The 134,619-nt window shown below is 42.2% G+C and overlaps 2 protein-coding genes, 1 long non-coding RNA gene and 1 other non-coding gene across 5 annotated transcripts; 1 reads left to right on the top strand and 3 right to left on the bottom strand.

Moving 5' to 3' along the window:
* Positions 1-10,430: 10,430 nt before the first annotated feature.
* Positions 10,431-12,610, bottom strand: LOC129458821 (TIR domain-containing adapter molecule 1-like). The gene is given in 3 exon segments (XM_055235097.2): positions 10,431-11,297; positions 11,299-11,694; positions 11,696-12,610. Coding segments are annotated over 3 exon segments (2,133 nt in total). The 5' UTR covers positions 12,566-12,610.
* Positions 12,611-24,835: 12,225 nt separating this feature from the next.
* On the bottom strand, positions 24,836-24,967 carry LOC129459069 (U8 small nucleolar RNA). The gene has a single exon (XR_008649879.1). It is a non-coding gene; the product is annotated as a U8 small nucleolar RNA (small nucleolar RNA).
* Positions 24,968-31,867: 6,900 nt separating this feature from the next.
* Positions 31,868-55,712, bottom strand: LOC134731932 (uncharacterized). The gene is made up of 3 exons (XR_010114659.1): positions 55,662-55,712; positions 39,363-39,537; positions 31,868-32,091 (listed from the first exon to the last, which is right to left on the bottom strand). It is a non-coding gene; the product is annotated as an uncharacterized lncRNA (long non-coding RNA).
* Positions 55,713-72,170: 16,458 nt separating this feature from the next.
* On the top strand, positions 72,171-128,535 carry LOC134731891 (kinase suppressor of Ras 1-like). 2 transcript variants are annotated; one of them, XM_063613332.1, is made up of 2 exons: positions 72,171-72,809; positions 127,906-128,535. In XM_063613332.1, exons 1-2 carry the CDS (start codon positions 72,634-72,636, stop codon positions 127,952-127,954), a joined length of 225 nt encoding a protein of 74 aa, XP_063469402.1. In that variant the 5' UTR covers positions 72,171-72,633; the 3' UTR covers positions 127,955-128,535. The 2 variants fall into 2 exon arrangements, with proteins under 2 accessions (XP_063469402.1, XP_063469401.1); XM_063613331.1 differs by lacking the exon at positions 127,906-128,535 and adding an exon at positions 73,108-74,156.
* The last annotated feature ends 6,084 nt before the right edge of the window (positions 128,536-134,619 follow it).

Here is a 134,619-nt window from a genome sequence, read left to right as displayed (position 1 = left end):
TATGCTTGGAGGCTGTTTCAAACGGTGAAATCTCCAACAACAAGCTCAAAAATGCAAAAGAAGTGGTACTATATAGACCATGAAAAGACTGGTTTACAGGTTGAGAGTCAGAACAAGAACAGAGCATGGGGCCCTGCATGGCCTATGCTGGGAGACCGATGGCTCAAATTGTTGCCCTGCTCTGCACATGTTTTCCTGTGACTGTGAAAATAACACGATTCAATAATCGGGGGTTAAAAATTAATTAATTTGGGGGACATGGGGCAGCAGTGGAGGGGAGGTGATGTATTAATTTGGGGCAGGAGTCGGTGTTCTGCAGGCATGGACTGGAAGTCGTAGCACTTCTGAGCTGTAGAGACCAAAGACATCTTTTAGTCGAATCCCCTTATCTATCTCGAAGAAGAAATCATGATTCCAAGGTGATGTGAGTTGCTTGCTTTAGGTCACACTGATTTCACATTGGGATACCTCGATTTCTAATGAGTAATAAAATCTTAAAAAACACACAAAGAAATGTTCATCATCACTGGCCATCAGAGAAATGCAAATCAAAACCACAGTGAGATACCATCTCACACCAGTTAGAATGGCCATCATTAAAAAAATCAGGAAACAACAGGTGCTGGAGAGGCTGTGGAGAAATAGGAACACTTTTACACTGTTGGTGGGACTGTAAACTAGTTCAACCATTGTGGAAGTCAGTGTGGTGATTCCTCAGGGATCTAGAACTAGAAATACCATTTGACCCAGCCATCCCATTACTGGGTATATAACCAAAGGACTATAAATCATGCTGCTATAAAGACACATGCACACGTATGTTTATTGCGGCACTATTCACAATAGCAAAGAGTTGGAACCAACCCAAATGTCCAACAACGACAGACTGGATTAAGAAAATGTGGCACATATACACCATGGAATACTATGCAGCCATAAAAAATGATGAGTTCATGTCCTTTGTAGGGACATGGATGAAACTGGAAAACATCATTCTCAGTAAACTATCACAAGGACAAAAAACCAAACACTGCATGTTCTCACTCATAGGTGGGAATTGAACAATGAGAACTCATGGACACGGGAAGGGGAACATCACACTCCGGGGACTGTTGTGGGGTTGGGGGTGGGGGTAGGGACAGTATTAGGAGATATACCTAATGCTAAATGACGAGTTAATGGGTGCAGGAAATCAACATGGCACATGGATACATATATAACAAACCTGCACATTGTGCACATGTACCCTAAAACCTAAAGTATAATTAAAAAAAAAAAAAACAAACTTTAGGATTATAAAAAAAAAAAAAAGAATTTGGAATTTCTCCTATTCAGTCACACTGGATATTTTCCCAATTTGGTTAAACTGAGATTTTAACAACTGTTAACCATTCCATGTACTAAGATGCTTATAGTCAAACTGTGCCTCTTAAACCTATTTTTATTGTATATTTAACAAATTTTGCTATAATGTTAAAAACAACATAACTCATCAAACTGCATTTTAATTTTAGTAAACACAAATTACACTGAAACAGGAGTGTTCCCTGGCCCCCCTCGCAGGAAGTGTGACAAGGGTGCGGCTTGCTGCCTGTTCAAACCCCTTACGGGAGGGGGATCACGCAGAGGGACAGGTCCAGGAGCCCAAGCGGGTGTGTGCTACAGTGTGGTCTTTTAGCCTTGGCATCTGTGGATGGCTTGAGTGTTAACCAGCTCAGTGGACCCTCAGCCTTTCTGCAAAGGCATTGTGACAGATTTCTGTGTCCCAAGCTCTTGTCCAGCATCCTAAAAGAATCAGGTCACACACACACTTGAAGAATAAATGCAGGGGTTTCACTGAGGGGTAGAAGTGGCTCTCAGTGGGATGGACGGGGAACTGGAAGGGGAAAGGGAGTGGGAAAATGATCTTCCCCTGGACTTTGGCTGCTGGACAGCCAAACTCCTCTCTTACCACCCCCAGTTGAACTCTCAGCGTTCAGGTGTTCCTCATCTTCTCACTTTCTCTGCCGTGCCATTCTGCTGTTTGTCTGCTTTTCTCTTCATCTCTTCATCTCTTCATCTGTTCCTGGAGCCTGGAGTTTGGGGTTTATATGGGTACAGGATACGGGGGTGTAGTGGGCCAAAGGGCAACTTTTTGGGTACGAAAACAGAAATGCCTGTTCCCAGTTAGGGCCACGGGTCTCCAGGCTTGAGGGTGGGGCCTTTGCTGGGGAACTGCCCTCTTCTATGCAGCATTCCCGTCTCCTTTCCATATCAATACCTCAATAAAATTTAGTTTTAAAAAATAGCACAGGTAAAAAGTTTGGCTATTTAAACTAAAAAGTAATTAATATCCTAAATTATTTTGTATACAAAGACCTGAGGATTTGAAATACTTTAATGATTGGAGCTCGTTCTCTCCTTTGAGGGCACCACTCACCCCTGAGCCATCTTGGTTTCCCCCACAAGGCAGCAGGAGTGCCCATGAATGAACATGGGTGAAATCATTGGATACAGATAGTAAATACATTCTATTTCCTGAAAAATATTACCTAACTACATGTCTAGATATGGAATTACATTTTCAAGCCAAGTTGGAATTTCAAATTGTAGCCCATTTGAAAATGCATACAAATGTGTGACATATACACCCAGAGGAAAAGAAGTCACAATTATGATAGAAAAAAGTGAGAAAATACCTCTTCCATGTAAGATTGAGCATTTTGGTTGATACTGTGATAAAAAATCTTGTAACTGATTCTCTTTTACATTGGTTTTTAGTGTCATTTGCACTCTGCCCAACTCAGATAAAATTGTATATGATGTAAATAGCAGGAAACTATAAATGGTGATATTGTCCTGAAGGGAAGCCACTTCATTTTTCAAAGGTTTCTTCCGCAGCAGGGATCCAGGAGTGTGCAGTGATGGAGTTTTGCATTTCTAGAGGAAACAGCAGGCAGGGTGTGTTCAGCTGGAAAGGGAGACGTCTAGGTTCCAAGGGCAAATCCCACCCCCTGAGAAGGGATTGGAGAGCCTGGGAAAGAGGCTGGGCTGCCTGTGATCCCCACCCCACACCCTGCCTCCTGCAAGACCCTAGAAGGTCCACACTTTGAGTTGTCAGCCAGAGACAGTGACTCAAAACCTCGGCTTTGGGCAGATGGCAGGCCTAGACACCAGGGATGAAAATAAAATGAAAATTGAAAATTACATACACGTAATGTTTCATATATTCTATATATTTTAATATAAATGCCAGAGGTTTTTGAACCAGAGCAACTCCATCTTGAATAGGGGCTGGGTAAATAAGGCCCTACCCTCAAGCCTGGAGAATCTTGAATAAGGCTGAGACCTACTGGGCTGCATTCCCAGGAAAGTATGCATTCTAAGTCACAGGATGAGATAGGAGGTCAGCACAAGATACAGGTCACAAAGACCTTGCTGATAAAACAAGTTGCGGTGAAGAAGCCAGCCACAACCAAGATGGTGATGAAAGTGGCATCTGGTTGTCCTCACTGCTCATTACACGCTAATTATGATGCATTAGCATTCTAAAAGACACTCTCACCAGCACCATGAGAGTTTATGAATGCCATGGCAATGTCAGGAAGTTATCCTATATGGTCTAAAAAGGGGAGGAACCCTCAATTCCAGGAATTGCCCACACCTTTCCTGGAAAGCTCATGGATAATCCACCCCTTGTTTAATATATAATCAAAAAGTAACAATAAGTACAAGCAGTTGAGCACCCTATTCCACTGCTCTGCCTATGGGGTGGCCATTCTTTTATTATTATTATTATTTTTATTTTTGAGACAGAGTTTCACTCTTGTTGCCCAGGCTGGAGTGCAATGGTGCAATCTCAGCTCACTGCAACCTCCATCTCCTGGGTTCAAGTGATTCTCCTACCTCAGACTCCTGAGTAGCTGGGAATACAGGCACCCACCACCATGCCCAGCTAATTTTAATATTTTTGGTAGAGACAGGATTACTCCATGTTGGTCAGGCTGGTCTCAAACTCCCGACCTCAGGTGATCCGCCCGCCTCCTCGGCCTCCCAAAGTGCTGGGATTACAGGCGTGAGCCACCGTGCTTGGCCACTGGAGTGGCCATTGTTTTATTCCTTTACTTTCTCTAATAAACTTGCTTTCGCTTTATGGATTTGCCCCATATTCTTTCTTGCATGAGATCCAAGAATTCTCTGTTGGGGTCTGGAACACTGCCCCTTCCCAGTAACATAAATATGTAATAAAACAAAGGTCCATAACTTGACCCAATTGGAAACACAAAATTTACTATAAGGATTTATATAACAAAGAGATAAAAGGGGCCCTTACTGGCGCTTGTGCCTGTGCAGCATGGGCTCCAGAATAACAAATGCTAAAATGCACCAATTGACAAAGCTTCATGAACTTAGTCAATGCTGAGACTCAAGTTACAGTTATACCTGCGAATCTCACTAAATTTAAACACTGCAATGCCAGTAATCCTGGCAAAATAACTATAGAGGAAAAATAGCCATGCTTTATTTTAATTGTAGCTTTGCCTAAATTTCACATACGCATACTACTCATTGCCCTAAAATATGCTCTAACACAAGGAATAATATATATGATTCAATTAAGTCTTTGGCACTTACAAATTGGCTTTGTCCTTGGAGGTTCCCAGTAAAAATAGTTAATATTGCTATAACTATGTGACAAATTGGACCTTGCAGGTCCCCAGATAAAATAGTTAATATGACTCTATGTAAGTTATAGCAAGATGTGTTAGTCTGCTAGGGCTACCAGAGACTGGATGACTTTAACAATAGAAATTTATTTTCTCATTGTTCTGGAGGCTGGAATTCCAAGACCAAGGTGTGGGGGATTTGGTTTCTCTGAGGCCTCTTTCCTGACCTGAGATGACCTTTCCTATGAGCACACCCAGCACTGAGGTCTCTTTATGTCTCCAAATTTCTCCTTTTATAGCGACACCTGTCATGTTGGATTAGGGCCCACTTTAATGGTCTCACTTTAACTTAACCACACCCTTTAAAGGCTGTATCTGTAAATTCAGGCACTTTCTGAGGTACTGGCGTAAGGGCTTCAGTATGTAATTTTGGGAGAGACACAATTCAGATGTACAGGACCTTCAAGTTTAAAACTTAATATATAAAACCTAATTAATAAAAGGGTGATTCTCTCCACTGCTTCTCCATTTGACAGCTCAGTCTTGCCTGTGCTTAAGCCTGGAAAAAATAAATGGTGCTTCACGGTGGATTACTACAACCTTAACATTGTAATCCTTTCATTAAGGCCTCATACCCAACATCCAGTATTATAGAACTTACTGACCCCATCCAATCAGCAACTGGTAAATATTTTGCTGTTATAGACTCGGCTATCATGTTCTGTTCAGTGCCTATTTCAATAGCCTCTCTGCCTTAATTCACCTTCACCTGCAGTGGGACACAGTACTTCTTCTCTAGGCCACCCATGGGGTACCCCAACAGCGTTGCCACCACATACAATCTTCATAGAGCTCTTAATTGCACCCAGCTTTCTCCAGGAGCTTAGGATGCCCCAGACCCTCATCCCAGGCAGCATTGCCCTAGAGCTCATGGCTGGAGATGACGTCACCACAGATGTCCCCAACCCAGCTCTGTCCTGGGAGCAGGATTCTGGCCTCTCTAGTTAGGCCTCAGAACTGGCTGATCACCTGGCTTTATAAACCTGGGTGTTTTCAGGGAAAATTTTGATCTCTACAAACCATGACATGTAGAGAGGGACACATCTGATTCAACAGTCCCTGATCCACTGATCCACGGACATATTTGCCCACAAGGAATAACCTAGAATCTCCCTCTGGTGGAGGTCAGGCGCATTACATGAGCTGAGTAGAGCTTAGTTTTTAATCACTAGACACAGGCAAGGTGTTTAAGTTATTACACTTTCAAGCAGCATGGCCCTCACTCACCCAAGGTGAGATAAACATTGCTGCAAAGGAACAATAGCTGCATTGTTGGAGTTTCACTTTTGAGGCGTGTGTGTATGTGTGTGTGTGTGCAAGTGTGTTTATTTCACAAAATACATTTTCAAATACTTCCTTACTCCAATCAACATTGCCCCTTTCTTTTAAATACATTTTTTGAAAACTAATAAGCCTATTTATTTATTTACTTACATTTTTTATTTACATTTCTTTACAAACTGTTTGCTATTAGTCTACAGTGAAAAGTCAACACTTTATAAAATAAGATTGGCATTTAGAAGCTTCTCAATTCTAATACTTTGAAAGGCTACACCCATTTTCAGAAAGTCTGGGCTATTCAAAATATTTTACAAAATTCTGAAACTTTGAAAAGCTGCAAGATTTGTTGACAGCAAGATGAGGCATGTTTTCTAATAGCCAGTTTTGTTCATTATATTATGAAATAAGCACTTTTTAAATAGCTTGAATTCTAAAATATATTTTTGAAAATCAATAATGATTTTTGTAAAAATAGAAAATCTGTTGTACCTTTATCTTAAAATTCACTTATCTATTTTCTAGATTTGATGTTTTGCCATTTTAAAGGATACTAGACAAGAGGATCTCAATTTGGATCACTATATTGGGCTCCTAATATCCTAATATAATTTTAAATCACCCCAAACAATGCATTATTACAATATACATCAGCATTTCCCAAACTGTGCTATAAGCTATGTATACTATTGATATTTTTCAGCTAAAATATACTTATAAATACATAAAAATATAAAAATATATTTATCTAGGTGTTGTTATGCAATAATGCACTTTTCAAAAAGAAACGATATACCAGTCTCAAGAATACCTGGAAGCTGCATGAAAATTCTTGATTCCTTTTATATATAGTGACAGAAAAAGATGTAAATCTAACAATTGGTTATTTTTATTGTATAAAGTTTTTTCTATAAGCACATGTGAATTAAGTATTCATTATTCCACATTCCCCATGTCACTGCCGCTGGGTGCCCACTGCACAGTTATTCTAACACTGCAGCTGCGGGTCTGAGGGTGGCAGACCGGGCACCTGCACTGAACCGCATTGGTCACATAGTTGGACCAGCCCTGAGCCGGGGGCGGAAACATCCTGACGTGAAAAGCTGTTTGCCAAGTACAATGACCACACGTTTCGTCTATTTTGAATACACCATCACAACAAACTCTACACTCTTGACAGATGAGACAGACAGATATGATCTTTGAACATGAGTGAGAAAGATGTTCACACAAACTCCCATCCTCCCTCACATGACTGGAGGATTAAAATGGCGGCGGGGGGGTGGTGGATGTTCAGCTCAGGGGCAGATCAGTGACACTGTTACAGCTATTTTAGGACCTGAAATATTTATATTATCCTATTCCAAACCCTAACACATAAATAATGAACTCAGAACTGTACACAAAGTGAAACAAAAAAACCACTCTGACAGTGTCCAGGTCTCTCATAAACTCCCCAGAAGTCAAGGAGGTCAAGGCTGATCTCAAACTCCTGGGCTCAAGCGATCTGCCCACCTCAGCCTCCCAAACCTCTGGGATTATAGGCATAAGCCACCGCATATGGCCTAGTAAGTTCTTTCGATATGTTTGGAATGAATGTGTTTCCAAGGATAAAAGCATACAATGACATCTTTCTTACCTGTAACATACCCAAAGAGCAGAGAGAGGGTCCCCAGGCTGGCTAAGCATCCAGAACACCGGGGGAGCTTTAAAAACATAGATATAAATTATTGTGCCTCATCCCTTACTTACTGAGTGACAATCCCAGGGATGGACGCACCCAGAGATCTGTCTTTTTAGAACTTCTCCGGCTCTCCAGGTGGTGCTGACAATCAGGCAGATTGAGAGCCAGTGCTGCAGGCAGCTCGTCCCAGACCTCAGGAGCAGGGGAGTCACCCAGGGCTAGGTCAGACTGAAGGTTCTCGTGCACCAGGGGTGGGGAGGGGCTTGAGAGTTGGCCTTTCCAACAAGCTTCCCAGAGGGGCTGGTTTGCTGAACCTCAGACCAGGCTTTGAGGGTGCACAGCACTCTTCCTCTAGGTGTGTGTCCACATACCTGGCACCTTTGTTGTTGCATTGCCCCAGGCATAAAGTGCAGGGTGCCCCCTCTACACCTTCAGCCCTGCTCTCTCCCCTGCTGACCCCCAAATCTCTGGGGCTTGGACTTGCCTTTATAAAGAGAGCTCTCAGCTCAAGGGTGGGCCCTTCCCGCCGGCCCCCTCTTCCCAAGGCCCAGCATCAGCAGGAGCTGCTCGAGCAATTCATCCTGAGGGGTCTATGTGGTGTGAAAGGCTGAGGGAGACTGTTCTGTTTATTGTCAAAGGCTAGAAAAGAAAGCCTGGAAACAAAGTCTGGTATTGCTCAACCCAGTGGTGATGAGAGACAAGATAGGGCGGGGTGTGGAGGAGACTCCCACACACAGCAGGATGGAGTGAGCGCCAATTCTTCCTTCTAACACTGGCACCAAAGAGGGACCGCTGTCCCTTCCCATAAAGGCAGTGGACAAATGGAAGCATCGCTTGGTGTGCTCCATTTGACCTTTGGGGCAGAAGAACAAGAGGAGCCCCATCCCAAGCACAGTGGATGCTGAAGGGGGTCCTGGGCTTCTCTTGATTCTCAATGTTAAGTTTGTTGATTGAATATAGTTGGTTAATGCGGACCCCAAGGCAAGGAAAAGACACAGGCCAAGAACCGGGGGCTTCAGTCAGCTCTGAAAAGTCAGGAAGAGCATTTCTTTTCTTTTTTTTTTTTTTGAGATGGAGTCTCGCTCTGTCACCCAGGCTGGAGTGCAGTGGTGCGATCTCGGCTCACTGCAAGCTCTGCCTCCCGGGTTCATGCCATTCTCCTGCCTCAGCCTCCCAGGTAGCTGGGACTACAGGCGCCTGCCACCACGCCTGGCTAATTTTTTGTATTTTTAGTAGAGACGGGGTTTCACCATGTTAGCCAGGATGGTCTCGATCTCCTGACCTCATGATCTGCCCGCCTCGGCCTCCCAAAGTGCTGGGATTACAGGCGTGAACTACCACGCCAGGCCAGGAAGAGCATTTCTAACATCCAAATGCAAACGTCTGCCACCCCGGGCTGCTCCCCTCTGGAAACTGCACTGCAGGGCACAGCAGGTCCCAGATTTGCCTTTCCTAATTCCCTGCACCACCCAGTTCCCGCCTCCCTCACTGTGAAGGATGAGAGGTCCACACAGACAGTTCTTTCTCACCTTTGAAATGGCAGTGGTGGCTGCAGCCTGGGAGCTGAGGTCATCCCAAGCTGGTGAGACCCCCACCAGGGGCCCTGGGTGCCTGCCGGCCACAGGCTGAGCCATCCAGGCTATGCACAGCCATGCCTCAGCCATCAGGATTTCCTTCCTGTGGAACTGGGCCTTCCATCCAGAGAGCCTGGCAGCAGAGAGCAGAAATGGACTTTCTCTCTGCTGCTGTAGAGGCTCTGACAGGTGAGGCACTTGCCCAACATCACACAGTGGCATCAGAGTCCAACCTTGGTGGGGGCATCAAGGCAGACTCCAAAGAAAAAGGAAGGGCTGCAGCAAAAACTGATAAATGTCCCTCAATGGCATTCATTCAAATTCATTCATTCATTCACTCATTCAGTCATTCATTCACTCATCCATTCATTCATTCACTTATTTACTCACTTGTTCATTCATGCACTCATTCATTCACTCATTCATTCATTCATTCATAGCTCACTGCAGCCTTCACCTCCTGGGCTCAAGCAATCCTCCCACTTCAGCCTTCTGAGTAGCTGGGACTACAGGTGTGCACCACCACGCCCAGCTAATTTTTGTATTTTTGAAGAGATGGGGTCTCACCATGTTGCCCAGGCTGCGCCCTCCCCCGACTCCACAATATCTTTTCCCTCCACCTTTCCTGGTATTAGAACCCAGACTCGGGAGGCCCATGGCCACTCAAAAGGACTACATTTCCCAGCGTTCCTTGCGACAGGAGCAGGGCCATGTGATTTTATTCTGGCCAATGGGATGAGGGCAGATTCTGGTTTACGCCCTCCAAGAAGAAGCGGCCACTTCCTGCTTCTGGTTCCCTCTTGCAGGAGCAGGAGCCACGTGTTTTATAACAAATAGCCAGGCAGAAGGTGTCCCAGAAGACAATGGCGCTGCGGAAGCATTCAATAAATATTTATTATAATTAAAAGACAATAGCAATACCCTTCCCACCAAGACCCCTCACCCAGAAATAGAGAGATTGGAACTGTAAACACTGTACCCAGTTCTGACTACCCTGAAAGCCAGGACATCATCAGCCCGTCTGGTCCTAAATGAAGCGCTCCCGGGCAATGTCCTGAAAGTGGCAGATGACCCCATCTTCCACGGTCCACAGGGCACGAGGCAGACCGAAGTGGTCTTTGGGGTCCTGCCCAAAGCTGATGCCTGGGTGCAGGTGTGTTCCCCAGGTGGTCAGGCAAGGATACACGGTCATTCCGCCTCCTGTGTCTTGTCCTCGGGCGCCTGGAACCCTCTCTGGTTCCACATGTGGTTGTTCAGTCCCAACTGTACCATCTGTGCATGGTGGATAATGAGGGGTTGCAGTCCTGGGCTCTGAGGGAGTGCAGGTGAGGCCGTAGGGAAGGCTGGGGGCTGCAGGAGGGGCAGGGACTGTGGGAAGGCTGCTGGCTGTGGGGAGGGCAGTGGGGGGGTGCCAGCCTGCCACGCATGCAGGGGTGGCGGCTGCGGGCACCCCGGCCGAGTGGGAAAGGGTGGCGGGACTCCCAGAGACACCTGGCCCCCAAAGGGCATTTGAGCCCCAAAGGGCGCCCCAGTCCCAAATGACATGTGGCTCCCAAAAGCCACCTGGAGCTTCTCCATCTGTGCCTGATAGGACAAGTAGCTCTGGAGGTAGGCCGAGTAGGCCGCGTTCAGGGCCGCCGCCTGCATCCGCTCACCGTCCAGGTGTTGGCTCTGTTGCCGCAGGGCTCGGGTGTCCTGTTCCTTCCTCCACATGGCCTTTCGGGCCTGAAGCCTGTGGGGCTTGAAGGTGTTGGCCACCTTCCTGGCGAAGATCTGGGACTGTTCATCCAGCCGCACCAGCCCGGAGAGCAGGCTGGCCGTGTTGGAGCTCAGCTGGGCTGGGGAGCTCTCCAGGGACAGGAAGGGGATGACAGTCTGGCGACCCCTGTCGCTGAGGTTGCTCATCATGGCTTGGTTCACCTGGTGCAGGCTCAGGTGACAGTCAAGGTTGGAGGTGAGAAGTAGGATGATGAAAGCTGAGTGGTCTATGGCATCCTGCAGGCAGCTCAGCTCCCCACGCCCTGGCACCTGGAAATCCTTGCAGACGATGGCCCCCGTCGGGCACGCCAAGGGCCTCCAGCTTCTCCCGGACCCGCAGGGTGATGTGCTCGTCCGCCCTGGCATGGAGGATCACAAAGTTATAGAATTTCTGTTCCGATGACGATTCCAGGGAGGAAGGGAACGGGGAGGAAGGGGTCAGGTGAGCTGAACAAGGGGCTGATGGAGGAGGAGGAGGAGGAGGAGGGAATGTTTCTGGGGTGGTGGAAGTAGGTGGGCATGGCTTGGTATTTGGAGAGGTGGTGTCTTCCACAGAAAGTTGGAGTGGCGTCTGGTCTTTGACAGGGCAGTGGTTTTTGACAGGCTTCAAAATGGGCGAGGGGAGAGACTGGGGTCCTGCAGACCCCACAGTGCACTCCACCGGATAGTGGGTGCTGGTTTCTGGAGCTGCAGGGGGTGTCAGGGAGGCCAGTTGAGGTTGCATCTGGGGCTACTTTGGGAAGCCCAGGGGGTGGGCTGCTTGGCAGCTCTGGGGGGCTGGCAATCTCCCCCGATGGCGGCCAGCTCATCTCCTCAGGCTCCCGGCAGCCACCGGGGACAAGCTCAGGCACCAAGCTGGCCTGGGGGTCGTCACAGAGCTTGCTGGGCCCATGTGGGCTGTGGTGCAGGCTAAGGAAGGGCATGGTGGGGGACTGGCTGATTTCCAAGTTGCTGGCCAGGGATGCGGGGCTGTCCATGGATCGCAGGGAGAACCCTTGGCTCCAGCCCAAAACACCATCGATGGGGCATGGGAGGCTCCTGGTCCCAGAGAACGAAGCTGAGGATGGTGGGAGGCAGCCCAGATTGGACTGGAGCATCCAGATGCTCCCTGGATCCCCAACAATGTCCCACCCACACCGGTTTCAGGCCTCATCCTGAAGTTCCCCCAGCTGGTGGTCGTCCCTGGAGCTGGGGCTGCAGAGTGCTTCCTGGTCGGTCACGTCCCGCAGTGAGGCTGGGCACAGCTTCTCCTCAGCCAGCAGGTGGTACAAGCGGGCCACAGCCCAGGACACGTCTGGGGGCTCTTCTGAGTCCTCAGTGCTGTCCACGCCAGCCCACTGGCGGGCCACCAGCCGGGCCACTGCATCGGCCTTCAATGCCACTACGGAGATCCTGGCCTCGGTTTCCTGGCCTAGCTTCAGGAGAACCATGGCATGCAGGAGGTCCTGCCCCTGGCAGCCTGGGCGTGGGGTCTTCAGTTTGTGCTTCAGATACAGGAGCGTGTCCTGGCCTGCTGCACCTAGAATGTTGAAGGCGCTAGGAAGTGACGGGCCCGTGCAGGCCATGGGCACAGGTGGGTGCAGGCTCGGGCAGCAGAAACTGGGAGTGGTGAAGGCATGTTCCACACTGCCCGCCTTCAGCATGCCCAGTGTCCCCTACCCATTCACTGTTTCAGGTTCTGCGGGAGCTGCCTGAGCAGATCTGTAGGAAACAGGAGAGGCAAACACAGTTACCTCTAAGAAAGGTCAGCACCGGAAGGCGGCCCACACACCCCCACCTGCTTTCCCTGCCTGCCACCCAGACCTAGCCAGGTGACCTTCAGCAACACGTCACCTCCTTCAACTTCCAACTTCCATTTCTTCCTCTGCAAAATGCTATGAGGCCAGTGTGGTGGCTCATGTCTGTGATCTCAGCACTTTGGGAGGCTGAAGCTGGAGGATCTCTTAAGCCCATGACTTCGGGACCAGCCTGGGCAACATAGCCAGACTCCGTCTCTACTAAAATTTTAAAAATTAGCTGGGCTGGGTGAGGGGACTCATGCCTGTAATCCCAGCACTTTCAGAGGCCGAGGCTGGGGGATCACCTGAGGTCAGTAGTTCAAGACCAGCCTGGCCAACATGGTGAAACCCCATTTCTACTAAAAATACAAAGAATTAGCCAGGTGTGGTGGTGCACTCCTGTAATCCCAGCTACTCGGGAAACAGGCAGGAGAATCACTTGAACACAGGAGGTGGAGGCTGCAGTGAGCCAAGATCATGCCACTGCACTCCAGCCTGGGCAGCAGAGTGAAATTCTGGCTCAAAAAACAAAAAAAGTAGCTGGGTGTGGTGGCACGTGCCTGTTGTCCCAGCTACTTCGGAGGCTGAGATGGGAAGATCGCTCAAGCCCAGGAGGTTGAGGCTGCAGTGAGCTATGATGGTGCCACTTCACTCCAGCCTGGGCAACAGAGCGAGACCCAGTCTCAAAAAAAAAAAAAAAAGCTATCATCTGATACTTACCTGGTGTTACCTGAGAGGTAAACACTATTACACTATTTTCCCCATTTACAGACGAAGAAAGTGAGACACACAGAGGTGATGTCACTTGCCCAAAGTCACATTATCAGTGGATGGCAGAGGACGGATTTGAACCCAGGCAGTCTGGCTGTGGAGGCTGTGCGCCTAATGGCATACACTTATAGACTTCTTTTGGGCAATTGAGTTGCATTAACACACAGAAACTTCTGAGCTTGATGACTGAAAGCCAGTAGGTGCTCAATACATGCTTGCTAAATAAGTAGTCAGCCTCGGCTGGGCATGGTGGCTCACTGTAATCCCAGCACTTTGGGAGCCTGAGGTGGGCGGCTCGTCTGAGGTCAGGAGTTCAAGACCAGCCTGGCCAACATGGTGAAACCCTGTCTCTACTAAAAATACAAATAATTAGCTGGGTGTGGTGGCGGGAGCCTGTAGTCCCAGCTACTCAGGAGGCTGAGGCAGTATAATCGCTTGAATCTGGGAGGCGGAGGTTGCAGTGAGCCAAGATCGCACCATTGCACTCCAGCCTGGGCGACAAGAGAGAAACCCCATCTCAATAAATAAATAAATAAAGTAGTCCGCCTTCTAGATGGTCCTCAAGGACCAGCATCCTGGTATTTGCAGTCTTGTGCAGTCCTTCCAACACTGTGCCAGGGTTAGACTATGAGATTAACAGAATATGGCAAGGGAGCTGGGCGCCACATCTGCTCATTTTTCAAGAGAAGCCAGAGATCTAGATTTTTAGAAATCTGCTCATTTTTGTCGGGATGACAATTCCAATATTTTTAAGAGACCTTGTGAATTTAAAAAAAAGTTTGGGCTGTGCGCAGTGGCTCGCACCTGTAATCCCAGCACTTTGGGAGGCCGAGGCAGGCAAATCATGAGGTCAGGAGGTGGAGACCAGCCTGGCCAACATGATGAAACCAAGTCTCTACTAAAAATACAAAAAATTAGGCCGGGCGCGGTGGCTCACGCCTGTAATCCCAGCGCTTTGGGAGGCCGAGGCAGGTGGATCACAAGGTCAGGAGATCGAGACCATCCTGGCTAACACGGTGAAACCCCGTCTCCACTAAAAATACAAAAAAATTAGCCAGGCGAGGTGGCGGGTGCCTGTAGTCCCAGCTACGCGGGAGGCTGAGGCAGGAGAATGGCGTGAACCCCAGGGGGCGGAGCCTGCAGTGAGCCGAGATCGCACCACTGCACTCCAGCCTGGGTGAAAGAGCGAGACTCCTTCTCAAAAAAAAAAAAAAAAAAAAAAAAAATTAGCCGGGCATGTTGGCAGTCGCCTGTAATCCCAGCTACTCAGGAGGCTGAGGTAGGAAAATCGCTTGAACCTGGGAGGCAGAGGTTGCAGTGAGCTGAGACCGCACCACTGCACTCCAGCCTGGGCAACAGAGCAAGACTCCATGTAAAAAAGAAAAAAGTTTGGAGCCAGGCCTGGTGGTGTGTGCCTATGGTCCCAGCTACTGAGGAGGCTGAGGCAGGAGGATTGCTTGAGCTGACGAAGTAGAGGTTGCATGGAAGGATACATACATAGCATTCATTCATTAATTTAAGAAGTAATTGTTTGGCCAGGCATGGTGGCTCATGCCTGTAATCCCAGCACTTTGGGAGGCTGAAGCAGGCAGATCACAAGGTCAGGAGTTCAAGACCAGCCTGGCCAACATAGTGAAACTGTCTCTAATAAAAAAAAAAAAAATTTAGCCAGGCATGGTGGCGTGTGCCTGTAATCCCAGCTACTTGGGAGGCTGAGGCAGGAGAATCACTTGATCCTGGGAGGTGGAGGTTGCAGTGAGCCAAGATCACGCCACTGCACTCCAGCCTGGGCAAAAGAGCAAGACTCCATCAAGACAAACAAACAAAAATAAGTAATTTTGAGCCTTAAGAAGTAATTTTTAGCCAGGTGTGGTGGCTCACGCTGGTAATCCTAGCACTCTGGGAAGCCAAAGCGGACAGATCACTTGAGGTCATGAGTTTGAGACCAGCCTGGTCAACATGGTGAAACCCCCGTCTCTACTAAAAAAAAAAAAAAAATTGCCAGACATGGTGTTGGGCACCTGTACTCCCAGCTACTTGGGAGGCTGAGGCAGGAGAATCACTTGAACCCAGGAGGTGGAGGTTGCAGTGAGCCAAGATCGTGCCACTGCATTCCAGCCTGGATGACAGAGCAAAACTCCATCTCAAAAAAAAAAAGTAATTTTTTCAGCATCTGCCATATATTGGGTACCAGTGAATATATCAGTATGCAGACAAGGAAAAACAGCAATAAACTCTTCCCTGGTGCAACTGACTGTTTAATGGTATGTTAGTTATGTGTAATATATAAGCATCATATATATTACATATGACAATATAATGGGCATGTGTGGATACACACACACACTTACATGCAACCACTTATTTGAGGACTTACTACATGCTATATTGTGCTCCCCTCTGTTTAAACTGGGCACAGTCCTGCCTCAGGAATTTTGCACTGGCCGCTCCCTCTACCCATATCACTGTTACCCCCCAGGTACCCCTATGGCTCACTCCCTTATCCTCCTTCATGTTTTTGGATAAGTCTGCCCTGATCCCACTGTACACATCTCCCTTTGACAGGGGCCACAAAATATGGCCCACCATTTTTTTTTTCTTTTTCTTTTTTTTCTTTTTTGAGATGGAGTCTCACTCTTGTTGCCCAGGCTGGAGTGCAATGGCACGATCTCGGCTCACCACAACCTCCGCCTCCCAGGTTCAAGCGATTCTTCTGCCTCATCCTCCCACGTAGCTGGGATTACAGGCATGCACCACCATGCCTGGCTAATTTTGTATTTTTAGTAGAGACAGGTTTTCTCCATGTTGGTCAGGCTGGTCTCGAACTCTCAAACTCAGGTGATCCACCCGTCTCGGCCTCCCGAAGTGCTGCTAGGATTACAGGCATGAGCCACCCCACCCGGCCTTTTTTTTTTTTTTTTTTTTTTTTGAGACAGAGTTTCCTTCTTGTTGCCCAGGCTGGAGTGCAATGGTGCAATCTCAGCTCACCACAACCTCTGCCTCCCAGGTCCAAGTGATTCTCCTACTTCAGCCTCCCAGGTAGCTGAGATTACAGGCATGCACCACCATGCCTGGCTAATTTTGTGTTTTTAGTAGAGACAGGGTTTCTCCGTGTTGGCCAGGCTGGTCTTGAACTCCCAACCTCAGGTGATCCGCCTGCCTCAGCCTCCCAAAGTTCTGGGATTACAATCATGCCACTAAGCTGGCCAATTTTGTTTTGTTTTGTTTTGTTTTGTTTTGAGATGGAGTCTTGCTCTGTCGCCCAGGCTGCAGTGCAGTGGCGCGATCTTGGCTCACTGCAACCTCCACCTCCCGGGTTCAAGTGATTCTCCTGCTTCAGACTCCCGAGTAGCTGGGACCACAGGCGCCCACCACCACGCCCAGCTAATTTTTGTACTTTTTATAGAGATGGGGTTTCACCATATTGGCCAGGCTGCTCTCTAACTCCCGACCTTGTGTGATCCGCCCGCCTTGGCCTCCCAAAGTGCTGGGATTATAGGTGTGAGCCACTACACCCAGCCAATTGCTTTTATAAATAAAGTTTTATTGCAACACAGACATCCTCACCCATTTACATATCATCGATGGCTACTTTCTCACTAGAGTGATGGAGTAGCTACAACAGAGACCTTGTGGTCTACAAAGTGGAAAATATTCACTCTCTGACCCTTGACAGAAAAAGTTTGTAGACACCTGGGTTATGAGACAGGCATGTGATTTTTTTTTATTTTCCATTCCACAGAGGGGCAAACATGACCGAGATCACACAGCTAGTGACTGATAGAGCAGCCATTTGATGCCAATGTTTGTAACTATAACACTAAGTGCCTTTTAATTAGCATGGAGCATGACTGGCTATTACGGGTTTAATCGTGTCTCTCCCCAAAATCATATGTTGAAGTGCCAAACTCCAGTAGCTCAGAATGTGACTTTATTTAGAGAAAAGGCCTTTTTTTGGTTTGTGTTTGGCTTTGGTGTTTTTGTTTGTTTGTTTTTGATGTTGAAAGTATTTTTATCTGGCCGGGCATGACGGCTCATGCCTGCAGTCCCAGCACTTTGGGAGCTGGAGGTGAGTTGATCACTTGAGATCAAGAGCTTGAGACCAGCCTGGCCAACATGGTGAAATCCTGTCTCCACTAAATATACAAAAATTAGCCAGGCATGGCCAGGCACAGTGGCTCACATCTGTAATCCCAGCACTTTGGGAGGCCATGATGGGCAGATCACCTAAGGTCAGGAGTTCGAGACCAGCCTGGCTAACATGGTGAAACTCCATCTCTACTAAAAATGCCAAAATTAGCTGGGCGTGGTGGCTGGTGCCTGTAGTCCCAGCTACTCGGGAGGCTGAGGCAGGAGAATGGCATGAACCTGGGAGGCAGAGCTTGCAGTGAGCCAAGATAGTGCCACTGCACTCCAGCCTGGGTGACAGAGCGAGACCCTGTCTCAAAAAAAAAAAAAAATTAGCCAGACATGGTGGTGTGCACCTGTAATCCCAGCTACTCAGGAGGCTGAGGTGGGAGGATTTGTTGAGGCTGCAGCAAGCAAGCTAAGATCTCACCACTGCACTCCAGCCTGGGCAACAGAGTGAGACCCTGCATCAAAAAAAAGAAAAGGTGGGGGGCATTTAGATACAGACATAGAGCTGCACAGAAGGAAGATGATGCGAGGTGACCCAGGAAGAAGGCAGCCGTCTGCAAGCTAAGGAGAGTCCTCAGAAGGAACCAACTCTATGACACCTCGATCTTGGACTTCCAGTCTCCGTAACTATGAGAGAATAAATTTCTGTTGCTTAAGCCATCCGGTCTGGGGCACTTTATTACCGCAGCCATAGCAGCTAATACACTGCAGACGCTCACTGTCTAGACCAGCCTAAACACTCTCTGTCTGTGTTGTCCAGTATGGCAGCCCCCAGCTACCTGTGCCTACTGGGCACCTGAAATGTGGCTGTGGTAGTGAAGAGACATTGAATTTTAATTATTATTATTTTTTTGAGATGAAGTCTTGCTCTATCACCCAGGCTGGAGTGCAGTGGCACGATCTTGGCTCACTGCCACCTCCCTCTCCCAGGTTCAAGCGATTCTCTTGCCTCAGCCTCCCCAGTAGCTGGGATCTCGGACACATGCCACCACACCTAGCTAATTTTTGTATTTTTAGTAGAGACAGGGTTTTGCCATGTTGGCCAGGCTGGTCTTGAACTCCTGACCTCAAGCCATCTGCCCGCCTTGTCTTCCCAAAGTGCTGGGATTATAGGTATGAGCCACCATGACTGGCTTGGATTTTAACTTTTATCCAATTTTTTTTTTTTTTTTGAGACAGAGTCTCGCTCTGTCATCCAGGCTGGAGTGCTTTGGCACGACCTCGGCTCACTGCAACCTCGGCCTCCCGGGTTCAAGAGATTCTCCTGCCTCAGCCTCCTGAGTAGCTGGGATTACAGGTTCACACCACCATGCCCGGGTAATTTTGCATTTTTAGTAGAGATGGGGTTGCCTCATATTGGTCTGGCTGGTCTCAAACCCCTGACCTCAGATGACCCACCTCCCTTTGCCTCCCAGAGTGTTGGGATTACAGTCATGAGCCACCACACCCGGCCACATGTTCTCACTTCTAAGTGTGAGCTGAACATTGAGTACACAAGGACACAAAGAAGGAAACAACAGGGCCAGGCACAGTGGCTCACGCCTGTAATCCCAGCACTTTGGGAGGCCAAGACAGGTGGATCACTTAAGGTCAGGAGTTCAAGACCATCCTGGCCAACATGGTAAAATCCTCTCTCTACTAAAAATACAAAAATTAGCCAGGTGTGGTGGTGGGTGCCTATAGTCCCAGCTACTAGGGAGGCTGAGGTGGGAGAATCACCTGAACTCAAGAAGTCAAGGCTGGAGTGAGCAGAGATCACACCACTGCACTCCAACCTGGGTGACAGAGTGAGACTCTTGTCTCCAAAAAAAAAAAAAGGAACAAAAATACCAGGGCCTGCTTAAGGATGGAGGTGAGGAGGAGGGAGAGGATCTAAAAACTGCCTATTAGGGTTAAGAGCAGTGGCTCACATCTGTAATCCTAGCACTTTGGGAGGCCAAGATGTGTGGATCGCCTGAGCTCAGGAGTTCGAGACCAGCCTGGGCAACATGGCAAAACCCTGTCTCTACTAAAATACAAAAAATTAGCTGGGTGTGGCAGTGTGCACCTGTAATCCCAGCTGCTTGTGAGGCTGAGGCAGGATAATTGCTAGAACCTGGGAGGCAGAGGTTGCAGTGAGCCGAAATGGTGCCATTGCACTCCAGCCTGGGAGACAGAGTGAAACTCTGTCTCAAAACAACAACAACAACAACAACAACAACAACAACAACAACAACAACCACAACAAAAACTACCTATCAGGTACGACAGCTATTACCTGTGTGATGAAATAATCTGTACACCAAACCCTGTGACATGCCATTTACCTATATAGCAAACCTGCACATGTACCCATTAATTTTTGTATTTTTGTAGAGACTGGGTCTCCCCATGTTGCCTGGGCTCAAGTGATCCTCCCACCTTGGCCTCCCAAAGTGTTGGGATTACAGGTGTGAGCCACTGTGGCCGGCATTTTATTGGCATTAATTAATTTTTAATTAATTAAGGCAGAGTGCAGTGGCTCACACCTGTAATCCCAGCACTTTAGGGAGCAGAGGTAGGAGGATCTCTTGAGCCCAAGAGTTCGAGACCAGCCTGGACAATAGTGAGACCCATCTCTACAAAAAATAAAAATAGGCCAGGCACAGTGGCTCACACCTGTAATCCCAGCACTTTGGGAGGCTGAGGCATGTGGATCACCTGAAGTTAGAAGTTTGAGACCAGCCCAGCCAACACAGTGAAACCCTGTCTCTACTAAAAATAAAAAAAATTAGCCGTGCGTCATGGTGGGTGTTGGTAATCCTAGCTACTCAGGAGGCTCAGACAGGAGAGTCACTTGAACCAGGGAGGCAGAGGTTGCGGTGAGCCAAGATTGCACCATTGCACTCCAGCCTGGGCAACAAGAGCAAAAGTCCGTCTCAAAATAAGCAAACAAACAAATAAATAAATAAAATAAAAACAAAAATAATTAGCTGGGTTTGGTGGTGCATGCCTGTGGCCCCAGCTACTTGGGAGGCTGAGGTCAGAGGATCGCCTGAGCCTAGGAGATACAGGCTGCAGTGAGCAGAGATCACGCCACTGCACTGCCACCTGGGCAACAGAGTGAGACCCTGTCTTAAAAACAACAAAACAAAAAAGATATGGAAGATGCCTCATTCATAATGTTTTATATTGAAACACGTTGAGTATATTGAATTGAATAAAATTTATTATTAAATGCATTTATATATTGGATTAATAGAATGTATTATTAGGATTAATTTTAATTTTTATTATTATTATTTTTTTTGAGATGGAGTCTCACTCCATCGCCCAGGCTGGAGTGCAGTGGTGGCACGATCTCGGCTCACTGCAACCTCTGCCTCCCAGGTTCAAGCGATTCTCTTGCCTCAGCCTTCCGGGTAGCTGGGATTACAGGCATCCGTCATCATACCCAGCTAATTTTTTTTTTTTTTTTTTTTGAGACGGAGTCTCGCTCTGTCGCCCAGGCTAGAGTGCAGTGGCGCAATCTCGGCTCACTGCAAGCTCCGCCTCCCGGGTTCACGCCATTCTCCTGCCTCAGCCTCTCCGAGTAGCTGGGACTACAGGCGCCCGCCACCGCGCCCGGCTAATTTTTTGTATTTTTAGTAGAGACGGGGTTTCACCGTGGTCTCGATCTCCTGACCTCGTGATCCGCCCGCCTCGGCCTCCCAAAGTGCTGGGATTACAAGCGTGAGCCACCGCGCCCGGCCCGCTAATTTTTGTATTTTTAGTATAGACCGGGTTTCATGTAAGAGGAAAAAGATTGCCTCTTACATCTTCCAGCCAAAATGGATTCTAGTACTGATAAACAGCAGTAGCCATCAGCCTGCCCCTTTTTCATGCCAACACTGCAAGAACATTGAAGCAACTCATTTTCCTTAGCGGGAGGTCACTTTGTACTAGAAATAAATGTTATATTGCACTCACAGGATTATTTTTTGGCCTTTCAGATTGGTATTTCATTTACAAGTCATTTAAAATCCAAAGCTATTGGCATGAGGGAGTAACAACAGTAGAAACACTGCAAGTGTTAAGATCTTTGTGGATTTCATTTTTTTTTTTTTTTAAATCTATGAGTGGTTCAGCCAGAACAACTTTCACTGGGCTCACCACCACATCTTTTCCCAAAGGCAACTCAGGAAAGTGGCACAGTGCATCAAATGTCATTCTTGTTTTGCTTGCTGAGGTTTAAATTTTTCTTGTGTTTTGGGTGTAAGAAATCAATTGGAGAAAGAGCATACAGTTAATACAGGAAAGAATACAATGAATTAATATATTTAGCAGAATGATCATTTAGCCTTCAGCCTTCTCCTTTCTCTCACCATGGAAAATATTTTATCCTTTGGCAGACAGTCAAAGCTTGTTGCCATAGGGTGCTTTCCTTTTGGAAAATTAACAATCTTTGTGGTTTTATAAATCTTCCTTGTTAACCTAAAATTATTTCCATCAATTTTTTGAAGTGTAGCAGATGCTATTGTAACTTTATGGATTCTGTGATGTCCAGGGACTTGCTAGAAAAGAGACTTCTCAGTGAGGACCACAGGACTCATGAGGTCCTGCTGCAGGCTGCCTCTCCATTTTTTCACATTACTTCCCCCAAATTTCCAACCCCTGAGCACAACACAATCACCCTCTTCAATCCTTCTGCCATTGCAGAAGCTATTGCTTTTGTCTAGAATGCCTCTCGCTTCCCATCTTGTTTGCCTGTCAAATGTGTAATTATTTACATCTTGTATCAAATCTTTTGATGCTTTGGGACATCTTCCTTATCATCACAGAATTTGTTTTTCATGGTAGAATGTACCTCCATTATAGGATTTATAATAAAAGGTAACTATTTCTTGACATAATGAGCATAATAGCTAACATTATTGACTTTGGACACCATGATAGGAACTCCGTGATATATCTCATAAGCATTATTTTCACTCCCCCCATTCATAAGTGTGAAACTGTACAGATGTGGAAACTGAGGGTTAGAGGAGTTACATGGTTTGCCTGTGATTACACAGCTTGTGTGTGTGTTGCAGATGTCAACCCATTTCCTTTCCTTCTCTAAGCCATGCTGTTTGTTGTCACTTTACATTGCCCTTCCATTCACCATCTTTACTGGGTGACAGCTCCTTTATGTCAGGCACACATACTATTCCTTTTGGTATTTCTCATGTTAAGCATAGTACCCTATATCTAATTGCTGGGTCAAGATGCATGCTGAATGAATAAATAAAATGAATGACTCATTGCAAAACCTTTTTGAAGTGCAGATTGAATGGCTGATTCTCACTTTAAAGGGTTGAGAAACGTAGTTCACAGGAGGAATCAACATGAATGACTCTAGGTCCAACCCCATAGCCTCGCCTCCCCTTTCCTTTCCTGCATTCACCTCTTCCCTGAACTTCGGATCACAGAGCTGCTGAAAGTTCACTTCCTTAGAACCACCAAAGTAGCTGCCCTGATTGAATGGAATGTTCTCACACTTCTCTCACTTTACTTACCAAGCCCTTTTTCTTTCATGCCGTCTGTGAAATCCATACCCCCCAACAATACTCCCCAGGACTAATGAGACAAGGGGTAAAGGAGAAATGCTGAAAGCTATAAAGTTCCAGCCTTTGAGGGGGAGCAGCAGCATGAGTGGCTGGGAGTACAGGTTCTAGAGTGAAATACTGAGCTCATTCAAAGGTGCTGCCACTGACTTGCTGCTGTGTCATTTGGGGCAAGTGACTGAAGGTCTCTAAGTGGCAATCTTTTCAAGTGTACCCATCCCATAGGGTTGTTCTGAGAGCTTATGCCTCTGGGCTTAGGGTCTGGTAAAATATAGTACTCAAGGAATATTAGCTAGTATTATTAATAAGACAGAAAATAGGAAGACAAATAGTCAAACAGAAAGGGAGGAGAAGAGTGATTTTTAAAATCTGTCTCAGGTTTCAAGCCCCCAACTTACAGTGATCTTATGAAGAAACATAACTTCAGAGTTTTGTGCATGGATACAGCCATGTCTATGAGCCTTTCTTTGAAAGCTCATTGAAATTTGGGATCAGGAAGCAAAAACTATAGTCCTTCATCTATTAAACCAGGTAAAAACATACACCCTGTGATTTTTAAGGGATTTAAGGGCAAACTATTCAGGTAAAACCAGCCTTTTCTTGTTTTATGGAAATAGCTCATAAACACTTGGGCCATAGTCTTTGAACTGAAGCATGTCAGATATCTAGTGATTAATGTTCATAGATTTTATTAATTGCAAGACAGAGGCACTTAACAAGTACTGAGTCTGAAGAATATTACTGATGATTTCTTCAGAGGTGCAAAGAGTTGAGTGGGAAGAGGAGAGGGCACAGCAAGCCAGGGACCCGTGAAGAGATAGATGTGAAAATAACATTGGCCAGTTTCCTTCATTGCGAATTCTTCTTTTCCTCATGACTGATATACTTTTTTTACCCATTTGGCTAGATTTCCCAATAACTTCTTTGATAAGCAAATATGACATTTTCTCTTCCTTAGTGCCCCTCAGAACTAAGAACTATGCACAAAAGCAAGGTTCTTTGGGGAGAAAATCTCTGGAAAAGGCAGTGAAGTGGAGTAGTCAAAACATGAACATGAAGTAAGGTGGCCTGGGTTTAAATTCCAGCTCTAGTACTCAGCAGTTCCAGGCTGTTGGGCTTTTTTTTTTTTTTTTTTTTTTTTTTTGAGATGGAGTCTTGCTCTGTCACCCAGGCTGGAGTGCAGTGGCACAATCTCAGCTCACTGCAATCTCTGCCTCTCAGGTTCAAACAATCCTCCTGCCTCAGCCTCCTGAGTAAGTAACTGAGATTATAGGCACGTGCCATCACGCCCAGCTAATTTTTTTTTTTTTTTTGAGACGGAGTCTCGCTCTGTCACCCAGGCTTAAGTGCAGTGGTGCGATCTAGGCTTACTGCAAGCTCCTCCTCCCAGGTTCATGCCATTCTCTTGCTTCAGCCTCCCAAGGAGCTGGGACTACAGGCGCCTGCCACCACGCCCAGCTAATTTTTTGTATTTTTAGTAGAGATGGATGTATGTATATTTTTAACAAAAGATTTTTAATGAACCAAAATTATATTTGTGGATGATTCTCAATGCTCTGTGATAATACACTTACTTTTAAATTTATTCTTTTTTTATTCAGAAAGAATCAGGTAGGAGCAAACAGGATGTTGCAAATCCTGATTATGCAGAGAATTAATCACATATCATGTAAACTCTAGTCATCATGAACTCTGCCCTCCAAAAGAAGGAACAGGTAAAGATGATCTCACCTGTGGGTAATACATCTCTTTTAAATGCTCAACAGAATGACCAAGTCCATCCACAGTCCATCTGTTCCTAAAACAATTTAGCCACTCTAGGGATCATTAAAGCCGCACCAACATCCTTTCAATTTGGCAATAACCAACGGGAAAATCCACCTAGTTATTCTCAGGGAGCAAACCAGTTGACCAAGTTAGAGCTGGATCTGACTTGCCCAATGAGCAATTCACTCTTCAGCAATTCCTTTGGAAGATAGAAACTTATTGTGTGGAATTGCTGGAGTTGTTGTGATACTTTGTGTCTCTGCCTTTTTGAAAGTAAAAGCACAGCAGGTCACTCACAAGCCACTGGGCAAATACCCAGTGGCCCCTGAGAGTTATTCAGTGCCCTTGACTAGAAGAGTTGGCATTGGCTTCTGGGTATTAATCTTAGGTAAGGAGGAAAGGTATTGAGAAAATGAGAATAAAATGAAGAAAGCTTGAATTTAGCATATCTGCCTTTATAAGAATTGCTGTGCATGTTTGTCTTAGCTCAGGTTGTTATAACAAATTACCACAGACGGGGGGTCTAAAACAACAGACATCTGGAGACTTGAAAGTCTGAGATCAAGCATGGTCAGGTTCTAGTAAGGGCTCTCTTTCTAGTTTTCTCACATGCCAGAAAGAGAGAGAGAAGGGCATAGAAGAGAGGACAGAGAGAGAATGAGAGAGAGAGAGCAAGAGAGAGCTCTCATGTTTCTCCTTCTAAAAGCATTAATTTCATAATGATGGCTTCACCCTTATGACCTAATCACCTCCCAAAGGCCTTAGCTCAAAATACCATCACACTGGGGATCAGGGATTCAATATACAAATTTTGGGTGGGTAAAAGCTTTTAGTCCATAGTAATATTACCCTTCCTTCCTCACTCTTCCCCAACCAGAGTGAACACTCCTGAGGGCAGAGAGCATGTCTGGTGCCAAGCACCTCAGAAGTAGGTGTTCAATACATGTTCATTTAATTGTTGACTTGATTTACTATGGCACCAAAATACAACTTTTAGAGAGGACAGAGACGCCTGTTTCTGCCCAGGCTTCAGAGGGGATTTTCTCTGTGAAAGTCTGCTTCCCCTAACTGAAGTCAGGAAAAAGGCATGTGAGCATTTCGTGAGATAAGAATCCATCCCAAGGAGAATGTCTCAACCGCACATAGTGTGTTTACTGGGGATAGATGAAACAAGAAAAAAAAAAGACTAATTAGTGATATCTATCTACAAAATTCACTACCAAATGATCACTTTCAACTTTTGTTCTAGAAGCACAGTATATAATATTTATAAATGGAAAAATCCTTATGAAATATGTCAATAAAGGAAAGCTTTCTTTCCCTTTTCCATATATCCCACAATTTTCCCTAGTAACACAGAAGATGTAAGCAGTGATTAAGATGGTGCAGTTCTCATGCCCAATCAGAATTCACAGATAGAGGGCCTTGCTGGGTGTTCAGTGGCAAAATTTATGTTAAGCTTGAAAGTGACATTAATCATTCTGTAAGTTAGCACATTCCTCTCAAGTAGAAAAAGCCAGCAGGAGGAGAGGTGGTGAGTTCCAAACTTCTTTAGTTTTATAATTGCCATTCAGCTTAAAAAACAAAAATATTACTAGTAACTTTAGTGTTCTTTGTGTTTCTGTCCTGAATCGCACCCATTTCTTGCCACCAACCTGAATTTGGTGCTTATTATTCCTATGCTTTTTTTTTTTTTTTTACCCGTTTGCTACATATAAGTGTATCTCCAAGCAACATATGGCATTTCTTTGCCTGTGTTTAAATTCTCTATACATAGTATTATTGTGTTGTATGTTTCTGAAACTTATTCTTTGCTGCATAACAATAAAAAGTTTTGCTTACAGTAAAATTACAAATTTCTGTTCCTCAAAGAATACCATTCAAAAAGGTGATGAAGTGATAGAAGGGGAAAGAACAGGCATCAGAAGAGGGGAAGATACTTGTAAAATTCATACCTAATAAACATTTCCCATCCAGAAGCCAAACTCACAATTTACATCAGGTGAAAACTTGATTATGTGGTATTCACTTCTCAGGCTTCTGCACACGTGCAGCCTAGGATGTTCCTAGTGATAATGTCATTCATGCTAGACCCACAAAACTTTTACTGTCAAGACACAACTGCTCAGTAACAAGGACAGATCAGAAATTGAAATTGAGTTCCAATAGCTTGTTTGGAGACCACATAGAAAATTTATTGTCTGTGTCAAAAAATCCAACTTCACCAACCCCAGGGAGATTGAACAAGCTAGATGCAACAGAAGAAAAGAAAAAGAAACTGTGGGGTGGGGTGAGTAATTGGTGGTGACTGATGGGCTTTAAAACTAAAACTACATAGCCAAGCCCCAGAATCCTTGGTAACCATGTAACTCGAGGCAATAGGATGGCCCACTGTGGTAGGTGGAATCAGGGCCCCCAAGAAATGTTACATCCTACTCCCTGGAACTTGTTAATGTGAACTTGTTTGGAAAAAAAGTCTTCTTTGCTGATATAATTAAATTATGGATATCAAGATGAGATCATCCTGGATTATCCAGGTGGGCCTTAAATCTGATGACAAGTGTCTTTCTAAAGACAGAATCCATGTGGAGATGGAGGCAGAGAGTGGAATTGCGCAGCCAGAAGCCAAGGAATGCTTGGGGTCACCAAAAGCTGAAAGAAACAGAAGGCCTCTCTTCGAGGGCTGTCAGGAGAAGCTCGACCCTGCTGACCTTTGATTTCAGATTCTAGCCTCTAGGACTGTGAGAGAGAAATAAATTTCTGTTGTTTTAAGCCACTGAGTTTATAATAATTTGTAACAGTCCTAGGAAACAAATACACCCTTATTCCATCAGAGAGGCAGAGTATTTTTGTTGTCTAGGATTTCTTTTGATGAGGCAATTTCCAGTGTTTGAAGTAAGCTGGGCTCCTCTGTTCTCTGTCAAATACCCAAACTGCTGAACTATGGAAATCTTCTTCAAGGCACATTTTCCTTCAGCCTCCCAAACAGGGAAGCAAATTTGAGAAATTAAGAGAACTTCACACCCAGTGGGTAGATATCCCAAAGTTAATTTAATTGGGGCCCACGACAAAAGAAATTTAAAGGCCATTTTAATTTTGCTAGTTTAATGTGAACATATGTGCAAAGTTACAAAATTGAGATAAGATGCAACAACTGTACGAGGAGAGATTAAAGAGATTGACAGTGAAATGTGTGAAGAACAATTAAACTAAGTCAGTAAGAATGGAAAATAATGTGCCTGTCAACCCAAAAATCCTGGGCTGCATTAGTAAGAGTGTAATAAACAGAGCCAAGGAGGAAGTAGGCAGGGTCTGTTGTACCTGATGCTGTTCCTAGCATTGCTCCTTGAGAACGGCATCTGCATATTTGAGCACATCCAAGGGACGGCAACTAGGACTCTAGAGAGTGAGTGCAATGATGCATAAAGATCAGATGAAAGACTTGATGGTTCTCAGCTTGGAAAATATCTGTAGGATGAATGTGATGGTGTCTTCATGCCTTCAAATGATCGTCATAGGGATTACATTGGGCTCTGGCAAGGAATACTGAGCCTGCAAAAGGGACTAACTAGAAGTGGCCAGGGCAGGAGGCAGAAACCAGGAAGGTGCCATCAGGCAAGCCAAGGGACAGTTCTAAGCCTGGGCCTGGCAGTGTGAGTGCGGAAAACACCCACAGCAACCTGTGAACTGGCAGTCACCACTGCAGTACAAACTGAGATGCAAGGAGAGAGAAACAGGGTTTTTGTAGAAAGGGAGAAATCCTTGAAGACCCACATTTATACTCTGTGCTTTGTCTCACATCAATACAGTCTTAATTTAAGCTAATGACCAGTCAACTGGAAAATAACCCAATGCACCTGGCCTCTGCCATCACTCAGTGGTTTCTAAATGTTCACCTCCTGCCACCCACCTGTGATGGCCATTAGGGAGAAAAACTCAAGCCACAATAGTCATCACATCGCCCCTACATTTTTTCCTGAATGTTAAAATACACTTTATTTTTTTGAAATTATGATTATAGTAGCTTGAAATTAATTATTTTAAATGTTTAATTTTGCAAAATAAAAATAATTGAAATCACCAATATCATTTGTGATATTTTTGGAATTTTCTTCTGGAAAAATCAAAGTCTGGAAACCATGGCTCCAGATTACACTAAAAGGAAACATAAGATTAAAACTTTGTATTCAAAAACAAAAACCTCAAAATTATTGTCAAAGAGCTCTTTTCCTAAGAAATAAGCAAGGAAGAAAGCATGAGCTCTGGGCTGTTTAGATGTTACTTATAGTTTGAAAACTTCCAAAAATTCATGTGCACATTTTTGTTAATATAGGATTCAAAGTTGTGTGTCTGTGTACCTATGTATGTATGTATATAGCTGACCGTGGGACAATGAAGCAATTAAAATCTGTACATCGTAATAACAACCGTAGTATTATACAAGCAGTTTCTCCAAATTACTACAGTTCTTTCTCATGGACACACCTACATTCCTGTGATAATACTATGGCCACAAGAGGGCAATATACATTCAGGTTACTAATGCCTGACAAGAGTTTTGCCTCAGCCGGGCGGGGTGTCTCACGCCTGTAATCCCAGCACTTTGGGAGGCTGAGGAGGGCGGATCACAAGGTCAGGAGATCGAGACCACGGTGAAACCCTGTCTCTACTAAAAATACAAAAAATTAACCGGGTGCGGTGGCGGGCGCCTGTAGTCCCAGCTCCTCAGGAGGCTGAGGCAGGAGAATGGCGTGAACCCGGGAGGTGGAGCTTGCGGTGAGTCGAGATTGCACCACTGCACTCTAGCCTGGGCGACAGTGAGACTCTGTCTCAAAAAAAAAAAAAGAGTTTTGCCTCAAATCAGATTATGTCAACTGTTCTTTGCTCCAAGGGCAAGAAAGCATGTTAAAAATATTGTCTTTGTTTGTGTTTCCATCAATAATAATTTAATTTGGCTCGAGTGAAGAGTCAAGGTGGAGAAGGTGAACAGAGCATGATACTGTTTTGCCTGTTCTCATCTTAAAACTCAGATTTGAATTATTACACATGTGAAATGCCGGCTTTCCATGGGAAGAAGTAGAATGGTTCTTGTATTTCTGGAAAGACACAGCAAGTGAATCTACTACTTTACAGCTTTTTTTGTTTGTTTGTTTGTTTTTGAGACGGAGTCTCGTCCTGTTGCCCAGGCTGGAGAACAGTGGGGCGATCTTGCCTCACTGCAACCTCCTCCACCTGGGTTCAAACAATTATCCTGCCTCAACCTTCCGAATAGCTGGGATTCAGGCACCCGCCACCAAGCCCCACTCATTTTTGTATTTTTAGTAGAAACATGGTTTCACCATGTTGGCCAGGCTGGTCTCGAACTCCTGACCTTGTGATCTGCCTGCCTTGGCCTCCCAAAGTGCTGGGATTACAGGCGTGAGCCACTGCGCCTGGCCTATATCTGTCCTTAAACAAAGACAAGGCCTGGGTTTAACACTTGCATGAAATGGAGAGAATTATAATAATCTTCCCTATTTATCTCACAGAGGATTTGTGAAGCTCAAATGAGATGCTCATCTCAAGCCCTTCCTTGAAGTAACCACCACTTCCAAAATCCCCTCAGAACTGTAACACTGCCTGCAAATATAACTGAACCACATGGCAACAGAGAGCTACACATTTGGATCTCAGACATAGAGTAGCGGGGAACCTCCTAGAGCTGTCTTCTGAAAGAGCTGTGATGACAGTAGTGCTGTTTCAGTTACTACAAGGGACCTGAGAAGCCACAGATGGCCCAAAGGCAGAAGTGGTGGCCATGCATGGGATGCCCCTGACACAGTGACAGATGTGCAGAAATCCAGCGTATCGGCCTTCTTGGATTCCCTCCTGCACAGTATTTCCTCTAGAAAGACCCCTGCCACTGGCTGCTTTCTTGAAGGTTGTAGGGAAAAGGTTCCCCGGAACCCCCTACACACCATCACCATTGGTGCAGGGGGATTGCTGACACCTCCCCAAGGATGTCCTGAAGCTGTGACCAGGTTCCATAGGGAGTCAGCACTCAAGGCTTTCCTTCAGGCTGTTTCCTAAGGAATCCAGAATAAGTCAGAACATTTTTATGTTAAGGAACATGAGGTCTTTGAGAAGGTGTACAACCCCGATCCTTGTATTCATGACCAGTGACCTAAACCACTCCGGCTTGAGGAAAAGACAGAAAGTAACCTCAGGGTTCATCTCTGCTCCCTAGTCAGGTGCAGTACCTCACGCCCTGCTATCCCAGCACTTTGGGAGGCCGAGACAGGCAAATCACTTGAGTCCAGGAGTTTGAGAACAGCCTGAGCAATATAGTGAGACCCTTGTCTCTACAAAAAATAAAAATAAACAACTACCCAGTGTGGTGGCTCATGCCTGTTGTCCCAGCTACTCAGGAGGCTGAGGTGGGAGTATCGCTGGAGCCCAGGAAGTCAAGGATGCAGTGAGCCATAATAGTGCCACTGTACTCCAGCCTGGGCAACACACGCTTAACCCTGTCTTAAAAAAAAAAAAACAAAAAAACAACTTCGGCCTGAGGGTGTGCTGCAACTTTTACATTCACTACAAGATGGTGCGCTAATAACGTCTTTTTATTACTGGGACAGGGTGCATGGAGCTCAATTATTTTTCCTAGTGAATCCTGTGGAAAGTGCTGGAGCTGCAGAGAGGTCCCCAAACAGCAGAAACAATGAGCGTGTAAGTACTTAATATAGTGGGGAAAGGCCCATTGACATATATTTACCGTCCTTGAATTTGGGTTTCAAAGGACTCATTTTCTTGAACTTGGTGACATCATGAAATTCACCCAACATAAAATTAGCTCTTAAATACAGCTGATTTGAAAGGATGGCTTTTCCCGGGGAAGCAGATGCTGCCCAGGTTGTGTGCAGAGGAGCCATCCTGAGGAGACCGGCTGCAGGGAGCTCCTTAAGGAGCCACATCTGGACCTCTAGCACTGAGTTGTCTTTGCCTCCACTTGCCTTCTTGCACCTGCAACAAATATTTTTAAAGTATTCACTCTTGCTTTTCTCAGTTTTTCATAATCAGCCACCTTGCTGTAGTAAAGGATGCCACTGTGGAATGCTAAAAAAAAAAAAAATTGCCATTTTAAAGTAGACAATTTACTGGCATTTAGCATATTCCAAATGTCACAAAATCACCATTTCTATGTTTGAAAATATTGTCACCATTCCAAACTAAAACCCCTTAGCCATTAAACAATTTATCTCTATGTTCCGTCCTTGAACTGGCAACAACTAATCTGCTTTTTGTCCCAAAGGATTGATCTATTGTGAATATTTTATATAAATGGAATCATATAATGTGTGACCTTGTGTGTCTACCTTCTTTCACTTAGCATAATATTTTCAAGGTTCATCCATGTTGTAGCACAAGTCAATGTTTCATTCCTCTTTATGATGAAAACTTCCAGTGCAGTGTTGATTAGTCATGGTGAAAACAGGTATCCTTGTCTTGTTCCTGACCTTATGGGGAAAGCTTTCAGTCTGTCATGTTGAGGTTGATGTTAGCATAAAGCCTCTTATGGTGCTGGGGAAGTTCCCTTCTTCTCCTGGTTTTCTGAGTGTTTTTTTTTTTTTAATCATGAAAGAGTGTTGGATTTTGTTAAATGCTTTTCTATGTCAATGGAGATGATTGTGTGAATTTTCCCTTTCATTCTATAATGTGTATTACATTGACTGATTTTCTTATGCCACACTGTCCTTGCATTTTGGGGCATATAGTACTTTTAATAACTTTTCTTTAAAAATGGAGATGTGCATAAAGTATTTCATGAATATAGATGAGGTAGAATTAATTCTGCAGGTTAAGTCAGAGGGAGTGGGAAGGGTTTAGGGGAGGAAGACAAAGAAAAGTCAGCCAGTAAAAGACATAGACCAGAAATGACCTTAAATGACAAGGGGATGTTTTTTAAAAAGCCAAACTTTCAAGCAGGGTGTTTCTCTAATCCAAGACAGATGAGAAGCCAGTTTCCAAAATTGTCCTCATCACTTATCTTTAAAATGATTAGATTATTTTGATTTTGATTGTCATTGCTATAATTACAGTTTCTTATCCTGTATATATCATAAAACTTTCCTAGGTATTACATAGTTTGGGGCCATAATTTTACATTGTTGCACAACAGTCCCTGGTTAGGTAATTACAGTAACCATATAGTCTCTGTTTTTTATTATCTTTAGAAAGCCATGATAAAATAAAGTAGATTACTTATAAGATACCTTCTAGCTCTAATGTTTTGTGGCTTTATGATTCTACCAAATCTGTACCACAGATTCTTCCCTAACTGCGCAAATTATAAATCACAAATCCCAGAGGGTTAGAAAACCTCTCTCTGGCAATTTCTTTAAATCTACTGTACTTCTTATATGCTTCAGTTTACACGTTTTCTCTTTTTCTGTCTTTGGTGAAGATAGAAAAAAGGGGATCACTTGGTGTTGGTAGAAGTTTATTCCTATAACTTGCTTAAGCAAGTATCTATTAAGCTCAAACAAAAATGATCAGCTATTCTAGGCCGACTGGGGCTTCTCCTCGGTCATGGCATTTCTTGGCTCCCCTACCTCAGTTTCTCCCAGGAGCAGTTCTTTGCTCATCTTCAGATTGGCCACTCCCTGCCACCACTGCTGGGCTCTCCAGAAGTATGTAATTTTGTGAGCTAAAAATCCTAAGTGAGAATAGATCTATTTTGTTTTTAGTTCAGCACATATAAACTGGGTGTTTTTTTAAATCATCTTCATTATAAAATAAAGAGGAAAGCAAACCCAAAAGGAAACAGGTATGTTTACAGACAAGTGCCGCTCCCTGGGTTGCATTGGTGGGCACCACCAAGGAAGCAGAGAGCCTTGACTCCTTTCTGCGCTTTCGTCCCATGTCAAGCTCTCAGAAGGAGGTATAGCTCTATGGCTCATCTGTTGTTCCGAGTTAACTCCTAAAGTTCAGTTAGCCTTGTTGGTGGGCACCATCTTCCCACCAGCTTCCTTTCACCCCAGCAGACATCTCTTGGGGAGGCACACGGACTGGTTTTGGGTTCAGATTCTCAGCTAGAGAGATAGATTTAAACTCTGATTCCACCAATTGTTCCCTGTGTGGCCCTTGGAAGGTTATTGAAGCTTTGCGAGTCTGTTTTCCCACCCATAAACCAAGACTATCACAGGCCTATTCATGGGTCTGATTGGAGGCATAAAAGGGCTGATATCTGTAAAGTGTATGGCATGGCGCTTAGCGTGTTTACAGTATGAATTTGCCTTTTCCAATTTTAAAGCTTTACATTTTAAAGTACTTTACTGAACTTGGTCAATACTCTTCTTTTTCTGTCCAAGGGATCCCTAGCACCATCAGATTATGTACAGCAGAGATAGTAGTGTCAAGTGGTAGTGACTAATTAGACATACTTTCCTGGTTGTTTATGGTGACTATATATCTCGGGTGGCTCCAGGGTATGGACTTTCCCAAATCAAATCACCTTCATTTTACAAGTGAGAAGGAATTTAAACTAAAGAGTAGCAATAACTATTTTCTATCAAGATAAATTTATTAAATATTTATTGATCATCCGCTTTGTACCAGACAGATGGGGGTTGTAATTTCATAAGACACAAAATGAAAAATGATGATTCCTGCTCTGAAGATGTTTAGAATCCAATGAAAGAAAAAAGGCATGCTCACGTGGGATCAAGGCAGGGGCCCTGTTTCCAAGCTTTGTGTCTCTGAGCTGCGTAAACCCCTTCTCTCTTTAAGCTTTCAGTTATGATTTTACCCCCTCTGAAAGAATCTAAGTCCCCAGAGTAAGACGAAATTTGATAAGAATCTGTTTGGGCCAATGGATCGTAGAGTTGCCAAATGAATGGTAAAGTTTCTCAATTTTGTACTGTTTCAAACTTGCCCTTTTAAATTTTAGTGATAAATAATGACTCATGATGACTTTGCTATTCACTGTCTGGCCCGAATTAGAAACCCTGTAGTCATTGTGGCTTTTACCCTGGCTTTCATCACACACATCCAGTCTATAACACAGTTAATTTGATTCTAGCAGTCAAAAGTCTCTTGGCTCTATCCCTGGTATCCCCATCACCATCGTCTCAGCCTAGGCCTCAGTTTCTTTTGCCTGGACTATCCAACTTGTGCTCTGTTCAGTCTATTCTGCACATTGCCAGCCAAAGTAGGTTTCTATGAGTTTGTGCTCAGGTGAATCACATTTCGGGATATGGGACAGGTTTAAAGCTGTGAGTCTAGAAGCAACAAGAGTATATTTTGGGAAGTCCTGGAGAAAGGTAAAATTGTCACAGGGAGATGTCCTAACCTAAAGAGGGAAAACTCATTAGATTCTTGAAATGATAGGTCAAATTTCAGCATCTCCTAGGCTGTCAGCAGTTTGAAGACAACCAGTAGTTGTTTATACATTATACTTTTTGCTGAAGTTTCTTTTATGTGGATCTGATGTTTTTCCACTATAATTTTTACTCTGGAGCAAACAAAACTCAATCATAGAATCTTTTTAAAAGGTCTGAACAAATCTCGTGTTAGGGTTTTTTTTTTTATTTTTCAGACGGAGTCTCGCTCTGTCGCCCAGGCTGGAGTGCAGTGGCACGATCTTGGCTCACCACAAGCTCCGCCTCCTGGGTTCACACCATTCTCCTGCCTCAGCCTCCCGATTAGCTGGGACTACAGGGGCCTGCCACCACGCCAGGCTAATTTTTGTGCATTTTTAGTGGAGACAGAGTTTCACCATGTTAGCCAGGATGGTCTCGATCTCCTGACCTCGTGATCCACCCACCTCGGCCTCCCAAAGTGCTGGGATTACAGGCTTGAGCCATCGTGCCTGGCCAGGTTTTTAAACACTAATGAAAGTTTGTCTTGAGAAAGAATGGTTTTAAGTACCATCATTTCTGTGCTTATTTGGTTTCTATATAATGTGAAGAAGTTGCCTTCTACCTTTATAAGATTAAATACTTGAATATGGCACTGAAGTGAAAAACAGAATGGTTATATGGGTGCTCATCATTCATGTACACAACTGAAAGCACAGTGGACATAAAGAGTGTTTGAAGCATTGAACTAAAATTAATTGCTGGATGATGGAGATGCTACAGCAACAGTCATCAATTTCTCCTTCTGATGAGGTTCAAAAATAGCTGGTTCAGGTTGAGTAACTCTTATGTGAAATGCTTGGGATAAGAAGTGTTTCAGATTTCAGATTTTTTTGAATATTGGAATATTTGTATTACATAATGAGATATCATGGGAAGGGGACCCATGTCAAAATGCAAACCTCATTTACATTTCATGTATATACACATAGCCTAAAGATAATTTGATATAATATTTTAAATAATTTTGTGATATTTTTACATGAGGTCATATGTTGAATTTTCTGCCTGTGACATCATGTTTGTGCTCAAAAATTTTCAGATTTTAGGGAATTTCAGATTTCAAATTTTCAGATTAGGGATGCACCACCTGTAGAAGAAACTGGTTATTGACACTTATTGATGGTCTAGAGTTTGATATGGTTTGGCTGTGTCCCCACCCAAACCTCATCTTGAATTGTAGCTCCCATAATTTCCACATGTTGTGGGAGGGACCCAATGGGAGATAATTGAATCATGGGGGTGGTTTCCCCCAGACTGTTCTTGTGGTAGTGAATAAGTCTCATGAGATCTGATGGTTTTATAAGGGGTTTCCCCTTTCACTTGGCTCTCATTTTCTCACTTGTCTGCCGCCATGAAGGATGTGCTTTTTGTCTTCCACCATGATTGTGAGGCCTCCCCAGCTACATGGAACTGTGAGTCTATTAAACCTCTTTTTCTGAATTCACAGTGTTCTTTGGAAAGATATCAAGTTATGACTGTACAGCTTATTTCTTATTATTACATATCTTTCTTTAACAAGCAAGAGCATTTTGTCTCTGCCTGTCAGTTCTTACCAGTCTCTCCTAATTGACGTACCATTTCTCTAACATCTGTATGCCACTGCTGAAAGCAGCAAAGGCCTCCACAGGTTTCTTTGCTGTACATTTTCTTGGTTCCTTGGGTTTAACTTCTTCTTCTGCCTCAACTTCTTTACTTCTTTTTTTCCTACAGTTTGATCACTTGAAAACTCAATGCCAACAAACTCATGAATATCCTCTTCATCAATACCCAACTCTAGCTGTTTCTCAAGTGCTAATAACTTGTTATCTACTATTACATCAACAGCAGAGTCTTTGTTAAAGCTTTTGAATGTGTTCACATATGTCTTCAAAACTTTCTTTCTTCCACATGCCGATCATGCATTGCTGTGCGACTTCTTCCCTTGCTGTTGCAATGTTCTGGATGGAACTTAGGATGTAAAAACTTTTCCAAAACTCTTGGAGAAGTTGGCCAGACTCAGTCACTTCACTAATCTACACAAATCCTTGGCATAAATATACTTTGAAGGGAGCTATTGCTCCTTGTTCCTTTGGTTGAATGAATGTGGTTTTGTTTAGTTTCAAATACACAGTCAGAAAAATTGCTTTTATTTCTGTTTGTTTATTCACTTTTCCTGATTGTCTTTCTGCAGAGCCCTCAAGAGGTTAGTGGTAAAGTCAAATCCTTGGCATCAGCAGAACCTTGAGAAGTATATTTGGTTCTTCATTTCTCCTGAGAAGAGTGATAGCCAAAGAACATATCTACCCTGATGCCCTGGGAAAAGATAATAGTTTGGCTGACAGTACTTGAACATAATTGGAGCATCTGTGACAGGGAGGTCTGAAGAAGATATATGTGATTAATTCTCTCTACTTGGGTACAGAGCTCAAAGACATTTGTGTCACATATGGGTGCTAACCAAAGATAGCTTCAGCAGATGGATAAGTGAAACCATTTGTAGGAGATCAAGTGGATCCCCTTAGTACTTCCTTGTGTTGCAATCAAAGTTATTGGAAAACTATAATAGACTAACACAGGAAGAACTACTAATGGCCAAGGCTCTTCAGGAACAAAGTTTCAGGTTGTTGTATCAGACAAAGGACCTGATGATCTGGTTAAAATAAAGGTAATAATGAAAGAGGTAGTACAAGAAGGAAGCTATAAACAAGCTATGACAATGTGACCAATTGCAAACATAAGAATTGTGATAATTATGAAAAGTTCTTTCTTATTTTGGTGTGAATATATTTCAAAAAGATTAACCAAAGTTTCCTTTTGTCCACTTCCCCTGCCATCTAACATAAAAATATGATAATAGCAATTAACTTTATGTCACCGTATTTAACTTACATGATACTAAAGAGGGAGAAGTGTATCAGAAGTGGAATTAACATTGCCCACTGGTGAATAAATGGCTTATGTGAGTTTATATCCACTTTCGGAGTGATGGTTAGTGTGCTTTCAATTGGTAGAAGGATAGATGTGTCATTTTGGAAAGATGCATGATTTTACCGTTTCCTTTATTTGGAATGTAAACGTGATTTAAAATGGAACAGATTGATGTCAATTTGAGAGGTAAACTTTAGTGAAACCACATTTTTAAGAATAATTTTTTTCCCCTTAAAACTGCTGCAGCACCCATTGTCCCTCATGTGGGTACCCTGTTCTGCTTTAGCTTTCGCATGCTGTTGCTGATCTGCTGACTTTCCTTGTCAGTATGAAGTAGTTAGTAGCATACAGGTTAAAGGTGGTAACAGATATGGGTTACAATTACTGTCCCCATGGATTCTAATTTGGCTTCATAGACAGCAGTTTGTCCTCACTCTCCTCTGCTTCACACTAACTTTTCCTCCTCAACTGCCAGCCTAGATGATCTGCAGCTTCTTTATGCCTACCACCAGAAACAGAGAGAATAGCACTTCACAGATTGCTACATCGGATCCCAGTTTTGTAGAGTTTATTTTCTACAGAAAATCTTGATTCATATTGATTATCGTACTGTTTCCATATTAAGTCTCCACTGATGTATTCAGTTTATGTGATATATCATATGGTCACTTTATGGATAATGCATTTGGGTGATCACATTAAATTTGGAAAATAGTCTTTAAACTCCTGGAATTTTAACTCTCAATCTCAAACCAAACACGTATCTAGTCTAACTTTTTAAAATATGATTGAAATAGATTTATATAGCTGCTATATTTTTAGGTTCAAATTTTCTCTATACATTTTTAATAGCATTGTTTAATACAAGTCCCTGGATATGTTTTCTATGACCTCAAAATGCTTTGAAATTATGGGTCAAATAAGGTATGCGAGTGCTTAAATATTTTTTTTCTTTGGGGGAGTGTTTTCAAATGAACTTTGAAGCCCAGATGGACACTAACCAAACATTTAAGAAAACTTACCATAACCCTTATCTTGATTTTATAAAAGAACTAATACCTGCTAATCAAGCTCAGTAATGAAAACGCAGAGATTTCATCTTTCAAATTCCAAGTTGATATTGGGTGTTGTTATTTATAATGTCAAAATCCCACAACGTATTTCTTAAGAGAAAATTGCAAACACCCCTTCTAGGGTTCTTGACCTCCAGATATCTTTCTGTCCACCAAGATGTCTAATAAAACATAAAGTTTCCATGACATAAATTTAATGTGGATTACTGAAATTTGAATAAGAGTTCTTATTACATTTAAAAGTACAGAGTATTCTTTCTTCACTAGTGTAGATGCAGGTATGGTTTTAGGAAACCTATCATAGCTTGAATACTTTAAAACTGTATTGATTTTTGAACATGGTATAGACATTTCTGGCATTGTGTGTGTGTTTGTGTGTGTGTGTGTGTGTATTATTGGGGGATGATGCATATATGTCTACCAATTAACTGTACGTAAAATATCTTGCTATCCTATAAAAATGGCATTATATTTCATTTTAATTTTTTAATGCAGAAAAGGTTACCAAAATTTAGTTACTACTTCTGAAAATTTAATTTTAATTTTAAACTAGAAATGTCAAATGGCAAATGGGTTTTTCTCTCATTTCATGAACTGGAAACTCCATGACATATTGATATTTGCTAAATCATCTGCAGTTTCTTAGAGGATTTAAATAAAAATATTTACTCATGCAGAATAGTTATTTTTTAAAATTACTAACACGCAGAATAGACAGCAAATTATTAACGAAAGTATAATTTGACTCTCCATTATTTTCTTTAATTCAAACTATTATATTCTGTCTAATTATACTCTTTAAAATGTCATTTCATGATGCACATGTCTACTTTATCTAACTTCCCTTAAAGGCCAAAATACCTAAGTGAAGATTTTACCATCAAAAGTTAAAAACTAAAGTGAGCCATTTTCCAAGAATTAGACAGTATTTTTACACAGCCATTAAATCATACCACATGACAAGGCTGATAAACTTCATCTGTCATATGAAATTATCTAATACCCCTAAAATAAAATATAATTTTATAAATTTACATGGTTATCTGAATAATCAGATTTTTCACGTTATGAAGTACTCTTAAAAGTACAAAACATTTTAAAATTATGAATACATAAAATACGTATATTTTATACTTTAATTTGTGATAATATGGGATTTAAAATACTTTAGTGTTAGATTTATTTTTCTTTGATTCGGCCGAATATTCCGTCTTATTTATTTATTTATTTATTTATGAGACATAGTCTCACTCTGTCACCCGGGCTGAAGTGCAGTGGTGCAATCTCGGCTCACTGCAAACTCTGCCTCCTGGGTTTAAGTGATTCTTGTGCCTCAGCCTCCCAAGTAGTTGAGATTACAGGTGCACACCCCCATGCCTGGCTGAAATAATATTCAGTCTGATTTTATATGTCTACACACAAACACACCAGTATTCCCTCACATTAGAATATTGTTATATTATTTTCTATTATTTCAAAAACATCTTATTGAACACAAAAATAAATTTTTGTCATCATTATAGACATGACAATGCAAGCAAAAAAAAAATACTTGAAGTTAAAAAGAATCACACTACCTATTTGTATACATGCAAGGTGAATTTTGATTAAGGGTTAATTTTGTTAAAAAATCTTAATCATAGTAATACTCCAAACTATCCTAAATAGGCAGGTAAGTCTCATTTAAGTCAGATACAGCTGTTATTTGTGAAATTCATGTTAATGTTAATGGTTCAGTTTCTCCAAAAATAGCATTTGAAATGCCTGCTCTGTACCAGGAGCAATTCTTGGATTATAGCAATGAATCAAAAAGGACAGTCTTTGCCCTCACAGAAACTGCAATCTAACGTAATGATCCATATATTCTCTATTCTGAGATAAAAGGTGCTGACAGTTGTTTGCAGAAAAATATTAGCCACAGGCTTGCATGTTTACCTTCCGTCTGTCTTCTCCCTAGAGCACGGCTTTGTATTCACAGGCTTACAAAATTCTATCTTTTTATATGGGGAATTCTTCTTGTTTTCTAACCACTTTGTTAACATGAAAACAATTATATGCTTTACTCATGTAGTATGATTTACAGAGGACATTTCTTTACATATTGTTAAAATGTTAGTGCTATCTCTAAACAACAATATCACAGGATGAAGAAGGCACATCTTTGTGTAGTCTTAATTTTAACTAATAGTCAACAATTGAAAAACTCAAAAGTAAGTTAATCTCTGAATCCTTCTAAAGAAAACATATATATAATCATAATAATGTTCACACAGTTTCCTATCAGTGTTTTATTTGCCAACAATAATAAAGACTTTGTACAAAATAGTGATTTTTAATCAGAGAAATATATAAAGTTAGCAATTTAGGATTATGTGAAAGCATAATAATTATCTGTTAATTTTAAATTGCTGGTATTTTAGTCAACTAAAAATCTATCATGAATATTAGCTGATTTACCTCTCCTGAAAAGAAATGAAAGCAAGGGGTAGCATACAGTTAGTTTTTTTTAAAAAAGTGTGAACAAGTATGAAGAAAAATTATATTTTGTGAGATTTAGCTGGAATTTTGAAATTGGATGAAATAAAATTAAAATAATTGCTTTTCTCTTCACTTACATTAGGTATATGTCCTAATGCTATCCCTCCCCCCTCCCCCCACCCCACAACAGGCCCAGGTGTGTGATGTTTTCCTTCCTGTGTCCATGTGTTCTCATTGTTTAATTCCGACCTATGAGCGAGAACATGTGGTGTTTGGTGTTTTGTCCTTGCGATAGTTTGCTGAGAATGATGGTTTCCAGCTACATCCATGTCCCTACAAAGGACATGAACTCATCATTTTTTATGGCTGCATAGTATTCCATGGTGTATATGTGTCACATTTTCTTTTTTTTTTTTCTTTTTCTTTTTATTATTATACTTTAGGTTTTAGGGTACATGTGCACAATGTGCAGGTTTGTTACATATGTATCCATGTGCCATGTGGATTTCCTGCACCCATTAACTCGTCATTTAGCATTAGGTATATCTCCTAATGCTGTCCCTACCCCCTCCCCCAACCCCACAACAGTCCCCGGAGTGTGATGTTCCCCTTCCTGTGTCCATGAGTTCTCATTGTTCAATTCCCACCTATGAGTGAGAACATGCGGTGTTTGGTTTTTTGTCCTTGCGATAGTTTACTGAGAATGATGTTTTCCAGTTTCATCCATGTCCCTACAAAGGACATGAACTCATCATTTTTTATGGCTGCATAGTATTCCATGGTGTATATGTGCCACATTTTCTTAATCCAGTCTACTGTTGTTGGACATTTGGGTTGGTTCCAAGTCTTTGCTATTGTGAATAGTGCCGCAATAAACATACGTGTGCATGTGTCTTTATAGCAGCATGATTTATAGTCCTTTGGGTATATACCCAGTAATGGGATGGCTGGGTCAAATGGTATTTCTAGCTCTAGATCCCTGAGGAATCGCCACACTGACTTCTACAATGGTTGAACTAGTTTACAGTCCCACCAACAGTGTATAAGTGTTCCTATTTCTCCACATCCTCTCCAGCACCTGTTGTTTCCGGATTTTTTAATGATGGCCATTCTAACTGGTGTGAGATGGTATCTCACTGTGGTTTTGATTTGCATTTCTCTGATGGCCAGTGATGGTGAGCATTTCTTCATGTGTTTTTTGGCTGCATAAATGTCTTCTTTTGAGAAGTGTCTGTTCATGTCCTTTGCCCACTTTTTGATAGGGTTGTTTGTCTTTTTCTTGTAAATTTGTTTGAGTTCATTGTAGATTCTGGATATTAGCCCTTTGTCAGATGAGTAGGTTGCAAAAATTTTCTCCCATTCTGTAGGTTGCCTGTTCACTCTGATGGTAGTTTCTTTTGCTGTGCAGAAGCTCTTGAGTTTAATTAGATCCCATTTGTCAATTTTGGCTTTTGTTGCCATTGCTTTTGGTGTTTTATACATGAAGTCCTTGCCCACGCCTGTGTCCTGAATGGTATTGCCTAGGTTTTCTTGTAGGATTTTAATGGTTTTAGGTCTAACATTTAAGTCTTTAATCCATCTTGAATTAATTTTTGTATAAGGTGTAAGGAAGGGATCCAGTTGCAGCTTTCTACATATGGCTAGCCAGTTTTCCCAGCACCATTTATTAAATAGGGAATCCTTTCCCCATTTCTTGTTTTTGTCAGGTTTGTCAAAGATCAGATAGTTGTAGATATGTGGCATCATTTCTGAGGGCTCTGTTCTGTTCCATTGATCTATGTCTCTGTTGTGGTACCAGTACCATGCTCTTTTGGTTACTGTAGCCTTGTAGTATAGTTTGAAGTCAGGTAGTGTGATGCCTCCAGCTTTGTCCTTTTGGCTTAGGATTGACTTGGTGATGCAGGCTCTTTTTTGGTTCCATATGAACTTTAAAATAGTTCTTCCCAATTCTGTGAAGAAAGTCATTGGTAGCTTGATGGCGATGGCATTGAATCTATAAATTACCTTGGGCAGTATGGCCATTTTCACGATATTGATTCTTCCAACCCATGAGCATGGAATGTTCTTCCATTTGTTTGTATCCTCTTTTATTTCATTGAGCAGTGGTTTGTAGTTCTCCTTGAAGAGGTCCTTCACATCCCTTGTAAGTTGGATTCCTAGGTATTTGATTCTCTTTGAAGCAATTGTGAATGGGAGTTCACTCATGATTTGGCTCTCTGTTTGTCTGTGATTGGTGTACAAGAATGCTTGTGATTTTTGTACATTGATTTTGTATCCTGAGATTTTGCTGAAGTTGCTAATCAGCTTAAGGAGATTTTGGGCTGAGACAATGGGGTTTTCTAGATACACAATCATGTCATCTGCAAACAGGGACAATTTGACTTCCTCTTTTCCTGATTGAATACCCTTTATTTCCTTCTCCTGCCTGATTGCTCTGGCCAGAACTTCCAGCACTATGTTGAATAGGAGCGGTGAGAGAGGGCATCCCTGTCTTGTGCCAGTTTTCAGAGGGAATGCTTCCAGTTTTTGCCCATTCAGTATGATATTGGCTGTGGGTTTGTCATAGATAGCTCTTATTAGTTTGAGATACGTCCCATCAATACCTAATTTATTGAGAGTTTTTAGCATGAAGCATTGTTGAATTTTGTCAAAGGCCTTTTCTGCATCTATTGAGATAATCATGTGGTTTTTGTCTTTGGTTTTGTTTATATGCTGGATTACATTTATTGATTTGTGTATGTTGAACCACCCTTGCATCCCAGGGATGAAGCCCACTTGATTATGGTGGATAAGCTTTTTGATGTGCTGCTGGATTCGGTTTGCCAGTATTTTATTGAGGATTTTTGCATCAATGTTCATGAAGGATATTGGTCTGAAATTGTCTTTTTTGGTTATGTCTCTGCCAGGCTTTGGTATCAGGACGATGCAGGCTTCACAAAATGTGTTAGGGAGGATTTCCTCTTGTTCTATCGATTAGAATAGTTTCAGAAGGAATGGTACCAGTTCTTCCTTTTACTTCTGGTAGAATTCGGCTGTGAATCCATCAGGTCCTGGACTCTTTTTGGTTGGTAAGCTATTGATTATTGCCACAATTTCAGAACCTGTTTTTGGTCTATTCAGAGATTCAACTTCTTCCTGGTTTAGTATTGGGAGGGTGTATTTCTTGAGGAATTTATCCATTTCTTCTAGATTTTCTAGTTTATTTGCATAGAAGTGTTTGTAGTATTCTCTGATGGTAGACTGTATTTCTGTGGGATCGGTGGTGATATCCCCTTTTTCATTTTTTATTGTATCTATTTGATTCTTCTCTCTTTTCTTCTTTATTAGTCTTGCTAGTGGTCTATCAGTTTTGTTGATCTTTTCAAAAAACCAGCTCCTGGATTCATTAATTTTTTGAAGGGTTTTTTGTGTCTCTATTTCCTTCAGTTCTGCTCTGATTTTAGTTATTTCTAGCCTTTGCTAGCTTTTGAATGTGTTTGCTCTTCCTTTTCTAGTTCTTTTAATTGTGATGTTAGGGTAACAATTTTGGATCTTTCCTGCTTTCTCTTGTGGGCATTTAGTGCTATAAATTTCCCTCTACACACTGCTTTGAACGTGTCACAGAGATTCTGGTATGTTGTGTCTTTGTTCTTGTTGGTTTCAAAGAACATCTTTATTTCTGCCTTCATTTCTTTATGTACCCAATAGTCATTCAGGAGCAGGTTGTTCAGTTTCCATGTAGTTGAGCGGTTTTGAGTGAGTTTCTTAATCCTGAGTTCTAGTTTGATTGCACTGTGGTCTGAGAGACAGTTTGTTATAATTTCTGTTCTTTTACATTTGCTGAGGAGAGCTTTACTTCCAACTGTGTGGTCAATTTTGGAATAGGTGTGGTGTGGTGCTGAGAAAAATGTATATTCTGTTGATTTGGGGTGGAGAATTCTGTAGATGTCTATTAGGTCCACTTTATGCAGAGCTGAGTTCAATTCCTGGATATCCTTGTTAACTTTCTGTCTCGTTGTTCTGTCTAATGTTGACAGTGGGGTGTTAAAATCTCCTATTATTATTGTGTGGGAGTTTAAGTCCCTTTGTAGGTCACTCAGGACTTGCTTTATGAATCTGGGTCCTCCTGTGTTGGGTGCGTATATATTTAGGATAGTTAGCGCTTCTTGTTGAATTGATCCCTTGACCATTATGTAATGGCCTTCTTTGTCTCTTTTGATCTTTGTTGGTTTAAAGTCTATTTTATCAGAGACTAGGATTGCAACCCCTGCCTTTTTTTGTTTTCCGTTTGCTTGATAGATCTTCCTCCATCCCTTTGTTTTGAGACTATGTGTGTCTCTGCACGTGAGATGGGTTTCCTGAATACAGCACACTGATGGGTCTTGACTCCTTATCCAGTTTGCCAGTCTGTGTCTTTTAATTGGAGCATTTAGCCCATTTACATTTAACGTTAATATTGGTATGTGTGAATCTGATCCTGTCATTATGATGTTAGCTGGTTATTTTGCTGGTTAGTTGATGCAGTTCCTTCCTAGCCTCGATTGTCTTTACAATTTGGCATGTTTTTCAGTGGCTGGTGCCGGTTGTTCCTTTCCATGTTTAGTGCTTCCTTCAGGAGTTCTTTTAGGGCAGGCCTCGTGGTGACAAAATCACTCAGCGTTTGCTTGTCTGTAAAGTATTTTATTTCTCCTTCACTTGTGAAGCTTAGTTTGGCTGGATATGAAATTCCTTGTTGAAAATTGTTTTCTTTAAGAATGTTGAATATCGGCTCCCACTCTCTTCTGGCTTGTAGAGTTTCTGCCGAGAGATCAGCTGTTAGTCTGATGGGCTTCCCTTTGTGGGTAACCCGACCTTTCTCTCTGGCTGCCCTTAACATTTTTTCCTTCATTTCAACTTTGGTGAATCTGATAATTATGTGTCTTGGAGTTGCTCTTCTCGAGGAGTATCTTTGTGGCGTTCTTTGTATTTCCTGAACCTGAATGTTGGCCTGCCTTGCTAGATTGGGGAAGTTCTCCTGGATAATATCTTGCAGAGTGTTTTCCAACTTGGTTCCATTCTCCCCATCATTTTCAGGTACACCAATCAGACGTAGGTTTGGTCGTTTCACGTAGTCCCAAATTTCTTGGAGTCTTTGTTCATTTCATTTTATTCTTTCTTCTCTAAACTTCCCTTCTCGCTTCATTTCATTCATTTCATCTTCCATCAGCGATACCCTTTCTTCCAGTTGATCGCATCTGCTACTGAGGCTTCTGCAATCTTCGTGTAGTTCTCGAAACTTGGCTTTCAGCTCCATCATCTCCTTTAAGCCCTTCTCTCCATTGGTTATTCTAGTTATCCATTCTTCTAATTTTTTTTCAAAGTTTTTAACTTCTTTGCTATTGTTTTGAATTTCCTCCCGTAGCTCAGAGTAGTTTGATCGTCTGAAGACTTCTTCTCTCAACTCATCAAAGTCATCCTCCATCCAGCTTTGTTCCGTTGCTGGTGAGGGACTGCGTTCCTTTGGAGGAGGAGAGGTGCTCTGCTTTTTAGAGTTTCCAGTTTTTCTGCTCTGTTTTTTCCCCATCTTTGTGGTTTTATCTACTTTTGGTCTTTGATGATGGTGATGTACAGATGGGTTTTTGGTGTGGATGTCCTTTCTGTTTGTTAGTTTTCCTTCTACCAGACAGGACCCTCAGCTGCAGTTCTGTTGGAGTTTACTAGAGGTCCACTCCAGACCCTGTTTGGCTGGGCGTCAGCAGTGGTGGCTGCAGAACAGCGGATTTTCGTGAGACCACAAATTCAGCTGTCTGATAGTTCCTCTGGAAGTTTTGTCTCAGAGGAGTACCCGGCCCAGTGAGGTGTCAGTCTTTCCCTACTCGGGGGGTGCCTCCCAGTTAGGCTGCTCAGCGGTGAGGGACCCACTTTAGGAGGCAGTCTGTCCGTTCTCAGATCTCCAGCTGCATGCTGGGAGAACCACTATTCTCTTCAAAGCTGTCAGTCAGACAGGGACATTTAAGTCTGTGGAGGTTCCTGCTGACTTTTTGTTTGTCTGTGCCCTGCCCCCAGAGGTGGAGCCTACAGAGGCAGACAGGCCTCCTTGAGCTGTGGTGGGCTCCACCCAGTTCGAGCTTCCTGGCTGCTTTGTTTACCTAAGGAAGCCTGGGCAATAGCAGGCGCCCCTACCCCAGCCTCGCTGCCGCCTTGCAGCTTGATCTCAGACTGCTGTGCTAGCAATCAGCGAGAGTCCGTGGGCACAGGACCCTCTGAGCCAGGTGCGGGACACAATCTCCTAGTGTGCCATTTTCCAGGCCCATTGGAAAAGCACAGTATTAGGGTGGGACTGACCTGATATTCCAGGTGCCGTCTGTTACCCCTTTCTTTGACTAGGAAAGGGAACTCCCTGACCCCTTGTGCTTCCCGAGTGAGTCAATGCCTCACCCTGCTTCGGCTCATGCACAGTGCTCTTCACCGACTGTCCTGCACCCACTGTTTTGCACTCCCTAGTGAGATGAAACCAGTACCTGAAACAGAAATGCAGAAATCACCCGTCTTCTGTGTCACTCAGGCTGGGAGCTGTAGACCAGAGCTGTTCCTATTCGGCCATCTTGGCTCCACCCTCCCTGTGTCACATTTTCTTAATCCAGTCTATCATTGTTGGACATTTGGGATGGTTCCAACTCTTTGCTATTGTGAATGGTGCCGCAATAAACATACGTGCATGTATTTTTATAGCAACATGATTTATAATCCTTTGGGTATATACCCAGTAATGGGATGGCTGGGTCAAATGGTATTTCTAGTTCTAGATCCCTGATGAGTTAATGGATGCAGCACACCAGCATGGCACATTGTATATATATGTAACAAACCTGCACTTGAGCACATGTACCCTAGAACTTAAAGTATGGTAAATATATATATGAAATAATTGCTTTTCTCCTGGGATTCAAAATAGACTTCTAAAAGAACAGTTTTAACTGAAACAAATCTTTTCACTGTGAAACATCATTTCAAATACATCAGGGTCCAAGGTGTCAAAAGAATATTCAGATAATACAAAGAAAATACTTACTTAGCAAAATTTTCATATTTGCTATGCAATAAAGAATGGAAATTCTAGTAGAGGTATGAATTGATCATCAGTAACAGAAAAACAGAAAGAAAACATTTGTTATAATAGTGTTCCATAAAACTTACTCATTGAAAAAAATTTTAGATTGATTGTTTCTAAGATTTGGTAAGGTCTCAAATCTAGCATGAAAATTAATCACTTACTGTTTTTAAGTCATTTATAATATTTAGTCTGACTATTGTCAATAAGATCCCTCATATCTCGAAATAAACCATTTTAAAGATACTGAATAAACTCCATAGAGAATATTGATGGGATGCTATTCTCTATTTTCTCACAAATAATCCTCACACCTTGACTGTCCTGAAGTATTAAGATAAAACTAAGCACATTACTCAATTTTCACAAAAATATATTCAATAAAGAAAATCATTTTATCAGGAAAAGTAAATATGTTTGTAAGGATTTATCTGAAATGTGAAGCTGCTACTATTGAATCTCCCCTCTTTATTAATGATTTTTTAAAGAGAATGTGATATAACAAAAATCACTTATTAATTTTGATGGTAGCACATATCAAATTTTCTGACACTAAGTATTACTTTACAGTAGAAATTCATCATGTTCATATTGACCTTTGGGATGACTGTAATAATCCTCTACTATGTGTTAAATGAGGCAGTGATACCACTGAGCCAAATTGAATGACCTAATGCATTTTCTGATTTTTTCTGAGTAAAACATATTTTTAAATAATAAAGTTGGCCGGGCGCGGTGACTCACTCCTGTAATCCCAGCACTTTGGGAGGCCAAGGCGGGCTGATCACGATGTCAGGAGATCGAGACCATCCTGGCTAACACGGTGAAACCCCATCTCTACTAAAATACAAAAAATTAGCCGGATGTGGTAGTCAGTGCCTGTAGTCCTAGCTACACGGGAGGCTGAGGCAGGAGAATGGTGTGAACCCAGAAGGCGGAGCTTACAGTGAGCCGAGATCATGCCACTGCATTCCAGCCTGGGTGACAGAACGAGACTCTGTCTCAAAAAATAAATAAATAAATAAATAAATAAATAAATAAATAAATAAGTTATCTGTGATTGTGAGCAAACATATCTACACACAGCTGTGAATTTGAATTTTTAAGTATGCACTGCTAGGACATTGAATGAAGGATAAAAGAAAGAATTATTGTTTGTAAATTATGTTACTAGATGAGGTCACCATCAACTGATTTGTTGGCAAATCAATTAAAAAGTCAAAAACATTTTTGACTAATCTACATACATTCAATCAACATCCGTCTTCTCTATTTCAACCACATATGCTCTTTCTCATCTTCTCCAGCTATCTTCCTGCTACTTCTTAAACTTATCAGTCATATTCATCTTCAGAGTCTTTGAATTTATTCCTCTGTCTATAATGTAAATTCCCTGGCTGAATGCATGGCTCACATCTTCAATCTTAACTTTATACAGTTTTGCTCAAATGTAATCTCCTCAAAGAGACAAGTCCTCTGTCTGAAACAGCATCACTGCCTCCTCGGTTGTTCATCACTCCTTGGTTTCTTGCTCTGTTTCATTTTTTCCCCCTACAGTTACCTGTCTCTACCTCCATGTGGAAAGTGGTTTTGCCTGTTTTCTTCTCTGATGCATCACCAGTACCAGAACAGATTCTCACACAATATAGAGTGTCAATAATCATACCTTGAAGAAATAACGAAGCAAATAAATGATTAATTAAATGACTGATTGATTGATTGAACAACAAAATTATGTATTTTGTTGTTGCATTGGGCATGTGTTCAAGTTTGTTTGTAATAGTGAACGAGAGAATTGCAAGCAGGTGGTCTTTTCTTATATTCTATTTCAGCTGCTTTGTTGTAAAAATGAAGAAAAATTTGGCAGAATAATTTTACTACTATACTTTGACTAGGAACTATTGTCTTTCTTACTCAAAACCAACTTAAGAAGCAACCCTCTCAACCACACCCAAGTCTGACAACTCAAAGCACTGCTCTGTAAAATTGTAAATTTTCAAAAGCAAATGTAGAAATGACAGTAAAAGCAATATCCTAGTTTCCAATGTGTCCTGAGGTACATGAAAAGAATTTAGTGCTAACCAGTTCTGCATTTTTGGCTTGAGAACCAATGATTACTGTATGACAAAATGGAGAATCTAGAAAGCAAAAACTTGGATCAATAGTAAAAAAAATCTTGATTCTTGTCATCAATGGCAAGTTGCTTTGGTGGACTTTTTAATAAAGCACTCAATATATTAGTATATATCTACATTTTGCTGAATAAACCCATTTGAGTTTAATCAAAAGTAGTGTACTTTAACAGTGCATAAATTATAACAATTTCATAAAACTTTTATATTGAGTATACTTAAGGGATTCATTTCTATTCATACTGAAAAGTAAGTATACATTCTTTGCGTAAACTACACTACCTGATATAAAATAAATGCTCGTTTTAGTATATATGTCAAATTTGTATGAAGTAGTCATAGATGAAGGGATAGCAAGTACTTTCCTTAAATCACATGACATACTTACATTTAGTTGAATTACATAAGTAATTCAATTTAGGAATATTTGGCATTTGAATATTTGTTTTGAAAACTGCTGTAGGAAATATTTTAAGTCCAAAAAATGTTTCAAGATAGTTTCTGAATTACTATTTTTATCTACTAATTGCTAAGAACTTTTATACTATTGATTACTGCACTCTATTCAAAAGTGAAGGTAGTGATCAGATTTTCAGTGTCTTAACAGGGAAGAAACTTACAGCTCAATTGGCTCAGCAACACAAATCAGAAGTCTAACAGTCAATATTTGATCATAAGGAAAGGAAGAAATGAAATAACTGTTTATGTAAAAGGAAATTTAGAGAAGAAAGACCTTAAAGACAGGGAATGGTAAAATCTAAGACTTCAAGAGAGCCCGTGTAAGGAAGACAGGATGGAGAAACACTGCTTAGGAAAGTTCTGTACAAAGAAAACCTTCATGAGCTTTATTTCAAAGCCAGTAATTGAACTTTGGTGCTTCCTCCACTCTTACATCGATAAATTTCCACAAGCAACTCACTCCCCAAATAACTTAAAAAAAATACACAATCTAAATGTAAACTTCTTCATTGAGTCCATCATGGCATCCTTGGTTGATGTTGCTTTCAAATTGTGGAGATACCTCAGAATTACCTTTCATTTCCCAAATTTACTAAGAGTGTGCAAATATTTTAAATTTTAAATTCATGAAGCTCCTTTAGGGTGGGTTTTCTAATCTCTCACTTAGTGATATCCTTTTGTCTCTGATTCTGTCCATTTCTGTACAGTCACAGTGGCGTGTTCTAACCATGACTTAAAATAATTTTCTCCTTCTCTTTACATAGCAGTTCCTGTACACTTCTGCAGAGTCTGAGAATTAGTTTGAATGAGTGGTTCCAAAGTCTGTTTAATGTCAATCTATAGTTGCTGTAAAGCAACCAAGGACTCTGATGTGGCTAGCACTCAGTGGCAGGTCTTTAAATAATCCCAGAGTAACTGCCCCCACCTCTCTCCTTTCAGTAAGGCTTCAATGCTATAAGCAACTTAGAGTCAAGAGAAACTAGAAAATATCTGTTCAGAAAGGTATTTTAGACATTCTCATTTAATTAAACATAGATAATGTGATCTATTTCTCTAAATGCATTCTCCCCTCAAAATGAAATTATGTACTAAATACGCTCGACATGGTAGTTCAAGAGCTTTCTGGTGGTAGTCAGGAACCAACATATCTCCTCGTGTGTCCACTTTGCCCCTTTACAATGTAAGCTTAGTATTATCAGTAGTTGTAATGAAAATAATCTCTTGTTCAGCCCAAGATGATGTAATAAATCTGTGATTAAGGTGCTGTTGAGGACAAAGATCAGGAATTGAAAGCATCTAACAGAGCCCAGGGTGAGAAAGAAGTTTATGGATCTCCGCCTGTTAAATTCGTAATTCTTCCAAGCATGCACATATGTATAAATGCACTCGACATATGTATTCATGAAGAATATTTCCATCCTACAAATTATAAAAGTCTTTGAGAGATAGAGACATGTGTATAAATAAGTGTTCTATAAATGTAGCTCAATGACTTCCATAAACAATTAGCTATAATTAAAAAATGAGCTATTTAGATGCTTTGCTTTAGTAGTGAATGTATTTAGCTATAGAGATTGTTTAACAATAGACATCAGTTAAGTGAGCCACAGGCAAGTTGACTTGAAGTAAACTTACTAATTTAGCTGATTAAAGATTTGTTAGCCCTTTCTTTTCAAAGAAGCCTCAAAGCCTTTAAAAATGAGTGCTCGTCATTCTGGTAAAATATGAAACCCCCATGTTTTATTACTGCCAATTAAAAGATACTGGAAAGGAGAAATTAAGAGTATAGAGCAAGGCTAAAAATAGCTATTTCTTTTCTTTTTTTTTTCAGACAGGATCTCATTCTGCCACCCATACTTCAGTGCAGTGGAACAATCTCAGCTTACTACAACCTCCCCTCCTGGCCTCCCAGGTTTGAGTGATTCTCCTGCCTCAGCCTCCCAAGTAGCTGGGACTATGAGTGTGCACCACCACACCTGGCTAATTTTTTGTGTTTTTAGTAGAAACGGGGTATTGCCATGTTGGCCAGGCTGGTCTTGAACTCCCAAGCTCTAGCCATCCAGCTGCCTCAGCCTCCCAAAATGCTGGGACTATAGGCATGAGCCACCCAACGTGGCCAAAAATAATTGTGTCACTGGGAAGTTTAGATTGCCTAAAGAAAAATATAAAAGAATTTGCATGGATTGTTTCCCTTAGATTTTTAAGATAAAAATGATTAAAGCACTGCATTATAACATCTGACAGAGGTTCATTTGATCACCATATTTTTAGAAATTTAATGCAAAAGAGAAATGCAAAACATTTATTCTCTGGATCAGTATTTATACTTCTTGTGATGACTTAAATAACTCTGGCAGCTTTCTGAGTAGTTGCCAACTAAGGAGCACAACATTACTACACTATATCATGCCATTTTCTTCTAAAACACAAATATTGAACTTCCACCACATGCTACTGTACAGCAATGCTATGGCAACATCTTTGTAGAGTTTCTAAGCTCCTTTGAAAAGTAGGATCTCATCAGCACAAAAGAAAATAAACTATCATCACTGCTGTTGCTATAATTACCCAGTTGGCAAAATAAGCTCTATACAGAATCACACATTAAAACAAATTTGCTTAGGAAAACTAAATATTTTATTTCAGCTTAGCTTATATTTTCAAGTGAATTGGTTAACAATTAGAAAAGAAATTGTTGATAAACCTTGCATTATGTTTATTGAATTTTTATTTCTGGTTAAAAAGGTTAACTGTTTTCACTGTGAATATTTAGAAAATATGGATTTCTTTCTTTAAAAATAGTTAACCGTAAGGAAACCATAATTCATCATTATAAGACAGAATCTTTTTTCGTATATCTTTTACTTTATAGTATTTTGATATTTTTTCTCTACTGTAGACACATTTGGGATTTATTTCCAACTTACATAAATGCATCATAATAACTCTAACTCCATAAGATTTTATTATCAATAAGGATAGATTTTAAAAACATAATCAAAATGTTCACATTTTGGTAATTACTTAATGTGGCAAACATTTTATTGATACTTAAATTCATTTAAACAGAGGCCAGCAGTACTGTAGATATTTCTGAGTGATTTCAAAGAATGTACAGGATTATATGTCTGTGTCAACTCTTTAAATGAGTAAAAGGAGCATCTGTAATGCAGCACAATAAATCATGAAGAAGTAACTGACGCAGGAATTGCGTATACACGTTTTCAAAGTACATGTAGATGTGTATATTGAATTACAAGAAAAAGGTCACTTTCTAATAAGGCAATTGACATAATTGTTTTGTAAAAAATATTAAAGTGCAAGCACATACTTTAGAACAAATATTAAGTACAAGCTTAATGGAAGTCTATCATGTAATTAGCAGATGAAATGAGCCACAGACCACATTTACATACTTAGTTTAAAATAGAAACAGAGTCCCAAGAGATAACCATTTTACTGCTGCCCAGTTGAGGAGAAAACGCTTTAAATATTTCGACATTAAAGTTCAGAGAGTCAAGGTGGCTGATGCAGAACAAAAACACTAATGATAAGGAAAAAAAGTTTTTCCAAAGAAGAACTTGATATGAATTAGGTATGAACTGTTAATTACTTCAGATGGCCCAAGTGAAAATTCAGACTTCTTTCTCTGCTCTTGGTCTTATTTCATGTTCCCGCCTTCTAAGCACATTCGGTTTTCCTATTAATCAGTCACAATCACCATGTCTAATCGACAGTGGATCTAGATCCTTACCAGATCCCAGCCAATAGAAGTTAGCAATGTAAGGCTTATTTTGTGGACCACTTCTTTGGAGGAATATGTCGTGTTTCTGTTAGATGACTATATACATGATAGTCAACTTCCAGCCCATATCTGAATGCATTCTTGAGATGACTCTGAATCAAATAATGTCTTCTAAACCACAACTAAATATTTATGTTAATTGAGTGAGGCTTTTATAATGTATTCCAAGTAAAGCATGAATTTCCAGAGAGTGGCATAATTTAAACCCCTACTAGAGGGGAATTATACATGGATTTGGGTTGAAACTTTCATTTTAGTACCTCTACTCATAGCAGATTGAGAATTAAAATCTGAAGAAAACCCTCTTAGATAAGACATTTGTAAAATAAAAAACTCACTCACCATTCCAACTCTCTTTGTCAATAGCAACTATGGTAGCTGGTGGTCCTCCCCTAGCTAGTTTGCAATCTAAAGAGAGAAAATAACCAAAAGTAAGAATTGACTGCAGGGGCACACACGCTGAGAAAAAAATTCATTGAGATGTATATTATTTAAAAAGGAAAATCTTGCAATCTAATTAATATGCATCACTACATGTAATATTATTTAAAAACATTTTACAATAACCACATAGATTCCTTACATATCATAATACAGTCACTTTGTGCATCGCAAAACTACTCAAATCTTACTGAGAAAACACCAGCAGGGACCACTGGAGAGCAGAAGTCCTTCAGGACAGAGATAATGGGATGGAAATTTAACCCGAAAAAATAACATAAGGGGATGATTAACAAGGATAAATTGTAATTAAAACATCACAACAGAAACAAACATAATCGGACTTTAATTCTGATAAAGGGTCTAATTAGAGAGAGTGAATAGAATTTTAATAATGTTCTAAAGAGAATAAAAGAAAGACAAGCAATGCTCATGAGGTTGTTTGGGGTTTTTATTTTTGTCATCTTATCCTCATATTGCCAGTCTGGAGTCAAAAGTATAGAGTCATCAATGGAAGCAGATCAGAAAAATGGAAGAAAGAAAGGAAGAGAGAATATATGTATATATTTAGTGAGAGATTTAAAGATATAGAAAGCATTATACAATAAGATTATCTAATGATTTGTGGAAATAGAATATATAAACTCTCTATCAGATTTTGTACTTCTAATATAATGTTAACACATTCACTGGATAATACACATCATTAGCATTTTAAAAGCCATTACAAAAAAGACTAGAAAATAACATAAAGTAAATTGGGATTTTTCTCAAGAAAAGATAAATACAAATTACATACGAACAGTCTGTTATCTGTATGCTGAAAAAACTTTAAGAATAGTGCCTGTCAATCAGTAGTGATGATTAATTAATTATTTCAAACACTGCTAATATCCTGTCAGGTATCACAAGATAATGAACATAAAAAATAGTATCATGAGCTATAATATCCATGACACTTGAAATGTGAAAGCTTTGCCTACTGGATGTCAAATGTGCATCTCCGAGACATAAAGTACTCTCCTAGGAAATACTTTGTGAGGCAGAGAGGGTTCTGTCATGCAGTTATACATACATGGCACACTCCTGTACAGCAGTGCAAATTAATTTTCCTTAAAGTTTTCCAAATTTGTGTGTTATTTGGGAAATAATTTCAAGGTTCATTTACTTATTTATTAAAATTCTGCCATTTATTATGTACATATACACGGATAATTAGGCCTTTGGGAAACACTGTTCTGTATTGTATGGTATGTACTCTTTCATATGCAGCCAAAAAGCTGGGAAATCTACAAATTTTCTTTCTTTACACTTGTCAATATTCAAGGAGTTCCAAGTCATAACATTTTCAGATCTAAAATATCTCACACTCGTTAGACCTCTTCCTCTCCTTATGCCCTCCTACAGAGCCCAGCACTACACTGTCATCTCTGCTCTTGATTTAGTTTCCTGGCTGATCTCCCAGAACTCTTGTTCTCATCCTACATTCATCTATTCCTTTCATGAGAATAATTTTCATGTACCCAAATCAAAAGTGAAATAATGGCACTCCGCTGAACAAAAACCTTACGTGTTTCTTTTGGAGAAAATGAAAAAATATCAGAAGAACAGAGTTTCTTCACATGGCCTTAACATACTTTATTGAGAATTAAGCAACCTATCCTTCAATTACATGAATCCTCTTACTGTTGCTGGAATGCAACTTGTATTTTTAGCAAAATTTTGTGATCTAAATTCATTATTGCCTTTTTCTGCCTAGCAAATCTCTGCTTCTTTTTGTAGAATTAGATATTTCACATATTTGCACTTAGTCCAAATTAATTTTGATTAAAGCCTTCCAAATTTTTGTTACTTGAAAAATGATTTCAACATTTCTTTACTGTTTTATAAAATTCCTCCAATTATTATGCACATAGAAATGAATAATTAGGCTTTGGAAAGCACTATATTGTAAGGTATGCACTCTCTCATATGTACACACACGCATATATACACACATTCATGTTACTGTGTGTCAATGCCATAATACCTACTGAAAATAGATAAAAACTATGTATTTTAGTGTGAATATTGGTAGACAAACAAATGTTTAATCAACAACCTTATGGGCAAGCAGAATATAGAAAAATAAAAGAAGGGGAAATTTGGATATAAACATTTTTAAACCTTTTTACAGTTTGTTACTATTAAGTTTAAAGGTAGGCTTTATGAAGCTAAGCCAAATAATATCTTCATATTCCAGCCCTTCCTCACTCTCCACCTTTCCCATTCTCAAAGTTAATTCTCCATTCATACCAAACCAAATTTATGTTTGTTGCATCAACTGTTGAAATATACTTTCCACTCTTCTTCCCCTGGTTAATTTTATTCCTCTTTCAAGAATCTGCCTAGGCATCACCTCTTCTTGAAAATCCTTCTCGTTGTCATTCTAGATTTAGTGCTTATTCTCTGTATTCCTGCAGTACACACTGTATCCCATTGGACTAATTGCCCCATTGGCAAAACACTAATGTGTCTTTCTCTCTCAGAAGAGCTCCTTCAGACCAAGCCTGCATCATTTTCACCTTGGTAACCTGAGAACCTGATACTGGTCCTGAAAGAATGTTTGTTGACTTTTTCCACAACGTAGTCTGCTAAGCTACAATCTTCCATTAAAACCTCTCCATAAGAGCTGCTCAGAAGTCTCTGTTCTCACTAAACCCTCAATAGCAGAAACAACCCAGAAGAAGCTGCTTCACTACATTTTCTCCTGCTATAGTACCCTTAGATAATTCCCACTAAGATTTATTATTTTAGTAGATTCAAAATTCTCCCCAATAAAACATTTTTTATATACTACATTTACTTCTGGATAAATACAAAAATAATTTAAACTTTTTTAAGACTCAAAGCACAAAATGAAAACAGGTTAGGCAGACGCATAATAAATAATCTATTAATAACATTGTTCATAACAAAATTTTGTCTTTAAATTATGCATTCATGAAGGTATAATTAATTAGTTTTGAAGTGCACAAAAGCATTTTTAATAAGAACAATTAGAGATGGGGGGTGGAGCCAAGATGGCCGAATAGGAACAGCTCTGGTCTCCAGCTCCCAGCCCGAGTGACACAGAAGACTGGTGATTTCTGCATCTCTGCTTGAGGTACCTGTTTCATCTCACTAGGGAGTGCCAAACAGTGGGTGCAGGACAGTCGGTGAAGCGCACTGTGCGCGAGCCGAAGCAGGGCGAGGCACTGCCTCACTCAGGAAGCACAAGGGGTCAGGGAGTTCACTTTCCTAGTCAAAGAAAGGGGTAACAGACGGCACCTGGAAAATCGGGTCAGTCCCACCCTCATACTGCGCTTTCCCAATGGGCCTGGAAAATGGCACACTAGGAGATTGTATCCCGCACCTGGCTCGGAGGGTCCTATGCCCACGGAGTCTCGCTGATTGCTAGCACAGCTGTCTGAGATCAAGCTGCAAGGCGGCAGCGAGGCTGGGGGAGGGGCGCCCGCCATTGCCCAGGCTTGCTTAGGTAAACAAAGCAGCCAGGAAGCTCGAACTGGGTGGAGCCCACCACAGCTCAAGGAGGCCTGTCTGCCTCTGTAGGCTCCACCTCTGGGGGCAGGGCACAGACAAACAAAAAGTCAGCAGGAATCGCCAGAGACTTAAACGTCCCTGTCTGACTGACAGCTTTGAAGAGAGTAGTGGTTCTCCCAGCACGCAGCTGGAGATCTGAGAACGGACAGACTGCCTCCTAAAGTGCATCCCTCACCCCTGAGCAGCCTAACTGGGAGGCACCCCCCGAGTAGGGAAAGACTGACACCTCACTGGGCCGGGTACTCCTCTGAGACAAAACTTCCAGAGGAACTATCAGACAGCTGAATTTGTGGTCTCACGAAAATCCGCTGTTCTGCAGCCACCGCTGCTGACACCCAGCCAAACAGGGTCTGGAGTGGACCTCTAGTAAACTCCAACAGACCTGCAGCTGAGGGTCCTGTCTGGTAGAAGGAAAACTAACAAACAGAAAGGACATCCACACCAAAAACCCATCTGTACATCACCATCATCAAAGCCCAAAAGTAGATAAAACCGCAAAGATGGGGAAAAAGCAGAGCAGAAAAACTGGAAACTCTAAAAAGCAGAGCACCTCTCCTCCTCCAAAGGAACGCAGTTCCTCACCAGCAATGGAACAAAGCTGGATGGAGGATGACTTTCATGAGTTGAGAGAAGAAGGCTTCAGACGATCAGACTACTCTGAGCTATGGGAGGAAATTCAAAACAATAGCAAAGAAGTTAAAAACTTTGAAAAAAAATTAGAAGAATGGATAACTAGAATAACCAATGGAGAGAAGGGCTTAAAGGAGATGATGGAGCTGAAAGCCAAGTTTTGAGAACTACGTGAAGATTGCAGAAGCCTCAGTAGCAGATGCGATCAACTGGAAGAAAGGGTATCGCTGATGGAAGATGAAATGAATGAAATGAAGTGAGAAGGGAAGTCTAGAGAAAAAAGAATAAAAAGAAATGAACAAAGACTCCAAGAAATTTGGGACTACGTGAAACGACCAAACCTACGTCTGATTGGTGTACCTGAAAAGGACGGGGAGAATGGAACCAAGTTGGAAAACACTCTGCAAGATATTATCCAGGAGAACTTCCCCAATCTAGCAAGGCAGGCCAGCATTCAGATTCAGGAAATACAGAGAACGCCACAAACATACTCCTCGAGAAGAGCAACTCCAAGACACATAATTGTCAGATTCACCAAAGTTGAAATGAAGGAAAAAATGTTAAGGGCTGCCAGAGAGAAAGGTCGGGTTACCCACAAAGGGAAGCCCATCAGACTAACAGCTGATCTCTCGGCAGAAACTCTACAAGCCAGAAGAGAGTGGGGGCCGATATTCAACATTCTTAAAGAAAAGAATTTTCAACCCAGAATTTCCTATCCAGCCAAACTAAGCTTCATAAGTGAAGGAGAAATAAAATACTTTACAGACAAGCAAACACTGAGTGATTTTGTCACCACGAGGCCTGCCCTAAAAGAGCTCCTGAAGGAAGCACTAAACATGGAAAGGAACAACCGGTACCAGCCACTGCAAAAACATGCCAAATTGTAAAGACCATTGAGGCTAGGAAGAAACTGCATCAACTAATGAGCAAAATAACCAACTAACATCATAATGACAGGATCAGATTCACACATAAGAATATTAACGTTAAATGTAAATGGGCTAAATGCTCCAATTAAAAGACACAGAGTGGCAAACTGGAAAAGGAGTCAGGACCCATCAGTGTGCTGTATTCAGGAAACCCATCTCACGTGCAGACACACACATAGACTCAAAATAAAGGGATGGAGGAAGATCTATCAAGCAAATGGAAAACAAAAAAAGGCAGGGGTTGCAATCCTAGTCTCTGATAAAATAGACTTTAAACCAACAAAGATCAAAAGAGACAAGGAAGGCCATTACATAATGGTCAAGGGATCAATTCAACAAGAAGAGCTAACTATCCTAAATATATATGCACCCAACACAGGAGCACCCAGATTCATAAAGCAAGTCCTGAGTGACCTACAAAGGGACTTAAACTCCCACACAATAATAATGGGAGATTTTAACACCCCACTGTCAACATTAGACAGATCATAGAGACAGAAAGTTAACAAGGATATCCAGGAATTGAACTCACCTCTAAACAAAGTGGACCTAATAGACATCTACAGAACTCTCCACCCCAAATCAACAGAATATACATTTTTTTCAGCACCACACCACACCTATTCCAAAATTGACCACACAGTTGGAAGTAAAGCTCTCCTCAGCAAATGTAAAAGAACAGAATTTATAACAAACTGTCTCTCAGACCACAGTGCAATCAAACTAGAACTCAGGATTAAGAAACTCACTCAAAACCGCTCAACTACATGGAAACTGAACAACCTGCTCCTGAATGACTATTGGGTACATAAAGAAATGAAGGCAGAAATAAAGATGTTCTTTGAAACCAACGAGAACAAAGACACAACATACCAGAATCTCTGGGACACATTCAAAGCAGTGTGTAGAGGGAAATTTATAGCACTAAATGCCCACAAGAGAAAGCAGGAAAGATCCAAAATTGACACCCTAACATCACAATTAAAAGAACTAGAAAAGCAAGAGCAAACACATTCAAAAGCTAGCAAAGGCTAGAAATAACTGAAATCAGAGCAGAACTGAAGGAAATAGAGACACAAAAAACCCTTCAAAAAATTAATGAATCCAAGAGCTAGTTTTTTGAGAAGATCAACAAAATTGATAGACTGCTAGCAAGACTAATAAAGAAGAAAAGAGAGAAGAATCAAATAGATGCAATTAAAAATGAAAAAGGGGATATCACCACCGCCCACAGAAATACAATCTACCATCAGAGAATACTACAAACACCTCTATGCAAATAAACTAGAAAATCTAGAAGAAATGGATAAATTCCTCGACAAACACACCCTCCCAAGACTAAATCAGGAAGAAGTCGAATCTCTGAATAGACCAATAACAGGTTCTGAAATTGTGGCAATAATCAATAGCTTACCAACCAAAAAGAGTCTAGGACCTGATGGATTCACAGCTGAATTCTACCAGAGGTACAAGAAAGAACTGGTACTATTCCTTCTGAAACTGTTCCAATCGATACAAAAAGAGGGAATCCTCCCTAACACATTTTATGAAGCCAGCATCGTCCTGATACCAAAGCCAGGCAGAGACACAACCAAAAAAGAGAATTTTAGACCAATATCCTTGATGAACATTGATGCAAAAATCCTCAATAAAATACTGGCAAACCCAATCCAGCAGCACATCAAAAAGCTTATCCACCATGATCAAGTGGGCTTCAACCCTGGGATGCAAGGCTGTTTCAACATATGCAAATCAATAAATGTAATCCAGCATATAAACAGAACCAAAGACAAAAACCACGATTATCTCAATAGATGCAGAAAAGGCTTTTGACAAAATTCAACAACCCTTCATGCTAAAAACTCTCAATAAATTAGGTATTGATGGGACGTATCTCAAAATAATAAGAGCTATCTACGACAAACCCACAGCCAATATCATACTGAATGGGCAAAAACTGGAAGCATTCCCTCTGAAAACTGGCACAAGACAGGGATGCCCTCTCTCACCGCTCCTATTCAACATAGTGCTGGAAGTTCCGGCCAGAGAAATCAGGCAGGAGAAGGAAATAAAGGGTATTCAATTAGGAAAAGAGGAAGTCAAACTGTCCTTGTTTGCAGATGACATGATTGTATATCTAGAAAATCCCATTGTCTCAGCCCAAAATCTCCTTAAGCTGATTAGCAACTTCAGCAAAGTCTCAGGATACAAAATTAATGTACAAAAATCACAAGCATTCTTGTACACCAATCACAGACAAACAGAGAGCCAAATCATGAGTGAACTCCCATTCACAATTGCTTCAGAGAGAATCAAATACCTAGGAATCCAACTTACAAGGGATGTGAAGGACCTCTTCAAGGAGAATTACAAACCACTGCTCAATGAAATAAAAGAGGATACAAACAAATAGAAGAACATTCCATGCTCATGGGTTGGAAGAATCAATATAGTGAAAATGGCCATACTGCCCAAAGTAATTTATAGATTCAATGCCATCCCCATTAAGCTACCAATGACTTTCTTCACAGAATTGGAAAAAACTACTTTTAAGTTCATATGGAACCAAAAAAGAGCCCGCATTGCCAAGTCAATCCTAAGCCAAAAGAACAAAGCTGGAGGCATCACGCTACCTGACTTCAAACTATACTACAAGGCTACAGTAACCAAAACAGCATGGTACTGGTACCACAACAGAGATATAGATCAATGGAACAGAACAGAGCCCTCAGAAATGATGCCACATATCTACAACTATCTGATCTTTGACAAACCTGACAAAAACAAGAAATGGGGAAAGGATTCCCTATTTAATAAATGGTGCTGGGAAAACTGGCTAGCCATATGTAGAAAGCTGCAACTGGATCCCTTCCTTACACCTTATACAAAAATTAATTCAAGATGGATTAAAGACTTAAATGTTAGACCTAAATCCATTAAAATCCTACAAGAAAACCTAGGCAATACCATTCAGGACATAGGCGTGGGCAAGGACTTCATGTCTAAAACACCAAAAGCAATGGCAACAAAAGCCAAAATTGACAAATGGGATCTAATTAAACTCAAGAGCTTCTGCACAGCAAAAGAAACTACCATCAGAGTGAACAGGCAACCTACAGAATGGGAGAAAATTTTTGCAACCTACTCATCTGACAAAGGGCTAATATCCAGAATCTACAATGAACTCAAACAAATTTACAAGAAAACAACAAACAACCCCATCAAAAAGTGGGCAAAGGACATGAACAGACACTTCTCAAAAGAAGACATTTATGCAGCCAAAAAACACATGAAAAAATGCTCATCATCACTGGCCATCAGAGAAATGCAAATCAAAACCACAGTGAGATACCACCTCACACCAGTTAGAATGGCCATCATTAAAAAAGCAGGAAACAACAGGTGCTGGAGAGGATGTGGAGAAATAGGAACACTTTTACACTGTTGGTGGGACTGTAAACTAGTTCAACCATTGTGGAAGTCAGTGTGGCGATTCCTCAGGGATCTAGAACTAGAAATATCATTTGACCCAGCCATCCCATTACTGGGTATATACCCAAAGGAGTATAAATCATGCTGCTATAAAGACACATGCACATGTATGTTTATTGCGGCACTATTCACAATAGCAAAGAGTTGGAACCAACCCAAATGTCCAAAAACAATAGACTGGATTAAGAAAATGTGGCACATATACACCATGGAATACTATGCAGCCATAAAAAATGATGAGTTCATGTCCTTTGTAGGGACATGGATGAAACTGGAAACCATCATTCTCAGTAAACTATCGCAAGGACAAGAAACCAAACACCGCATGTTCTCACTCATAGGTGGGAATTGAACAATGAGAACTCATGGACACAGGAAGGGGAACATCACATTCCGGGGACTGTTGTGGGGTAGGGGGAGGGGGTAGGGACAGCATTAGGAGATATACCTAATGCTAAATGACGAGTTAATGGGTGCAGGAAATCAACATGGCACATGGATACATATATAACAAACCTGCACATTGTGCACATGTACCCTAAAACCTAAAGTATAAAAAAAAAAAAGAACAATTATATTTAGAATTGTCTTGAAAAGAAAGTAATTTGGATATAATAGCCAACTATATATTATGTATGAAAATATCCAAATGTAAATCAAAGGGAAGATTAGAAAGCAATTTGGGGGATGGGGAGATTGTACCCTATGGTCTGTGGATCATCTGTCTGCCACAGGAAAGTCAGGTGAGCTGCTGATAACTGTACCTTGGAAATGGACCTCCTTAATCTATTTAATTTCATCCTTGACTGTCCTGGTTAAATCACAAGTTCATTGTTTGTCATGCCTAAAGTTTCTAGCCTGTTAGGCCTATACTCATTTTCCATATCCAATTTGTTGTAAAGGACAGGATATGAATACCAATAACTGAATGTTCAGTGTGGCTTATTTCTGCAAACTTGTCATAATGCTAAAAATAAGCCATATATTTACAAATATTCATATGCGATAGACGGGATTTAAAATCCAAAGAGAAGAATTAAAAAGACAAATAATGACTGATCTCACAGATACTAAACCTGTGATATTCTATTTTCATTGTAGCCTGAATTTTGAGAGCATGTTACAGACAGGTCAGACAAAGGCTTTTGAAAATCTAGGATTTTCCAAATATTTATTGAGGGTTTCAGCCAGGGAGTGACAGTCATGGTGGAGCATGGGATCTACTCGGGGTTAGAAGGGAAGCAAGCACATGAGTGAGTGACAGTGAAAAAGGTGATACTGAAAGAGGACTGGAGGCTCTGATGAAGCATGGCATAGAGGGGAAGCTAGAGCCCATGATAATTGAGTTGAAGTGATTGGGAGATGAGTGCTAGAAACTGCAAGTGAGGGAGTACACAGGGTGTACCCTGATGGCATCAGCCGGGCAAGGGTTTTGAAAGTAGAGGAGGAGAAATGGCTCAGAAAGTAACTGAATGAAAAGAGGGCACCCACAGTCCCTCCTGGCCTTCCCAGGATGTTTCTCCCTACATCTCCCAGAGCAGTTCTGTCTCTTGCCAGGTTGCCTGAAAAAGGCCACGACAACTTGGGTGGCTTCACTTTTAGGCCGAATCAGGCCATTTTTCAACTTTGTTTCTCCTTACAGCCTGATCCACAGCCTGGCTCTGACTGCACTGCACAGGTGCTAGTTATGTGTCTTCTAGAACAAGCACCTACGGGCACATGGGAGTCAGATCCCTAGACAGAAGGCCTGGTTTCTTCTCCTGTAAACTGCATTCCCTCCCTCATTTGTTTATTCAAACATGTGTTAAGCACTACTGCATGCCAGGCCTATTTGCTTAATTTTCTTTACCTCTCTCAGCCACCCTGAGGGGAGGGATTATTTTTTATTAATTTTCATTTTTATTTTGTAGAGACAGGGTCTCACCATGTTGTCCAGGGTTGTCTCGAACTCCTGGGCTCAAGTAATGTTGGCAGGATTGTTACGCTTATTTTTACAAATGAGGAAATGAAAGCTCAGAGAGCTGAAAAACTTTGCCAAGGTCATATTGGGTCTATCTGAGTCCAAGGGGACTCACTATCCAGATAGGGAAAGAATCAGGTAGGGAAATAATAAAACATAAGTCGTTGTGCAAAGTTTTAAGGGAACATGGAAGTTAGAGAGATTACTCCTGTTATGGGAAAAGAGGTGGGGTGCATGTGAGTTAGACTTCCAGGATCAGTAGAAATTGACATAGGGAGCTGGAGAGGAAGGACGGCAGGCAGAAGTGATAGCCTGAGCAAAGACATGGTGACATGAAACTCCGTGGTGTGACCTAGATTGTTGAGTTAAAGGCAGAGACAAGATTGTCTATAGGTCTGGGGTTCATGGACAGCCTCAAGGAGGTGGCCCACAAACCCCTAGACATTTGATCTCATTTGTGGGTTTCTTTTTTTTTTTTCTGGAGAGAGGATTTTTATTTTCATCAGTTCTTCACACTGGGACATTCACTCAAAACAGCCTTGGGTAGCAGATAAGCTTGGAGACGTCAGCAGAGCCCGGGAACACAGGATCTTGTAGCCCTGGTTCAAGAATTCATCTTTCACTCTGAGGCCAACAGGGAACCCATGGTGTTTTCTAGCTGGGAGAAAGCACCTGGCTTAAGCACTCTTTCTAGCCTTAGGAAGACAACACAGTTTACTGTGAGCTGAAATAGATGGAAAGTCCTTTTATAAACTACAACACGACCTACTGTTTACCGCCGTATCCCTAGAGTCAGGCACAGTGCTGAGCACATATTGGGGGTTCAGTAGATATTTGTTGAATGAATGAATGAATGAATGAATGTTCACAGGTGTACATCGTAACAATAAAATGAATCTATATTTCCAGGGTGGCTCCATGCATTTCTTGACTGATTTAACTGAAGGTGAAATCCATGAACCCCAAGCTCCCCATGTACAGCTTCAGGCTCTAACAGAAACCTACCAAGTCCTGAGATGATGCTAGGAGTGGCGGGGCAGGGGTGGGTAGGGGAGAGTGGGTTTGGCACCTGAGGGTGTGGCCACACCTGGCTGCAGGATGGGGCTCTTCCCAAAGTTCCCTTTGAGGTCTTTGGAGGAGTGGAGGCTACACAGTCAGGATGGCTGGAATTCTTCTTTTCTTCCTTCGACATTCAATCCATCGGCTTGTCCTGTTGACTCTGTCTCCAAAACATGTCCTCTATCCCCTCTATTTCCTCCATCTCATCCACTCTCACCCAGTTCCTGCTCCCCACCTGGCCTGGGACACTGCAGCTGTCTCAAAACCAGAGCCATGGCTGTGCCCTTGCCTCCCTACCATCGGCTCTCCATATGGCAGCCTGAGGGATCTTTAAAACTCTCCATCTGCAAAGAACGTGGCTTTCTTAGAGTACTGTGCTTCTAAAAATTTAATATATTTTTGGGTCACGTGGGAATTTTGCTAAGATGCAGTTTGTGACTCAGTTATCTGTGGTTGGGCTCAAGACTGTGTTTCTAATAAGCTCCCAGGCCGTGCAGTTGCTGCTGCTCCTGGACCGCATTAGGAGTAACAAAGGCTTGGAGAAAAATCCAAACTTCCTTTCCACGTCCCACTTTATCCGGCCCCTGCATAGCTCTCCCACATCATCTCCAGCCATTGCTCCTCTCCCTCATCTTGCTATGGCTCCTCTGTCGTTCACTGTGTTCCTGGAGTATGCCAAGCTGCTCCTACCTCAGGGCCTTTGCACACGATGTTCCACTGCCTGGAGTGCTACTTTCCTGGAACATTCCACATGGCTTGCTTTTCTTTATTTACATCTTAGTTCAATGGTGAGATAGTAATTCTCTGTCCACTTCACCTAGTGAAGTACCTTAGCCACCAGAGACTCTTGGCTATTTGCTTTTTTTCTTCTTCCGCACAGCACTTGTGATTCTCAGTTTATTTTGGTAATATATTTGTTGGCATTCATTTCCTGTCCTTCCCTTCCTGTATGTTCCACAGGGATAAGGACTCGGCTTCGTTTGCTCTGAGCCTACCCCAGAGCCTGGCGCATGGTAAGTGTCCTCTTCATGTTTCATGGGCCTGTGCATGAAAATGCTCCCACTGCTGCTGTTGGTGTTTGGATGCAGACAAGCTGGGAAAAGCAGTGGAGGGACCTGAGACAGAGGAGAGGAAGGAGAGAGTAAGCAAACTGTCTCTACTGGGGTGCCTCAGAAAAAGCCTCAAGAACCTAGAGATGATGCTGAAACTCTGAATCAGCATATAATAGATGAACTCATCTAAGTAGAAGAGATTCATTCTGGAAGGTGGGGAGGAAAGTAATGCATAGTCCAATGAGTTAAGAATTTGGAAGTTTGAGTAGACAAATAGTAAATATTTATCAAATAAATAAATATGCTGAACCCTTATTTTATGACCATTACTTTGTGTTATATAATCTGTTCATCTTCATAAAACATTATCACCATCTTGCAAATAAGAAGCTGTGCTACCAGATTAGGAGATTTGCCTGAGGTCATATAAGACTCGCCAAAGGTCCTACAGCGATTCAGAGACAGAGCTGACTACCCCACTCTCTAAAACAGCTCTATTCAAAGTTGTAAATGCCATATTCCCTGTCCCCTTCCCTGCAGTGCCATACCACCTGTTACCACTGACACACTGTGCATTTATCTGCTTATCTGTTTCTTCTCACCACAGTATGAATTCCCTAAGGGTAAGAATCTTCATTTTGTTCGCTACTCTTTTCCAGAGCCCAGAAGAGGGCCTGCCATGTAAGTGGCACTTCATGAATGCTTATTGAATGTTAAAAGGATGAATGAAGGGATTATTTAAAAATCCTTATTTTGGCCAGGTGCCATGGCTCATGCCTGTAATCCTAGCACTTCTGGGAGAGTGAGGCCAAGAAAAGGAGTTTGAGACAAGTCTAGACAACATAGCAAGACCCTGTCACTACAAAAAATTTACAAATTAGTCAGATGCGGTGGCAGCCACCTGTAGTCCCAGCTACTCAGGAGGCTGAGGCAGGAGGATGGCTTGAGCCCAGGAGTTTGAGGCTGCAGTGAGCTTTCTCGTGCCACTGCACTCGAACCTGGGCAACAGAGCAAGACCCTGTCTCTTAAAAACAAAAAACAAAAACAAAAAAGTTTCTCCACCTCTAAGGGGCAGTTCTGTAAACTTGTGGCTGACGGATGACTCAAATCCAGGCAAGAAGGCTGGAGGCCATCTATGAGGAAGGAAAGCTGTGGCCTGCTGAATGCTTTGGATAATGACAGGGAAGATTGTATCCACAGAGGAGAGACTTGCTGCATGGAACCTGGCGGGAGAGTAACCAGGGAGCTGGCATTTGTCCAGTCTCACGCTCTGACATCACACTGTGGTGACATGGGTGGGCATGAATGCCACAGGCTGGCAGTGGCTCTTCTCAGGATGTGGCTTCCCACATAAAGTGGCCCTAGAGGGAGAATGTGATGACCAGGCCCCAGTGGCAATAACAAGTTCAATGTAAGTGCATAACATTACCAGAACATTTCTTGTGAGCCAGGCATGGTAGTTCATGCCTATAATCCCAGCACTTCAGGAGGCTAAAGGGGAAGGATTGCTTGGGCCCAAGAGGTTGACACTAGCAGCCTGGGTAATGTAGAGAGACTCTATTTCTTAAAAAAAAAAAAAAAGTTAAAGTTAGCTGGGCATGGTGGCACACTCCTGTAGTCCCAGCTACATGGGAAGCTGAGGTGGGAGGATTGCCTGAGTCTGCGAGGTCGAGGCTGCACTGAGCCATGATCATGCTACTGTACTCCAGCCTGAGTGACAGAGCAAGATCCCGTTTCAAAGAAAAAAAATCTTTAGTGAATTGCATTAGAATGAGTGAGTCATTCAAACCTGGCAGCTCTGGCTGCTGGACAAAGGCTCTGAACCAGCCAGGCTGGGTTGTGGATAGTCCCTTGAGATAGTTCTCTGCCCATTGACCTTCCTCTGTACCTAGGCTTCTCAAGGTATAGACTTGAGACTGGGCTCAGACTAACCACATCAATACCACCTGAGAACTTGATAGAAATGAAAATTCTCCTGCCCTGTCCTCTGATCTACAAAATTAGAAACTATAGAGGTGAGGTCCATGGTTCTGGGAATTAACAAGCCCTCCAGGTGATTCTGATGCGTGTTCAAGTTTGAGAACCACAACCGGTTTCCCTTTCATAATAGTTACTACTTTGCAAGGAGTTGGGTGGGGTTAAGGTAACAGGTTGAGAAATTCATAATATCGTGCAGGGGGTCTTTTTATGAGTTGAGTGAGGACTGGATCAGTGACTCTCAATGGGAAAGGTCAGGGGTTAGGGAGAAACCTCCTTGCATTTGGAAAATCTCGAGAAGGGGTTAATTTGCAAAAACAAATTTTAAGGTTATAGTTTTGCTTTCTAGACCTGACTTTTAAAAATTTATTATTATTATTTTTTTTAGAGACAGGGTCTTGCCTTTTGCCCAGGCTGGTCTCGAACTCCTGGGTTTAAGTGATCCTTCCCCCTTGGCCTCTCAAAGTGCTGGGATTACAGGCGTGAGCCATGTTGCCCAGCCCTTAATTTATTTCGAAGACTGGTGTAATATAAACATTAAAGAAGGTGTAATATAAACTGCCACCCAGTATTGTTTCAGTGTCTATAATGTTTGGATCCCACTTCCTGTCCAATTCTCATCCTCAAACACAAAAACAAAACCAAAAAAACAACTATCTACACACACACACACACCCTCGGCTGGCCTGAGAGGTAAAAGAAACATCCTGTAGGACCTGCGGAAAGAGCTCCTGAGGCAAGTTGGAGCCTTTATTGTGTGCCACACACTGTATCTGGCACTGTAAAGAGAGTACAATAGCCAGTGGCTTCTGCAGTCAAGCAGCTTGCAAGAGAAAATTCAGAGGGGAGACATTTTTTCTGGTTGACAGATGTTGAAAGTATGAAGGTGTGGGAGCTTTGATCAGAGACTTGGTTTTTCAGTTTTGCCAGATAATAGAACACATGGGGTGAACTAATGGGAGAGGAGGAGGAACAGATGGGCGGAGGCTTGATTCTGGGTTAGGAGGCACAGAAAGGCACAGAGGACTACCAGTCCTTAGCAGTACTGTACTGCTCCACAACCACTACTTGGGTTCAGGGCCACTTTCAGATCTGAGGTTAGATAGTAAGAATTGCTAACATTTATCCAGCGACCACATGTGCCAGTAATCAATCTAGGTGCTGACATGTATTAACTCATTCTTCATAGGAACCCTATGAAAGAGTTATTTGTTGAGGAGACTTGGGCATTCACAGGAAATCAATCGAACGTGTCCAAAGTCTCCCCCTAGACAGTGGTGGATTCAGAATTCGAGTCCTGGCCACTTGCTCCGAGGCCACCGACAATTCAGTGTGCTGTCCCCCGTGTCTGGGCTGGCTTGGTGGGTTGGGAATGGCGGAGGAATGGGACACTTATTTTGGTAGGCAAATGTGGTTCAGAAGAAAGCTCTTCCTCTTTCTCCAAGCCTGAGCAATCTTTTTGGCGCAGGCAGTCCAGAGCAGAGCGCTTTGTGAGCCAGCTACAGGAGAAGTGCTGTATGCCCCTTCCCACTAGATGACAGCCCCTAAAACCACATACAAATCCTGGAACCTCCCTGGTCCCCATCTTCCGGGGCTGGGCCGCAGCTGAGGAACTGCGGGACGCACACCCGCCGGGCGTCCAGGGGGCGCCACCCCATCCGGGGGTCGCGGGAAGCTCCTAGGCCGGGTGGGGGGCGGAGGCAGAAGGGGAGACGCTGCTCCCCCAATTCTCGGCGCCCCGAGAAGGAGCTGGCGGGGAGCAGCCTCACCCGGGGCTCCCAGGGCCCGCCCTCACCCCCCGCATCGCCACGGCCGACCACCAGGAGGGGAGGGGAGAGGAGGGTTGGGAGGGCGGCGCGTGCGCGGTCCGGGGCCCCCGGGGAGTGGGGGGGGCGCGGCGGCAGGTGCGCGGCGTGGACTACAAGTCCTAGCAGGCCAGGCCGCCCTGACCCGGCCCCCGCCGCCGCCTAAAGGCTACGGGAGCCGCAGCCGTCGGGTGGCCGCGGCTTTCGCTTTGCCGCCGCGGCTGGGAGGGCGGGAGCGGCAGACTCGGCGGCCGGCTCTACCGGCGTCCCGGCTCGGGCAGCGCCGAGGGGCGCTCCTGGTCCGGTTCTCTCGGCTCGGGGGTTCCTTGCCGAGGCGCACGCTCCCTGGGCTCCCCGCCTCGGCCGTCGCGGCCCCGATGCGGAGGCATGGATAGAGCGGCGCTGCGCGCGGCGGCCATAAGAGAGAAGAAGGAGGGCGGTGGCGGGGATGATGCGGCCGCCGCGGAGGGAGGCGCAGGGTCCGCGGCCAGGCGGGCTCTGCAGCAGCGCGGGAAGCTCCAGAAGCTCATGGACATCTCCAGCAGGAGATACGGACCCTGGAGGTAAGGGGGTCGGGGACCCGGGCTGGGCTCGAGGAGCGGCCTGGACACCTCTCTCTGGGCCCCAGTTCACTCTTGGTGGAGTTGCATCCTTGAGCCCGCGTCGCCCCTTGGAGGCTTCCCCTCCCTCCTGCACTCGCTGATGCGGCAGCGGGAGGACCCGGGCCAGCCCTCACCTTGGGCAGGATTTGTGGGGCGGTGGGTGGTGGGAACTGGGATGGAGGTTCGAGGGGCCCCTGGGCGAGGTGGGCTGCGCGCCGACATTCTTTTCCCCCCTTCTCCGCCCCCACCCCATTTCCAGTTTGCGGGGCCGCAGGACTCGTTGTCCCAGTGAGTCACAAGCTGGACTTTTCCCCGTGTGACTTAGCCGAGCACCCGTGGGCCGGGATGACGGAGGAGGTTCCCCTGAAGCGTGATCGCAGGCCTGCCGTCCCCTGTTCCCCTCACGCCCCAGACGCCGTCCTGTCCCTGCCTTTCCTCTTCTCCCAGGTCTTGTCTGCTGCCTTTTCGAAAAGTGTTGCTGAAACTGCATTTTTGCTATTCGGGCGTTTGGTGCTTTGCTTTCATGTTGCCACGGAGGCTTGCTGCTTAAAATGTATTAATAATTATCCGCTGACTCCCCCTGCTTCCCCGCAAAGACTGGATTTTGGCTTAGGAAAGATTATGCTGGGAAGCAAGCCTTTGGTGGGAAGATGACACTGTTTAAGGGGTTCTTTTGGAGACAGTCTGGAGTGTAAAGAAGAAATAAGATATGCAGGCCTTCCTCTCTCAAATTATAGCTGGGAAGTATTAGAAGGATTTGGAAAAACCAGCCCGAGGGTTGTTGGGGCACCCTGTCCATACACAAATGAGGGCAACTAGTGGATTCCGAATGTGATTCTGGCCAGGGATGGGGCGGTGAAACATCAGACCAGTTAATAGATGCCTCGTCTTGAAGAAGGAACTTCTCACCATCTTGCCCTGTCACATCTGGCCTCCTGCAGGTCTGGGGATGTTTTGTTTTATTAGATCCTCAATTTCTCTTCCCCCTAAGCCCTCCTCCCGCCCCTTATTGCTAATTGCCTCTGCCAGGTGTCATAAGGCCCTCTGTGATTGTGGTAATTATTACAAGACCAATCCTTCCTCCAGGCATGCCACGAGCCTGAATCCTTGTTTGATCCCAAATTCTCTGGGGTGACTCTCCCTCAGTTTTATTTTCCTAAAAGCTATAAAACCACAGGACATTGGACGAATACACTCAGTGCTGGGTATTATTGTTTTTTATTACAGTTGGCTAAAGCTGTACTGACCAAGGCTTTGCTTAAAAAACAAACAAAACCCCCTACAACCGGCCTTTCTGCATGCATGCTGCAGTTTTCCAAGAAACTGATTTTTTTTCTGAGACGGAGTCTCGCTCTGTCGCCCAGGCTGGAGTGCAGTGGCGCAATCTCGGCTCACTGCAAGCTCCGCCTCCCGGGTTCACGCCATTCTCCTGCCTCAGTCTCTCCGAGTAGCTGGGACTACAGGCGCCCGCCACCAGGCCCGGCTAATTTTTTTTGTATTTTTAGTAGAGACGGGGTTTCACCGTGGTCTCGATCTCCTGACCTCGTGATCTGCCTGCCTCGGCCTCCCAAAGTGCTGGGATTACAAGCGTGAGCCACCGCGCCCGGCCTGAGAGAAACTGATTTTTTGAACACAGCTGAGTGTGTTTGCCCAGCAAAGTTCAGTTTTTAAGCTGACACAATAGGGGGCCTGTGAGGCTCAGTTCTGGGAGGAGGGGTCGCTGTCCGCCAGAGTGTGCTAGTTGGACTTTGGTGTTGCTGGGCTTGGAGAATGCTCTCTGTGTTGGCCTCTGTGGGATTGCCCCCACGTTGCTCTGAAGTGCTTCTGGCTCCCAGAGTGTATATATAGGAGAACCACTTGCTGTGCATTCTCTGGAATGGCCTTTTGTCCTACCCTAACTTCCAGAGTCCCTCATTTTGATGGCAGTGTGGTGTTCATGACACCCCAGAGCATCCAGCTATTTAAGTCTTGGAGCTGGCTTATTCAGTGGCTTCTCTCCTGAGTGTTTGTTTAGATGATCATTCCTGGCAGCAGATAACCCATCCGAAGGCCCACGGGGATTTGCAGCTCCCTGTTCTTCCCACCCTGATGTGGATTCGGGTTCACTCCACTTCCTGAAAAGGCAGGGCCTGGGCTGTTTTTGGGGATGGGAATTTAGACCCCTGGAGCGAGTTCCATGGGGCTGCCACCAGTTAGTTTGGATGAGTCACTTCATCCCGGAGGCCTCAGCCTCCTCACCTGCAAAACAAGGAGGCTGGAGTGGATCTCTGAGGGCTCTGGAAGCTCGAAATTCTCTAGGTTAGAGAAGGAGACTTGGTTGGGTGAAATCAAATGTTTGTGATTGTTTTTATACTACCCTTGTTTAAGAATAACCCTCTTTAAGAATGGGTATAAAATCCAGATTTACTGAACCCATAGCATAGGGGTTAAGTTTATTATAAGAATCTTTGCCATAGGAGCAGCCTGGTGATGAGACGAGACGATGAGATGATGAGATGAAAAATGATGAGATGAAATAATGAGATGAAATGAAATGATAAAATGAAATAATGAATGAAATGAAATGATGAAATGAAATAATGAAATAATGAAATTGAAATGAGAAGAGATGAGATGAGATGAAATGATGAGATGAAATGAGATGAAATGATTAGAGGAAATGAAATGAAATGATGGGATGAAATGAGATGAAATGATGAGATGAAATGAAATGAGATAATGAGATGAAACGAAATGAAATAATAAGATGAAATAAAATAATGAGATGAAATGAAATAATGAAATGAAATTGAAATTAGATGAGATGAAATGATGAGATGAAATGAAATGATGAGATGAGATGAGGTGAGACGAAATGAGATGAAATGATGAGATGAAATGAAATGATGAGACGAAATGATGAGACGAAATGATCAGATGAAAAATGAGATGAAATGAGATGAAATGATGAAGTAAAATGAGATGAAGTGAAATGAAATGAAATGATGAAATGAAATGATTAAATGAAATGAAATTGAAATGATATGAGATGAGATGAAGTGATGAGATGAAATGATGAGATGAGATGAAATGATGAGATGAAATGAGTTGAAATGATGAGATGACAACATTTAGTAATTCTTACAACATTTAGTAAGAATACTTAGAAAACTTGGACACTGTATCAGCCGTTTCCTAGATACTAATTTACTGATGGCCAAATGATGAAATTGAAATGAGATGAGATGAAATGATGAGGTGATGAGATGAGATGAAATGATGACATGAAATGATGAGATGAAATGAAATGAGATGAAATGAAATGATGTAATGAGATGAAATGAAATGATGAAATTGAAATGAAATTGAAATGAGGTGAGATGAAATGATGAGATGAAATAAGATGAAATGATGAAATGATGAGATCAGATAAAATGAGATGAGATGAAATGATGAGATGAACTGAAATGAGATGAAATGAGATAAAATGAAATGAAATAGTGAAAAGAAATTGAGATGAGATGAAATGATGAAATGAAATGATGAGATGTAATGATGAGATGAAACAATGAAATGATAAGATGAGATGCAATGATGAGATGAAATAAGGTGAAATGATGAGATGAAATGATGAGATGTGATGAGATGAGATGAAATGATGAGATGAACTGAAATGAACTGAAATGAAATGAAATAATGAAATGAAATAATGAAATTGAAGTGAGATGAGATGAAATGATGAGATGAAATGAAGTGATGAGATGAAAAATGATGAGATCAAAAATGATGAGATCAAGAGTGGGATGAAATGATGAGATTAAATGATGAGACGAAATGAAATGAGATGAAATGAAATGACATAATTAAATGAAATCATGAAATGAAATAATGAAATGGGATGAAATGAAATGAAATAATGAAATGATGAAATAATGAAATGGAAATGAGATGAGGTGAGATGAGACGAGATGAGATGAAATGATGAGATGAAATGATGCCCTGTCACCTGTGTGTCTATTCATTTTCCCAACCAACAAAAATTGTAATTCAATAATTTTAATTTTATTATTTAAGAATATTTTAAGAGTTGAAGGAAAAATAATATATGTACATTATGGGTTACAATCTAAGTATAAATAATAAATAAATATATTAAAACATGTCTTGTAAAGAATATGTTTTGGAATCGAACATACCATGCTCTTGTGATGACAGTTATTTCATGCTGGTTGTCACAATTTTACATGAAAAACTAATGAAAAAGTGTTTTTAACTGTTTCTAAAAATAAGTTTCCAAAACAGTTTTATATTCAAAATGTGAAAAAGATGTCTTTGTGTTCCTTAATCTGATGAGATTTTCACACTCTGCACATAATTGTTAGATTTTTATTGTGTTGATAAATTGATAGCAAATAAAAATGTTATTACCCCTTTAATTAGGATTTTTAGGTGATACAGGCAAAATGGAAGGCAAGTTTATATAACTTTGTCTAAATGAACTTTCTAAGTGCCTGAGTATTAAAAGATAGCTTGTCTATAAATCACAATGTATATATTACTATATGACCTAGGACCAATCAAAACTGTTATCTCTGATAACATTGTATTCTGCCCAATATAAAATAGATATAATAATACCTCTTACACTTAAATCCAGGCATTATCATTTGAATAACTTAAGAATATGCAGCAAAGGTGCTTTTAAAAATACAAGCTAGTGATTGTACTAAATTTGTAAATCACATAGGATAGTGGGTCATTTTTAAGAATATTAATTATTTCAATCTATAAACATGGATGTCTTTCCTTTTTTATGTGTTCTTTAATTTCTTTCATTAATATTTGTCATTTTTGTTGTAGAAATCTTTTATTTCCTTGGTTAAATTTATTTCTAAGTACATTTTTGTAGCTATTGTAAAAGGAATTGCTTTCTTAATTTCTTGTTTCAGCTAGTTTACTATCGGTATATAGAAATGCTACTGATTTTCGTATGTTGATTTATATCCTGCAACTTTATTGATTTCATTTATCACCCTAAGAAGCTTTTGGTAGTCTTATTTTTTTCTGTGTATAAGATCACATTGTCTTTAAACAGGGACAATTTGACTGTCTCCTTTCCAATTCAGATGTCCTTTATTTCTTTCTCTAACCTAATTGTCCTGGCTAAGACTTTCACTATGTGAAATATGATTGGTGAAAATGGGCATCCTTTTCTTGTTTAAGTAACATCTTTTTCTTGTTCACAGTAAAATCTTTCACCTTTTCCACATTCAGTATGATCTTAGCTGTAGGTTTGTCCTTTATGTCCTTCTGTGTTAAGGCATATATTTTCTATACTAAATTGTTGAGAGGTTTTTTGTCATATAAGAATATTTAATTTTGCCAAACGCTTTTATTATGTTTATTAATTTAATCATTTGGTTTTCAGTATATATCCAAAGGAAAGAAAATCAGTGTATCAAAGAGTTACCTGCATCCCCCATGTTTATTACAGCACTATTCACAATAGCCAAGATATGGAATCCGCATAAGTATCCATCAACAGATGAATGGATAAAGAAATGTGACATACATATATAATGGAATATTATTTAGTCATAATAAAAACAAAATCCTGTTATTTGTGGCAACAAGAATGCAACTTGAGGGCATTGTGTTAGGTGAGATAAGCCTGGCATAGAAAAATAAACACCACATAACTACATGTTCTCACTTATGTATGGAAGCTAAAAATATTTAATCTTGTAGAAGTAGATAGTAGAGTTTTGGTTACCATATCCTGGAAAGAGTAGGAGAAAGAAGAGTATAAGAAAAATGTGGTTAGTACATACAAAATTACAGCTGGAGAGAAGGAAGAAGTTCTAGTTTTCTACAGCACTGTCGGGTGACTGTAGTTAACGGGAATTTATTGTGTGTTTTCAAATAACTAGAATAAAAGATTTTGAATATTCTCACTGAAAAGAAATAATAAATGATTTAGGTAATGGATATGATAATGACTCTGACTTGATCTTTACATTGCATAAATATATCAAAATATCACTCTGTACCCCATAACATGTACATTTATTATATGTCAAAATAAATTTAAAAGAGAAAAAATGAGGTAAAGGTAAAGGTACAAAATTTGATTACTTTTTCTTCTATAAAACCTAAGAGTCAGTACCAAGAAGAGTCAATTTATTAGTTTTCTAAAATAAAAAAAATCAAAATGACCAAAAAAGAGCAATATCCAAGAAAAGATTGAAAATGAAAAACAACATTTAGTAAGAATACTTAGAAAACTTGGGCACTGTATCAGCCGTTTCCTAGATACTAATTTACTGACGGCCATTTAAATAGAATTTTATTCCATCTAATTCATTTATACTCCCAGAGTTCGAAATTATGTTTTACCTACAATAAATGAGATAACACGTGTAAATTATATGGTACTCTGCCTAACACACGCTAATAACTCAATACATGTTAGCAATAAACTTTCAGTATAGTAGTCATAGTACTAATTTCTCACATTGCAATTTCCTTCAGAGACATTAATACAACCTTTCTAATGACTCCTTGTTCATCAAGATACCTCTTCAAATTATTCTATTTGTTTCCTTCAGTGTATTAGCTGTGTATACCGATAACTACACTTTTTTTTTTTTTTTGAGACGGAATCTCATTCTGTTACTGACGCTGGAGTGAGGTGGCATGATCCCGGTTCACTGCAACCTCCACCTCCCAGGTTCAAGCGATTCTCCTGTCTCAGCCCCCCAAGTAGCTAGGATGACAGGTGCACACCACCATGCCTGGCTAGTTTTTGTATTTTTAGTAGAGTCAGGGTTTCACCCTGTTCAGGCTGGCCTTGAACTCCTGATCTCAGGTGATCTACCCACTTTGGCCTCCCAAAGTGCTGGGATTACAGGCGTAAGCCACCGCACCCAGCCTGATATTGCATTCTTGGATTTTGAACACTGAATATCTTTTTGAAAGATTACACCTCTTTACCTCCTTGTGCTTCAGAAATTATTTTCCTTCAAGTGTTCTAAGAGTCTAATGAAGAATGAAGGTCATGTTTTATCACTTTTGTCCTTAAAGATTTCAGACATGCTGAAACTGATTGAAATATCATTTGCTACCAGATAGATTAATTACCTCTAGTTGTAGGAGTGGATACAACTTTAATGGTATATTTTGGGTTATTGTCTTATTTTTGATGTAGTATTCTATAAATAATTTATTAAACCTGGCAACCTTGGGTGAGCATAGATTTTTCAACTTTGGTGTTATATTGTGTTTGCTTTTAAAAACTGCTTTTGAGGCCGGGTATGGTGACTCTTGCCAGTAATCCCAGCACTTTGGGAGGCCACGGTGGGTGGATTACCTCAGGTCAGGAGTTCGAGACCAGAGTGGTCAACATGGCAAAACAACATCTCTACTAAAAACACAAAATTAGCCAGGCATGGTGGTGCATGCTTGTAGTCCTAACTACTCGGGAGGCTGAGGCAAGAGAATCACCTGAACCTGGGAGGTGAAGGTTGCTAGGTTGCTGTGAACCAAGATCGCACCATTGCACTCCATCCTGGGTAAAAAGAGCAAAACTGTCTCAAAAAAAGAAAAAAAAAACACCAAAAACTGCTTTTGAGTAGAGTTGTAAATACGATTTTTTTTGAAAAAAGAAATTATCAAGTGCATAAGTTCATAATAGAAAAACCAATAAAATTTCAGGCACAAGTTAGTACTAAAAAAATTATGTTGAATATTCTCTAATACAACATACTTTTTCCCTTCATGAACAATTTGTGTTTTACTGAGAAGACTCATTGTTTATGGTAGACATTAGACTACAGATGAATATGTACTTTAAACACTGTCAGTTGCTTTCTTAATTTTATATCTGATGCTTTATGCTTCTGTTTATTTTCATTTTTTCCAATGTCTACATTCTAGTAAATTTGAATATTTTAATCCAAGTTTATATACTATTTAATATTTCTTTTATAGTTTAGTATTTTTAAGACTCAAAAAGGTTTACAGAAAGAAGAAAAAGAGATCAGCATGTTATTAATCATTTAAAGATCATTTAAAAATCTTTGACCTTTATATTTTAATGAATAAAATGTTAGTAGTTATTGGCATAAAATAATTTATGTCTTTTGGACTTAGCATCCAGCATTTCTTTTTTAATAAAGAAAATAATTATTCTCTTGCAATATACTATGTTTATCTGGGTTTTGAAAAATGAGTTTTCCGAATATGAGAAAGCCATTTACATTGTTAAATCTACAAAGGCAAATGGAATGGTACTAAATTATTTAAATAATGTTTAGATAGTGGCCTTTATAACATTGTTTCTATACTTCCTACAGAGTTGGGGATATGCAATCCTAGAATATTTCTAGGAGCTAACCCTTTAGATTGATGAACGAAACAAAACTTTTAAATAAAATTAAACTTTCAAATTATCCAGGTAATGAGCCTGACTTTTAATACAATGGATATGGAGCATAATGAATTATCCCCTTCTCATTGGGTAATAATTTCTCATTCTTAACTTATAATACTCAAAATATCCTTTAATTTTTAATTTTTGATTAGTCATATCATTATCCTTAGGTATTTTATCTTCTATCTTAAATTCTAAAATAATTTCGAAACAGGAAAAAGTATTCTTTATTACCGTATGTATTAAACATTACGGTTTTCAAATTTAAATGCAAATGTATCTTTTCATTGCTTCTTGATGATGCCCTTCACCCTACCCATATTGTCACTACCAAGTGGTAATTACTTTTCAGGTTCACATACTTGTTCTTTAGAAAAATTTTCTCTGTGCCTTATAGAGAATATGATTGTTGGCATTCAAAAGCCAGTGAAGTATACATTATTAGCCTGTTGCCTAACTCATATATTTAAGAAACTACACTAATTACCCACATACTCATGTTTTTATTTCCTCATTATTTCTGGAGAAAACAAATATTGCTAACATGATGTTTGTAAGAGAGTAAAAAAAGTCTTTTCTTGAAAAGTGCTGTCATTGTAGTATTAACTTATAGTATCAACTTCTTTATAAACTCCTTATACACTTTTTATTCTGAGAGAAATAAAAAAGCTAAAAGTGAAATGACTTTGTTTACTCTCCATATTATAAGCCACCCAACTTGGTAATTTAGGGTCTTTATAGTTAGGGTAAGTTGTGTCATACCGAGGTAACAAAATAAAAAGTATTTTGCCTCTTTGGGCCTTTCCTTATTCAGTAATACTGTCAGTTTGGCTTTTTTTGTAGGTCAACTTACTGACCTTAGTATTCTGAAATAATCTGTTTACTATCTTTTGATAAGCATTTAAAATATTAGATTTATTGTTACTCTTCTGCCTTTATTGGGCTGGAAGAATAATTGTTTCTCTCACTCCACAAAAGCCAAGTTGCAGAGAAAAACACATAGACATTCTACTGCAAAGCAAAGAAACTTGACTATTTTCTGCAATTTTAAAGTGTACATTGAATGAATTAAACAATCTGTTTATTTTCTTTTTTTGCTCACTGGCAAATATTAATAACATCAAGTGTGTTATTATAATGTTATCTAGGTAAAACTCTCAAAAAGTTTTCATAATTACCATTTTTAAATATATAAATAGTTGACCTAATGTTAATTTTTATTGTCTGAGACCATGTCTGTTATTTCACTCTTTAAATTCAGTTAGTAATGTAGAACCTAGCACTTGGTAGATACTCAAAAATTATTTGCTGAATAAAAAAAGGTTAAACATGTAATATATACAAAATATACTGGAAAAAATGCACCAAACAATTTTGTTACACCAGTTTAATGTAGAATATTGCCTTTAAAAGTTAATATAGTTTTCAAGTGTCTGCAATGACTTTGTAATATTTGTGCACATATAAAATAATATTTCCAAAAATGTAATCCAGTGAGGAAATATACTTTCTAAATTCTAGATTTATAATTTAGGGTTTAAATTATAAAATCATTAAATAAGATGCAAATGAAATATAGTCAAATATCCCCTTGGAAAAAAATTAAGTGGCCTCTAAAGTGACGTGTTCATATATATAATTTTACAATCACCCTCAGTTTGCTTTTCCTCTAGCGTTAGAACAGATCCTTGTTGTTTATTTGCTTTACATCAAAGGTAGATGTTTTTGTTCCTTTAAGGACATATTTAAAAATAAATGTAAATGGTTTACAATAGAATCGTATTTAATGATCAGCACATAAGACATGAGGCCATCTGAAGTAAATGCAGAACCAAATCTGTCATTCATCACACTCAATCACATATGTTTATTGATAAAATGCTAAGTGGAAAAACCTGAATTATGTAAATTTATCTCTCTCTTTTGCCTTTTTAAATATACATACAGTCAAACTCTTTGTGATTTACTAATGAACAAGTAATTCTCCATTTGCATATGTAATGAACTATGTGGCATGAAATCAATATTAATTGTAAAACATCTATGGCAATAAGGTTAGAAGGAATGTGATATAACAGCAATTATCCCATAGCCAAAAAATATAGATATTTTTGCCCTCTGATTTTTTCATTGTCTACATTTTCTATAAATAACACAGATAGCTTTTGTAACATTTCATTCCAAATCCTTTAACATGAAAGATAAATTTAAAAATACTCATTCCATATACACCTTGATTTTAAAAATATTTATTATGATTTCTCATGGAGTTTAGGAATATTCAAAATCTACTAAAAGTTATGATGTTCTATGATAACTCTCTGTTGCTTTAAAAAAACAATCTTGGCAATTTACAAGTATGCAGTTTGTATCCACCTGGGGCTTAGATATCCTCTTGGGGACTGATGTCAACCTGGAGGCTGATGTCCACCTGGGACTAGCTATTCAACTGTGGCAAGATATCCACCTTGGGCCGAGTTTCCATTGGGACCTGATGTCTACCTCTGGCCAGGGTGTCCATCTGCGGCCTGATGTTCACCAGGCACCTAGGTATCAACGTGAGGCTTGATGTCTACCTGTCTTCAGACTGTTGGCCCCTAGGGGTCAGGGACCACGAGATCATTTTCAGTACTATATGCTGGGCCCACCAGGGCACCTGGCACACAGGACTAATGCTAAGGGCAGAGTTGCTGAGGGAATAAATGGGAGGATGTCAAATGCCCCTTCCTGCTTCTGGCCACCTCATAATGTGGAGATTATTCACAAGAACAGGAACTGCATGACCTCAGCATGACTCCCCTGGCTCCAGATGCATGAGCAAAGCTCAGTGGATGCCAGGAACACAGGAGACTGTCCTCCACCCACCTAGTCAGCATCAGCACTGCAACCTCAGGCAGGAGCATCACAGAACAAAACAGGAATCTGCATTTAGGATTCCTCAAGTTGGTGGCTCTCCAGGGTCCCAGGAGGCAAAGGAGCAGGATCTGCAGGCTCCAAGGGCAGTAAGAAGGACCTCAGCAGTCTCTCTTGTCCCCTCTTTGCCTCCAGCTCCGGGGCGTGGAGTTCACTCTAGAGGCATCCTCACCTCAGCCAGGGCAGCAATTTCCCCCAACTTCCAAATGAAGTTTGATCTTGTTCTGGGACTTTTGACACAGGGTCCAGTGCCTGGGCACATTCTGTCCTATCCCAAATCATTCACCCAAACCTCCAAGCCTCTCTCTGCTCTGAAGGACCCCCAGGAGTGAAGAGCTTTTTCCAAGTGTCTCAGCACAAATGGGATCATTCATAAAAAATCAAGGTCAACAGACACTTTCTGAGCATGTGGAACCCTGTGGTTTCATACTCTTAAGCACCTCACATTATATACAGGAGAAAATGGAGGCTTATTTTCCTGTAGCCTCTGTCTACACTAGGGTAAGTGGGACTGTCCTAGTTCCGGGTGCCCAGAGGTGGACTGCAGGACCACGGTTCTGTCCTTTCAAGGCTGTGCTGGGCAAGGCCCTGGCCCAAGCAGAACCCTGGGAAGCTTGTGGAATCTCCTGCACATGCTCTGGGCCCTTGTCTGAGCCTTCCTCTAAAACTCAGCACATTAAATAGGACTTGCTGGCTACATGTAGGTCAAGGGTGTAACCCCCATATCTCTAATTCCTCACAGAGTTCTCGCTATATTCTCCCACCCACCCTGTTCTCAGACCTCTAGACTCAGAGAGGTGATGGACTACTGCCTGGTAACTTCTAAGAGCATCCCCTACATAGCAAATTGTGCCAACACTCTATATATCCACCACCCACAAACCCATGCCAGTCATAATGCACATATGGAAATTGAATACTTAGATTGTCATGGCTGGTGTGTTCTCTCCGCAGTCCCATATGCAGAAAAAGGCAAATCATAAACAAAAGATAATTTGGTTGGTGCAAAAGTAATTGCGGTTTTTGACATTATTTATTTTTTTTTTTTTGAGATGGAGTCTGGCTGTGTCGCCCAGGCTGGAGTGCAGTGGCGCAATCTCGGCTCACTGCAAGCTCCGCCTCCCGGGTTCACACCATTCTCCTGCCTCAGCCTCTCCGAGTAGCTGGGACTAGAGGCGCCCGCCACCACGCCCGGCTAATTTTTTTTGTATTTTTAGTAGAGACGGGGTTTCACTGTGGTCTCGATCTCCTGACCTCGTGATCCGCCCGCCTCGGCCTCCCAAAGTGCTGAGATTACAAGCGTGAGCCACCGCGCCTGGCCTGACATTACTTTTAATGGCAAAAACCAGAATAACTTTTACACCAACCTAATAGGAGAGTGTGAAATGAACAGGTCTAGTTTGTTGTGCTTTTCTATTTTCTATTTGTTCTTATTTGTTTCTTTCTGTGTATCTTTGATAGTTTGGAGGAATTTGTGAAAGGAACAGGGATAAACATTTTTTCCTGCTATTTTTAGACCAATTTTTTTATCTCTCTTACATCTCTAGTAATATCTTTTTCAAAATTCTGTGTTTCACTTATGTACCTTATGTTCTTAAATAGTGTTGCTGCTAATATCAAAAATTATTTTCTTATTTTAATCTTTTGTCTTCTGTTATTTCTTTAATTAGTTTATATTTCTTAAATTTGTTATGCTTTGTATGCTTTTTCTAGGTTTTCAGGTGGATGATTTAGTTGTTTTATTAGATTTTCAGTTTTTTCTAAAAAACGTACTTAAAGTTAGAAATATACCTCCAATTGTTACTGGCTTTGAGGAGTACAATATGATGTTGATTATTTAGAATGCATTGATTACTCCTTTATTGTCTAATTCATGACCTACATTTGAAAACATGACTAAATTTATATTTTTTTTGTTGAATGTACATTTGTATACTTTTAGATAAAGTTTATTGACCGTGTTATTTATACCTTTTTCAGCTTTTTTAATTTTGTCTTTCAATATTTCAGTACTAGTTTACTAAATAACTAATTAAAATTAATTTTCCACCTATTTTCCCTATCCTATTTATTTAAATTAAAATTTCAAAGTTATACTTTTAATTATATTTATGTTACATATTTTCATATTTTCTGGTCAATTTTTCTTTACCACTGTTCCTTATAAAGTCATTTTTCGTATCCTGTGATTGACCCTTCAAATGGTGATGAACAGAAATAATAAAGCAACTGAAGCGCGATGATAAGAAAAAATGAGAAAACAGAAACAAATCAATGTGTCCATTTATTTGAAATTTAACTACATTAGAGCAATGATAACAAAAAAATACCGAGAGTTATTTTTCAAAACTACATAGAAAGTGAGGTTACACACATGCACATACACACAGACACACACACAGAGATATAGGCCCCAGGTAAAAAGACCAGGCTCCTCAAGAACTCAGACCCCAGGTGAACACTGAACTCCAGGTGTACATTAGGCCCCAGGTTGACTCTCAGGCCCCAGATGGGCACCAGGCCCCAGGAAGGTAACCAGGCTCATGGTATATGGCTCCAAGTGGATACCCAGGATCCAGGTAGAAATCAGGGACAAGTGGGCACCAGGTCCCAGAAGGATACCTAGGGCCCTAGTGACCTCAGGCCCCAGGTGGACAGTAGGCCACAGGTGAACTCCAGTCTTCAGGTGGACATCAGGTCCCAGGGGAAATACAGGTCTTAGGTTGACCCCCTAGGCCACAGGTGGACACAGATCTTAGGTTTACCCCTAGGCCACAGGTGGACACTGACCCCAAGTGTCCAGTATCCTAAAAGCTAGGGTGGGCAGCCCCACTGGGCACTGTGGCTGGGCCTGCCATGTCTCCTTGTTCAGCTGCCATATTCTGAGTGGGAGGGCGGGAGGTGTTAGCCCACAATCTAGGTTTTTGTTACTTGATTTTATTTCACCTCCACTGAGTGCTCACTCTCACCTAATAGATTTACTCTCATCTGCAAATGGTTCAAATGTGAAGGTTTACTGAAGATTTAAAGAGTGTTATCACAGTTGGGATGATTTAAACTAACAGTACACGTTGCATTTTAAAACAATTATTAACTCCCAGAGGATGTGTATGTTGTGGAACAATGACAAATTTTCAACATTTCTTCCCCTACGTGGTGTTTCCAAACAAAAGATTTTTGATTCCCTGCTGATGATGGATGAAAACTCTAAGTATGCAAGCAAAATATCATTTTTTAAGTAAGGGCCCATTAGTGTCTTAAATATGCAGAGCTGAGTCTGCAGATGGAGGGTTAAGGGTTTGTTCAAAGCGTGGTGGAGAGTGGCCTTGGGTCTCACCTGCCAGCCCGTCCATCCTGTACCCTCTCAGCCCAGGTTCCCAAGCCCCACCTTAGGGTGCACCCCTTCACAGGGCCACACAGACCCCAGTCCTCACCCATGGGGTCATCTCAAAATGCCTCAGCAACACTTTCTGTCCAGGCCCAGGCCAGGGTCCCAGTATCTCCAGGGGGGCTTGGCATCCAGGCATTGTTGAGTCCTGGCCCAATGTCAGGGTGCAGGCTACCCTCTGGGACCGGGATGTGGGGGGCAGCTGCACGAGGACTCACACCTGGCTTTATGTGTAGCACCAGGAAAGGCACTTTAATCACATTCATTTGTTGCTCACAAAACCTCTGAGGTGGGTTCCTTCTCCATGTCACAGATGGGAACAACAAGACTTAATAAGGTTAAAGAGCATGCTGATAGTTGAATCCTGGTCAGGAAATCAGAATTGGAGTCTGTAGACCACTACCTGTGACCTCTGTGGCTCGAGGACCCTCTCACACTGGGTTTGTGTTTGCAGCATGCCCTGTCCTTCCCTAAGTGTCTCAGGTTCTGAGTCATGGTGAGGGCTGCGGGAGCCCATCACTGAGCTGCAGAAGGAAATACTAAAGCTAGCCATAGCACCCTCCAGGCAGACACAGGTGGGGTTGAAAATCGAGATGGGGCAGGGCTGCCAGGAGCAGAAGGAGGCAGGTGGAGAATAAGCCACCGGGGAGGGGCTTCCCTGCTACAGCTTTCCAGGGCCATTTCCACTTTCTGGGTGGTATATTGGAGCAGCTCACACAGTCCACCCACACAGCCAGTCCCCAGGGACACAATCCCCAGAGATTGTTCATCTTGGTGACAGGCCCTGTGCCTCTCCAGGAGTCTCTGTGTGTGGGTCCTGCCCAGGTAAGTGTGATATGTCCTTGCTGTCCTCAGCTCAGGGCCCTGCCAGCATCTTCCTTTCTGGCCAGGGTGAAAGCTTTGTTGACCACCTCCAGGATAGGGTGGTCAGCTGAGCCTTGGAGAGCCAGTCATTCCAGGTGACATGCCTTGGCTTTCCTGGCTGGGTGAGGGTTGTTGAGGTGGCCCACTGTCTCATCTAGCTCTCCTCAGAGACTCCTCATGTGCCTCGGGCGGAGGGCAGAATGCCCCATCCTCAGGCTGCTACCCTAGTCCTCCAGGCAGTGCGTGCCCTGGGCTGGCTGGAATACAGGTTGGCCTGGACCGTCCATCTAGAAGAGGCACAGGCTAAGAGAACCCCTCTCATCCTGCTGACTCCTGCCTCCACGATTCTGGGGGCCCCATCTGGGCAGCCCCTGCATCGCAAGCCCTTCTCTAGCAAGGACAGGACAGACAGCTCTCATTTATCCAATTCCTAAAGGGGGGGTTCCAGCACATTTTGAGGAAGGGCACTAACCCCTGCCCTGGATGCTGCTGGATCACCCTCTAAGAGAGACCTTCTGTCTGGCACCCGCTGCGGCAGGAGTTCCAAAAGCTCTAGCGTCCGTGCTGCTTACTCCGGGCCCTCCATGCAAGGAAGTAGCTCCTGCAGCAGGGAGGTTTGGGGGGTCCACCAGGTTCCGCCTCAGCCTACACCCTGCTAGAGCTTCAGGAGCCAGTTTGCCTGGCCCTCTGTGCATGGTAAGGACAAAGGGATAAAAAGCAACATTTTTCTAGCACCTTCCCACAAATGGCTGCCTCTCAGGAATAATTCTTTCTGGTAATATACTTGTAAAACATTTGGACATTAACACCCAGACAAGAGTGGATGGCAGGCCACAGACTAAAAATATCCACACCTGAGCCCTCAATTGCCTGCTGAATTGCTACCTTGGGTGGGGGTGTCCTGCCAAGAGCTTTGTGGCCAGCCTGGGGGCGCGTCCTTCTCCCTCCTCCCTCTGCACCAGAGCAGCCTCATCCTGTGGCAGGGGCTGGGGGTCACATGCAAGGTGGGCTCCTAATCCCAGCACCTATGAGGTCCCCCCAGTTGGTCGAGGTGAGTGCATGCTTAAGGCAAGCTGGCCAAGGTGCACTATAGCTAGGGGAAGCTCCTGTGAGGACTGGGCATCCCGGCTCTGCACAGGGTCCACTCATGACAGTGATATGACCCTGCTGCAGATGGACAAAGGACGCCTTCTTGAACAGAGGTGCCCCAGCCACCATATTCCCCCAGACACTGCATCCTGACCCCTCTGTTACACTGACCAAGGTCTTCTCAAAGAGGGTCCCTTGTCACGCAGGGTGGGGGTGTGACTCTAGGTCCTAGTGGGCAGGCCCTTTGGGGTGTCTGGTGCTGAGATACGGCCAGAGTTGATCTTTCTGGAAGGATGGTGTATGGGGACACTGAGGGCCCTGCAGCAGTGGCCATTGTAAAAGCCCTTCCTTCAACAAGAACATCCACATTATAAGAGCTCAGTGCCTCCAACCTGCTCAGCCCATGTAGATAAAGTCATTTACTCCTCACAGCCACTCTGCAGGTGAGGAAACGGAGGCAAGGAGTGACGGGTCCCATGCCCACCCTTGAGGGGAGGGGACAGCGGTCTTAGCCTGGCCTTGACTTTCCTCTGACAGTGCTGGTCAAGGCTCAGGGCCCCTGGAGCTCGTTTTTCAGTAGTTTCTGGAGGCAGCCTCTTTGGGGGTCCTGCCTTGGCCCCTGCTGAGAGAGATTTTCCTGCTGCTCCATTGGGAGGAATCTGAGCCAGTGCTCTTGTGTGGACAAGAGCCATGAAGTGTGTGCTGAGCTCACACCCTGGGGGCGGGAGGCCCAGCAGCCCAAGACTCCAGTTCCCACCCAGCGGGCGTGTGTCCCGACACAGCTCCAGGGAGATCCACAGCCAGGTCGGGCCCCTTTTCTGTCTGGCTGTCTGTGAACGTGTGTCCCATACCCCATAGCTCTGAATCTCTTGGGGCCCAGTGAGCCCGGGGCCCTGGGGCTGTGTGGGTGGCCTTGTTTGCCAGGTGTCTAAGGATGAGATCCTGATTGATAGGGAACTTCCCAGGAGGAGCTGCATAAGCTGAAGCCAGTGGCCATGGACCGTGGGGCCAGGGCCCCGGGAGAGGATGAATGGGCTACAACATCAGCCAGGGTGGCCCTTCTAGTCTGGAAGCCACAAAATAGAATGGAATTTTGCTATCCAGTGCACCCTGTTTAGGCTTTGCATCTCCCTAGGCCTGGGGTATTAATTACTCTTCTCCACTGGCTCTCAAAGCCCTCAGCCCCAGGCCTCACCCAGGAGGATGTGAGTAAGGCCCAGGCACCACGTGGACCTTGGAGGGATTCTGGTCCCCTGTGCTGGAGACTTCACCTCACAGGTATGAAAAGCAAGGACTTCAGTGGACAGAGATCCCCAACACCTTCTACCCAGGGAAGGAGAAGAGCCACACCTGGCTAGTGTCTTCCTGGGCCCCGACAGGTAGCTGCTATTGTCATCCAAGGTTAAGTGAGCCACCACTGCGTGGTGAGTGGGCTACAGCCTCATGTTCAAGCTGTCTAGGATTCAGCCCTGGCTGCCTCCCCGAACCTCTTAGCTGTGGCCACACTGCCTCTCAGCAAGACCAGGGCTGTACCCAGACAGAACCACTCAATACCTGAATCACCAGGGCTCAGGCACAGCCCAGGACTCAAGCACTTGGTAGCCTCCTTCTTGGGGGACAGCCTCAGCCCGGTCCCCAGGGAGGCTGGTGTCAGCAGGAATTTCTACCCCAGGGAGTACTGACCTGGGTGAGGTTTGGCCTGTCCATTGGTGCTGCCAATCAATTAAAAACCTCTCCCCAAGGCATGAAGGGTGGAAACTGAGGCTCCGAGGGTACATCTGCTATGATTGTTGGAATTGCAAATGACAGAAACTACAACCCAAACCAGCTTAAGCCAAGCTGTACCAATGTACATAGGCAGGAAGGAGCTAGCGCAGAGGTGGATACCACAGGGCTCCATGAAGCCGTGAGCACCAACCAGCTCTTCCCCTTCTACTTAGCTATCTTGGGTTCCATCTCAGCTCCAATGGCAGCAAGAAGGTGGCTGGCCTCAGCCCCCACCCTACCCAGCCTCCAGGCCCCTAAGGAACAGCAAGAGGCCTGGCAGATCTTGTCGGCCAGCCAGGGACCTGAAGCAGGCAGTTGCATTGGCCTAGTCAAGGCCTCTGCCCAGGAAGTGGGGGCAGGGCCTGCTGCCCCTGCTGAAGGGGCCAGGGAATGAGTGAAGAACCTGCTCAGAGGGCAGCTGGGCCCATCTCAAGAAGGGAAAAGGATGCTAGGAGGCAGGAAGGCCACATCCTCCTGAGATTGTCTGTATTGAGCACCCAGGCTTTCTGGCTCCCAAGCCAAAAGACTGGCCATGAACTCTTCTGCCTCCCACTCTCCAAAGTCCCAAAAACCCAAATGTCACAGAGACCAGACCCACATGACAGTGGGGGACACAGGCCTCAGAGTCCCGGTGCCCCCTGACCAGCAAGGCTTAGGTCCTCAGATGGGAAGTCAGACACTGTAGTTACCCTGGGGGCAATCCTAGGACCAAAGCACTGGAAAGAGGGGCTGACAATCATTGGCCTGCTGTGTGACCATGGCAGGGTGCAGCCACTGTACCTGTGCCTGTATCACAACCCTCTGGAGAGACTGGATCTCCATAATTCAGGAGAGTCCTCTCCCAAATTGGACATTGGAGCACTGTCCATCTTGGGCCCTGCTGCAGTCAGCCCTAAAGTATTTTCTGAGCCCTCCTCACACCTGGCCCTGTGGAAATCCATTGAGGGTCACTAGAGGAGGCCCTGGGTGGTGCCCAGGCACACGTCCCATGCCCCGCACAGGGCAGGCACACAGTGGACCGTGGGCAGGTGTTCGAACAGCCAGCCATAGGGCCACCCTGAGGACTGCAGGCAGCATCTCTGCCAGCCCAGTTTTGGCCCACACCCTAGGCAGGTGGAGCACAAGGTGCCTGCATGGCCATCACAGAGAAAGGGCTAAAGACAGGAAGGGGTGAGGTTGGGCTCCCAGGTCTCAGCCTCCAGAAACACCCTTTGCAGACCTTCCCACTCTGCTCAGCCCCTATCCCCTACCACCCCTCCCATGCAAAAGGGATTTATAAGAAATTGTTCCGTGCAGCAGAGAAAACACTGCCATCATGAAGGGATTGGATGCCAGCTTTGGGCCAATACTGGGGATGTGTTCCATCCATCATTACACACTGTAAGAAGCATTTCTCCCAGACACATCCACGTGTCCAGGGCCACGCTCCTGTGTTGTTTTACTTTCGTTAAAAGGCATTTTATGAAGCTACAGATCACAGACGCACATCCAACCTACAGCTGTGGCAGCCAGTGTTGTGGGGCCAGGTGTCCTCTGCTGGGTGGCCGGTGGTGCACCCGTGGGTCTGTCCACAACCCCCAGTACACACAGAGGCTCCTGCAGCTGGAGCCCACCCTTCCCTGACACCCTCAGCTTGGGGGTGGTGGCCGGAATCAGGGGCAGGCCCTAGCCTGAAGGTTAGGATTCCTGTTCCCTCTGCTGTGGGATCCAAGCTGAGTCTGGGGCCTCCCCCCTTGGGGCCTCAGTTTCCCCATTTCAGCAGATAAATGCCTTTCAACTTATTTTAGCAGCAGGAATCTGTTTTCCCCCATAAACCACTAAATGGTGTAAAAACAAAGTCAAAGAGGCAAAGATGAGGCTGATACTATAGGTGCATCACTTGGCCAATCAGTGCCCCTCTCCACCCCCACCTTCATGAGGCCCTTGAGACATCCCAAATTCCTGGGACTCTTTGGAACCATTTGGTGGCTGTAGCCTGGGAGACCACTCAGCTTTATGTCTTGAACCCATTGTTGTGACTGCAGCTGTGAGAATAACAGTCCCATCCAGAGTCAGCCTGGGGCACCAAGATTGTGCCTGCCTGCTGCCAGGGGTCCTGTCAGGCCAGGCTCCAGTCCCAAACATCCAGGCAGAGCCAGCTGCAAGAGGGGAAGCTCGTTCTGAGGCTGAGACTGGAGACTTCTGAGAGGCATACGTGCCCCTCCCCAAGATGTCTGTTGAGTCCTCGGCCCCAGCCTTCCTGGCCATCTGAGTGCCTCCTTTGCCTGGCCATGGACATTTTCTTGGCAGATCTGGTGTTTAGAAGATGAAGAAGCACAGGCCTCCCTGGGGGCAGTTAGAGACAGAGGGTTATTTCTTGCCATGAAACTTCCAGATGAGCAAGATTTGCAGTTGAAAGTCCAGGGTGAAATGGGCACAGGTGGACTGGGAGACAGGCTTCAGTCTGGCAGCCTCTCATGCCCAGGCCTGGGAGGCTCTATTCCTCCAGTTTTCTGGTCCTAACAAGGGACTTTCTTCCCTCAATCCCAACCAGCCTCCCCAGGCCAGGATAGCTGTGGCCTCCCCAGGTGATGCCAAGAGTGTGGGGTCCTTGTCTAGGTTCCTTGAGCCCCATCTCTGCCATGCCTGGGAAGGGGTGGAAAGGAGTGGTCTTTGGCTCTTTGTACCCAGCTCTGTGCTGGGTTGTTTGTAACCAGAAGTGGCTCTGCCTCTTGACCAGTGAAAAAGCTCAAATAAATCAGAGCTGTCGCTAGGGTGAGGGCCGAAGATTGTGTGTGAGAGAGAAGGGGAGCAGAGAGGAGGCAAGGGGCCAATGGCCTCTGTGGGACACAGACCTGCAGGACAGAGGGAGCACCGACACCTTCCTGAGGTCACCTTGGTCCTGCCTCACTTTCCCAGACAAACGCTCCCAGGACAAGTGCCTGCCAAAGCCCAGGAGAGCACAGCAGAGAGGAATTGGCAGCTCAGCAGCTGGGGCAAGTGCACCCAGCCCCAGAAACAGCCCATGAACAAGGAAATAATAAGCCCTGCAATCCTCTCTGCTTCCACATTGTGGCTGGTCCTGGGCAGCAATTGTGTCCTTGCATTCCTTATGCTCTTGAAAAAATAGTGTTGTGTGCCTGGATAACAGGAAGGTGGCCATAAGTCCCTCTGTGTGAAAGCCATCTGAAGCCATGGATGAGGTATGTTCTAATCAGAAAGCAGGCAGTAAATAAACATTTTCATCCCATGGCCATGTGCCTCTCTGCCTCAAGGTGGCAGAGGAGCACAAAGAGTAGAAATTTGTTTAGTTCTACAAGGACACAGGCCATATATCAATAGATGATTAAAAATGGAAACCTTGATGATTAACGGATGGTACTGATATTAATAAGCATTATGTACATGGAGTTCAAAAATAAGAACTGCCCAGCCATCTCTTTATCCTCAGAGAAGGTGCCACAAATTAAAAAACAACACCTCTTTTCCATGTTGAAACTTTCATCCATCTTATTGGGGGAGTAGTTTCCAAATCAGCATCTACTTCCAAGTACAGAGTGCAACTCGAGTGATATCTTCAGCAACTTCTGCAATGAAGTCAGTACGCTGCCCTGGAAACTGCAGCACAGGCACGCGCGTGTCTCCTGTTTGCATGTGGAATGATGTCTCAGTGTCACAGGTGTGGTCAGTGTCCACTCGCCCCCGGGGCTATGTACATGTGTCCAGGTCCAGGGATGGCTCACCTCGTGTTTCTCCCTGGTCAGAGAATCTCACAGATTCTGGGGACTTCAGGCTGCCCAAACTCAACTGCACCCATAAGAACTTTCATCTGAAATACAGAAGCAGCCTGGACACTCAGAAAGCTCTGGAAGTTGAGCTTATTGTTCTGTTGTGTGAAGGGAATGTCTGGGATTCATTTAGGCAGGTAAGGAGAAATGGCTGAGCTGACCATGCTCTGGGCCAATGCAAGGGGCCCCAGAACAAAGCTGCAGCACCCAAACTTGGAGACAGTCACTGTGCAGCCGCTGGCTCCTGTGTTCCAGCCTCAGTCACTTGACTGGTCAGTGGCATGGCTGCTTGGTGAGACCCTGCTGTGTGTCTGTTACAGCCCAGGTGGGAGGAGCTGGGTGCCCCTGGGCATTCATCACCCAAGAGCCCCTCTGTCTTGTGGAGATGAAGCTGGACTTGCCCAAACCCCTGCTCCAGTCTTCCCTGTCTCTCCATGAGAAGGATCACTTGCTCCGTTTGTTAGCTCAACGTTCTCACTGTCTTACTGGGCTACATGCCCACCAGGATCCACAGTGCACTGGTCCCTGAGAGGTGGGGTCACTGACCCTAAAATTCACCCAGAAAATCAGGTGCATGCTTGGGAGCCTCAGGTCCTCCCAGGGAGGATGCTTCTGGGCAGCAGAGGCAACAGTGGCTCTGTGACAATGACATGGCTGTCTGCCCATCCACTCAACTCTGAACCATGGCAGACCCCCATCACTTGTCCTGGCTGGGAAAGCTTTGCACCATGCAGCATTCCAACCATTACAGACTGTCACTTGGAATTTTCTGATAAATTATTTTGTCTACCCACCTCTTCAGGCCAAACTTTTTGGCCTCCAAACCTCTTATAAATCATTTCCTATTGAGTATGAAACTGAATTCTACCCAAGCCTCAGCTCCAAAGTGGGTGGTGCTTATTTGTTTAGGGATTTCTCATTTTTATAGATGATAAAGAAAACCCCATCCTCATCAGACTGCACCAGCTGGTCAGGACTCACAGTAGCCAGCATGGGGGCCCCCTGGCTTTCAGCCAAGAAGATGGGAGCCACAGGGTTCAAGATGAAGAATGGGCTGTGGAGCAGAGCCATGGTTATTTTACAATAAATAAAGCATCTGTGTGTAAATTCTAAAGCAATTACTGTGTGTGCCAGGCCAGTAGCTGGACCCCACAAGGAACTACAATTATGGCCTCAGGTGGGATGGGTTGGACAAAAATGCCAGCTTTGCCTTGGGGCTGCTGTGTCCTGGCCATGTGGCAAGGTGAGCACCAGCCAAGAGCCATGCAACTAAGGGGGAGCAGCTTGCCCTGGATGGGGACAGTGTGCTGGTTTATTAGGCTGTGATAGCAAGTTAGCATAAACTGAGTGACTCCAAATACAAACAATAGAAATTTATTCTTTCACAGTTCTGGAGGCCAAAAGTACATAACCAAGGTGTTAGCAGGCTTTGGTCCCTCCAGGGGCATTAGGGAAGGATTCTTCTCCTCTTCCAGCTTCTGTGGCTCCAGCAGTCAGTGGCTTGTAGATGCATCACTCCAATTTCTGACACTGTCTTCACATGGCCTCTGCTCTATAAGGACACCAGTGAGTAGATTTAGCGTTCCCCCTTACTCAGTATGCTAATATCTTAACTTGACCACAGCTATGAAGACCCCATTTCCAAATAAGGTCACATTCACAGGCTCCAGTGCACATGAATTCTGAGGTTAATTTTTCCTCCCAGCACAGGTGATCAAGAAAGCCTCTGAGCAAGCATCTCCTGCCACCCTCCCTTTCCCAGAAGTGCTGGGTCTGTCCTGCTATGGAGGCTTAGAGCACAAGGCACTGTCACAGTATGTCATGAACATGAGAATTCACTCTGGTTTGCAGGCCCCAGTCTCTCCAGGGCCCTTCCTGGCTGCGACCCTTTCCAAGCCCCCAGCCCCAGGGGCCAGCTTAGTCCAGCCTTGGGAATCTCACACTTCAAATGTCATTTTACTTGTCAACTCCAAGTCTTGGACTAACTTCTCAGAAAGTTTTCTTTCCATTGCAATCACCAGGATAACTTCCTACTTCCTCTACTTTTTTTCACTATGATTTGTAATGACAGAGTAGGTTGTTCCTGTTTTCAGAAGACTGTGCACTCCACAAAGGCACAGACTTAGCTGTTCATCAGCATATCTCTGAGCAGATGTGGCACTTGGCAAATGGCCATTTGGGAAATACTCATTGAATGAATGTGTGGAAGTTTGCATGGGTGAATGGATGAATGAGTGGATACCTGGATGGATAGATGAGCAGACAGACCATCGTATGGATGGATGGTGGTTGGGTGGATGAATTGTGAGTGGATAGACAGATGGATGAGTGGATGGACAGATGAATGGAAAGGTTGCTGGATGGGTGGATGAATAAAAGGATAGAAAAATGGCAGAATTGGTGGAAGCATGGACAGGTAGATGACCATCTTAATGCTGTATCTTCATATTCAGCACAAGACACTGCACTTGGAAAGATATTCAGAGAATGGATAAGTCATGAGAACTTGAAGGAAAGAAGAAATACAATGAGTAAGCAGGAAAGATTTGGCCCTCAAGTCAAGGTTATAGAATGGGATCTTTCCCTGGAACTAAACACAGGGTAAAATTCTCTGCTTCCTTGTGCTGGGGCGGGCAGACTTTCACAGACCTGGGCATGTAAGAGGTGTCAGATGCTGGCTGCCTGACCAAGTTCCTGAAAGATGCTCTCAAGCCTGTTTCACTCTGCTGCAGGGTCACAGTGCAGCTGTGCTCCACCCTATGTGAGGCAACACTTTTGTTTTTCACCTTAAGACTGCCTTTTCTTCAGGGATCAGCATGCTTTTATTATAAAGGTCCAGAAAGTAAGTAGTTTACGCATCCTGGGTCTGAACTACGAAACTGCTGCTGTAGCCTAAAAGCAGCCATGCAGCATGTGGCTACATTCCAATGCAGTTTTACTTATTGGAAATGTGACTTTCATAAACAGTGCATGTGTCACAAAACATTATCATTCCTTTGATTTTTTTTCAACCATTTAAAAATCTAAATACCATTTTTAGCTCATGGACCATTCAGAAACAGGCTGGCTTAGGTCCACAGCCAGTCGTTTCCTGACTCCTCTCCTAAAGACACTTCCTTTTCACCCTATTATAGCACAATATGATGAATATGTGTGTGCTCATTTTTTTAGATTAGGTAAGTTCCAGCTCCATTGCCCAGGCTGGAGTGCAGTGGCACAATCACAGCTCACTGCAGGCTTAATTTCATGGGATCAAGTGATCCTCTCACCTCAGCCTCCTGAATAGTTGGAACAACAAGCAATTTTGCTACACCTAATTTTTAATTTATTGTAGGTACAGGATTTTGCTATGTTGCCCAGGCTAGTTTCAAACTTCTGGGCTCAAATAATCCTCCCAACTTGGCCTCCCAAAGCACTGGGGTGGACTCTGAGCTGGCAAGGCCAGGCTTGCATGCATTGATGTGTGAATATCCTCCCCAAATCCACAGTGGGGAAGTCACCCCAACCCCACAGCGAGGGGAAGAAGGATGAAGTTTTGCCAAACTGCAATCCAAATGATCACATATGTTCTCCTCAGTTTCTTCAGGTGACTATTAATTTTCCTAATAGACCATAGGCTCTGTGAGTCTAGGAGCTGTGTTCATGTCATTCAAATTTAGAAAGCAATGAGGAAATATGTTTGACCAGAAAATGAAATGTACATGTGTAAATGGGGTCCCATTTACAAAAGGCAGTTGCCACCTGCCCCTCTCCCAGCATCCTCTTAGCACCTGTGCTGGAGGCAGGAGTGAGTAGAAGATCCACACCAGGACACCTCTGGCTCGTCCAGCCCTGGAAGCTCAAATGATGATGAGAAAGTACTGCAGACTGGGGGCTTAAACAGTGGAAATCTGTTGCCTCACAATCCCATAAGGTCAAGGTGTGGGCAAGGTGGGTTCATCCTGAGGCCCCTCCTCTTGGTGTGCAGATGGTCGACTCCTCCCTCTGCAGGTGTCTGTGTTGTAATCGCCTCTTCTTTTAAAGAAACCAAGTCATATTGGATGAAGCCTCAACCTAACGGTCTCCTTTTCATTTATTTGCCTCTTTAAAGAGTCCATCTCCAAATATAGCCACATTCTGAAGTCCCAGGAGTTAGGTCTTCAACAGCTGACTTTTGGGGGAAATACAACTCAGACACAACATAGGAGCTTGCTGAAGAGGTGGGATCTTCCCTAGATGGAGTTGGGCATCTCAAAGGATCTGCCTGCTTCTGTCTTTCATTGCCAAGACAGTTACAAACCTGGCCACGTCTCCAGGACCCCACAGAGCACACAGCCCCACACAGGAGAAGTGCCCGGACTGTCATCTGGGGAAGTGGGTAGCAGAGTCATCCTATGTGGGCTTCTTGTGTGCCAGTCCCTCTAGCTATGAGCAGCTTCTAAATGCTGGTTGTTGTTCCCCATTGATTATTTCCATTTCGTGGTCAGTACAGTTACTTGAAAAGAATAAACCGTCTCAAACACCAATGCATGCAAGCCTGTCCTTCCTACTTCAGAGTCTTCTTAACAGCAATTTGAGATGAAACAGCCATGATCAAAGAGGGAAAGTAGAAGCAAGGCTTATGTCCTACTGGGCAGAGGCCACTGTCCCCCGAGACAGAAGGGCCAGGAGTGAAGAAGTCCACAGAATGCACAAGGACAAAATTGCAGGGCTCATGAGACAGAGGCCCAGGGCCCCAGAGGAGAGAAAGCTCCCTGGGAAAGTTCTTCTCAGTGTCTAATCATTCCATCTTCATGTAATGAGGCCTTGTCTCATGATGCTCACAGAAAATGGGGCTTATGTTTGGAAAGTGTTGGGAGAAGTCAGATGTCCCTGGGAACCTCATGTAACCTAAACAGGGACACCCTGGAGGATGGCTCACAGGGCAGGTGATCCCTGGGCATCTCCTCAGGCTAGAGGTGGTCAGAGACCCCAGTGCCCCCAGCACCTCAGGACTTTTCCACCCATCCTGATATCCCTTGTCTTTCTGATAATTCTGCTGCCAGAAGCCGAGAATTCAAATAAGAATGACCTAGGCAGACTTCCAAGTATCTTTTAGCTTTGTGTCCTTTCTGTCTACATGTTCTGGGATAGAGGAGGGTGTGAGATGGGAAATCCCACTCAAGGCTCTTGACCTCTGCAGATCCTGGAGTCTGCCCAGGAATCTGCAAAACCAATGCCCACACCAGCAGGCACTACACCAGGAGAGGAAGACTCTGGGAGGAATGGACTGTCCAGGGCACAGGCCCTTGTCAGCTGCACCTGCTCCAGGCCATCTTCTCTCTTGCTGGGGACACTTCCTGTCTTGCAGGGGAGGTGGGAATAAACATCTGGGATATACATACAGCGGTGGGGCAGTCAGCAAGGACAGGGAGGTGTTGTCTATTTGGCTCATAACAGTGAGCCTTCCATGAGATATGCCCTGTCACTTGCAACAGTTCCAGGAGGCGGTGTTATTCCTTCCTCTTGGCCCCAGGTTTCATCACGGAAATGCTCAATCTGTTCAAGGCTGCCCTGCTGGGGACATCTGCACTGATGTTGCTCAGTATCTGCCCCCACTCTTCCCTATGATGAATGAGAAAGGATGCCTGTGGAATCCACCCACCCATGAGACAATGGAGCATGGCCAGCACTTGCAGCCTCAGCTCCCAGGATGTCTGAGTTCCCACTTCCCAAAACTGGAGCCCTAGCCCTGCCATCACTCCGTTCACTGCCTCCAAGGTTGAATTTCACCAAGCTTGAAACTCCCATGCTCATTCTAATGTGTCCTGGATAACAAGGTATAGCCCTGGAGAAGGGAAAGAAATGGTCCTCCCCAAAGGGAATAGTGGCTGAAGACATGCACCTCGTGTGGCCGAGGGGTGGCAGGGACATGGGCCTGTGTGGCTGTCCTGATTCTGCTGGAAAACTGAAGTGCACCCAGGGCTCCTTACGGAATGCTCAGCTGGGCTTGCCAGGTACGGCTGATTCTTCTGTTTCCATAAAGTCATTTAAGTGGCAACTGGCCTTGAAATTGATCCCCTAACTGGAAACCAGTTGGAAGACATACTGAATTAATGATGCAGCTAGGACCATTGTTTCCCAAATCATTTTTATAACAACAGTGGGAACAGAGTGAGTGGGGTGAGAGTATAAGGAGAGAGAACTTCAAATAAAAGAAGTTTTAATCTGTTATATTTTGCTAATATTTGTATTTCACCTGATTACCTTTTCTCCCCCATCTAGTATATTACTTTATATAAAAAATTCTGATAAGTCTTGAGAAAAATATGTCATACTGGAGCTTAAAATCTGTACTGCAAAATATAACACTTCATAAAATGCTCTATCCAAATAGCCAAAATCGTGTGATGTTTAAACTAGAAGTAGTTAACTCTAGGAAAGGCATTTTATTAGCTACTAAAATTAAGACAGGGCACCAGTGTTTCACAGCCAGATAATGAAGTACTGTTTTCTATTTTTTAATTCTAAAAAGTTAAGCTTCCCGTTTTAAAGGTCTGGAGGGTATTGGGCAAAGGAGCTGAATATGAGCTCTGAAGGCAAAGGTGGGAAAATAATGCTGCCCTTGTGTGTCCCCAGGACTTTAAGATGCGGGACTTGAAGAAAACATGCCACGGTCCACAAAAAACTGCAGGCCATAAATTGTAGGTTGTAGATCAATTTTTTCACATCATCTTAACTAATCCATTAAATCTTGGTCCCCAGGCCTCTATCAGAAACAGAAGCTGCAACTACCTGGCACCCACACCATCTGATGTTGCTCAAAAGCTGTGATCAGTACCCCTGATCAATTAAACCAGGTCTCTGGAACAGAGGCCAGGGCCCTGCACCCTTTGTTACCCACTCCTGACTCTGTGGGCTGGGGAAGACCAGGCGGTGCCTTTTCTACTCAGAGTGCCACTTTAATTTCGAAGGGTGAGGGACCTGCAGCCAGGGGACCCAGGGGTCCTGAGGCTGCAGCCTCACCAAGGAACTGAATCTTTTCCATTCCCTCTGATTTATTCCTGCCCTTGGCAAAGCAAATAAATTACTTAAATCATGCCATGGGGACCTAAGACAAGTGAGAATTCCCCTCAGCAGTGTTGGGCCAGGGTTTGTGGGCCTTCATTGTATACAATTTGAGGGCCCCCTTTAAGACAAAGAGTAAAAAACAACTTAACTTTGAAAATATTACAAAAACATATGATGATGGGGCACCAGGTTCTTCACAGACTCAACGAGGCTGTTTTAGGGTGGTGGTTGTAATTTTCTCTTGTTTAATTTTATTTCGCTTTGGTTGTTTGGGGGCCTTTTTGTTGTATGTGTAGGAAAATTCTTAATGAATTCAATTTTCTTAAAATTTTAACAATACAGAGAGGGGGGTTTCTCTGTGGCTAGAGGCTTAGGATGGGATGACTGAGGGACTCTGTCACTATCCCTTGGTCATGCTGGTCCCTCAGCAACAGGACAGCTTGTGATGAGCCTGACCCAGTGGGATGACTGGGTGAGGACTGGAGCTGTGGCTTGCTGCCCACCATGCTGAGGTACAGTGGTCGGGTTTGGATTCAGTCCATCCTCCCTGATTTGCAAAATAGACCTTTCCTGGGAAAATGAGCTCCAGCCCACTAGACACCCAACTTGAATTCTGAGTCTCCTATCCTTCTAGTTGTCCCATTCATGGTGACTATGTGGTGGCCGTCTGGGGCCATCCAGCCTCATCTATGAGGGCCCTGAGGAGGGAGGAAAAAGGGGCCCACTGCACCCCAATCTGGATTGAGGCTGGAAGGTGTGTGTGTGTCTGCAGATCTGAAAGTGTGACAGGGCAGGGCTGGGGCTAGTGGGACTGGGGCTGGTGACACAGTGGGGGTGAGTACCTAGGTGCTTCTTGCTGGGATACTGAAGGAGCCCTAGTGTGTATGATGCAATGGACAGGGCTGAAATCTGCCCCCTCCATGCCCCATCAATGTGATTTCTCCTCCGGGGTAATGTAGGAGCACTGGGCACATTGGGTGCTCCCCTCTCTCTGGACAAAAGACTCCCTATTGTGAGACCAGCTGCCCTTCATGGGGCTCCTGTGGGGGTGAGTGGATGGAGTCTACTAGGAAGCTTTGACTATGTACCCCATGCCAGCGGGAGTGCAGCACACAAGCAGCAGTCCTGAAGAGCAGGATATGTGAGGAGCTGACTGAATAGGGCTCCTGGTGCCTCCCCACAGCCCAGGCCAGCCCTGACCCACTGCCTATAGGAGCTGAGAGCCCATGGCTAGAAGGCCATGGAAGACCAATCCTATCTATGTTTACGGAAATTCATGACCACATTTTACCAATAAAATACTTGCCAAATCTTAAGAGAAAAATTAAAAAGCCTTTTATGTGGCCATTAAATTTTTGGTTAGGCTGCGTTATCAGATCTCAGGCATCTTCTAGTGATGGCTTTTACTCAGATTCCTTCTGACAGAAGCCACAGCAAGGAGCACTGGGCAGAGCTCCAAGGCCAGTCTGTGCCAGGAGGGGTCCCACAGGAAATCCCAAATGTCACATGGACTGACACATGTGTGCAAACACTAACACACATACTGATGCATGCCCACACTAAAACACACACAGAATCATGTGCACACACTAACATACACACAGAACCACATGCACACACTAACACACACAGAGAACCATATGCAGACACTAACGTACACTGATTCAGGGATTCAGGCCCACACTAACCCACACATAAAACTGTGCACACACTAACATACACTGACATGCATGCCTACACTAAAACACACAGGCCTGCACACATGGTAATACACACTGATGTACAATATGTGCACAGACATACAACATGCACACTGACACACATACACACTGACATGCACACATACATGTGCATATGCTAACACACATATACACTGACACAACATGCATGAGTGTGCACACTGACACACTCACACACTAACACACACTGACAAGCATGCACCAACATGCCAACACATGCAATATAGTAACACCTATTCACATGCACAAAACTGACACATACATTCACTGACAACACTGACGCACAACTGACTGACACACACACTGACAGACATACATTCACTGACAACACTGATGCACACCTGACTCATTGACACACACATGAACAGACATACATTCACTGACAACACTGATACACACCTGACACATTGACACACACACCAACACACATATATTCACTGACACTGACACATTCACTGACAACACTGACACACACCTGACATCGACACACTCACACACATGCAGACCAGGCTCACTCCCACATGCACATACTCAGCCATGCACAGAACTGACACACTAACATCCATATGCACATGGGCACATTCACATACATTCAGGTACATTACCATCTGTTCACACATGGAACACGAACACATAGCTCTCTTTCCCCTACATGAGGACAGAGCAAGAAGGTGGCCATCCACAACCAGAGGACAGCTATCACCAGAGCCTGACCCTGCCAGCCTCCTGGCCTCAGACTTCCAGTCTCCGGGGCTGTGAGCATCCATGTCTGTTGTTTATGAGCCAAACACAAAAATCAGAAAACTGACATCTGCACACATGCTCACACACACACAAACATGCACACAAACACAAAGCCTTGTTTGGAATTAAATATAGTCTTACCAGTGGTGCAGGCTAGTTATCCTGTCCTTAAGACTCAAGCCTGTGTTCAGCTGTCAGGCCCCAAGCTCTCTAAGCCCCTCAGCTCTTCTTGTTGCTGGGGACAGCGTGTGCAGTCCTGGGTACTCTGACGTGGCCTTGCTCCCTAGGCTGCCATCCAGGGCAGACAGCCAGCCTGGGGAACAACAGAGGGAAGTCTGTCCAGGAACAACCAGCATCCTGGGGTCTCTTCTACTCCAGGGGCTAGTGGAGGGCAGGGCATCTGAGGGGACTCCCTAGAAAGACCATGTGGGGGACTTCTCTTCTGGTTGTGAGTAGAAATTCCCCTGGAGGCTGTCATACTAGTAAGCAAGGAGGTGGGCCTCAGGCACTGAAGTGGAGCCCCACAGCCCCACAGCACCTCTCAGCAGAGGGCCCCAGCAGCCAGATATCCTCTTAAATCAGTAGGGAGGAGGGACCCTATTTCCTGAAAGACAGGAATGAAGAGGGAACTAGACAAGTTTGGTGGTGAATTTTTGGTGCCCCTGTGCTGGTGACAAATCCCATGCAGCTTACCACTCTGTACCAGGGCAATTGGCAACCAAAGGGTACATGTGCTTGACAAAGAGCAGTGTCCTGATGTGTGGATTTATTCATAAAAAGGTGCATTGATTTTTTAAGTAACAAGCATTTATTTATTTATTTAATGAGTCACTTTTATCTTTTAAAGTAAGGTTGCAGGAACTCCTGACAATGTGGGGAAGGCCAAGGTGCCTGTGTACTGGGTGGTCTCTCCCCAGAAGCCCAGCCCAGCCCAGCATCAGCCATGAGACTCTGCATAGCACCATGTGGGGTAGAAGGGCTAGAGGGTGTGGCAACCACCACAAGCCCTCAGGAAATGGCCAATGTTCTTCTCGGAGCTTCATGTAGAGACTGTGCAGGGTATCACACACTTGCATGTACACATGGATGTGTATTTTATTCTCAAACCCTCCCCACATTTATTACATTTTTCCCTGAGGTTGGAATTGTGCTGCCAAATCAAAGTAAGTGGTTCCCATCATTGATGTCCTAAGGGTTGTGGAGGTGAACATGCCAGATAAACTGAGGTCCTCAAAGACTGCATCAAGGCCAACGAGCTCCTGCTGGTGACAGACATTCACTGGTGATAGAGCTGCATACTGTTGGGGCTCTTCCTGCCAGGGCCTGGGTCACTCCCTCCTGCTGACGCCTGGAGGCCAGTGGTCCCATGGAGGAGCCCAACAGGTCAACACTCTCTGCTCCATGACCAACCCAGCACTTGTGGCTGATCCAATTCTGAACTCCAGGCTCAATGGTCCCTCAGAGCCAGGGAGGGAGGCTGGGCCAGTGCCCTTGCACATTTTAATTGTCAACAGCCAGCATGAGCACCAACATCTTTGGGTTGTGATATGATTTGGCTCTATGTCCCCACCCAAATCTCATATTGAATTGTAATCCCCAGTACCCCATGTGTCAAGGGCAGGACCTGGTGGGATGTGATCGGATAATGGATACGGTTTCCCCCATGCTGTTTTCATGATAGCGAGTGAGTTCTCATGAGATCTGATGGTTTTATAAGTATTTCACAGTTCCTCCTACACACACTCACTCTCTCACCTGCTTCCATGTAAGACACGCCTACTTCCACTTCTGCCATGAGTGTAAGTCTCCTGAGGCCTCCCTAGCCATGTAGAACTGTGACTCAATTAAAACTCTTTTCCCTATAAATCTCCCAGTCTCCAGTAGTTCTTTACAGCACTGTGAAAATGGACTAATACAGATTATTTCAAAGACAATAAGGCAAGGACCTTCAAGGATGGTGCCCTGCCAAGTTAGAGAGAGGAGCCAAGCACATCAGGAGCCATGACAGCCTGTGTCCAGGATGGCTCTGGACTGGGTTATGGCAGGACTAAGGGGAGAAATTTATTAGATTTGTCTCCAATTAAAATTTGTGATCAGCTTGGGGACAGAAGCTCATAATGAAGGAATGTGCTGCAGGGGATGGGAATGTCAAAACTTGGAGGCGCCAGTGTTTAAAGAGGTTCCATTGGCAGGGAACATGGTCTCAAGTGGACCTAATCCAAGATGTGGAGGTGAGAGACACTTTGGGGTCAAAAAGGCCAGGCCTCTCCTTTTATGACTGGGAAACTGAGGCCAGCTGGGAAGTTACCTACCCAAAGTCATTCAGCAGCCCTAGGACTAGAGCTTAGCCTCTGACCCTGTTTTTCACCTACCGTAACATGTGGGTATGTGATTCCAACCAAAGCATCCAAACAGAAGCATACCCATGAGTATGTCTCTACAAAACAGAGTTGCTCAGGAAGGGAGATGCATCACAGGGGGATGGCTAGGTGACTGGGAAGTGGGGACCAACCTAGGGTGCTGCTGCAGGAACAGGAACCTCCAGGTGGGCATTCTGTATGGGCCCAGCTGCTGGCAGTGACATGTGAGGACAGAGCCAAGCCAGCTCCCTCCAGAGCCTCTCTCTTTTGGGTTCTTGTTAATACCCAAATGCCTGTTAGGAGACTAGTTTAAAGGAGACTCATTTAAAATCATCATCATCATCTTCATCATCATCATGAATCAACTCCATTTAATCCCAAAGAACTCTACTTCTGACTACCAATCTCCTTTTATAGATGAGAAAACTGAGGCAAAAATAGTTGAAATAACTTACCAAAGATCCTACACAGAGTGACTGGCAGAACTGGAATCCAACCCAGGAGCCCACACTCTCCCCAGATGGACTGCTCAGCCTCCTCTGAGAGATGTACAATGGGATAAAATTGGAAGATGGATTCAGGAGTCCCACAGCTGACCAGGAAGGGAGAGCAAAGAAAACTGAGAAAGAGTACAGACATACTCAGCCCAAGTAATGAGGATTAACCCACAGCAGGACATAGCATCACAATGTGTCATAAAACTGAGGAAAAGAGATGCATTCAGAAGCTTCCAGTGAGGAAAACAAAGCAGATCATATACAAAGGACCAGTAATAAAAATGGCTTTGGACATAACAGCAACCGGAATATTGATGACAATGAACCAACACTTTCAAAATGCTGAGGAGAAATAATTTCCAATCTAGGCACCAGCATTCAAACACACCATCAGTAGTGTTTGTGGCACACAATTTCAAAGACAAAAATGTTTCAAAAATTTAACTCCCATGAACCATTTCTCAGAAAGCCACGAAAGGAAGTGCTCCAGGAAATAAAGGACATTGATCAAAGGAAAAACCAGGACAGGAAATGCAAACCCAAGCAAAGCCCAAGAATCCCCTGGGTTATGGCAAAAGCAAGTCCCAAAACAGCCACTGCCCTGTGGCCTACAGGTAGGTTGACAGTCCTGATTCCTGCCTGTTTCTCAGTGAAATGATTAATAGCACTCCATTTCACTCACTAACATGTTCTGGTTAGCATAAGAACTAGAGAGCAACCAGAACACAGTAAGAAAACACAAAGATGCCTCCGAGAAAAATAAGCCAATGAAACAAACAGAACCCTGAAGCCCATTTTCAGAGAAATTTTACCTCTTTACGATAGGTAAGTCTTAATGAGTGGCAGCTACCTAGAAATTGTTGCAAATAAAATAACAAAACAATTGTTAAAGCAGGCAAAAAAAAGGTTACTTAAGAGAAGATGAAGCCACAGTTCTGCACATGGCTGGGGTGTGAACATTGTTTATGCATTCATAACAGTATAAACCCTGTTGTGAAGTAACTAGGCTGCCAAATGTGTGTGTTAAGAGGGTTACAACTCTATTCTCCAACAGTACAAATGCAATAGAAGAGCTTTAAATTTAAGGCACTACATATATTTATGTAAGATATAATTATGTAATTTTAAAATCTCAAGTTAAATACAGATAAACATCTGCAACAACTGAAAATGGCTGATTCTGAGGCAGAAATCAGTGAGTTGGTGAGAAGTGAGAGGTTGCCTGTTTTCCTGTGTCTATAGTGAGCTTGCAGTTCAAATGCTGCTTCAAGAAATGCTGCAGGAAAGGGTCCTTGGAGAGGACATGAGCCCAAGAGTCTGGCAGAGAGAAGATGAGGGATGATCTTGCAGACAAGTGCTGGGTCACACCATCTACCTGCTAGGACTGGGAAGAGGCAGAAAAGTTTGCAACCTTGAGAATTTCAAGATATTGCGGGAGAGAGGCCAATGGTGGAGGTGGGGAGCAGGGGAGGGCCTCTCAGGGCTGGTCAGCATGGGGAGCTGCCTTGTGTTAGATGGCATCATCTGAATTGAGCTGAACAAGGTCATAGGAACAATCAGGTTGGGGGTGCTGATGAGTGCACTGGAACTGGAGGGTTTCAGTTGCCAGAGCCTTCCAAGCAGCCACATGCAGCTGGCTAAGTCCTGAGCCCAGGACAGAAACCACTGGACCCAGCTTGTAGGGTGCAATGACCAAGGGTGGGTTAAATGCCTGGAGTCAGCCCTGTGATCTGGTCTTAGGGGTGGTTGAGAGGCAAGCAGGGCCTGATGGAGTAAGAGCTGGGGGCCTGGGAGGTGCCATACTTATGCCATAACAGAGTTCTCAGGGACCTTAGGTTTCCAGAGCCAGGCAGCCCAGGTTCAAATCCTAACTGCTCAATTTCCTGGCTGTGTGACCTTGGGTGAGTTGCTTAACCTCCTTGTGCCTACATCCAGGATGGGGCTGCTATTTGATGAGGTAACATACGTGGAGCAGAGAGAACTGCTCCCAGTTCAGATGCAGGACAAGTCAAAGACATGGTTGCCCCCTCATCATCCTGCCTTACATGAGACCCTGAGACTTTGAGGCAGGATTCTATGGGTGAACAATTGTGACCTGGGGGACTCCTGAGCCCTGTGACATGGGCACACCATGATGTGGGGACTTGGCTGAGAATGACTGGTCAAGGGTTGCCAGTGGTTGGATGCCTGGGAGGCAGCCATGTGCAGAGGCCAGCTGGATCCCCAGTTTGTGGACTGAGGGTCCTCATCCCCAGACACTGAGCATGGCTTCCCATGAAGGGTAGACATCGGGCTGGGGGCACAACTTCCCCACTGGAAGGAAACTCTTGGCAGAGCCAAGACCAGGTAGGCAGAAGTCCTGAGACACCAAGCAGTTCTCCCTGCACCCATCAGCACTGAACAACTGTGGACAGCCCAACCCTAAGCTGCTTTCACCCACAGGAAAGCCCAGCAACAACTTCTGGGCTATACCCACCTCCAATGTGGGCTTTGATGTGAGGTTCTCCCTCTTCTTTTGATAGTTTTAGGCCACATTTTATATTTTAATGTGTGTTTTTAATGGAAATCTTCATGGTCCACATGTAGCTCATAAGACAGTGAAAAATAATATAATCATTGTGGAATTACTTGCATCTAAAAATTATTTTTTATGCACTTGTAAATTTCATAAAAATTATTTTTATAATCCCTGACCAGTTAATATAAAAAATGCATTATGAAACAAGAATATTACAAGAAACAAAAAAATTATGATTCTAGTATGAGTGGCAGGCAAATAAAGACAGAGAATTTGCACGGGGAGATTCTGAATCATGAGCCATAATATTTTACAAAAATAATTTCAATAAAAAGCAGAGAATACAGATTTGTTTTCAGAATCTTTGAAGTTGCTAGTTGTACTAGTCCATTTTTATATTGCTATAAAGTACTACCTGAGACTAAGTAATTTATAATGAAAAGAGGTTTAATTGACTTACAGTTCCCCAAGGTGTACAGAACACATGGCTGAGGAGGCCTCAGGAAACTTACAATCATGGCAGAAGGCAAAGGGGAAGGAGGCACAACTTACACGGCCAGAGAAGGAAAAAGGGAAAGAGAAGGTGAGAGTGCCACACACTTTTTAAAAAGATCTCATGTGAACTCACTATCATGAGAACAACAAGGTGAATGTAGGTCCCCATTATTCAATCACCTCCCACGAGGTCTCTCCTCCAACACTGGGGATTACAATTTGACATGGGATTTGGGTGGGGACACATGGCCAAATCACACTATTAGTTTTCTAGGAAATTACCAACCCTACAAAAATTGTTTTCTTTCAATATTCTTTTCTTTTCAAAATAGGTACATACACATGCAAACGAACCCGATTACTTGCCTCATAATTCCCTTATATCTAAAAATTATCTTTTGAGTAAGGACTTTGTATATTTAACTCTATGTAAATCAAAACTAAAAGTCTATATATGTTATATGTTTGTAGGGAAAGAGGACACATGTTCAAATAAAAATACAGGAAAAAATTTTGTTAATAGTCATTAAGGACTCAAAAATATATAGACTTTAATTGAACTCCTATAAGTTTTCATTGTGATTATAATAACCATGTAGTCCTTAAAAATTTAGTTGTACATTTAGAAAATGACAAGTATAATGGGATTATTTGTAACACAAAGGATAAATGCTTGAGGTAATAGCTATCTCCTTTACTCTAATGAGATCATTACCCATGTAATGACTGTATCAAAATATTCCATATATGCTTATAAACATACACATCTACTACATACACATAAAAATTAAACATAACTTTAAATAACTTTAAAGAAAAATAAAAATACAATCTATGGGAGCAATGTCGTTCAGGTTATCTGTAGTTAAAAGCCACTGGCAACAGGGATTACTGGAGATGTCATTTCACTATGTTACCAAATAATATAGTGTTACCATCTTTTACATCCTTGAGTAAGAGGACATTTTAATGTCGGTGGCAAGATAACACTCCATTACATGCATTATAGTCTTAATATATTAAACACAATTTGAATTTAAAGCAAATTAAGTTCACACATAATCTCAAAAAAAGTGTTACAACACTAACTTCATTTTATTACATAAAACTGCAATTGGTAAAACAATTCACTACAAACATTTAAAATGTTTCCCTCTCATTAAAAAGCAGATGAATATCACTCTAAATATCTACCTCATGCATCCCTTACAAGGCTTAATTCAATCAAAAAGAACCTCTCCACTTAGATTTTCTTTTATTTATTTATTTTATTTTATTTTATTATTATACTTTAGATTTTAGGGTACATGTGCACAATGTGCAGGTTTGTTACATATGTATCCATGTGCCGTGTTGGTTTGCTGCACCCATTAACTCGTCATTTAGCATTAGGTATATCTCCTAATGCTGTCCCTCTCCCCTTCCCCCAACCCACAACAGTCCCCAGAGTGTGATGTTCCCCTTCCTGTGCCCATGAGTTCTCATTGTTCAATTCCCACCTATGAGTGAGAACATGCGGTGTTTGGCTTTTGTCCTTGTGATAGTTAACTGAGAATGATGTTTTCCAGTTTCATCCATGTCCCTACAAAGGACATGAACTCATCATTTTTTATGGCTGCATAGTATTCCATGGTGTATATTTGCCACATTTTCTTAATCCAGTCTATCGTTGTTGGACATTTGGGTTGGTTCCAAGTCTTTGCTATTGTGAATAGTGCCGCAACAAACATATGTGTGCATGTGTCTTTATAGCAGCATGATTTATAGTCCTTTGGGTATATACCCAGTAATGGGATGGCTGGGTCAAATGGTATTTCTAGTTCTAGATCCCTGAGGAATCGCCACACTGACTTCCACAATGGTTGAACTAGTTTACAGTCCCACCAACAGTGCAAAAGTGTTCCTATTTCTCCACAGCCTCTCCAGCACCTGTTGTTTCCTGACATTTTAATGATGGCCATTCTAACTGGTGTGAGATGATATCTCATTGTGGTTCTGATTTGCATTTCTCTGATGGCCAGTGATGATGAGCATTTTTTCATGTGTTTTTTGGCTGCATAAATGTCTTCTTTTGAGAAGTGTCTGTTCATGTCCTTTGCCCACTTTTTGATGGGGTTGTTTTTTTCTTGTAAACTTGTTTGAGTTCATTGTAGATTCTGGATATTAGCCCTTTGTCAGATGAGTAGGCTGCAAAAATTTTCTCCCATTCTGTAGGTTGCCTGTTCACTCTGATGGCAGTTTCTTTTGCTGTGCAGGAGCTCTTTAGTTTAATTAGATCCCATTTGTCAATTTGGGCTTTTGTTGCCATTGCTTTTGGTGTTTTAGACATGAAGTCCTTGCCCACGCCTATGTCCTGAAAGGCATTGCCTAGGCTTTCTTCTAGGGTTTTTATGGTTTTAGGTCTAACATGTAAGTCTTTAATACATCTTGAATTAATTTTTGTATAAGGTGTAAGGAAGGGATCCAGTTTCAGCTTTCTACATATGGCTAGCCAGTTTTCCCAGCACCATTTATTAGATAGGGAATCCTTTCCCCATTGCTTGTTTCTGTCAGGTTTGTCAAAGATCAGATAGTTGTAGATATGCGGCATTATTTCTGAGGGCTCTATTCTGTTCCATTGATCTATGTCTCTGTTGTGGTACCAGTGCCATGCTGTTTTGGTTACTGTAACCCTGTAGTATAGTTTGAAGTCAGGTAGCATGATGCCTCCAGCTTTGTTCTTTTGGCTTAGGATTGAGTTGGTGATGTAGGCTCTTTTTTGGTTCCATATGAACTTTAAAGTAGTTTTTTCCAATTCTGTGAAGAAAGTCATTGGTAGCTTAATGGGGATGGCATTGAATCTATAAATTACCTTGGGCAGTATGGCCATTTTCACAATATTGATTCTTCCAACCAATGAGCATGGAATGTTCTTCCATTTGTTTGTATCCTCTTTTATTTCATTGAGTAGTGATTTGTAGTTCTCCTTGAAGAGGTCCTTCACATCCCTTGTAAGTTGGATTCCTAGGTATTTGATTCTCTTTGAAGCAATTGTGAATGGGAGTTCACTCATGATTTGGCTGTTTGTCTGTGATTGGTGTACAAGAATGCTTGTGATTTTTGTACATTGATTTTGTATCCTGAGACTTTGCTGAAGTTGCTAATCAGCTTAAGGAGATTTTGGGCTGAGACGATGGGGTTTTCTAGATACACAATCATGTCATCTGCAAACAGGGACAATTTGACTTTCTCTTTTCCTAATTGAATACCCTTTATTTCCTTCTCCTGCCTGATTGCCCTGGCCAGAACTTCCAGCACTATGTTGAACAGGAGCGGTGAGAGAGGGCATCCTGTCTTGTGCCAGTTTTCAAAGGAAATGCTTCCAGTTTTTGCCCATTCAGTATGATATTGGCTGTGGGTTTGTCATAGATAGCTCTTATTATTTCGAGATACGTCCCATCAATACCTAATTTATTGAGAGTCTTTAGCATGAAGTGTTGTTGAATTTTGTCAGAGGCCTTTTCTGCATCTATTGAGAGAATCATGTGGTTTTTGTCTTTGGTTCTCTTTATATGCTGGATTACATTTGTTGATTTGTGTATGTTGAACCATTTTCATCATGGATCTTGCATTTCAGTATCCTCACTCATCCATGGAATAATTCATGAATGGTGCCAATCTAATACAAAAAAAAACCCTCATAGCTCTAATGCAGCAACAGTTGTTGACTTAGTCCTATTACATGAAGAACAGGTATAAAGGAAAAACATGAAAGTATTTAAAAGTTGAATTGGATCAATATTTGCTTTTCAAAAATTCTGAAATTCGATGGAAAATTCTATTGTTCAATGGAAAAAAGTACACTTTGAATGTAAATATACCTCAACATTAATCTCCTTTTAAAATTACATAAAAACAATTTATGTAATAATTTTAGCTTTGTATTATTTTCTATATTCAACACTCTGATTCTGTCAAATGCCTGAATGCAGACATTTTGTCTGTCTGATTTAGTCTAAGCTGTAATTTTTAAACAAATGTTTTTCCACTAAAGAATACTTTCTACCTCTGTTTCGGATTTTGGAAACACTTATTCTAAACCAAATTTTAATTTTTGTGTCCAAAATAAGTTTTAAGGGCATCTGTTCTTCCACATGAAATAAGTTAGGCTGCCTATTTCTTACTGAGCTCATGGAATGGTTCTGCTTATCATATTCTGCATGCTGCCTTTTAGTGAGTGAAGAGTTTCTGGTTGCCTAGCAACTGGCTAACTTGTAAAAAGTCATCTTTCCCTCACAGAAACGAAAGAAAACAAAGCAAAATCAGTGAAAGAGAATATTTATAGTTTCAGGAGTAAATCTATACGTGGCTTTTGTCAAGCACTTAGATGGATATAAATGCAGAAACTCGTTTTAAAAAAAATGCACAATTTGCTTCCCCAGAACGTTGTTACTTGCCTTTTCAAGTTGTTGACAAACACACATTTGGTATGCTCTTATATGTTATAGTTATGTAACGTATAAACTCAAGACTTCTTACTTTTTTTGATTAAATACTGTTTCAAAATGTCACAAAACAGGAACCAGCATTCAAATTAGATTTACTATATCAAGATACAGTTCAAATAGGACTACTGAGTTCGTTGAACACTAAAAGTATGAAACAATTACTTTTTATATTAAAAAGACCCCATGGATTTAACTTATGAAAATCCAAATGCAGGATATCAATTTTTCTTTACTTTTTTAACCTAACAGATTTTTTGAAAGACTATTGCAGGTGTTTAAAAAGAAAGAAATGTTGTTTTATCTAATACTGTAAGTAGTTGTCGTATTCTGGAAAATTTAATAGTTTTAGAGTTAACATATCTCCACTGCTTGGTTAGGCAATAAAAACGCCCTTTACCATTGTGGAATGATGCCCTGGCTTAAAGTTTTAAACTTTAAAGTTTAGCTCCACATCATGCTTCTTTTGAGAATTCTATTTGGAAGTTGGTATTACAGAAACTGATCAGCCTGTCAATTTGCAGATAGATTTAGCACAGTACTCTGGACAGACTGAGATGTCCTTTCACAACAGAAGATCTGTAACACTGTAAGATGCTGATCTTTACAATTGTTTAATCAGTTTTATTTTTGTACAGTATTAGTGACCTAAGTTATTTTGTTGTCCTGTTTTCGTAAATCAAATGAAATTATAAAAGAGGATTCTGACAGTAGGTATTTTGTACATATGTATATATGTTGTCCAAATAAAAATAATAAATGATAAAGAAAAAAACAAATGTTTTTCCACATTCAATACATTTGTAGTGTTTCTCTTGAATACAAATTCTCTGATGTTTAATAAAGTTTTAGAAGCTTTTAGAAGCTTCTTCAGGGTTTTCCTCTGACATAAAATATGTGTACAAAAAGATCTGTGATCAAAGTGAAGTGATTACACCCTCTTTATAGTTTTAATATTTATCTTCAGAATCAATACTCTTGTTTACTTTAAAGGCTTATATTTTCTAAAAAGTCTTAGATACATTTATAATGCTTCAAGTATGAAGTATTGAAGGTTGAGTAGAATTTATGCAGCTGTTAAACGCTTTGCTACATTCTTTGTTTTTTTACAATATTTCCCAATTATAACTGCTTTCATATACTATAAGCTATGAGGATTGAATAAATGTAATACCCCTTTCTTTGTATTGTTAGGGGCACTCTCCAGTATGAATGCTCCTATGTACAGTAATGTGTGATAAACACTTAAAGGCTTTGTAACATTCTTCACATTTCTAGGGTTTCTCTCCATTATGATTTATGTTTAGAAGCATTTGAGTTCTAGATAAAACTTTGTCACATTTTTCAGGTTTCTAGAGTTTCTCTCAAGTATGAAGTATCTTATGATTAGAAAGGCTTGAGCAAGACTTAAAGGCTTTGCCACATTCTTCACATTTGTAAGATTTCCTTCCAATATGAATTCTCTTATGTTTTAGAAGGCTGGAGGCCCAGTTAAAGATTTTATCACATTCTTTACATTTGTAGGGCCTCTCTCCAGTATGAATTCTTTATTTATTTATTTATTTATTTATTATTTTTATTTATTTATTTTTTTTAATTTTCTTTTTGGACTCAAAACAATAAACATTTTCTAAAAGTACATACAAACAAAAAGATGCATATCAAACATATTAGGAAGGTTGCACATGGGAAGATGGGGAATAGAAATGGGGGGTGAGAACTAAAGAAAATAAATGAGAGAGGGACTTTGTATGGATCAATGATAATAACTCAATCCTCTATTTGACAAAGAAGAAGGAGAAGGAAGAGGAAGAAAAAGAAAGTGAGATAAAGGATCAGAAAGGGAGGAAAATAGAAAAAGTTAGAGTATGACTCCAGGGTAGACCTGTTTTGTTGTCGCTTGGTTGGTTGGTTGGTCAGTTGTATTTTTCATATGTTTCGCCATGTTGGCCAGGCTGGTGTCGAACTCCTAGCCTCAAGTGATCAACCCGCCTCGGCCTCCCAGAGTACTGGGACTATAGGCGTGAGCCACCACGTCCAGCCCCCACATTGCTTCTGGCCTCTGTGGTAGACCTCCCAGATGGGGCGGCCAGGCAGAGGTGCTCCCCACATCCCAGACGGGGCGGCCATGCAGAGATGCTCCTCACTTCCCAGACGGGGCGGCCAGGCAGAGACGCTCCTCATTTCCTAGACGGGATGGCGGCCAGGCAGAGGCACTCCTCACATCCCGGACGATGGGTGGCCGCACAGAGGCGCTCCTCACTTCCCAGACAGGGCGGCCGGCCAGAGGCGCTCCTCACTTCCCAGACGGGGCGGCCGGCCAGAGGCGCTCCTCACTTCTTCCCAGATGGGGCGGCCGGGCAGAGGCACTCCTCACTTCCTCCCAGACGGGGCGGCTGGGCAGAGGCGCTCCTCACATCCCAGAAGGGGCGGCCGGGCAGAGGTGCTCCTCTCATCCCAGACGATGGGCGGCCAGGCAGACATGTTCCTCACTTCCTAGAAGGGGTGGCGGCTGGGCAGAGGTGCTCCTCATAACCCTGAAGATGGGCGGCCAGGCAGAGAGACGCTCCCCACCTCCCAGACAGGGTGGCGGCCGGGCAGAGGCTGCAATCCCAGCACCCTGGGAGGCCAAGGCAGGTGGCTGGGAGGCAGAGGCTGCAGTGAGCCAATACCACGCCACCACACTCCAGCCCGGGCAACACCGAGCACTGAGTGAGCGAGCCTCCGTCTGCAGTCCCAGCACCTTGGGAGGCCGAGGTGGGCAGACCACTCAAGGTCAGGAGCTGGAGAGCAGCCTGGCCGACAAAACCAGGGAGGAGTGGTGGCACGCGCCGGCAATCCCAGGCAGCCCAGAGGCCAGGGCAGGAGAATCATGGAAGCCGGACGCAGGGAGTCTGCAGAGAGCCGAGTGTACTCCAGCGTGGGCCACAGAGGGAAGAAAAGAAAGAAAGAAGGAAGGAAGGAAAGAAAGAAGGAAGGAAGGAAGGAAGGAAGCTCCAGTATGAATTCTCTTATGATCAATAAGGGATGAGTGACACTTAAAGGCTTTCCCACATTCTTTACATTTGTAGGGTTCCTCTACAGTATGAATTTTCTTATACTCATTAAGGTTTCAAGAGTATTTAAAGGTTTTGCCACATTCATCACAATTACAGGGTTTCTCTCCAGTATGACTCCTCTTATGTCTAGTAAGGCATGACAGCCACTTAAAGGCTTTGCCACACTCTTCACATTTGTGGGGTTTCTCTCCAGTATGAATTTTATTATGTCCATTAAGTTCTGAGGCCTGTTTAAAGGCTTTGCCACGTCCTTTACAAATGTAAAGTTTCTCTCCAGTATGAATTCTCTTATGTCTAGTAAGGATTGAGAACGTTTAAAGGCTTTGCCACAATCCTCACATTTGTACAGTTTCTCTCCAGTATGAATTATCCTATGTTTTGACAGGTCTGAGGTACACTTAAATGCTTTGCTACATTCCTCACATTTGTAGGGTTTCTCTACACAATGAATTCTCTTATGTTCACTAAAGGATGAGCGATACTTAAAGGCTTTCCCACATGCTTCACACATTTGTAGGCTTTCTCTCCAGTGTGAGTTTTCTTATGTTCTTTAAGGTTTGAGGAGTATTTAAAGGCTTTGCCACATTCATCACAATTATAGGGTTTCTCTCCAGTATGAGTCCTCTTATGTCTAGTAAGGCATGAGACCCACATAAAAGCTTTGCCACATTCTTCACAATTGTAGGGTTTCTCTCCATTATGAATTTTCTTATGTCCACTAAGGTATGAGGACTCTTTAAAGGCTTTGCCACATTACAAATATAAGGTTTCTCTCCAGTGTGAATTCTCTTAATGGGTACTAAAAGTTGAGAACCATTGAAAGGCTTTGCCACAATCCTCACATTTGTAGGGTTTCTCTCCAGTATGAATTCTCTTACGTTTTCTCAGGACTGAGATGCGCTTAAAGGCTTTGCCACACTTCTCACATTTGTAGGGTGTCTCTCCATCATGAATTCTCCTGTGTATAATAAGGCTTGCAGACTGTAAAAAAGCTTTGCCACATTCATCACATTTCTGGGGTTTCTTTCCAGTATGAATTCTCTCATGTTTATTAAGGTTTGAGAGCCAGTTAAAGGCTTTGCCACATTGTTCACATTTGTAGGAATTCTCTCTAGTGTGGATTCTCTGATTTTGAGTTAGGAGTGAGAACATGTGAAAAAATTTGCCACATTCTTTACATCTGAAAGGTTTCCTTCCAGTAGGTCTTATGTCTATTTAAATCTGACAATTTACTAGAGACTTTCACACATTTATTACATTGAAATATTTTACTATGTGTAGTTGACAAAGATTGGTTAAGTCTGTTATAACATCCTCTCTGCACCTTACTCACACTTCTGCAGCCTTTCCTACATTGCAAATTCCCATGTCCACATATTCTGTATCTTCTCTGTAGTGCTTTTTGCAATGAAACTTTTGGGCCTTTCTCTGGCCAAAGCTCTTGGGTGTAATGAGAAGACACAGCTGCAAAAAATAAAAATAAATTACCCCAAAACTAGACTTTGATTAATATACTATATAAATCTAACATATAAAATTGTATCAAGTACATTAGCAAGATGGCAAAACAAAATACCATAGGCCCTAATAGCTTCATAGACATATATATGTAACAACAACATACTGACTAAAATGCCTGCTTGGGAACTCTATAAATGAGTTAAGTGTTTCCAGGCCCCCAGCTGAAGACAATGCAAAAAGCCACATAGAAGGGGAAGGAGTTTGTTACATTTACCCGGGCACCCTTTCCTCCTTAGCAACACAGCATGGTGCCTTTAGGAGTAAACTGCCAATTCCTGGCCACTTCCTCAAAAGAGAAGGACAATTTTCGCCAATGTATGCTTACTTCTGGCTTAGGGGGATGTTTCCAAGGATGGCTCTTGGTCTCCTGTAAAACAGGCTACTGAAAAGAATGGTGGGGTACACTGGAAAGACATGTTGGGTATGCTGAGATCAGTGGTAAATGTTACAGCAGCAGAGAGACTACACTACCACAGACAGTTAAAAGGTATAGGAAATGATTACAGCCTTTTAAGAAGAAATATGGAATTTAACTGAAAAATAATCACACCATTCCAGACATATCCTAAGCACAGATTTGAGAGGCTCTCAGAATGTCTAACCCAGACTAGGTTTCAGACTCTGTCAAGATAAAACCACATTATAAAGATTGTGACATGTAGCTTTTTCTTATTGTAAAAAATCTCAACCAAGGAATACAATGTGTACAAAATATCAGGACAACATGGTCCAATCAAAAAAATTAAAAAAATACAGAAAGCCATCATAAAACATGGAGATGTATAAATTAATTTTAAAAATTCAAAATAACCTGAATAATGCTTGAAAAATCAGGAAAACGAAATTATCAACAAAAAGTTATAAAATAAACAAATTGTGGAGATGAAAATTACAGAAGAAATAATGACTGGGAAATTCTCAAATGTAAGAAAAAGGGATGTAGAAAATCAAGAAACTCAACAAACTCCAACTACAATACACACAAAAAAATTCATAACAAGACACATATACGAGAGAAGATTTAAAAAGTCAGACAAGCTGAGACTCTTGAGAGCAAGAGAAAAGTGATGTGTCATTTGTAAGTGTGCTCCTATGACCACTGAATTTGTCCATGGAAACCCTGCAGACCAGAAGGGAATTGTGAGATATGGTCAAACTGCTAAAAAATATAGCTTTCAAGCAATGCTAAGATAACTTGCAAAACTGTCCTACAAAATGAAAAATATAATAACCTTCCTAGAAAACCAAATGATGAAAAGCATATCAGCACTATACCTGCCTTATAAGAAGTAATGAAAGGAATCAATTTCACTGAAAAAAAATGATGCTAGAAAACAACACATAATTACATAAAAACACATAATTATCTAGAAAATATGTGCACATACACAAAAATAAAATTCTGTAGCATTAGCATACTGATGTTGGAAACAGTTTTAATTATTCTCTAAAATTTTAAAGATAAAAGCATAAAAATAATCATAGATATCTGTCAGTGGGTATACAACATAAGATAAAATTGATATCTGTAACATAAATTTGAGGGCAAATATAATAGGGAAAAATTTTGTATGCAACTCAAGTTACATTTTTACCAGATTAAAATATTCTGTTTTAACTTTAAGTTTTATATAATTGCCAAGGTATACACAGAGAAAATGCCTATATAAATACACAAAAGAAAATAATAAAGCAGTGAAAGCATATCAACACAAATATCAAAAAGAAACAAAGGAAAACACAGAGAAGAGAAAGCTAAAGAAACCAAAACAATAAAATGGCAATAGTACTTCCTTTTCACAAATTTGTTTAAATAGTAATTAAATAAACTTCTAAATCAAAAGGCATACACCAAATGAAAAGAGCTATGAAAATAATTTAGAGGCCTGGTGTGATGGTTCACACCTATAATCCCAGCACTTTGGGAAGCCAAGGCAGGTGGATCACAAGGTCAAGAGATTGATCCCACCCTGGCCAACATGGTGAAACCTCATCTCTACGAAAAATACAAAAATTAGCTGGGTGTTTTGGTGTGTGCCTGTAGTCTCAGCTACTAGGGAGGCTGAGGCAGAAGAATTGCTTGAACCTGGAAGGCAGAAGTTTCAGTGAGCCGAGATTGTGCCACTGCACTCCAGCCTGGTGACAGAGTGAGACTCTATCTCAAAATAATAATAATAATAATAATTATTATTATTATTATTTAGAAGCCAAATCTAATTTTGTTTGTCTATAAGAGTCACTTTATATCTAACGGTGAAAAGAGGCTAAAAGCTAAAACTGGCAGGATAGAAGTAATTATCCTCTGTAAATACTGACCAAATGAGATCAGGAGAGCTCAAGATTATATTACATGAAATATATCTTAAGTCAAAAATTATCATATTTTATAAAATATACTTTAGGTTAAAAGTTCCAAGAGACAAAAAAGGACATTAAACAATAAGAAAGGGGTTCATTCACTAGAAACCTATGACAAATGTGTGTATACATATATTTGTGTGTGTGGGGGGGGTGGGTGTGTGTCTCACATTATGGTTATATATAAGCAAATATTAACAGAATTGAAGCAATAGATCGGTAAAAGCATATTTCAATGTCTCTCTTTCAGTAATGAATGATAAAATACGAATAAATATTGATAGGAGGGCAGAGGACTTGAAAGCAGTTTCAGAAAATTATGCCTTATGGAGTATAGAAATCATACCTCAATGACATTAGGTTACATGTCCCTCTCAACAGCTCATAAAAATTCTCTTGAACAGAGCACTTGTTAGGCCACAAAAGAAGTCAAAAAAATTTTTAAATTGAAATTTTACAGATGTATAACCAAAATGGAATGAAAGTGTAAGTCAATGACTGGAAGAAAAGTGAAAAATTCACACATATATGGCAACAATCACTTGAGCATTCTCTTCTTCAAAAGTTGGAATAATTAATATTGTGAAAATGCCCACACTGCCCAATGTGATCTACAGGTTCAATGCAATTCCTTCTAAAATTCTAATTTCATTTTTGTAGGAATAGAAACAGCAACCAAAAAGTCATATAGAATTTCAAGGCACAATTTTTAAAGACCAACCATCTTTAAAAATAGGAACTGTGTTGGGGGTATCACAGTTCCTGATTTGAAAACACATGATAAAGCTATAGTAATTAAAACAGTTTAGTATGGGCATAAAGGTGAATGAATAACTAGACCAATAAAATATAATGCACCACAAATATAAACTCTCACATATACGGCCACATGAAGTGTTATTTATTAATGAATTCTAATAGATGAGAGCAACCCAAAGTTCCCTTAGCAAATGAATGGATAAATATAATATGGAATATAAAAATAATGGCATATTACTCAGTTTTTAAAAAGCAGAAAATATTCTAAAACCTATAACAAATGGCATTATGCAAAACGAAATAAGACAGCCACAAAAAGACAGAGACTGCATTAATCCATTTATAGGAGATATCTAAAGGAGTTAGACACAGAGAAAGCAGTAGTATTTGTAGAGGGCCAGGCAGTGGGGGAAATGGGTAGTACTTTAACGTGTATTGAGATTTAGTTTTGCAAGATGAAAACATTCTAGAGATATGTTGCATAATAATATGAATTTACTTGGCATAATTAACTGAATATTTAAAAATATTTCAGATTGTAAATTTCAAGTTATGTGTTTTTGATGATTAGAAATAAATAATAATACCTAAAGGAGATACAGAGCTATGATGCTTTTAAAAAAATTATCTTCAAATCACAGGTGTTTCTCCCACACAAAAATAATGTAAGTTGATCAATAGATATTGAAATTAAGATGATTTCTATGACTACTCATCTGGGCAGCATAAAACTACCACTGACAACCAAACAACAGAATATAAAAGTCATAAACAATACAGGGGGAATATTTATACAAGCAAATAAACACAGAGACAATTATATTGGGAACAGACACATGGCTGACTCATATTTGACTTTTGCCCCACACTGTCTTAAAGTGTAGAGCTGAATATTGCCTTACAAAATGATAATATAAAATGGCTGGGCATGATGGCTCATGCCTATAATCCCAGCACTTTGGGAGGCCTAGATGGTAGGATCCCCTGAGGACAGGAGTTCAAGACGAGCCTGGCCAAAGTAGTGAAACACAGTCTCTACTAAAAAAATAAAAATTGGCCGGGCATGGTGGCTCACGCCTGTAATCCCAGCACTTTGGGAGGCCAAGGCAGGCAGATCACCTGAGGTCAGGAGTTTGAGACCAACCTGACCATCATGGAGAAACACTGCCTCTACTAAAAATAAAAAATTAGCTTGGTGTGGTGGCAGGTGCCTGTAATCCCAGCTACTCAGGAGGCCAAGGCAGGAGAATTGCTTGAATCTGGGAGGCAGAGGTTGTGGTGAGCCGAGATTGCACCATTGCGTGCCAACCTAGGCAACAAGAGTGAAATTCCCTCTCAAAAAAAAAAAAAAAAATTAGCCGGGCATGATGGTGCACACCTGAAATCCCAGCTACTTGGGAAGCTGAGGCAGGAGAATCACTTGAACCCAGGAGGTAGAGTTTGCTGTGAGCTGAGATCACATCACAGCACTGCAGCCTGGGTGAGAGAGTGAGATTCAATCTCAAAAAAAAATTTTAAAATGAAAACTAAAACCAATTACCTGATGTCAAAAAGCATACTGTAACATACAAGACACAGAAATACGAAATTGAAAAACAAAATTAAACATGAAATTTGATGCTAATCAGATACCAGTAAGTAGAAAAATATACTCATGAAAGGACTCCTAGAAGGATAACGTAGGAAAAAAATAGTACAAAGGTTATTTGAAGAAGAAAGAGGCCAAGAATTTCTCATATTTGAATGTGATGAAAATAAAAACACTATCAACCAAGAATACCTGATCTAGAAAGTTACTTCAAAAATAAGGGAAAAATAAAGACTTTGCAAAATAAACAAAAAGTAAGGGTGCTCATCACTGCCAGTACACTCCTACAAGAAATGGAAAACTGTGCCACGCCTAGTGGCTCATGACTATAATCCCAGAGATTTGGAAGGACAATATAGGAGAATTGCTTGAAGCCAGGAGTTCATGACCAGTCTGGGCAATATAATGAGACCTTGCCTTTAAAAAATACTAGAAAGAGTCCATTATGTTGAAAATCAAAATGATGCTGCACAATATCATAAACCCATATTCAAAATATAAAGCTCTTCATTAAATGTAAATATATAAACAGATACAGAATTGTTTACTATCATAAGGATCGTGCATAAAACTGTTAAAATTCTGCTATAGAATCTGAAAAAATATATAAATTTGTATAAATCTGTTACTAGATATCCAATATAAAATAACTTGCGAATTTAATAACAAACTAAAGGATGTAAAGAGCTTCAGTATTCATATTCAATTGAATTTGTTATGAGATCAAAATATATTGTTGTAACATAAACATGTTTTATGTAATCTCCATTATTCAAGGTGCTCACAAAGAAAATATGCCTAGAAAGTATGCAAAATAAAATGAGAAAATAATCAAAGCATGTCACTGAAAAACAACTGAACAAAAATGAAGGCACTCAAACAGGAGATGAGGGAAAACCTATCTACAAGGAAAAGAGAAAACAATAAGAACCAAAATAGTAGTAGTATATTCATTTCTTTAAGAAATTGTTTCAATAGAAACAGTTTAAACTACTTAAAGAAATAAAATGGCTAAACAAACAAGATTATAAAATACACAATCTACAAGAGACTCACTTTAAACAGTCAACAGGCTGTAAGTAGAATTTTAAAAATCCATACAAATAGTAACCACAAATGGGTCAGGTGGTCATAATTATATTAGAGAAAATACACTTTAAGTTAAAAACCAGAACAAGAGGCAAAGTCTGATATTATATAATGGTAAAATGAGTCTACTTACTAGGAATTTGTAACTGTTATAACTATCTATATGTATATGTAACTATAAAATCAGGCTTCCAAATATATGAAGCAAATATTGACAGACATGAAACAAGAAATATACAACAACACAGTAACTGCAGACATCAAGATCACACTTTCAGTAATGAATAGAAAAATCAGAATAGAAAGTATAAAACTAAACATACTCTACAACATATTCTTGCTCAAGGGTCAAATAACTTTATTTTGTTAAGATGTCAGTATAACCCACAGTGGTGAACAAATTCAAAATAATCACAATGAAAATCCAAATGTTACATTGTTTTGTAGAAGTTTATTTTAAAATTTATTTTAAAATTTGATCAGAAAATATAACTAAAGGAGAGAAATTCTGATCAGGTAGAAGATAAATAAAAGAAAACATGGATAACATTATAGATTCTATTAGTCCATTTTGCATAACTGTAAATGAATACCTGAGATGGAGTAATTTATAAAGAGGTTGATTTGGCTTATAGTTCTGCATACTATAAAAGAAGCATGGTGACAGCATCTGCTTTTGGTGACGGCCTCAGTAGCCTTAGAATCATGGTAGAAGGCAAAGGAGGACCAAACATTTCACATGGTGAAAGAGGGAGCATGTGTGAGGCGGACGTGCCGAATGCCCTTAAACAACTGGCTCTCATGGGAACAACTAGCTCTCATGGGAACTAATAGAGTGAGAACTCACTTATTACCAAGGGGATGGTGCCAATTCATTCATGAGGTTTTCTCTCCCATGACGCAAACACCTCACACCAGACCCCACCTCTAACACTGGGGATCACATTTCAACCGAGATGTGGAGAGGACAAACATCCAAACCCTATCATAGACCAATCAGACTTAACAGAAATGTACAGAACTCTCCAGTCAAAAGCAACAGAATACAACATATCCTTCATTGCACCTGGTACATTCTGGTAAGGCACATAACAAGTCTTATTAAACTTGAGACCAAAATCATACAATGTATGTCTTCTGACCAAAATGGAATGAAACTACAAGAATGAAGCTACAAAAAGAAAAGCAATGTGCTACTGAAACAAAGAGAGATAAATGATGCTGAAAACTGAATATCTACACTGAAAAACTTAAGTTGGATTATTTCCTTGTACTATATACAAAAAAAAGTTTTTAAAAAAATAGCTAAACTTAAAAATATACAAATAATATAACTCTTAGAAGAAAATACAGGGGTAAGATATGACATTGGTCTTGGTACTGGTTTCTTGGATGTGACATCAAATTCATGAGCAACACAGAACAGAAAAATTGAATTACATTAAACTTCAGATTTTCTGCACATCTAAGAAAACATTTAGTGGAGTAACAATGTCACTTAAGAAATGGGTGAAAATATTTGCAAACCACATGTGATGGGAGTTAATATCCAGCATAAATAATTCTTAAAAATCAACAAAAGTTGAATAACTTGATTTAAAAATAGACAAAAGATTCAACTGACATTTCTTCAAAAAAGATATAAAAATGGCAAAAATCATTAGAAGGGATACTTAAAATTACTAATTTATAGATAAATGCAAAGCAAAATCACCTCACAGCCAATAGATTGGCCATTATAAATTTAAAAAGAAATATCAAATTTGTTGAGGATGTGAAGAAATTAAAACCCATGTGAACTTTTGGAAAAATAATGTAGCTCTCATAAAAAATATTACGAATGTTTCTCAAAATATTAAAAAGGAAAACATCAAATAATCCAGCAATCCCACTTATGAATCTATATCCAAAGCATTCAATACCTGACCTGGAAAACTTTTGAACATACACGTTTGTTGTATCATTATTCACAAAAAGCAAAAGGCAGAAGCAATCTCTATGTCCCTGGAAAAACACATTTTTAAAAGTGCTGTATACACACAATGGAATATTATTCACTGTTAAAAAAGGATATCTTGTCACATTTTAAAATAAACTTTGAAAATATACTGTCAACTGAAACAAGCCAGTAACAAAGTCATTAATACTAACTGATTTCACTTATAAGAGGTATCCTGGCTGGGCGCGGTGGCTCACGCTTGTAATCCCAGCACTTTGGGAGGCCGAGGCTGGCGGATCACGAGGTCAGGAGATCGAGACCATGGTGAAACCCCGTCTCTACCAAAATTACAAAAAATTAGCCGGGCGTGGTGGCAGGCGCCTGTAGTCCCAGCTACTCGGAGAGGCTGAGGCAGGAGAATGGCGTGAACCCGGGAGGCGGAGCTTGCAGTGAGCTGAGATTTCGCCACTGCACTCCAGCCTGGGCGACAGAGCGAGACTCCATCTCAAAAAAAAAAAAAAAAAAAAAAAGAGGTATCTTAAGTAGTCAAACTCAGAAACAGGAGGTGGAAGGGTGTTTGTCCAGGCTGGAGATAGGGTAAAATGGGCAGTTGTTACTTAACATGTATTGAGTTTTAGTTTTGCAAGATGTATAAAGACTAACAGCTGATCTCTCCGCAGAAAGTCTACAAGCCAGAAGAGAGTGGGGACCAATATTCAACATCCTTAAAGAAAAGAATTTTCAACCCAGAATTTCATAGCCAGCCAAACTAGGCTTCATAAGTGAAGGAGAAATAAAATACTTTACAGACAAGCAAATGCTGAGAGATTTTGTCACCACCAGGCCTGCCCTAAAAGAGCTCCTGAAGGAAGCACTAAACATGGAAAGGAACAACCAGTACCAGCCACTGCAAAATCATGCCAAATTGTAAAGACCATCAAGGCTAGGAAGAAACTGCATCAACTAACGAGCAAAATAACCAGCTAACATCATAATGACAGGATCAAATTCACACATAACAATATTAACTTTAAATGTAAATAGGATAATGCTCCAATTAAAAGACACAGACTGGCAAATTGGATAAAGAGTCAAGACCCATCAGTGTGCTGTATTCAGGAAACCCATCTCACATGCAGAGACACACATAGACTCAAAATAAAGGGATGGAGGAAGATCTATCAAGCAAATGGAAAACAAAAAAAGGCAGGGGTTGCAATCCTAGTCTCTGATAAAATAGACTTTAAACCAACAAAGATCAAAAGAGACAAAGAAGGCCATTACATAATGGTAAAGGGATCAATTCAACAAGAAGCGCTAACTATCCTAAATATATACGCACCCAACATAGGAGCACCCAGATTCATAAAGCAAGTCCTGAGTGACCTACAAAGGGACTTAAACTCCCACACAATAATAATGGGGAATTTGTTAAAATCCCCACTGTCAACATTAGACAGATCAACGAGACAGAAAGTTAACAAGGATATCCAGGAATTGAACTCAGCTCTGCACAAAGTGGACCTAATAGACATCTACAGAATTCTCCACCCCAAATCAACAGAATATACATTTTTTTCAGCACCACACCACACCTATTCCAAAATTGACCACATAGTTGGAAGTACAGCTCTCCTCAGCAAAGGTAAAAGAACAGAAATTATAACAAACTGTCTCTCAGACCACAGTGCAATCGAACTAGAACTCAGGATTAAGAAACTCACTCAAAAGGGCTCATCTACATGGAAACTGGACAACCTTCTCCTGAATGACTACTGGGTCCATAATGAAATGAAGGCAGAAATAAAGATGTTCTTTGAAACCAACGAGAACAAAGACACAACATACCAGAATCTCTGGGACACGTTCAAAGCAGTGTGTAGAGGAAAATTTATAGCACTAAATGCCCACAAGAGAAAGCAGGAAAGATCCAAAATTGACACCCTAACATCACAATTAAAAGAACTAGAAAAGCAAGAGCAAACACATTCAAAAGCTAGCAGAAGGCTAGAAATAACTAAAATCAGAGCGGAACTGAAGGAAATAGAGACACAAAAAACTCTTCAAAAAATTAATGAATCCAGGAGCTGGTTTTTTGAAAAGATCAACAAAATTGATAGACCGCTAGCAAGACTAATAAAGAAGAAAAGAGAGAAGAATCAAATAGATGCAATAAAAAATGAAAAAGGGGATATCACCACCGATCCCACAGAAATACAATCTACCATCAGAGAACACTACAAACACCTTTACGCAAATAAACTAGAAAATCTAGAAGAAATGGATAAATTCCTCGACAAATACACCCTCCCAAGACTAAACCAGGAAGAAGCTGAATCTCTGAATAGACCAATAACAGGCTCTGAAATTGTGGCAATAATCAATAGGTTACCAACCAAAAAGAGTCCAGGACCTGATGGATTCACAGCCAAATTCTACCAGAGGTACAAAGAGGGAACTGGTACCATTTCTTCTGAAACAATTCCAATCGATAGAAAAAGAGGGAATCCTCCCTAACACATTTTATGAGGCCAGCATCGTCCTGATACCAAAGCCTGGCAGAGACATAACCAAAAAAGACAATTTCAGACCAATATCCTTGATGAACATTGATGCAAAAATCCTCAATAAAATACTGGCAAACCGAATCCAGCAGCACATCGAAAAGCTTATCCACCATGATCAAGTGGGCTTTTCCCTGGGATGCAAGGCTGGTTCAACATATGCAAATCAATAAATGTAATCCAGCATATAAACAGAACCAAAGACAAAAACCACATGATTATCTCAATAGATGCAGAAAAGGCCTTTGACAAAATTCAACAACCCTTCATGCTAAAAACTCTCAATAAATTAGGTATTGATGGGACGTATCTCGAAATAATAAGAGCTATCTATGACAAACCCACAGCCAATATCATACTGAATGGGCAAAAACTGGAAGCATTCCCTTTGAAAACTGGCACAAGAGAGGGATGCCCTCTCTCATCACTCCTATTCAACACAGTGCTGGAATTTCTGGCCAGGGCAATCAGGCAGGAGAAGGAAATAAAGGGTATTCAATTAGGAAAAGAGGAAATCAAATTGTCCCTGTTTGCAGATGACATGATTGTATATCTAGAAAACCCCATCATCTCAGCCCAAAATCTCCTTAAGCTGATTAGCAACTTCAGCAAAGTCTCAGGATACAAAATCAATGTAGAAAAATCACAAGCATTCTTGTTCACCAATCACAGACAAACAGAGAGCCAAATCATGAGTGAACTCCCATTCACAGTTGCTTCAAAGAGAATCAAATACCTAGGAATCCAACTTACAAGGGATGTGAAGGACCTCTTCAAGGAGAACTACAAGCCACTGCCCAATGAAATAAAAGAGGATACAAACAAACGGAAGAACATTCCATGCTCATGGGTTGGAAGAATCAATATCGTGAAAATGGCCATACTGCCCAAGGTAATTTATAGATTCAATGCCATCCCCATCAAGCTACCAATGACTTTCTTCACAGAATTGGAAAAAACTACTTAAAGTTCATATGGAACCAAAAAAGAGCCCGCATCGCCAAGTCAATCCTAAGCCAAAAGAACAAAGCTGGAGGCATCACGCTACCTGACTTCAAACTATACTACAAGGCTACAGTAACCAAAACAGCATGGTACTGGTACCACAACAGAGACATAGATCAATGGAACAGAACAGAGCCCTCAGAAATAATGCTACATATCTACAACTATCTGATCTTTGACAAAACTGACAAAAACAAGAAATGGGGAAAGGATTCCCTATTTAATAAATGGTGCTGGGAAAACTGGCTAGCCATATGTAGAAAGCTGAAACTGGATCCCTTCTTTACACCTTATACAAAAATTAATTCAAGATGGATTAAAGACTTACATGTTAGACCTAAAACCATAAAAACCCTAGAAGAAAGCCTAGGCAATACCTTTCAGAACATAGGCATGGGAAAGGACTTCATGTCTAAAACACCAAAAGCAATGGCAACAAAAGCCAAATTCGACAAATGGGATCTAATTAAACTAAAGAGCTTCTGCACAGCAAAAGAAACTACCATCAGAGTGAACAGGCAACCTACAGAATGGGAGAAAATTTTTGCAGCCTACTCATCTGACAAAGGGCTAATATCCAGAATCTACAATGAACTCAAACAAATTTACAAGAAAAAAACAAAGAATCCCGTCAAAAAGTGGGCGAAGGACATGAACAGACACTTGTCAAAAGAAGACATTTATGCAGCCAAAAAACACATGAAAAAATGCTCATCATCACTGGCCATCAGAGAAATGCAAATCAAAACCACAATGAGATACCATCTCACACCAGTTAGAATGGCCATCATTAAAAAGTCAGGAAACAACAGGTGCTGGAGAGGATGTGGAGAAATAGGAACACTTTTACCCTGTTGGTGGGACTGTAAACTAGTTCAACCATTGTGGAAGTCAGTGTGGTGATTCCTCAGGGATCTAGAACTAGAAATACCATTTGACCCAGCCATCCCATTACTGGGTATATACCCAAAGGACTATAAATCATGCTGCTATAAAGACACACGCACACGTATGTTTATTGCGGCACTATTCACAATAGCAAAGACTTGGAACCAACCCAAATGTCCAACAACGATAGACTGGATTAAGAAAATGTGGCACATATACACCATGGAATACTATGCAGCCATAAAAAATGATGAGTTCATGTCCTTTGTAGGGACATGGATGAAACTGGAAAACATCATTCTCAGTAAACTATCGCAAGGACAAAAAACAAAACACTGCATGTTCTCACTCATAGGCGGGAATTGAACAATGAGAACTCATGGACACAGGAATGGGAACATCACACTCCGGGGACTGTTGTGGGTTGGGGGAAGGGGGGAGGGACAGCATTAAGAGATATACCTAATGCTAAATGACGAGTTAATGGGTGCAGCAAACCAACACAGCACATGGATACATATGTAACAAACCTGCACATTGTGCACATGTACCCTAAAACCTAAAGTATAATAATTAAAAAATAAAAACTGAAGTTTAAATAAGTGAGCAAATTCGTTCAAGGTGGCAAAACTAGGTAGTGGCAGTGCTGATTGCGACACAGACGTGTCTGACTCACGTGAAGTCAGGCTATCTAATAACTGAGAGATCCTCCCATCCTGCTCACTGAAGTGCTCAATGACCACCCTCCCAGGACACGTGGCACTGTGCATCAGTGGGTGAACAACCCAGCTGCATTTTACTTTGCAGGTTCTTGCACCATCTTATTAGGATGGGTTTTCCTTGTCCTTTGAGATACTTTTTTTTTCCTTTCAGAAATCTGAGAGAATCCAGAGGGCAGGAATCATTTTTCTCTTTTCCCCTCCAATCCAGCACCTGACTGGCTGACCAACAAAATGTGTCTCAAGAAACGGAAGCTGGGATCAGTGAAGACAAACTAAATGTCCCAAGGGGTTAGCTTTTTAGAGGCATCATATATATATACCAGGAGACTCCTCTCAACCCCAGGACCTCCACCTGCTCCCTTGAGAGACTGCACTCCATAATGCCCAGGCTGTTCTCTGCAAGGAAATAACCCAGGGGCTGATATGCACTACACACTCCAGCAGACATAGCCATGATGAGTATCTTGGGTCATCCCCAGATAGTACTGAAGCCCAGAACCAGGAAAAGACAGAAGGGGCCCAAGGACACATCAACCTGTAAAGTTTCCAAAGAGAAACCTCAACCCAAAGACATTCTGATAAGAAGTCTGGGTCTATGGAAGATAAAAGAAAGACAGGCACAGAGATTTGTTACAGTAGTATCAGGGTATCATTCTCTGCTTTCCTGTGAAATGTTTAGAAACAGAAAACAAATGTTTTATAAAGTGCCATCCAACGCTTCGTGAAAAAATAATTAAAATACTGTGTCTGAAATGTACAATAAAGGACAAATAGTTGATAATCTTGTGAATTATGGAGGGGAAATTAGCATTTGGAAATGTCAGAAGGCACTGGAAATTTAGGGTTTTGTTTGTTTGTTTGTGACGGAGTCTCACACTGTCGCCCAGGCTGTAGTGCAGTGGCACGATCTCGGCTCACTGTAACCTCCACCTTCTAGGTTCAAGCGATTCTCCTGCCTCAGCCTCCCCAGAAGCGGGGATTATAGGCACCCACCACAATACCCAGCTTTTGTTTTGTTTTGTTTTGTTTTGTATTTTTAGTAGAGATGGGGGTTTCACTATGTTGGCAGGGTAGTCTCCAATGCCTGAGCTTGTGATCCAACCGCCTCGGCCTCCCAAAGTGCTGGAATTACAGGTGCAAGCCACCGTGCCTGGCCAGAAATTTAGTATTTTACTGCAATCCAGAGTTAGACTGGGGGAACAGGGGGTTGGACTTGAGACCCTGCTTGAGACACATTTGGAAAATGCAAGGGAAAACCAGTTCCTTGGAGAGTGTTACAATAATTAAACAGCAGGCAATTAGACTGAGGTAGCTCTAGTGTCCTATGTTTAAAAAAAAGAATCTGGCCTGGTGCGGTGGCTCACGCCTGTAATCTCAGCACTTTGGGAGGCCAAGGTGGGTGGATCATGAGGTCAGGAGAGCAAGACCATCCTGGCTAACATGGTGAAACCTTGTCTCTACTAAAAATACAAAAAAATTAGCTGGGCATGGTGGTGGGCGCCTGTAGTCCCAGCTACTCAGGAGGCTGAGGCAGGAGAATGGTGTGAACCCGGGAGGCGGAGCTTGTAGTGAGCCGAGATGGTGCCACTGCACTCCAGCCTGGGGACAGAGCAAGACTCTGTCTCAAAAAAAAAAAATGTAACTCAAAAGTATTTCTTGTAAATTACTTCCTTAGAGGGAAACAAAATTCAGGCTTAACTCACCACAAACCATCAATTAACCTCTGATTACATAACTAGAAAATTTCCACCTCAATCATATAAATAAGACAACTACATAACTGTCCCCAATCATTTACTGAATTGGGTTTCCATCCTCATGCGCCTTATAAAAGCTTCTCCTTCAAGCCCCTCCTGTGGACCACAAACCGTGGCTCGGTGCTGGACAATTCTTGAAACGCTCTTTGCGCCAATAAATTCTTTAACATTTTTGCAGTGATGCCCTTTAAGGTTTAACAGGAGAAACAAGGGACAGGGGACCCGGGCCAACAGCTACCCTTGCACAAGTCCCACACCCAGAATCGGAGCTCTCCCCAGGACCCTCCGGCCCACCCTCACCGTCCAGGTGATGGAGTGCTGCGGAAACAGCCACCCTCACCGTCCAGGCGACGGAGTGCTGTGGAAATGGCGAGGTAGCCATGCAAGTTTGGGACAGGATGCGGGTCCCAGGGTGGGCCCAGCTGCCATCTTGCGACCTGAGGGAACCCGGGTCCCAC

The sequence above is a fragment of the Symphalangus syndactylus genome, chromosome 19 (genome assembly GCF_028878055.3).
Source record: "Symphalangus syndactylus isolate Jambi chromosome 19, NHGRI_mSymSyn1-v2.1_pri, whole genome shotgun sequence".
Classification (NCBI taxonomy): Eukaryota; Metazoa; Chordata; class Mammalia; order Primates; family Hylobatidae; genus Symphalangus; species Symphalangus syndactylus.
Note: the sequence above shows the minus strand (reverse complement) of the source record. Positions and strands in the feature narration are given on the sequence as shown.

What these genes read in the sequence shown, in the direction of transcription:
- LOC134731891 (XM_063613331.1), top strand. Translation starts at nt 72,634, where the DNA reads ATGGATAGAGCGGCGCTGCGCGCGGCGGCCATAAGAGAGAAGAAGGAG. An exon ending in AGGAGATACGGACCCTGGAG is followed by an intron (nt 72,810 to 73,107) that starts GTAAGGGGGTCG and finishes CCCCATTTCCAG; the next exon opens with TTTGCGGGGCCGCAGGACTC.